This window comes from Ambystoma mexicanum, chromosome 5q (assembly GCF_040938575.1).
Source record: "Ambystoma mexicanum isolate Mex_15411 chromosome 5q, UKY_AmexF1_1, whole genome shotgun sequence".
Classification (NCBI taxonomy): domain Eukaryota; kingdom Metazoa; phylum Chordata; class Amphibia; order Caudata; family Ambystomatidae; genus Ambystoma; species Ambystoma mexicanum.
This window is the reverse complement of record NC_090933.1, coordinates 1,367,550,998-1,367,695,176: the sequence shown is the minus strand read 5'-3', so window position 1 is coordinate 1,367,695,176 and position 144,179 is coordinate 1,367,550,998.

The following is a 144,179-nucleotide window of genomic DNA, read 5'->3' as shown; positions in this document are numbered from 1 at the left end:
ACCACACAAATAAATCAATACCACAAATAACTAATCTGTGCATAAACATTAATAAAACTACTATTAACAGTTACAATACGCCAACAGGTATCTAACTGCACCAAGATTTTGCAACAACCAAACAACATGACAATATTTATAAAAAAACTATAACCAGATACAAATCGACAAGTATCTAACAATCTGCAACAAGCCAACAGATAGAACATTAGCCACAAACAACAAGTAAACACTGAAAACAAAGAACAGTACTGTACCATAACAAAAAAAGTTTTTTTTTTAAAACCAACATGGATTTTTTTTTCCCACAGACCCAATGATTTAAGCAACACAGAAACTGAGCAAATGGCACAGTACGCTGATTTGTAAACTACTAAATATGAGGGTTGAAATAAAGAAGAAAGGTCTATTATTCAATTTAATACGTTTTTATAAACTACCTACACTAACATGATCTTTTCCTTTATCACAGAAGTTGAAAAAGAATATCTGCTCCAGTTACCCACATCATGAAAAAACATATCATGCAAAGGAAAGTATTGCAAGTAATGGTTGAATATTTGCAAGATAAATATGTTGAGAGAAATGACTGCTGTCCCTCTGAATTAATGACAGTATACAAGAGAGCGTGTTTAACTGAAACTGGGAAGACTGCTCTATCCCTTGATCTAGCTATAGTGCTTTATAAGAGAGAGGAAGGAGGGAGGGCCAGCGCAATATTTGCAATGGGAGAATTCTCTCCCACTTTTGTGCCGAAAACAGAAATTCCTGGTATTGATGGAGCTCCAGCACAAGTAACAGAAGCACATTACACAGCACAATATGTACATGTCCCTTTTTCTAGACAAGAGGTGAACAACATAAAACAAACATTCCCTGATATAAGAAAGAATCCGGCAGGGTTCTATAAAGAAATTGAATCCTATTTAAATTGTCCATTTTTAATATGAGCGATATTGACCTATTATTCCCTGTAATTCTCCCAGCAGATATACGGGAGCAAATCAGGAATGTAGATGATCATGAAAGTTTGGGTGCGACTTCGGAAAATTTAATAAAGCAGGTGAAAAGCCATTGTCAAATATGTTAGCATTACCGGCATGAATAGTACAGAAATTAAATGAAATGTTACAGTACCTGAAAGAAGAATTATATGGGACAAACTAACTGCATGCGTGCAAGGCAAAGATGAGTTGGCAACTCACTCTTTCAATAGGTTTGAACAAGTGTTTGCAGATTTTAGCGTCAAGACTTAAGCACTGAGCCTGGGAAAATACTATTTCTTGACAAATATGTGAGAGGGATGTTACCGAAAATCAAAACTTTGAGAATGACATCTGAAAGTGCGTGGGAGGCAAAATCACAGAGTGAAGTATTACACATGGCACAATACTATAAGAATAGAGTAAATTCAAAGAAAGAGAAAGAGGTGGGGATAGGGTGAATTTAAAAACAAGAGTATTACTACAGCAGGTAACAAATACTAATAGGGGCAGAGGCAATGCACAAGGGAGAGGGAATTCCAACACGCACGGAGGTCCAATGGGACTAAATCAATGTGCGCATTGTAAAGAAGAGGGTCACTGTCGAGCACAGGGCCCACATTTGCAGAATAGAAATGGGAATGCCCCGAGAAGACAGAACAGAGGTCGCCCGGGAAAACAGTGCCATGCTCAACTTCTATCAGTCCCTGTTTGACCCTCAGTGATATCATGTGCATTTCAATGCTTTCTCACCTTCTACCGAAATTCTATACTGGGGAATATGCAGCAATGTGACTCTCTCTTTCAAAACAACTTTTACTGGCTCTATTTTCAAACAACCAACATCGTTATCATTATGCAAGGGGGTACCTTACTTAACTCTGTTGGCAGAGGTTTGGACAAAAATTGGGACACTGGCATTTTTTGTGGTGAAATCGGTGAAAACACTGCATCAGGAGAACAATGAATAACCGCACTTAGGGCCTCATCACGAGTTGGGGGGTAAAGCCAGTGCTAATAGCGCTGGCACTATCTGCCCTACCGCTAAACCTTCCGGCTCTATTAGCGCCGGATCAAGAGTTTGGTGGATTTGGAAATCCCCATTCCCCATTGAGCCCATTTGGGCTCAATGGGGATATTTTGTGCTCATACCACCAGCGGATTTCCCGCCGGCGGTATGAGCACGAATTTTCGGCGGATTTCCCACCAGCTTTGAGCTGGGGAGAAACCCTTTGAAGTACTGATTTGGCAGACCCTTAAATCCACCAGTAACAGCGCTACCACCAGATTTAAGGGCTACTGCCAAACTCGTGATGAGGCACTTAGTTTTTTCAGCAAATTTAAACCCAATAGCTTCTTGCCGCAATTTTGTGTCAAAAGGAATGGGCAAGACTCAGTGAATGGACCTAGTGTTATAGGAACTGACTGTGACACATGACTAAATACTGGGGTGCCTGCGAACCCTACTGAGACATTCTTTTGCCCTGACAGTGGTATCTCTGGAACCAAGTGATGGTCTATTGAGCACTTCTGTGCACCTGTGTCCACTAGAAAAGTGTGCTACTTATTCCTAACTTTCATTTCTACGTAGGGTCCTTTCTGATCAACGGGAAAAACCCTGGTTCCGACCCCTATCTTGGGCTATCCTAGCAGAACAATACATCATCCGATGTAAAGTCACCAGAATAGTATGTATTGGATTGAGTATCAAAAACATTTCCATCTCCTGCTCCATTCTGCTGGTTTTGATTTTGGTCCTGATTCTGGTTGTTAATTCCTTGGTTATTCGGATTTTGTGGCATACTAGTGTTTCTATTTTGCCCCCACAGTAAGTATATTATATAAGTACCCGACGAGAGTCAAGCAGAATGCGACAAGCATTCTGATTGTCTCTCGCCGGGTCCTTACCCAGCCGAGAATCCTTTGATTCTCGGCCGGGATTCCAGCCGCCTTGTCCTCGGTGGGGGGCGTGGCAGCCCCTCAACCCATTACTCGGGTAAGCTTTTTTTTTTCTTCCCTCCCTCCTCCATGCCCTCCCTACCCCACTTACCTTCTTGCTCCTGCATCCTGCTGGGGGACGATGGCAGGCTCCAGCAGTGTGGAGACTCAGAGCGGGGCCATCCCCGCTCTGCGCCTACACACGGCTGGAGGCTTCCATCGTCCCCCGCAGGGGATGCAGGTATGTATTTATTTTTCTTCCCTTCCCTCCCTTTCACCCTCACAACCCCACTTACCTTCTGCTTCTTTTTTTTCGGGAGCGGACGCGCTGGGAACATTTTTGCTCCCAGCGCACCTGCTCCCGATGGCTGCCGTTTTCCCTTTCCCGGTGGCCATTTTCTTGGTTGTTTCATTTTTTTTTCTGTCCCGAAGCGCCACAGCGTTTTGGGACAGGAAAAATAGCTTTTAGTGCCCCAGTCACGCATATATTGCAGGCCGGGGTAGTAAAAGCAATATGACCCTCATGGCGGTAATGCCCCGGGGCCTTCGTTAAGGGCATATAACTATGGGCCCCTGGGCATTACCTGAGTAGGTAATGCCCCCTCTGCTTGGGTCATATTGCTTAAATAAACACATCTCATTATATTGCTCCCTAACACAACCATTGAAGCAAACATCTAACCATACACCACAATACAAAATGTTTGCTTTCATGGATATGTTATACTGCAGTGCTTCTTACCAAACCCTACAATTTTAATGACATGACGTAGCCAAAACTTCACATACAAACTATTCAAATCAAACACTACACAAACTGTATATTTGCAAATATTTGAGAGATGTTTGATTTTTTGGGTGTGATCTATGGGTGTGATATGCTTCAGTGGTTGTGGCCAGGACTTAGAGTCTTGGGTGCATGGCCTATGGCCTTTGGCCACGCACCCAATAATCTAGGCCCTGGCCACAACCACCGCAGCATATCACACCCATAGATCACACCCATAGAATCATATATTTTAACTGGCTATATGGGGTACCACATTGTATTTTTTATGTCCGCGGACAGTGACGAACACATGAGGGGTGCCTGCCACCTAAACAAATACAGCATTTGACCCATCTCTTACTCCTCCACCCTCCCCAAGCACTCTTACACACCAAAACAATTGCTAAACTTGTATTTCTTTCCTGTTTGTCGCTGCACTGTCCACGGATATCCGCGTATCCAAGATGACGGGCGCATCAAAACAATAAAAAGCACCTCACGCTTCATTCCAGTCAATCAGCGAACACATTGCATGTCCGCGCACATGACGCAAGCTGATTAGCCAATAGGTGTCATGTCCGCGGAGAGAAGAGGGAAGTGTGTCCACGGAGCAGACATAGATATCACAAAATTTTTGTGACCTACTTTTTGGTATTTTAAAAAAATATTATTGGACAGATTTTCACCAAATTTACAAAAGCACGCTTTTGGGACCAAGCCGCCCCTCCTGACGCAAATTTGGTGATAATCCATCCAGCGGTTTGGTCTGTAGGTGTGAGCAAAGTTTTTCCCCATTCAGTCTATGGGAAAAAAATTAATTTTGGGACCCCCCTATAACTTTGCCCCCCCGGACTAAAACTCACCAAAGTGGCCCATATACTTTTTTAGCAAAGTTTCATCCATGGAGAGCAAAGTTATAAGGCACCCAAAAAGTGCTCTTCCTATGGGATTAGCAACTTAACTATAACTACACAGCCACTATATATGTATTTATTTAGTGTGTTATAGTTTAAACATAAACCTGTCACACATATTGTAGTAAGAAAAATGATTGTTTAATACATTTACTATACAAAATTGTTACATTATATTGCAGTGTCCATAGAGAATGAGTGAATACAAATGTTCACATTTCATTAGTTCAAAAGGAACAAGAATTACATGCGATTCAATTTAAAACAAATTTAAAACAATAATCTAGTTTTAGAATAGCCACAATACAATTAGCTGCTGTAATAGTGAACAATGTCTGATATTAATTTAAGATCCAATATCAGAGTTCTTTTGTTTTAAAAAAAAGTAATTCTTTACAAAACAACCAAATGTCACAATTCTCAAATGGTCCAGAAATTTACATTAAAGGAGCCAATGTTCCAAAGTCTCAATGTTATTCGGTACCTCGCATAAACTGCAACATCGTAAACTATATTGTACTCTTGTTGTACACACAATAATTTCAGGTGTCAAATAAAGATTTAGGGCCGATTTACAGATTCCAGCGCATAAAATGCCAGCCGTTGAGCGAAGAAACAATTGCGTGTCCCGCATATTCATGGATTCCACGAGGTATCAGTAGCTGTGGTGCAAGAAACATCAAGCTCTGCCAGTAATGCCCACAACACGCCCCCAAGTGCAGCAAAAAGTAAGTGAAATATCCAATACTGCACAACACCCTACACCATCACTGGACCGGCCAACAGCCCCCCCAGATTCGACTGGTATTTAATGAGTTTCCATGCAATTTGGCTGGACTGCATCCGGGGTACGCATGAGTTTCTATGTGATTTGGCTGGGCTATATCTAGGGTACGCAATGAGTTTCCATGTGATTTGGCTGGGCTGCGTCTGGGGTACGCTATTAGTTTCCACATGATTTGGCAGGGCTGCGTACAGAGTATGCAATTTTTTTCCACACAATTTGGCTGGGCTGCATCTGGGATACACGATGAGTATACACGTAATTTGGCTGGGCTGTGTCCGGGGTGCGCAAGGAGTCTCCATGTTATTTGGCTGGGCTGCGGGTACGGGATGAGTCTCCATGCGATTTGGCTGGTCTGCCCCCAGGGTAATCGCACGTATCTCGTATGCACTACAGCCAGGTCGCGTGGAAACTCCTTGGCTACCCCGGATGCAGCACAGCCAAATTGTGTGGAAACTACATGCGTACTATGGATGCACTTTATTTGCTCCAACACAACACAAGACACACCCACAAATCCACAGCAAGCAGACCCCTCCTGACAGGACTACCACACCCCCATCACCCGTCCTGCCACCCCTCAGGCATCGTCCATCACATGGGACACCCCAGCCCTCATCACCTGTCACAGCAACCTGACGGCAGGCCCTGTCTCATGGGAGACCACCCTCCACCCGTCACAGCAACCTGCAGGCAGGCTCCGTCTCATTGGAGGCCTCCCTCCACCCATCACAGGTACCTGCACGCAGGCCCCGTCTCATGAGACACACCCAGCTCCCACGCACTGTCACAGCAACCTGCAGGCAGGTCCCGTCTCATTAGAGACACCCACATCTCAACACACTGTGGAACAATACACATTTATGCAGCACATGTGAAATGAAATGCCACCACACGCTTCAGACCCCAAGTGCACCTTGACACCCATCCATTGCTCATGCACACCGGAACATGCCCCATGACATTGGAAGTCAAACATGAAACATGCATGCATGTGTTCACACTCATGAACAACATTGGTCAGCATCAGGGACACAGAACAGAGTAAGGAAGAGTGAAACTTGCGCTAAACCATTGAGACCAGACACCACTTTCAGTTCCAATGGAAAAAATATGTTAGAAATCTGTATTAAAGTCATACTAATAAAATCAGCATGAAATAATCAAAAAATAAAAGATTATTCAAAAGAAAAAACATTGGATGTTAAAAAAAAAGAAATGAAGGTGCGTTCCATGTCCATAAATGTAAGTCCAAATGAAAACACAAATGAAAAGAAAACCTTTCCTTCACGGTGAATAGAAAAGGATCCGGGAAAAAGAAAACTATGGACAAACAACCAAGGTGCATTGTCCCAAACCATGTTTAAAAATCCTTAAGAATACAATGAAAAATAACTATGTACAAAAAGTGGAGCAAAGTCCAAAAACTCCAAATAAAAGTGAAAAAATGAATGAAACCTACACCTAAAGAACTATATACAATGTCAGTAGGCTAGTCCTTCGACTCACCATGTTCCCTTGGCCAGGGAATCATCGAACACTGCGCCTACTTCCCCTAGGCAGGCCTCCGCTTCCCCCTCGAGGGCTTCAAGGGACTCCAACATGCTCCTCTCAAACTCCCTGCAAGTCTCCTAGAGGACCTCCACCCGCCTCTCTGCCCGATGCAGTGTATTCACCGCCCTGGCCATGGTCAGTCTAGCCTTCCGTGCCCGCTGCCTCTCTGCTCTGATCTGCTGCTCCCAACGCTCCAACACGGACGACATCCTTGTTGTAAGGTCCATGTTTGCCTCTTGCCTGATGGTCGATACCTGCCTCACTTCCATTGAAGGTCTGGAGTCCCATTGCCTCCTACTGCTGCCAAATAGCCTGTTGCCTGCACCTCAAGGACAGCCTCTGGGATGATGACAATCCCCGGGACTGTTGTGTATGTGTCCTGCTGCTTGTCGCCTGCTCTTCCTCCATTTCCACATCTCATGTCGCTGGCTGGATTTGTGTGGTGACCACCTCTGCTTATCCCCCTTTGACTCCCGACTGGTAGGGATGTGATCTCCACAAGAATGGCTGCCGAGGTTGGGACAGGTTCAAAGGGGGCCTTGGTGGTATTGGCACACAGAGGAGGAAGATGAGGAGGGGGTGACATAAGTGGCCCCAGCCCATGGACCCATTGCGGGACCAGGAACTGTGCTAGCCAGTTGAAGAGACGACAGACCTCATTGTGATGACGTGCAAGCCCCCGATTGGAAGCCTGCACGTCATCACAAATGGTGCCTGTATGTCTAATGACATCAGGTAGCACAGGTTCAATCCTGTCCCAAATGGCGACATCCGCAGGTATTGGTGTTTCCGTTTGCATGGAAACTTCCGCCACCTGGGGATGGGTCTGGCCTGATGCATGCCCGCAAGTGCATACTGATGCAGTCACAGTCCCAGGGGCAGGAATAAGCACAGGCACCTTCACAGCGACCTGCATCACCTCCGGCCCCTGAGTCTGGACTGCACCAGTCACACCCACGTCATCGTCCCCACCGGGACCCATGGGCTGGGCTGATGTGGCCTCCCCCTCTTCTTCCTCCCCCTCCAACCTGGATGCCTCCGCTCCATCTTCCGCCATGTCTTGCCCCTGTGAAGGCTCACCTGTCCCTCCCACTGCCGAGGTGTCCTCCACCACCTTTGCCCTCTTGGACCTACCCTCAGCAGCTGCGGCCGTTGACTGGGAAGCGGCACCAGCCTCCTCGCTCCCAGAAGATGACAGTACCTGGGAGGATGGCTGGGCCTTGCGTCTGTGCCTGGTGGAGGCATCCCTGCTGCCTTGCTCCACTGTGTCGTCTCCACCCTCTTCTTCCATTGTCGCTCTGGATAGGGAAACATAGAACACAAAAATCGTGGGACTGAACATATGTTTCTTTGGCACAATTCAAATGTACATCAGTGGCAATGTCAAAGGTCACAACCGTCATCACCGTCCACTGCACACAGGGAATTGCCATTCAGACACATGCACAATCATGTATGTCATTTGCAACAGACATTCACATCCGTGTAAAAGGCACTGTCAACACATCAAATTTGTGCATCCACCTCACATGCATCATGGCACATACACATCTCATTCACACGCATCACCAGACAGTCATACATCAGGCCATGGAGCCATCACGTCAGAGTGCACTTGAGGAGAACTTGGCAGCACGAGTCAATCACTCATTCAAATGCACATGTAGCATACATCCAGGAGTGTTGGCCAGTCACACACTGACTTCTCTGACACATGCACATGTACACCATGCATGTCCATGATGTTTCAGAAAGCACCCATGTGCCACTCTTCTTACAAATGCCCAGTACATACACATGTATGCCAACATGTGCACGTCGTTACATGCTTGCGCGCATCACGCATTGGAACCCAAACACCATTGATGTCACAGATCTTAGAATTGGCTCACATGCAGAACTGTCTAGGACATGTACACAGACATCAGTACAAGAGGCATGCCAGCCATAGGTCCAAGGAGTACACTCAAACCATACATCAACATGCACATGCACCATGGTGGACAAGAAGACATGGATACTTACCAGTCGACTCCAGACTGAGCTCCAAATCCAAGACCTGGGCATGCAGTGCTGGGTAAAAATATTCCAGGAGCCACATGTTGTTGGTGGTCAATCAGCCTTGTTGTGGGTCCGGGACTTGTAATCCTTCCAGCGCTTGTGGACATGGATGTAGTCACGTGGTGCCACCCCCTGCGCATTGATGGCACCCACGATGTACTGGCCAGATCTTCCTCTGTCCTTGCTTGCTGACTTGCGATGGTCCATGGAAGAGGGCATCATAATGCCCCTGGATTTGCTCCACCAGGATGTCAACTTCTCTGGATGAGAAGCTGACAGCCCTCTGCCAGAGGGTTGCCACTTGCCTCTGATGATGTTGGGTCTGACATGGCAACCCCTGAGGCAGCTGTGGGTGGGCAAGGTGGTCCTGGGGCTGGGCTGTGGAACAGTGGTATGGCATGTCAGGAGTCTTCTGGATGAGCACAGGTGGTCACAGGTCTGACGACAGGTGCACTGGCAATGGCTGTACAGCAGGTACCAGAATGCATGGCACGTGGGCAGCAGGCACACACAGTGGGCAGGCAGCAGCAGATGGCTCGTAGGAGGCAGTTCAGGGCACTTGTAGGCAGGTAAATTGGCTTGTAGACAGGAGCGTGGGACTTCTTTGTTACTCTCATGGGCAGCCAGAAACAGGGTGACTGCGCACATGCGGAAACTGCGCGTTAGCGTGAAATCAGAGGAAAGGCCCTTAGCGCGTAGGTTACATGACACTCACTGAACGTTGGGTGTTGCCAGTCAGTATCAGAATAAACATGTGCATAGGACAACATTGCAATGTACGTGCAATTCATAGCAGACGGACGTGTGGAGTATTTTGGGGTGTCACGTGAATTCTCCACTACTGTGACAGTGCGTACTTCTCATTTTTGCGTGGGAGTTGCCTCCACGCACACGCACGTGTTTTTCTACGAGGCTGACAGTTAGTTGCGTATGCATGTTGCATACTGTGGCTGCACTTGTGTATTGCGTACTCCCATTCTTGACATCACTGTAATTTACGTGTAATCTACGTACACATTTTTTGTTATGCTGGATGACCCGGCATACTGCATAGCGTATATAACTTACACGTGGGCTACCGAGGGGTCGCGCACACATTTTATTTTTGCTTTTGTGGGTGCGTGTGTTGCACGGCCCATTTAATTTTCATCAGGTGTTACACTGAGCCTTGCTGGAGCACACTGGTACGTTTGACATCACGTACCCTACCCCCTCACCATATTGCCCAGGGCAATTGATAGCTGCACCTCCCATTGCACTAATCCATTAGTGCCATGACAGGGAGGGCAACAAGTGGGAAGGGAGGCAAAGGTGGCCAAGGGGGACCAGGTGGTGGAGGTGGCAGAGGTGGGTGAGGTGGCGAAGCCGGCAGGGGTAGACGAGGGGTCCGAGGTGGCCAAGTTTCCCAGTTCTATGCAGGGAGAGACATGCTCCCCACTCAACAGGGTCAGGTAGATGCATTCACAGATGCATGGACAGATGCAATGCCACGCACTCTGGGTCCCCCAGCCAGGTCTGTAGTGGTCCCAGCCCAGGGTCAGGTAGACAGAGGGACGGACACATGTCCATGTCCCTAGGAGCAAGAGGCATGTAGTGCAGGGACATGCCACCAGCACCAGGGAACCAGGGTCAGCACTGTCATCTTCTGGCCAGACCAGCCAGGGTCAGGTAGCTGCAGGGCAGATGCAGCGCCACCCACTCAGGGTCCCCCAGCCAGGCAGTCCTGGCCCAGGGCCAGGGAGACTGAGGAGCACATGTCCATGTCCCTAAGGGCAAGAGACATGTGGACAAACGTTCACCCACCAGCACACAGGTACAGATGCCTGCAAGGATACCTACAGTCACAGCATCAGTGGCTGATGCTTCAGTCCAGTCCACCACCACCAGTACTCCAGCCCCGACTGACCCAAGTGGTCCCAGCCACTCAGGGTCTGCACAACCTTGCAAGAAGGGAAAGTGTGCAGTAGGCAAAATGGCTCAGTCCTGAGGCACAGCACAGGAGACCCGCACATGGAGTAAGAGGAGCTTTTGTGATGGGGAACTCCAGATCCTCTTGGACAACGTGTGGGAACACGAGATGACATGCTTGTGCAGGCAGGTAGCACACATACGCACGCCCAGCGTATGGCCTTTGACAGTGTGTCGCTGATCGTATGAGCTCCTTGGGTATTGAGAGGCGCACAGTTTCTGAGGCAGTGAAGCATTGGAATGACCTCCGGGCCGAGCCAAAGATACGCTGTGTTCCAACTATGTCTCTAATCCGGTGACTGGAGGTGGACTAGCAGAAGAGGATGAAGAACTCATTCCACATGAGGATATCATTAGTCAGATGATTAATGTGGAGCAGATCCAAGGCGTGGGAGACCTGCCAACTTCTGAGGGGATGTCTGGTGAGTGGAGATGTGTGTGCGTCCAGGACAAGTGTCTGTTGCTTGGATGAAGTGTGTTGATTGTCAGTTCTGCATGCATTTACATGACTGCCATGGGTGATCCATGTCATGGTGGACTGACATGTGCTTGTGGTCCTGCAGCCCAAATACACATGATGTGATGCATACCGTGACACACTACTTCTGCACACCTGCTCTCTCCTTCTATTTCACTCTCTGTCCGACCTCTCTTGGGCCTCTTCCTGTTCCAACCAGTGATGACTGATAGCCTGTGACCATATGCCACTCCACAGTCTCCTTCTCTCTGCACATCTCTGATGTCTCTGAGTGGTCACCCTGCCAGCTGCACCTCCGCTGGGGTAACCTTCCTTTCCTGACCTTCCCATGGCAGCTCACTGTCTCTAGGGAGCTGGTCATACCTATGGTGTGGTACTGCAAAAAGTTCAATCAAGATATCTGTGCTTCTTCTCGCTTTCCTCAGCGACTCATTCAGACCTGAACTGTGTGAATGTTCCTTTTGTCTTGGGGCATGTGTTGTATCTCCATAGGACTGTGTTGATGGCAGTGGCTCACAGAGGGTACGACTGTTGATCTACAATCCCGGTGCATTGTCCACGGGGCCTTATGGGTCCTGTGGCCCCAGTTCCTTCAACTCCATCTTCCACATTGGCTTCCTTCTCATGGGCTTTGATCATGCCTTCCCTACTCACTCAGGGTCAATTACTTCTCACATAGCAATTAGTTGGTGGTGAAGGTCTATTTTTGGCAGTGGCCTCCCTCTGGTATGACCTCTGTGTCTCAATAGGACTTGAGGTGAACCTTCTCCGGGTCAGGAGCCACTTATGATGCTTTATCATTTGTTGTGCTTTCTCTACTCCTCTCCCCTTCTGGAGTCCCAGTTGACTGAGGAAATGCACTAGTCACCCGCCCACACTCTGTTCTCAGGCACGGGCCTCTGAGCCAACAGTTGAACCCATGTACTGTATCCCCACCATCCCACACACTCGGCGGATGTTTACTGTACCCCTACAACCCTCTTCCAGCCATTGACAGATGATGTATGCACTTCCACAAACTCTCCACATTCCCATCGATAATCATGTTGTTGTATTTGATTTGTAGGACGTTCACATGTACTGCACTGGCCACTCCCACTTACAACCACAGGGATCACCTTCAACTTGCATATTCACTTGTGTGATGTCAATGTGACATGGCCTGATCGGATGTGTGTGTACATGTGTGTATATGTGTGTGTAGGTGTGTGTATCACCGTATCACACCAGCCTTGCATCGTAGCACCTTGTGAGACTTGTGTGTATTGAGTTAGTGAGTTACATGTTATGTCATGTCACATCCATCATACATAGCTCTGGGACAGTAGTCAGCGAGTTCCATCTCATGCAGTTTGACAGTCCAGGCATGGCTATGATACCTGGCATATGTGTGTTTGCATCATGGATGTTGATGAATGGACTATGCCAGTCAGGTGCTCAATGGTTCGAGCAGGTGCTGTGCACCATGCACTACGTGTGTCATTTAGCCTTTCCACACATGTCCATGCCTGCTTTCATGCTGTCTGTCACTTGCATTGACACTGCGTACATGTGGGAATTTGTGACATGGCAAGTTGATGTGTTGCATGGTGACATTGTGATGCCTATGTGTGTGGGATACGCTGTCTACATGCATATTCATGTGTTTTTCTGTCCATGTGCAGGTGATGAGGCACTGGATGCCGAGGAGGAGGAGGTACAGGATACTGAGATACAACCGACCACCAGTGGAGGGTGTGGTGTGGTAGCCCATTAAGATCCACTGATGCTGCAGTCCATCCAGGACATGACTCAGTCTGAATCGACCTCTGAGAAAGCCTATGGCTCTGGTGGTGAAACAGATATGATTACCTCTGTGATGTTGCAGGTGGGTGCATCAACTGTGGGTGCTGTTGCATCCCAAACGCTGGGGGGAGACCCCTCACAGGGCCAGTCAGAGTTGGTAAGTCCGTCTGTGGTGGTTATGGCTGCAGGGTCAGGCTACACAGTATTGACTCCTGGGCCTGGGCCAGCTGGTCAGGGGAGGGAGGCAGTCCTGCAGTCCTAGGCAGCGCCATCACATGAAGGGCCAGGTTGCCTTGGCCAGGGCAGGTGTGGGGTCTGCCAATGCAGTGGCCATGTGTTAGCTGGCAGTACTGTATGGGAGCAGTCCATGTATGCTGTGGCTCAACAACAGGCTGCTTCACATGAGATGTTGTCTCAGGGCATGGATAGGGTGGCCAATTTCAAGATACCCCGGGCCAGATGGGTGGCGCACCAGCAGCAGGCATTGCAGTCCACATGCCGCTCACTCAGGCTAAACATGCTGGCCAGCAATAGGAGCCGATGGGCAGATCTGAAGGATCTGCGTGCATCCTTGGCTGCAGAGGGTCAGGCCCACAGGAAGCCCTGAGGTTGGAGAACAGGTCCCTCAGGACTACACTGGCTGTACTCATGGCATCCAGCAGTAGACAGTCTGAACAGCAGATGCAACTGATGACTTGTGCCATCACGGAGGAACTGTGTGCATCCAGTGAGGTGTTGCATGGAGACCTCCGAGCCATCATGTTGCAGATGCAAGCATCTCAGTCCCGCATGGCAACTGCCATCGAGGGCCAGGTCAGGGCTATATGTGGTGATCCTCCCTTTCCACTACCACATTTTGATGCACCACCAGAGCATGGTGACAGAAGTAACAGGTCTCCTGATCACTGATAGTCGTGTAGCCATGGAGGATTATTTTTCTCTCACCATCCACACATGTGGGTGTTGATGTGCCGCCTACACCTCCTCCCTCCTGGGTGCCCCCCAACTCTTTCCTTTTGTGTCTATTGTGCATTTATGTGACAGTGTGATGCTTTGTGTGGCAACTGAGGGCATCCACTGTAGATTCCAGCTGGACCCATGCAGAGTTGTCTCCTTGTTTGTGCCTTAGGGTCCAGACACATATGCCACTCCTGCTTCCCCTTTCCATGGGCTTGCAAAGAGTGTATCATGTGAAAGTAACTTACACACTGCCAATGACCTTCCATAAGACAGGACTTGTGTACCCAACCCTAGTGATTAAGATGTCACCTAAAAAATTGGAGAACATGATGTTGGGATGTGCTAAATAGAGCAGAATTAGTAGAATTGGGATAAGAGGTAACTACTTATCCTATGTGTTGACTCACAGAATCTAAAATGTAGCATAAATGCTAGTCATGTAGCATATCCAAGCACTGCAATGACCAAGATAGACAAGAAACAGAGGAATCTGTTGAAGGTTCAGTCAAATGTAAACTATAGATTACATTCAGTGTATGATGGGTTCAAATTGTATATAAGCAACGTGTGGTTTGTTAAATGCTGGGTTAATATGCCCAAATGTGCTTTAGCTAAATGTTAAATACAATATAGGCTCAGGTTGTAATAAGGGATGAAGCCTGTAGGCCAATAATACGGAAATGATATGAGAAGCAGTGCTAGCTTAGCTAATAGTCAATTAAAGAAATTGTTGGGAGCAAGACAAACACTTAAAATAGCGACAATACAAGACTGGAAGTTACCTGTGTCAGGTATATTAGGGGTCCAATCCCCATTACTAGATGGCGTGACAAGGAGCGTCCGCCTCGCGTAGGTAAATGTGGTACAAGCTAAAGAGCAGTGACGTAACGCGGGCGCCGCACTCGTGACATCATACGCATGCAATGCACATGATGTCACACGCACAGCGCTGCACGCCAGAAGAATAAACAAACGTGGCAGGTAGCTTAATGAGTTACATGAAGAAGCCATGGGCATCAGGCAAGGATGCCCTGGATGTGTGAAAATAAATGTCAAAGGTAGTTTGTTAAGCTTGTTGTATAAAAATAAATGGTGGCAACTATGTTATCACGAGTTGCACTTGTAAAATTAGAGTGCAATATCAGTATAGACCTTTTAGAGATGTTAACAAATTAGGAACAAAAAATAAAAATTTAAAAATAAAGGCAAATTGCTAATAAAATGACCCACGAGGGATTGAATTTGGTAAGGATGAAAAAAGTGTGCCAGAGAGAACTTGTTAGTAGTATTAGCAAATTGTGCATAGCAATTAGGGGAAGACTATGTACAGACATGAGATGTGCACCAAACTGAAATAAAATTGGTAATGATTAGCATTATGATGCCAAAATAGGACAGATCAAAAATTTGCAAAGGTTATGTCTAAATAACGCTAAAACTAAGTACTTCTATAAAATAAGTGCTACCTGCTATATGTGCAGAATGTTACAATTGCAATTGTTGAAAATAGTACAAAAATGAACTTTATGTTGCAATTACCATTAATATATATTAACTCATCTATAGTAAGTTTCTGTATGACTAGGGTTGCCACAGTGACTACAGAGTAGGGAAATCGACCAGTGGTAGAATACAAAACAAATAGTAACACAAATATAAGCTGCAAATAGTATGTTTCACTTATAAAAATACATGCATTTCGTGATCTGAATTGAGGCCAGAAGTAGTACAGCAAAAAAGACAAATCAATTTCAGATTCTAATTGCCTTAATTTCAAACGGAGGTTGCCACCCCGTTTCTCACTTTTGGCTTGTGCAAGACCTATAAAACAGATATCTGCTTTATTCTCAAGTTGATGGTGCAGTTGCCAGTGGAGTGCCAATGGTAAATTGGTGTCACTTTTACTGAGACTCGAGAGATGTTCCCTTATGTAGATTCTCAGCTGTCTGATAGTACTACCAGTATAAAGCGTATTGCAGACACATATTATCGCATAAAAAACAAACTTGGTTTTACAATTAATTAAATCATTGATTGTAATCTTACTCCCAGATTTGTCAACAAATTCAGAATTGTTATGGTGAGCAAATTGACATTGGTTACAGTTAGTACATTTGAAAAAACCTTTAGGTTTGCTAAGCCATGTGGTGGGAATAGTGGCTTTAAAAGGGTCAAAGAAGGAAGGACTGAGTTTATTGCGTAAAGTACTTGCTTTGGTCTAAGTGAATTTTGGCTTAGGAGCAATGTGAGGTCGTAGATCACAATCTAACAGAAGAAGATGCCAGTGTTTGCTGGCATTTTGTACATGCTAGGATTAGCTATAAGATATTGGGTGATAATTGCAATTGGTTGGGATTTGTGGTCAATAGGCGGTTTGGGAGTGACAAAATCTGTTTGTTTAGTCTCAGAATATTATTGGGAAGCAGAGAGCACAGTTTTGTGTGGATAACACCTTTGTTCGAAACATTCGATCAACTTAATGCATTTGTCAGCAAAATCAGTATCTCTAGAACAATTTCTTCTTGCCCTGTAAAATTCACCCTTTGGGATATTGAGTATGGTAGATTTCTGGTGGCAACTTTTTGCGTGAAGTAAAGCATTAGCTGCAGTAGGTTTTCTAAATGTCTTAGTTTGTAATGTATTGTCAACAACAAAAATCTCTGGGTCAAAAAAAGGTAATATTCGAAGGGTTACAATGGCCAGACAGAGTAATGCCAAAGGTATTCATCAATCATCAAGATAAGTTGGTCTCAGTATTCTGGTTTGTTAAGTATGTGAGTCTCTTCATAATGAGACATGAAGAGATTTGCCAATGAGGCCGCAAATTTAGCGCCCATAGCCACACCTTTAGATTGAAGGTAGTATGCGTTGTTGAAAAGGCAAACATTGTTGTTCAAAGCACATCTGAGAAAAGACTTAATCATCTGCATGTGCTGGTAATAGGAGGCAGAAGAATTACGAAAAATGAAATCTCCAGCCTGAATTGCTAGTTCGTGATTGATGTTGGTATAGAGGGCCGTAACGTCTAGCGTCACCAAACAGAAGTTAGGTTGCCAAACTATTTGTTGTAAGTACTGCAAGACTTGCGTGCTGTCCCTAAAATATGAACTCATTTGTGTAACAAAGGGCTGGAAAATCTCATCTAAATACTGGGAAATTGCTTCACTTGCCCTTCCCATGTCGCTCATAATAGGCCCGACTTCCAGTTATTCTGTGAATTCCTTGTGTATTTTAGGTAAAATATACTATGTTGGGTTTACACATTTCAAACTAAATATGACTCCATCTCATCTAGGTCACGAGGAAGTACACCTAATACGAGTCTGATTAGTTCAGATCCTGACTCTGTGTTAAACGAGTCTTCACGAGATCGCTGGTTACCTTTTCTTCCTGGAGACCGTGGAGTTGAGGTTGCCAGTCTGTCGGAGTATCTATTGCCGATGAATGGGTAGAGCGAGAAATTAGCCCAATACCCTCCTGACGATATATGACAGGATGGCACTGAACCAACTCCCAACGCCACGGGTGGCACTTCTCAGTATTTACGTGACGTCGGGACAGTGTTTCCACTGGCAGAGAAGGCTTGATGAAGACACTGATAATAGTGGAAGCTGAACTCTGGAACATCCAAGCAGGCAGCAAGGCACAGGTACCGGCAGGGCACAAGACAGGTAAAGGAGGAAGGTCTGCATGGACAAGCAGAACAGACAGTGGAATCCTACTATCCTAGCAGAAGGGAAGCAATCCAGGAACCCAGACAAGACCTCCCCTTTCCCTTAACCAGGAGGCAGGCAAGGACAAGGTAGAACTGGGAAGCAAGGGGTAGGAGGACTAAGGAGCAGGGAGAGGACAAGGAGGAGAGGCTGGACAAGGCAGGATAAAGCAGAGCAAGGAACTGGGGAGGCTGAGGCACGGACGCCAGGGCTCCAGCAGCGCATACACAGTAACAACCGTGTTGAGACGCGTTGTCCCTGTGTATGCGGTGCTCTTTTAAAGCCCGGCATCAAAGCGAGGCTTGGAACGCATGTTCCGACACTGCGCATGCACGGGACGTCGGATACTGACGATCCGCGCATGCGCAGATCCTCGCAAGATGGCGGCGTCCACGGAGCCTATCCGGACCGCGGGTCGTCGTGGGGAAAGACTACACCGCGGGTACAACCTCCATGAAGGAGGAGACCGCTGCGGCCGTGGACCCGGGAACCTAGGACAGGTAAGTGGCGCCCGTGAGCAAGCGCATGGTGTGACACCATACCCCCTCCCGGACAACCCCGGAGCACCGGGTTTCCAAGGGTAGCGGAGATAGAAGTCCCAAACCAGGTGCAGTGCATGCACGAAGGAGCGCGGTTCCCAAGTGCGGTCACAAGCAGGATAACCTTTCCAGCTGACCAGGAGCTGCAGAGCACCCCGCCAAATCTGTGAATCACATATCTCCTGCACCTCAAACTCAGGGACCCCCCGAACCAAAACCGGGGCAGGAGGAGAACAGGTGCGACCCATAACATTGGGCACATAGGGCTTCAAAAGAGAGACATGAAAGACAGGATGGACCCTCCAAGAACGAGGCAGAGACAAACGAAAGGCAACAGAAGAAACACGCCCAATGATGCGAAAGGGACCAAAAAAGCGGGGAGCCAGTTTCACTGGTAAATTGCGTACCGGTAGATTCTTGGAGGACAGCCATACCCTGTCCCCAACATGAAGGACAGGCTCAGGGCTCTGTCTCTTGTCAGCCTGTTCCTTCATACGTGCTTGTGCCACTGCCAAGGCACCAGCCGCCAGGCGATGTTGATTGCGGATCAGGGATACCAGGGCATCTGCAGATGGTACGGCACTGGAAGATGTAGGACGAACTGGCAGCAGTCTGGGGTGAAGACCGGTAGAGCAGAAAAAGGGGCTGAGTCCGGTAGCAGAATGAATGGCATTGTTGTAAGCCGCGTCCACGCTGTCCAACCATTCCGACCAGTTGTCTTGAGTGGCATTGGCATAACAACGTAGGTATTGCTCAAGGGTTTGATTGGTGCGCTCTGTCTGCCCATTGGTCTGTGGATGATAGCCGGAACTCAGGGCTCGCTGAATGTCCAAATGCCGACACAGTTGGTCCCAAAAAGATGAGATGTATTGAGATCCCCGGTCCGATAGAATCTTCTCCGGAAGACCATGAAGACGATACACCTCGTGTAGAAAACGTTGTGCCATCTGGGAGGCAGTGGGCAGTTTAGGAAAGGGCAAGAAATGAGCAGTCTTGGTGAAGCAGTCCACCACCACCATTATACATGTGAAACCACCAGACAGGGGCAGGTAAACGATGAAATCCGTGGCAATGGTATGCCAAGGGTACGGAGGCGTAGGCGTGGTTTTCAGGAGACCAATGGGCCTTTTGCGAGGAATCTTGGTCTGGGCACAAACAGGGCAGGCATCCACATAGTGCTTTACCAGCGTGGCCCACCCAGGCCACCAGTACTGCCGTGCAACCAGTTCTTGTGTTGTGCGGACTCCACGGTGACCACAAACGACGGAATCATGGCAATTCTGTAGAACGATCTTCTGGAGCTCCAAGGTGAGAACGTACAGACGGATCCTTAAAGAACAACAAGCTGTCACGTTCTCTGATGTCAGAGCGTTGTAGTATCTGTGAACTTGAGGGATCCGTTTGTGTGGCTTCTATCAAATGTTGCAGCTGGGGAGTCACCATCGATAGAAAATGCTTTGACGCTATCAGAGGCTCCGGTTCCTTGGCACCTTCAACGTTGTTTTCCAGAGACCGAGACAGGGCCTCAGCCTTCGTATTCTGGGAACAAGGAATGTAAGTGACGGTGAGATCAAACTGCGAAAAGAAAAAGGCCCAACGAGCATGACGGGAGGTTCTGCATTGCAAACAGCGCAGGAACTGTAGATTACGGTGATCTGTGCAAACCACCACCGGGTACCTCCCACCCAGCAAGTGATGTCGCCACTCCTCGAGAGCTGCTTTCATAGCCATTAATTCCTTTTCAATCACTGCATAGTTTCTCTCGCTCGCTGACAATTTCCGTGAGTAGTAAGCCACCGGGTGCTCTGTTCCCGTGACTGAATCTTGCTGTAGTAAGACCGCACCAATTGCATAGTCCGAAGCGTCTGTTTCAACCACAAACGGCTTTTCATCATCTGGATGTCTAAGAACAGGAGCCGACATGAAGGATTTTTTCAATTCCAGAAATGCCTCCTCGGCCTGCGTGTCCCAGAGAAACGGCACCTTGGTACTGGTCAGGCGGGTTAGCCTGTTGGCAAGTTGAGAAAAGCGTGGAATGAAGCGTCGATAAAAGTTGGCGAAGCCCAAGAACCTTTGAAGTGACTTCACGCCATGTGGCGGTTTCCATTCTCGTATAGCTTGCAGTTTTGCGGGATCCATCTGCACTCCCGTGCTGCTGATCACATAGCCCAGAAATTCCATGCTTTCCATATGAAATTGACATTTTTCTACCTTGGCATACAGGCCGTTAGCTGTTAGTCTACGGAGAACTTCCTGAACATGCGCAATGTGTGCAGTACGAGTGTCAGAAAAAACCAGGACGTCATCAAGGTATACCCATACAGATATTCCAATAAGGTCCGAAAAGACATCGTCCATGAACCGCTGGAAGACGGCCGGGGCATTGCAGAGTCTAAACGGCATCACCCTGTACTCGTAGTGACCAATAGGTGTTTTGAAGGCCGTCTTCCACTCATCTCCCTTCCTAATCCGCACCAGGTGATAGGCCCCTCTTAGATCCAGCTTGGTGAAGATTTGTGCGGATTTCAGGGATTCGATGATGTCCCGGATGAGTGGTAATGGGTACCTGTCTTTCCTCGTGATCTCATTTAGTTGACGATAGTCGATACAAGGGCGCAAAGTGCCCTCTTTCTTCTTGACGAAGAATAAGGGGAATCCTGCGGGGGACTTGGACGGCACTATGTAGCCCTTGTTGAGGCAATCCTTAATGTACTCCTGTAGGACGCCTGTCTCGAGTTGAGTCAACGAATAGATCTTGCCATGGGGAATGACCGCATCGGGCAGGATGTCAATGGAACAATCAAAGTGCCGGTGGGGCGGTAATGGTATGTCCTCAGGCTTGGAGAAAGCCTTGTGGTATCCGGCATATTCCTGAGGTACCAACTGAGTGCCACATAAACGGGCAGATACGTCAGCAGGATTGAGGGACTCCAAAATTGCAGGAAAGGTTTCATGAAGTCCACAGTCCCGAGGACAACACATCGAAGAGAACACCAGGGAACGAGCGGTCCAGTCGACCTGAGGATTGTGATATAACAGCCAAGGTAAGCCCAGCACCACCGGAAAAGAGGGAGACTTGATGACATCCAACGAAATCCGTTCGAGATGCCCTTCCACAGAGAGCCACAAGGGATCGGACTGTTGGCAGACTGGACCAGAAGACAAAGCAGAACCATCGATCACCTCGACCACTGTTGGTCGTTCTTTGTAATGTAAACGGATCCCATTGGCAATCGCGAACGAGGCATCGATGTAGTTGCCGGATGCTCCACAATCCAGAAGGGCCCAGGTTTTCATACACTTCCCTAGCCAGGCAACACCGACTTTCAAGATCAACAAGGGCACCGGGTTCATAGGAGAAAGGTCAGATTCAGAGAGGCGGCCCGCTGCTGCCTTCGCCTCAAACAACGGGCCTGTTAATTTTCCTGTTTCTTCAGAGGGCGTAGCGGACAGGTGCCTAGAAAATGGCCAGAACCACTGCAATACAAGCACAGGTTTTGCTGTCGTCTTCTTTTCTTTTCGGCCTCGGACAACGGGCCTCGGATGGCACCCAACTGCATGGGTTCTGGGCCCACATCTGTAGAGACAGCTGGTCCGGGGTTCTGTACAGGAAGGATCGGGTGATACCTGTCAGATCTGCAACGTTTATTTATTTATTTTTATTTATTTATTTGCATTTATAAAGCGCACAAAACTGCCCTGGGGCATCGTGGCGCTGTTACAGCAGACTTAGTCTTGAACACAAACATAGGAATATGTTTACAGATGTAAACCGAGTTACAGAGTACGTTTCACATTAGTAATAAACATTGAGCTTAGGGGTTATGCTATGCTGTGGTTACAATGCAAGCATGAATGTGCATGTGGAGGACTTTAGCGGAATAAGAGGGTTTTGAGGTTTTTACGGAAGGAGTGGTATGATTTTTCGTTCCTTAGTGAGGTAGGTAAGGAGTTCCAGTTTTTAGGTGCGAGGTGTTGGAAGCTGGTTCCTCCCGCCCTGGATCTTTGAAACGTAGGGACATCAATCATGTTGGTGCGGTGAGCTCTGGTGGGTCTGATGGAGGCTTTCGGTGTGATTCTTTCTGCGAGATAGGGTGGGGCATCCAGGGAGAGGCATCTATGTGTGATGGTCATGGCTTTGAAAAGTATGCGTTCCTTCACGGGTAGCCAGTGAGCATCTTTCCTTGCTTGCGAGATGTGTTCTCTTTTTGGAATGGACAGCGCTGCCCGGAGCGCGTTGTTTTGCGTGATTTGGAGTTTTTTTAGGTTGTGGGCGGAGGTGCCTAGGAACAGGGCATTACAGTAATCTAGTTTTGTACCTATAGTGGCTCTGGCGATGGACAGGCAATTTTTAGTGGAGAGAAAAGGCTTGACAGCATTTATCACCTTGGTGGTGAGTGCTGAGGAAGAGGCTATGGCGTTGACCTGGCGAGACATAGATAGTGAGGCATCTAGGTGAACACCTAAGGTTTTAACAGTCTTGGAGACTGTGATGGTGGAGTTGTCGATATTGAAGGATTTGTATTGGTGGGGGAGTTTGTTGAGAATTTCATTGGTCCCTACTATGAGGATTTCGGTTTTGTCCCCGTTTAAGCAGAGGCCGTTGGCCGCCATCCAAGTTTGGATGGCTGTGTAGATTTTGGTTAATGCTGTCGCATCTTCTTCGTAGGTCCCAGTTAGCGGGAGTAGTACCTGCGTATCGTCTGCGTAGTTGGTGTACGCTATGTTACGACAGTCGAGGTCATTGAAGAGAGGAAGGGTGAATATATTGTAGAGAGTGGGGGCGGTGCAGGAGCCTTGGGGGACGCCGCAGTGGATGGTAGTAGGGGTTGCCGAGGCAGTGTCTGAGAAGACTTTCATGAGTCTGCCATTTAGGAATGAAGCCACCCATGCAATGGCTTCCGGGGAGAAGTGTGCTTCATTTTTTAGGTGCATGCCTAGGATATCGTGGTTGACAAGGTCAAAGGCGGCAGATAGATCCAGTAGGAGAAGGAGTGCCGGTTTGCCTTTATCCATAGTGTCTGCAAGTTGTATTTTCAGATCAAGTAGGGCTGACTCTGTTCCGTGACCTGGTCGGAAGCCTGACTGTCTTTTACCTAGGATATGGTTGGTTTCGAGATAATCCTGGATTTGAGTGTAGGCAATTTTATCCAGAATCTTGAGCAGGAAAGGCACAGTGGTGATGGGCCTGTAGTTGGTAGCTACTTCTGGGTCGAGGGTGGTTTTTTTTAGAAGCGGGCGCACCCAGGCTTCTTTTAGACTGTCAGGGACAGTATTGGTATTGAAAGAGGCATTAATGAATGATTTAAGGAAGGGGGCGAGTGTTTCAGTGCAGTCTTTGATCAGACTGGCGGGGCAGGGATCTCCTTTACAATTGGATGGTTTGATCTTGTTCATTACCTCAATAACTTCATGTTCTGTGACTTCCCTGAATTTGAACGGGGTGGTGGGGGCTTTGGTGGATGGGGTCCCCGAGCTAGGGGTGGGCATGTGGCTCGTGGTGGTGGGAGATTTGAGGTGCAGTGATAGGTTTTTGTGGTGCTCCTTAATTTTTGTTTGTAGGAGTTCAATTTTATTTAACAGGGCAGATTGTATGGAGTTGCACCAGATTTGGTCTTTAACAATGTCTAGTGATTTGGTGGCCGGTGTGGTGAGTTCGTTGAAGATGGCGAAGAGTTCTTTAGATTCGGAGCTTGCATTAGCAATTCTTTCATTATAAGAGACTGATTTAGCTGTGATTATGGCTTTTTTGTATTGGGCAGTTATTTTTTTGTAGGAGGATAGGGTGGCTGGGGAAGGCGATTTCTGCCAGGAATTTAGTGCTTTTCTTTTCTGTGAGCGGAGTTCTTTGAGTTCAGTGGAGAACCAGGTATTTGAGTGTTTGATAGTTTTGGCTTTTTTGGTCTGCAGGGGGGCAATGGCGTCAATGGCGGTGCTTATGGTGCTCTTGTAGATATCTGCTAATTCTGATGGGTCAGATAACTTGAGGTTTGTGGAGAGGATGTGAAGGTGGGGTGTAATTTTGTCTTTCGTGAGATTTTTTACACATCTTGCCAGTGCTGGGGGGATAGGGTTAGGTTTGTTTGTGTTAGATACAGCGGGAATGAAGAAGTGAATGAGGTGGTGATCTGACCAAGGAGTCGGGGTGATGGAGCTAATGTCGATGTGACAGTTATGGTCGGCTATCCAGTCCAGGATACGGCCTTTGTTATGTGTGGGTGAGGTTATTTTTTGGTCGAAGCCTAGTTCTTTTAAGGCTAGTGCAAGGGATTTAGCTGGCTTGTCCTTTTTGTCGTTATACCCCAGGTTAAGGTCACCTAGAAGGATGCTTTTGGAGGTGAGTTTTAGGTTTTCTGTTAGGCGGTGTACAAGGTTCTCATGGAACTCTATTAGTGGGCCGGGCGGGCGGTAGACTAGGTTGAAGGTGATGGTGGAGTTAGGGGAGAGGGCAATTTTTATAGCTAGAGAGTCTATGGTGTCACCTAGATTGGAGGTGATTTGTCTGGCCTCGAGGTGATCTTTCAGGATGAATGCTACCCCACCACCTACTGAGGAGAGGCGGTCTTGCCGGATAATGGCGTACCCCTGTGGGATAGTAAGGTTGAGGGCTGGCCCTGCAGCGCTGTGCAGCCATGTCTCGGTGATGGCTAGGATGTCGAGGTCCAAGTTAATTAGGAGTTCGTGAATTTCAGTGGCATGGGCAGGGATGGATCTAGCATTAATGAGGGCACACTGTAGGTTGTGTGTGTGTTGGGCTGAGGTAGGGGTGGTGTTGAGTGGTGCAGCCGGGATGGGGTGCGGCATGGCAGGTTTAGGTAGGGGTGTTTTGACTGTAAAGGCTGGCGTATTTGGCGTGTTAAGAGTGATGGGAGGTGCTTGGTGGGTGAGTCTAGGGTATCTAGAACGGAGACCTAGGAGTTGGTTCCTGATGTGGATGGGTCTAGTGTAGGAGGTCATGCTGGGTGGAGGAAGACGTGTTGTGGGGATGCTTTCAGTGAAGAAAGATGGTAGGAAGTAAGTAGGAGGAATGTTGGAGAGGAATGCCAGTGGGGCAGCTGGTGAGCTGGTGGATTGGGGATGAGGCATGGTGAGGGTATTGTTCAATACGGCACAAATAGAATCAAAGTGCAGTGTGAGCAGCAAAATCACGGCACAATAGAATCATAAATACAGATGGGGCAAGATCTGAGGCACAACTAGAGTCAGAATGCAGTGTGAGCAGCAAAATCACGGCACAATAGAATCATAAATACAGGTGGGGCAAGATCTGAGGCACAGCTAGGAATGGGACCATAGGCATAGCACAATAGTAAATAGTGGGTAGATACGAATTTTGCAAGGGGTGGCTGAAACACAGTATGCGAGTGCACAGGGGGAGTCAGCAGATGCGAGTGGGATTAGGATAGTACATGAATAAGTACACGAGGCGCTATGGCGCGCACGTTTAGAATTAGTGTTATGAGGAGGTTTGCAGGTCAGGCTGGATGGAGGTCGACATAGTAGGCGAATCAGGAAACAGTTTGTACAGTACCTTCGATGGATGGCAACTTTCTAGATGTCGTTCCGTGTGTGTCCTGAAGGAGCAGGCGTGCGAAAACAGCTGGAGATGAAAGTACTGCGGAACGGGGACCACCGTGGCGGGCCGGTGGCAAATCTGGGGATCACCATATGGCGCTCCCTCACGCTCCACGGCGCAAACAGGGAGCAAACAGGGGCCTTAGTATGGGCCTTCGTGTGGCCGCCGGCGCTTCCGCCTGCCGGCGGATGTAGGTGGAAGAAAAGGCTGCTAGTCGCTTAGCAGCGAGGCATCAGCCTCGGTTTCATGCCGCGCTGCGCCCGGCATTAGAAGGTCAGGCAGGGTAGGTCAGGCAGAGCGTGCTCGATGCTCGATGGCATCTAGATAGGGATCTAGCAGTGCAGATCGCAGTGCGGGTAGGTGTATCTGCTCCTCACCGCAAGGATGGCTCTGGGTGGGTTCTCGGCGTGTCTGGGCTCCGAGGATGGCGGTGCCCACGGCACGTGGGATGCTCCTGCTGCTGCTGGATGGTGGCTGCTGCAGGGGAGGAGGGGCTCCTGCCCTCTCCTCAAGGGGGCTGCTGGCGATGGAGAATGGGGCTCCAGGGAGCAAACAGGGGCCTTAGTATGGGCCTTCGTGTGGCCGCCGGCGCTTCCGCCTGCCGGCGGATGTAGGTGGAAGAAAAGGCTGCTAGTCGCTTAGCAGCGAGGCATCAGCCTCGGTTTCATGCCGCGCTGCGCCCGGCATTAGAAGGTCAGGCAGGGTAGGTCAGGCAGAGCGTGCTCGATGCTCGATGGCATCTAGATAGGGATCTAGCAGTGCAGATCGCAGTGCGGGTAGGTGTATCTGCTCCTCACCGCAAGGATGGCTCTGGGTGGGACGTTCACTCCGTCGTTTAGCTAACCTGTGGTCAATGCGTAAGACTTGTTCCACCAATGGAGGCAAAGTTTCTGGCTCCGGGATGTGCAGCAATTCGTCTTTGTACTCTTCTCGTAGTCCCCGACGAAACAAGGTTTTCTGAGTGATTTCGGGCCATTGTGAATCGGTTGCTAATTGTTGAAACCGACTGATGTAGTGGATTATGTCACCTGATCCTTATTTGATCTCCATTAATTGATTCTGGGCCATGGCTGCCAAATTGGGCGGTTTAAAGACATCCAAAAAGGCTTTCTCGAAAGCAGCGAAATCACCCAACAGGGGACTGTTGGTAGAGACCAAAGGTGCGGCCCAAGCAAGTGCACTGCCGGTTAGGTTTCCAAGGATATACCCGATCTTAGCCTTGTCTTGACCAAAATGACTTGACCTGAACTGGAAATGGATCCGACAGTGTGTACAGAACTCTGCCACTCGACGCGGGTCACCATCATACTTCATCGGAGTAGTGTAAGCCATGGAGTTCTCAGGTGGTGTAGCTGGTTGTGAGGGGTTAGCCAAACTCCGGCCCATCGCTTGTCGAAGGGTGTCGTTCTCCTGGCGGAGGGTGGTCATTTCAAGACGCATGGCACGCATTTCTAGCATGGCACGATTTTCCAGCCCTTTGTTACACAAATGAGTTCATATTTTAGGGACAGCACGCAAGTCTTGCAGTACTTACAACAAATAGTTTGGCAACCTAACTTCTGTTTGGTGACGCTAGACGTTACGGCCCTCTATACCAACATCAATCACGAACTAGCAATTCAGGCTGGAGATTTCATTTTTCGTAATTCTTCTGCCTCCTATTATCGCATTGCGTGCGTATAACATCACGAGCGCGGCGCCCGCGTTAAGTCACTGCACTTAAGTTTGTACCATATTTACCTACACGAGGCAGACGCTCCCTGTCACGCCGTCTAGTAATGGGGATTGGACCAGTCTTGTATTGTCGATATTTTAAGTGTTTTTCTTGCTCCCAACCATTTCTTTACTTGATTATTAGCTAAACTAGCACTGCTTCTCATATCAATTCCGTATTATTGGCCCACAGGCTTCATCACTTATTACAACCTGAGCCTATATTGTATTTAACATTTAGCTAACGCACATTTGGGCATATTAACCCAGCATTTAACAAACCACACATTGCTTATATACAATTTGAGCCCATCATACACCGAATGTAATCTATAGTTTACATTTGACTGAACCTTCAACAGATTCCTCTATTTCTTGTCTATCTTGTCATTGCAGTACTTGGACATACTACACAACTAGCATTTATGGTACATCTTTAGATTATGTGAGTCAACACATAGGGTAAGTAGTTACCTCTTATCCCAATTCTATTAATTCTGCTCTATTTAGCACATCCCAACATCCTGTTATCCAATTTTCTAGGTGACATCTTAATTTTCTCATCATACCACTCCTCTTCCGAACCTGCAATTGCAGAATCCGATTCTATGGTATGTTATTTTTGATATTTTACAGACACCTGGTCTCGGCTCTCACATTAGTAGATTTTATTAATTCTCACAATAAGTATCTTTCCCGCATGGGTGACCCGACTAAGTTTCACATTTGACTAACAAGGGAATTTGGGGTCCCAAACACATTAAATATATTCACTTTCTAATTTGTCATTTCTATATAAGTTGTGGAATGCCCTTCCCAATGATCTCAGGAATGTACCAGCCACCCAATCCTTCAAAACCAGTACTAAACATTGGCTTCATGAACAAGATGCACTGACCTCCGCCTTGTAAATCTCACAGCGGTCACCTGCATTCAGGCCTCCCACTGTACATACTGTATATTTGACCTCTCTGCCAGTCCATGCATTATCTATGATCTCTGTTACTATTCTTGCTGTACATCTCGTATATATAATGTAATGTAATATTTGTACCTATATTTGTAACACTCTTCTGTAACCACCTTTCTAAACATGTGCCCTGATACCCTTGGGCAGGTTGCGCAATACAAATAAACAAATACAAATACAAATATGCATTTCTATGACCATTCACTCAATACCATGTTCTTACCTTACTTTTTATGTTGCCATCTGGTTACTTACCTTTCAACATGAACCGCTTTGTTTCATTTACACTACTGAACCATGGTATGACCTTGTTTTTTGACATCATCTTTTTTGATTGTATTCAATATTGTTCATGTTTTTGGTTTCCTATTTTGTAACACTTTGTTCCTTTGACCATTTTGAAATGTTCATTTTAATTTTTGAACTTTCAACATCTACTGCAACATAGATTACTATAATTCCAAAAAAGATTGCAATGCATTTTGCACATTTCTCCGAAAAATCTGATTGCATAAGTAAGATGGACTCCATCTCTGCGAAAAATGTATGTGCTACGAAACATAATATTTTCATTGTGAAAAGAGGACATGCCAACATCTCTTAGAAAGGCACAAACAGCCTTATTGACATTGTGCCTCACTTTCTCCATTTGTGGACCAAATAAATAAGAATGCAGCCACATTTGTCTTTGTGCAATACGAGAAAAAATTGCTTAGGAATTTGGAAACATGTCCATGTCCTTCTCAAGTCCTTCTTTCATTGCAAATTGCAAATAAATTCCAGACACATGTCCTAAACTGTTCCCTCCACAATGAATTATAATTATGTCTGGATGATGCTCTGTCTCTGAAGTAGCACAGAGGGCTACCAAGTCCAGCCACTTCATTCCACGAACTCCATGACAGTGCACATCCACATGAGGAAATCCAAGGTCTGCAGCTACTCCACAGCGTTCTGCATGCACCTCCAACCAATGTATCCATGAGTCTCCCAAAATCCAGATAATCTGTTTTCAGAAACACACAGCCATAGCTATCTGTTCTTCTCTCAGGAAAAAGACGTTCTGACACAATCTCTCCTTACACAACACACCCAGTAAACTTTACTGACCAATCCGTAACTCCACTCATTCTCATTTGCATGCCTCTCCACCCCAGAATCCCTGTATGTAATATGCGCTGTCCGCAGACTACCGCAATGTCCGTGGACATATTGAAAATCTGAGCGTGGTGAATGTACATTTAAATAGTGTGACCCATTTCCCCTATGAGGTGGGCTCTGAAAAGAGATGTTTATTTTGTTTTTTTTGCAGATGCCTGACAGACACCTGTTATTTTGTATTTTTTTTTCTTCTTACTTTACACCTAAAATCTTCGCATAACCTTCTCCAAAGCAATTTACATTCCAAAACAGCATGGCACTTCCCAAAAAAGATAAAGAAATGCCATCTTCTTCAAAATAAACAGCATTACTCGAATTAATATTCTCATTATTACAAGCTCTAACCGTGAAAGCAGACATGCCTCTATTGATTGCACACCTAGCAATGTTTTTCTGAGGACAAAAAACAGAATAACAAATTACTACATATTTGGAAGGATGTTCATTACTGCTTGAACCAACTGTTCCAAATCTGCCAACAAAGTAGGGGCACTGACATTGCCCAAATGGAAAGCACTGTAGTGCAAAACTACCAGATGGTGACTGTTCATCCTGCACAGATCTTCACAAACTTGCAGAATTCTCTCTACATTGCAATTAGGCACATCGCTCCACACTGCCTCCACTCCTTTAACAACAAAATTGTTTGCCACATGCCTGAATTGAGCATACTGCTGTAAACCATGTACAAACATATCTCCGAGCACCAATACCCTGACTTTCTCTACCTCTGCCATCTTCACTACATACACTCTCTTTCTACACAGATCCACAATGGCCACATCCGATTGGCTGATCCCTATAGTCCCCTTTCCATACTGGATTTGCTGGAAAACCCCGGATGTGGCACACCCTACCAGCGGAAAGCCGTGGTGTCCGCGCGGCAAGTTACTCTTAGCCAGCCCTTCTACCCTTTCCACATCACTCTCTGTGCCATTCCCTCATTGGATACAGCTAAGCAGTCACACAACCATCCACCAATTACATCCACGACCTCTACATCTAACTCCATCATCATATTTCCGCACTTCAAATGTACTGTTCATCACACTGATTACAAGTCTCATATCATTGGAAACCACCTACTTCAAAAACTACTCAACAAGTCTCCAAGATTTCTACTTACGGCTGCAGTCATATCCACATGCATGAATACAAAGTGCAGGTATGCATATTTTATTCACAGTACATGTACAACTATTATGAATCCATATAAACAGAGTAATGCCACTAAACCTGCATAGCCTATACATACATGCCAACCCTCCCCATTTAAGCACGAGACTCCTGATTTTTCAAAATTTTGCAAAAAATTGCCCTATTTTTTACTGTCTCCCGCCTAAATTAATGCTAATCCCAATGCAATCCTATGGGAAAAATAAATGTTCCCGATTGCTGTGGTGAAATCTCCCTCTCAGGGGCTCCCGATTGTTGGCATGTCTACCTATAAATTGAATTTATTGAAATGTTTCCAATGTACTCTAATCTACTATAATCAATTGTAACTTCCAAATCTGCCTGCTATCTAGGCTGCACACAGTCAAATGAAATGCATGCATACACTATGTTCAGATATCAAACAAGAATACTATCACAAAAACATAAAAATCAACATCTACATTAACATCAGTGCTATAAACACACAATTACTAACTTCATTCTTTTACAATTGCAGTGAAGGCCACTCTTCTTAAAATCAGCAGCATCTGAACTACAACCAACATATCAAAAGAAACCATTCCACAAAAAAAGAGTAAGTACAATATTCTTACTGTTCCTCAAACACACTGGGCCGCATGACAATGACCAGTTTGCCGGTAGCCCAGTGGTAGCGCTGTTACTGCTTATTTAAGGGTCCACCAAATCATGACGTCAGCTGATTGCCCCCCAGCTCTGAGCTGGGGGGAAATCCGCTGAAATATTGCAGATTTGTAGCACGTTTAATAGCGTGAAAATTCCCCATTGAGCCCAGTGGGGAATGGAGAATTCCCGAATGGGCTCAATGGGGAATGGGCAATACCCGTTCCGTCAAACCGGTGATCTGGCCCTAATAGCGCCGGTGGTTTTGGCGGTAGGGCTATTAAAACCAGCGGTATTAGCGCCGGCGATACCGCCCAACTCGTGATGAGGCCCACTGTGTGGTTTATTCATGTAATCTGTGTACCAAAAAAAAAACCAGTGATTTCCCCATTTATTAAACAGAAATTAGCAGGCAGAATGGCACACAAATCCCTGTTTTTTTGAAACACAAATAACATACTCAAACCTTAGAATGTTAGTACTACGAAACAAAGAACTGTTTTAATTTTACACCATTACAATTAATATTAATGCTTCTCCTCACCACTAGCTCACGTTCTACTCTCATCTAAACCGCAGTTTAGTAACACAAAGTAGAAGAATAGCCTTCCCAACTGATTGTAACTGCCCAGTGCACAATCACACACCACCACATACATCTTTCCCATCATACTCAGACACTCATGCAAACAGCACACATTCATTGCAGAATGGCCCAATCCATACCTTCTTTATTTTTAACAGACCCCAAATAATGCCAACCAAAAAGCAAGTCTGTAGAAAGCAACGCAGAAAAACAGCAAATAAAAATAAGTGTCAAAAATAAGCATCCATCTCTACCAGAGTTTGTACAAACGTTCAAACAAAACAGCTAATACAGTCATTTTGTGAAGCAAAACAAGCTTCCAGTACAGAAACTTTCCCTCCTCTATCAAAATGTAAAACAAAACAAAAAAACAGGTGACAAAGCACGCACGACCCTTCAAACCTACCGTAGGAAATAAATCTTAGAAGCTTTAATAGACAGTGCAATCCTTCTCAAAAGAAAGTTATTCATTTTAGTGTTAAACAGAATGAAAGCACTAACAAATCGAACTACTAAATTACAAAAAAGACTTCTCAATAAATAGAATGTCAACAAAAATAACTTCTTAAATATATGTGGAGGTGAATGGAGTCACACCACGAGCACAGAACCATATTTTAATGAAGAAGCATACAAACAAAATCAAACAAACACAATTGCCATCCATAGCAGTGGACGAGGTTATGAAAAAAATAATAATACCATAATGGAAGAAGAGAGACTGTTTACAAAAATATGCCCAGAAAATTCAGAATTACCTCTCCATTCGACTGAACAAGAATGTCCACTATATAAATGGCCATGCACGTCAATGTGTAACATTCCCACAAAATCTTTCAAATCTTTACGAGAGTTCCTCAATCAGTATGTGAAAGGCAAAGACAAAATCAAAATGAAAGTGCTGCAAAATACGGATACCTGTCCAGTGCGCAAATACACAGGACTACAAGGACATTCATTAGCCTGCATTTCAGTACCTATTTGCGAAAGCACCTTCCATCATATCAAAATGATATCAACACATCATTCAACTATAAGAAATCTAGTCTATAATCTGTACTATGCTAAAAGTCGTGCTTTAGCACTAGCCAATTTAAATAACACTCTTCTACATGGTATAGCAAAAGACCTACTCGAAGAAATCGACCATATACAGAGAAAATATTTTGGAAGTGAAAGCCACTTACAAAATGCAATAGCTTTGCAACAAACTAGTAACAATTCTGCACATGGCAACCTTCTACTGCACACATACATACAAAAAAGAAATACTAAAATTTAAAAGTACATCCGCTGAAGTACCAAACCATGTGTGTGTGTTGCCGCAGAACTTTTTATAAAAGTAACACAAAAGCTATAGACGTAACATACAAAATAGAAGACAATGAGGACTCCAAATGGTTTGAATAAGTTCTCTACCTTATAGCAGAAAACAAATACGAAATAACTGATCCCTTAATACTTTGCTGTTACTGCACTACAAAACTTGACAACAACTAAACTCCTTCACGTACTGTCACAAATAACTTGGAATTATTCCCACTAACAAAGCTCCTGCAACAACTCAATTTATATGAGAGCATCATAATTCAAACAGTGCACCCATTTGAAGCAATAATATGCCTTCAACCAAAAACAGCAAAATGACCTCCCTCTGAATTGGTGAAAGGCATTTGTGGCAAAGTAGTTTTTTTTACCATTAGATCTGAAAGAAAATGTGCACACACTGGGAGTGCAACGTCCAATAGAGCAATTTTTAATTGTCTTAGTCAATGGTCTACCAACAAAAGACAAAATAATTTGGCAACAACTCATAGATTTACATAAAGTTAGACAAGCCTTGCAATATCTCAAAGACAATAATGCATACTACAAAGTCATCAATATTGAAGAAAACTTAAGGGAAACAACTGAAATAATTCAAGAGTCACCAGAAACTGGTCAATTTGAACTTCTAGATCCTGCTACAGTATCCAATATTTTAGACCATTATACAATTCATCCATTACACTCTAATGACACCATAGATGATGCACTAGAAATATACCAAATGCGACAAACCAAAGGATCACCAATCAGCATGTGGGAAAAAAGTATAGAAGCACATTCTTTTCCTCTACTCTTTCCTACTTGCAAAGGAGGAAGGTACAATGATAGACCCACTCAGATAACAGCATCAGAATAGCTCTCATTACAAATGTATTCTGAAGATCCCAGATTTAGACAAAATGTGGAATACATATTCCACCTACTATTTGAAAGTGAACTAGCAACTCTATGTTACGGAGTTGCACACATATTGAAATCAGGAACCCACTTTCAAAATATGTTAGCTACGCAAATAATACAAAAATTGCAAGAATAAAATGAGGTTTTACAATCAAGCATTACAAATCTGTTAGCAAACACGCGTGGTACGAAAGAGTACTGGTTCCGACGTCACGGAAATGTGCATTGTATGATAAGAACAGAACACTTGGTTTGTTACATTAAGTTGTGCAGAATATGCATGGAAAGATTTACATGATTTCCTACGCATATCAAACAAAAACAAAACAAACATAGATATACTAACAACTGTAGAACTTTGCTCTCTACTGTTAATGTTTCAAGATATTTCCATCATCGTTTCATTGCTATGCTACACTTTATTTGTAATAAAACTGTTCCTCCCCTCGGAGAAGTGCACCACTTCTTTTGGAGAAAAGAATATCAAGGCAGAGGACCACCAAATATCCACATGCTGTTATAGATTAAACATGCTCCTAAATTTGGTCAAGACAGTGATTCCACTGTTTTACAGTTTATCAAAAAATATGTCACTTATGAAATTCCATCGAAAGCAACACATAGTGATCTTCATGCACAAATTGTACAATTTCAAAGACACAAATGTGGCAAATATTGTTGTCCCAAATACAAAAACAAAGGGAAATACTACACCAAATGCCGCTTTGGTTTTCCCTAGACCAGTTACAGAAACAGGTGAAGTGAACAACTTCATGTCTTCAGTTAGACATAGTGTTAAAGTTAAATCACCAAAGAACATGTATTACATAAAAAGAACAGAAGAATCAAAATATATCAATGATTACAATGCAATCATTGCCCTCTTATGGAATGCAAACATAGATGTGCACTACATTGCAGACAATTCCACTGCAGTTGCAAGATATGTTACAGCCTATTTTACAAAAGCAGAAAGAACAGAGCTTCAAGACCTCTGGGATGACCTATCATCAGACAAAACACTATCTCAGAATTTGTACAGCTCAGGCATAGAAATGCTCTCTCATAGAGAATGTGGCTCCTATGAAGCTGCAGATTGTTTAACTGGCACTGCTTTGTATGGAAAATCTGAAAATATAGTATGGGTAAGTCTTGGTCCTACTAAATCTAGAAAAAGAGTTCTCAAATCCTACGAGGACATAGAAAAAATTGACAAAAATGATCCCAAAAGCCAAGACATTTTGAAAAACAATTTACTGGACACATACTATCCAAACAGAAATACCACTTTGGAAACCATGTGTCTATACCACATAGCCCAAAACTTCACATACAAAAATAATATAAAACCCGATAAAAAAAAAAGTTGATATAGAGCCACAGATTGTGAAGGCAGCTTAGTGAAACTTACCAAACGAAGTTTAATCATATCAAATTGTCATTAAAACTCCTCAACAGAAAGAACTATATTACATGTCCCTGCTACAACTTTTTAAACCATGGAGAAAAGAAGAAGAGATACTAGAAAACTATGACTCCTATGAAGACGCTTTCAAAGCAAAGGAAAGCACTATCACTGCTATAAACTTTACGAAGTACAAACAATGTTTCACAATGAACAGCAACACGAAGAAGAACTCCAGGCCCAACTAGATAAGGACACTCCCGACAGTAGTCAACCTATGACTGAAGTAGAGAACACCATGGGGCCGATTCATGGAACAAACGTGCGCCGAAAATCTTTGCGCAAGCAAGCGCAAGCAGGCGCAAGCGCAAAAAAACAGGCGCACGCGCACGCGTGTGATTCATGGAAGTCCCTGCGCGTGTTTACCTCGGGATGTGCGCCAAACCCGTGCATGGCGCACAAGTCACTGCAACATCCAAAAAGGCGTGCGCAACGCGCACACTGAAATTTGCACATCCGCGGCGCATACACCAGAAAGTGGGCGGGACACGGGGTGTAACGCGCGGAATGGGGAACAACGCGCGAAAATAAGGGCGTAACTGGGGATGTACTGCAGGGAAGCAGACGGAACGCCCACACGCACTCAAACCACACGTATTCATGGAATCGAATAGGCCAAAGCCACGCACAGCCAAAGACACGCACAGGCTGAAACACGTCAGCCACACGAAGGCAGGCGGTAGAGTCCCAGCGCATCACAAAAGTGGCAACATACAGCAATTGGGCCTGTGCGAGCGCGGCACGTGTATTGCGGGACTGCGCTGGAAGTAACACACGCGATTGAGCGGGGTACGTGTATTTCAGGGGCGCGCGTGAAGTTACACACGCGATTGAGCGGGGTACGTGTATTTCGGGGGTGCGCGGGAAGTCACACACGCGATCACATCAGGGTACGTGTATTTCGGGGGTGCGCGGGAAGTTACACACGCGATTGAGCGGGGTACGTGTATTTCGGGGGTGCGCGGGAAGTTACACACGTGATCACATCAGGGTACGTGTTTTTCGGGGGTGCGCGGGAAGTTACACACGCAATCTCATCAGGGTACGTGTATTTCGGGGGTTTGCGGGAAGTTACACACGCAATCTCATCAGGGTACGTGTATTTCGGGGGTTTGCGGGAAGTTACACACGCAATCTCATCAGGGTACGTGTATTTCGAGGTGCGGGGGAAATATCACATGCAACATCAGCAGGGTATGTGTATTCCAGGGGTGCGCGGGAAGTTCCACACGCGATTCCATCAGGGTACGTGTATTACAGGGGTGCGCGGGAAGTTCCACACGCGATCTCATCAGGGTACGTGTATTACAGGGGTGCGCGGGGAGCACCACGCGTGAATTGCACATGTGGGTCCTCCCAGGTGTTCCCTCTACACCCTCCACGGCCCCTGCAGGTGGCTCACACCACAGGAGCCTAACCTGCACATGTCCTGCAGGCACCCCATCCACCATGGCCATGACCCACAGCCAACCCACATGTCAACTTGCACTACTGCCCACCAACGCATGTCCCCCTGCATCCCCAGCCACCACGGGCACCCTCCACCAGGCCCCCACCCATGTCTCCCACCACCCCCACCCCCAGCCACCAGGGGCAGCCTCCACCTGGCCCCCACCCATGTCTCCCAGCACCCCCACACCCCAGCCACCAGGGGCAGCCTCCACCAGGCCCCCACCCATGTCTCCCACCACCCCCACCCCCCAGCCACCAGGGGCAGCCTCCACCAGGCCCCCACCCATGTCTCCCAGCACCCCCACCCCCCAGCAGTGCAGGGGCAGCCTCCACCAGGTCCCCACCCATGTCTCCCACCACCCCCACCCCCAAGCAGTGCAGGGGCACCCTCCACCAGGCCCCCACCCATGTCTCCCACCACCCCCACCCCCCAGCACTGTGGGCCACCCTCCACCAGGCCCCCACCCATGTCTACCACCCCCCCACCCCCCCAGCAGTGCAGGGGCACCCTCCACCAGGCCCCCACCCATGTCTCCCACCACCCCCACCCCCAGCACCCTCCACCAGGCCCCCACCCATGTCTCCCACCACCCCCACCCCCCAGCAGTGCAGGGGCAGCCTCCACCAGTGCAGGGGCTCCCTCCACCAGGCCCCCACCCATGTCTCCAACCACCCCCACCCCCCATCACTGTGGGGCACCTGCCAGAAGGCCCCCACCCATGTCTCCCACCACCCCCACCCCCCAGCAGTGCAGGGGCACCCTCCACCAGGCCCCCACCCATGTCTCCCAGCACCCCCACCCCCAGCCACCAGGGGCAGCCTCCACCAGGCCCCCACCCATGTCTCCCAGCACCCCCATCCCCCAGCCACCAGGGGCAGCCTCCACCAGGCCCCCACCCATGTCTCCCAGCACCCCCAACCCCCAGCCACCAAGAGCAGCCTCCACCAGACCCCCACCCATGTCTCCGACCACCCCCACCCCCCAGCCACCAGGGGCAGCTTCCACCAGGCCCCCACCCATGTCTCCCATCACCCCCACCCCCCAGCACTGTGGGGCACCCTTCACCAGGCCCCCACCCATGTCTCCCACCACCCCCACCCCCCAGCACTGTGGGCCACCCTCCACCAGGCCCCCACCCATGTCTCCCACCACCCCCACCCCCCAGTAGTGCAGGGGCACCCTCCACCAGGCCCCCACCCATGTCTCCCACCACCCCCACCCCCCAGCAGTGCTGGGGCACCTTCCACCAGGCCCCCACCCATGTCTCCCAGCACCCCCACCCCCAGCCACCAGGGGCAGCCTCCACCAGGCTCCCACCCATGTCTCCCAGCACCCCCACCCCCCAGCCACCAGGGGCAGCCTCCACCAGGCCTCCACCCATGTCTCCCACCACCGCCACCCCCCAGCACTGTGGGGCACCTGCCAGCAAGCCCCCACCCATGTCTCCCACCACCCCCACCCCCCAGCAGTGCAGGGGCACCCTCCACCAGGCCCCCACCCATGTCTCCGACTACCCCCAGCCCCCAGTCACCAGGGGCAGCCTCTACCAGGCCCCCACCCATGTCTCCCAGCACCCCTACCCCCCAGCCAACAGGGGCAGCCTCCACCAGGCCCCCACCCATGTCTCCCACCGCCCCCACCCCCCTGCACTGTGGGGCACCTGCCAGCAGGCCCCCACCCATGTGCAACTCATGTTCCCTAGCCAACATGTCATCACAATCTAGATCCCTGGTCCCTATGGTCAGCCTCCAAATGCAAAACACCCACCCGAGTATTGCAACCACCCACTCATAATTTGCAATTACATCACATAACACCAATTGCAAGTTCCGAAACAAACACATTTCCCTCACATACACCCAATGGGTGTCAGTGAATCTCAAAACCCATATCATGAAATGCATGAAACCAATGAGGTACCACACATTGAAGTTCACCAAAAAAATATGTATTAAAGGAAACATAAATAGAATCAAAAATAAAGAAACAGAAATGTGAATGTACAAAAATTAAAAGAAGCATGTCCGTGAAAAAAAGCAAAACCAAAAATAAAATTCCAAAGTAATGGTGTCCAAAGTCACTGTCCACAAAACAAAATCCAATGGGAAATAAAAAAGAAAGCCATTGCTCCATGGTTAAAATGTGAACAAAAATACAATCCAACAGTGAACTATGTACATGGGAACAAGCCAGGGTCCATTATCCCAACAAAAGAAAGGAAACCTATCTAACTACACTAACTAATAAAATAAACTATATACAAAAATGTGGCCAATGTCTGAAAGGTCCAAATAAAATCAAAACAAAAATGAAACCTAACACTACATACATAACTATGTACAAGGGCAGCAGGCTAGTTTGACGGCTCACTTGTGGATGTCTCGGGCCAGTGCATCATCGAACTCCTGCTCAATGCCCTGGAGGCGGTCCTCCTCCATGGCACCGAGGGTCCGCAGGGCCGTCGCCGTGTCCACCTCCAAACCCCTGCGGATTGCCTCGAGGCACTCGGCCCACCTCAGGGCCCTCCGCATGGAGTTCTCCGCCCTGACCATTGTGAGCGCGCCTCTTCCGCCCGCTGCCGCTCCGCATCTATGGCGTGGCCCAACCGAAGCCACACAGAAGACACTCTCTGTCCTGGGTCCTCCTGCCCTCCGGCCGATGTCTGCCCCTCCGATGTTGAAGGCCCCGAGCCTTCATGGCTCCACAGTGTTGCTGCTGCTGCTGTGCCTCTGCCCGTTCACTGACTCCTGCTGCCTGCACATCCTCCGCCGGCTGGGGTGCAGTCATTGATGTGGCCACCCCTGCTGGACGTCCGACTCCCGACTGTGGCAGGGATGCCTCCTCCACCAGCCTGGCCGCACCGTCAGAGGCAGCTCCACAGGGCACCCAGGTGACTGATGGGTGGGAAGATGGCACGGAGGACGACTGGTGCGTAGGGGGTCCAGTTGAGGAGGGGGTCGTAGCAAGCCCCATCATACGGAGGAATCCGGCCTTGGTGACCTGTCCCAGCAGGCTGACGTGGTCAACGAGCCATTCGAGATGACGTGCAGTCTCCTCATGAAAAGACTGCAGGTCACCTTGCATGGCCCGTTGACGCAACGCCACACCAGTCAGGCCAGTTGACGTGAGCTCATCCCCTGCCTGAAAACGGGTCTGGACGTAGGCATCCCTGCTGGTGCAAGATGATGCAGGGACAGGATCAGGGACAGGATTGCACACAGGCACCTCCGCAGCGGCCTGTGCTGCCTCCTGTCCCTAGTCCTGCACTGCACCACTAGCACCAGTGGGATCCCCACCTCCAGACCCCATCTCTGGTGCTTGCACGGCCTCCTCCTCCACCAAACCCCCCACCAACCTGGATGACTCCGTGCCATCTTCTCCTGTTGGGCCCTGTGGGGTCCCAGCTGCCCCTTCTGCTGCCGAGGAGTCCAACTCCAACCTCCGCCTCTTGGACCTCCCCCCGGCAGCTGCGGCCTGGGATGCGGCACCGGACTCCTCACTCCCCGACGAGATGACAACATGGGAGGGGAGCCGGGCCTTGCGTCTCCGGCTGGCGGTGGGATCCCCGCCGCTGTGCTCCACAGCACCTTCTCCGCACTCTTCATCAGTTGACGCTGCAGACAGGGAGAAACAAAACACAGGAATCAGGGCACTGTACAATGGACACATACACACATGACAGTTGTACATGAGTGGCATTGGCAAACCTCTGACATGTCATCACAATCCCCAACACACATGTCATTTCAACTCACACACATGAGCCATACCACAGCCATATCGCAACTGCCAGCACCATCCATACACATACAACAGCATGAGCAGGCAAAGGTGAGCCAGACATCACATGCAACACAGGAAGTGCACCACACATGTACACACACCACCACACTTGCATGCATGTGTACACCCCTGCCAAGTGTCGCAGTGTTCAGACGGGCATCCCTGTCACATCTGCCAATCAGGCTTCCACATACCGCTGTCACATGCATCCATGTTGCATCACTGTTGCACCCTTGTCAAATACACACACATGCACATGTACACAGTGCTGATACATGCAGCCGAAAACAACATACATGCGTGACATCACAGACATGTCTACTTACATACACATTCATCCAAACATGTGTGTCCACACAACTGCATTTGGCATGCAAGCCTACACACACAAGCACCATCCATGTCTCACACATTCCAGCCCTCGCATGTGTTAGCCCCACGGCCCTGTACATCCCCACCCATACTCGACCCCATACAAACAGATGTGCAACCTGCACACTACTGAAAAATCACCACACGCACTGCTCACAATCAGGATGCATGTACACTTACCGCTCGACTCCAGACGGGTCTGCCTCTCAAGGACCTGGATGTGGAGCGCTGGGGATATGCGTTCCAGGACCCTCATCTGTTCTTCCGACAAGTGGCCCCGGCGCCCCTTGGCATCCGCTGCCTTCAAGAGGCGCCGGGCCTTGTTCAGGGTCCTGGACTTGAAGTCCTCCCAGAGCTTCTTGACATGTTGTAAGTCGTGGACTGCCACCCCCTCCGCGTTGATGGCAGTCACGATGTCAGTCCAGATCAGAATCCGTCCTTCCTTGTCGGCGCGGGAACTTCTGACGAGGGCATCATACTGCCCCAGGACTTGCTCCACCAGGACACCAACTTCGGTGGCACTGAAGCTGGAGCCCCTCTGCCTCTCTGGCTGGGGGTTGTCAGTGGTCTCAGATGGTGTTTGCCCCGACATGACAACCCCTGAGGCAGGAGTGGGTGGGCAACTGGGTCCTGAGGCTGGGCTGTGGAGCGATGGAATCCCAGTCGGGAGTCTTCGGTTCCAGCAGGGGTGGTCACAGCAACAGCACCCCTGGCTGATGTGCAGGCAGCAAATGGCAGCGCACGTGGGCAGCAGGCAGTCAGGCAGCAGCAGATGGCAGGTGGGAGTGTGCTCGGGGCTCTGGGGGGCAGTAGTTCAGCCTTCTGGGCAGGAGCGTGGTCTTCCGTGTGCTTACGCGTGGCCAGCTTGATACGGAGTGATTTGGCATGTGAAAAATCTGCACGTCAGCGTGTAATTCGAGGAAAGACCCTTAGCGCGTATGCACGGGAGCACGCATATGCGATTTCCTTGGACCAAAGGTCCTTAGTGCGTGAGCGCATCTGTGATGTGACGCGCGCGGGTGTTTCCCTCATTGCACGTGATGACAGAACACACGTGGATTTCCACCAATCGTGTGTGAAAGTTCCTGCGCACCCCGGAACACACGTACCCAGGCCAATCACGTGTACGCTTACTCCCCTCCGATCACACGCGGTGACACTCGGATGTTCAGTCCTACCACGTATCCGAATACGGGAAACCCGCTCACGGCAAAAGACGTGCACAGGCGTCAACGTGTCCGCCCACACGAAGGCAGGCGGATGCGTCCCCGCGCACAGCATAAAAGTGCACGCAAACAACAAACGCGTATATACAACTACGATGAATGCCCCATTTGTCGCTGCACTGATCGTGGGACACCGCAGGAGGAGGAGAATAGCCAGGCATGCATTTTCGCACCACGGACAAGCATTTTTGGGATGCCTGACGACCAGGTCTACGGCAGGTATAGGTTTCCACCTCATATCATCCTAGACCTGGTCAGGGAGTGGGAAGATGACCTCACATCCCCCACCCTTTGCTCCCAAGCATTGAGCCCCTTGGAGAAGCTGCTCCATGTCCTGCATTTTTTGGCCACTGGGTCATTTCAGCGGACCACTGCCATAGTGGGGGGGGTCTCACAGGCCACGCAGTCACGCTGCCTACACCAGGTACTGGCAATCATGACAGCGCGCCCCTCAGTCCGCAGGCACATATACATGCCCAGAACACCCGCAGAAAGGCAGGCCGTTGTCCTGGATTTTTTCAGGGTGGCACACTTCCCCAAAGTGCTCGGTGGCATAGATTGCACCCATGTGGCCCTACGTCCACCGAGGGCCACTGAGCACATCTACCGAAACTGCAAGCACTGGCATTCCATCAATGTACAGGTGGTATGTGATGCAAAGGGAATCATCACCTCTGTCTATGCAAACTACCCTGGCTCCACCCATGACAGTTTCATATACAGAATGTCCGCCCTGAGCCGGGCCCTGGAAGCTGGGCACATGCATGCAAGTCACACACAGACAAATATCCAAACCCTAACAATCTCAACTATTATCACCTCCCCAGGGGACATTGCCTACCCTCTGAGCAACCACATGATGATGCCAATCCGGAACCCCACCACACCACCCCAGGTAAGATACAACGCCACCCATATTGCAACCAGGGGCATAGTGGAGCGCACATTCGGAGTGCTCAAGTCACGTTTCCGCTCACTTGAACGCGCTTGTGGGCAACTACTCTATGCACCACCAGTAGTGTGCAGGATCATTGTGGCAGCATGTGTCCTGCACAATGTTGCAGCACGGCAGGGCGTCCCGGTGGACATGGTGGTGCCCCCACATCCCCAACCACAGGCACAGGCGCTGCCCATGGGAGGGGACAGGGCATGTGGCGAGGAAGCCCGGAACCAGCTTGTGGCCACATTTTTCAGCTAAACTCCCACCCCTGCGGAGTGCACACAGGCCTGGCACATACCAGGTGAAAATCGATGATGACAAAGAGACAGTCAACTGTCACAACCCTACCACCCTGAGATAGTTGCCATGGAAGCGCCACATCATCTGCATCCCTAGCTACTTAAACACAAGCTATCCTGTGTGACCAAAAGGCACACATATGACATGATATGGCCCATACACAAGTATTTCAAGGCGCAATGAGGCAGGGAGGGGGGAACAAGGGAAGACAGACAATGGTACTACTAGGCCAGGTGTCATTGAGATCGTGCAAGTGGAGGGGTAGGGGGAAGGGAAAAGTGCAAGGGGAAGGGTGGGGGGGAGTCCAGTACAGGGGAAGTAGCCCAAACAAATTATACATAGGTCGGCTGGTGGCAACTGCAAAGGTAAGTGCAGACAAGTGCTGGGAAGGGAGGGCTGTAGGGGTAGAGAGACAGTACTGCAGTGCAGGGGTTGCCAGGGAGGCAGTGCAAGTGGAGAGTGGCTGGGCCAGGGGCCGAGGTCGGTGCGAGTGGCCCAGTTGCAGCTCCTGTGCAGTTCCAGTGAAGAATTCTGCAAGGGAGAGGCAGAGAGTAAGCAGAAGCAAAGAGGAAGGTCTTGAGGTGCTTCCAGAACTGGAGATGGTTCCCCTCAAATTCATGTCACGCAGGAAGTCTGTTCCAGGGGGAGGGCCCTGCCGTGGAGAGAAATCTACCCCCAGCTAGTTGCTCTGAGAAGCGGATGACCCTGACATGCAAGGTGTGCATCACACACACCTGCAAAACAGGCAATGGCCATCACTGTCATCTCACTCAAACCCTCCCAAACCGCAACATGACATGGCAAGCAATACCCATACACCAACACAGTAACGATAAGGTACACATTGCCATGTCCTAAATGTACAGTGGCATCAGACAATGATGCCTGACCCGGAATCAGATGAAATGACAGACCAACAATATCTCCCACCCAAAATAAGTCATTTCCAAATGCATTACAACAGTTGTAGACGTAACATAACAATGAATGCCTGTCTACATGCACATTATGCATTGCAAAATCAACACTGCAGCTCATGTGTGCAGTGTCCTACTCCTGCAACACACTGCTCAGCACACAGCATCGTGAACAGCCATTGTGTGTGATGCACACCCTGAGCATCACATCTAAGTGACAGACCACATCAAACATCAAATTAGGCATGTACTGGATCCATAATCGGTCACAGAACATGTGCTGCAGGGACACAGTGGGCACCAGAAGGCAATCAGTGTACACGTGGATATGCAAGGGTGGGAGTACATGTAGTGCATCAGAGTGCAAGTGTGTGGTTCTACAAGTACATGCACTCCACATATGCATGTGCACTCAAATGACCATCAGTGTTCCCTACACATCACATGTGAACATTCACCATGTGTACACCCCAGCATGTCAAACCACAACTATCCCCTCGCACCTAAAAGGTAAACACAACACATGGACAGGCATTGATCAGCAGAACACAACATGTACATAGGATACCACCATTACAATGTCAGAGTTCCCATCACTCTGCAGGGCAAGGCAACTATCAACAACAACCCCCCCTCACAAATGACCATGACCCACTGAACAACTGCACCTGGGTCATGGAGCCTCCAACCCTCAATTCCACCTGGCCACAGGATCACCTTTACCCTTCGTCACCATCTCCCACCTTATGTGTAAAAAGATGCCTGAACCCTCAGAATCCACACTCATTTCCAAAATCACAAAATCCAAGGCATAAAAACGAACCCGAACACCCTCCAGTAGATGACTTGACGTAGCAGTACCCCACAAAGGCCAAGTACTACCACAATGATGCAACAACCAAGGTAGCACAGTAAAACAATGTCACAACAGGATGTGAACCATGTGTGGTACATAACATAGGATGATGCATCATGAACGGATGTGTATTGTCACGGGTCACGTGTACAGGCGCGGGAGTGTCACGAAACAACCACCCCCACCATGTCCCGGATGCCTGCAAGGTCAAACTCACACAGGCCCCTGAGACCCTGGTGGGGAAGGAGGTTCAGGGATATGCAGTCCGGACAGGTGTTGGCACACTGGATAACTGGAATGAGTGGCAGGAGAGGGGAGGAGCAATGACACATGAAAGTAGGGAATGAACGAAAATGTAATACCTGCATGAACACATACACAATCCAAACAAACTTGGACATCATTGTTATGGCCTTCTGTAGTCCAGGCTTAGGAGTGGTACGAACCAACCACCCCCTCTAGGGTTTTGCCGCCTGCAAGTTCGGGGCTTACACAGGCATCCGCAACCCCAGCGGGGAAAGAGGGTTAGGGAACGTTGCTTGGATAGGTACGGGAAGCAGGAACACCGGGTAGAGGGTGCAGGGTTCAAAATTGCATAGGATTCCGGGGGAGAAAACATACCAAATTGAATCACACATACATCCATGCATTAGTGCACCCCCCCAGCAAGCCTATGCAGAGCAGTTTGAAAGAAAAACAACAAGACACTTAGCTCTGGTTTTGAGTGCTGGCCTCCTGCCTGCGCACTCTCAGGTCCGGTTACAGGAGCACTGCAATGCTGCAAAGAGAGCCACAGTCAACAACCAGTACGTGCCAATTACACAAAAACACACCACCACACATGCCCCATAGCAACAAAGTACTCTACAAACAGACAATCTGGTGTAGATGCTTCGTACCCATATATATCAGTACCCCTGTGACGGGTCATACACAGTCAATGCAGTAAGTCAGCCGCCGGTGGGTGCGTGGCAAATGGAACACCAATGTGTCACAATTCACACAACATGCAATGTTCCCTGGGTAAGCAGACAGACCCATATAGCAAGCCATGACTACAGAGCAAGTTGCGTACCACCATGACCGAAACAAAGTTGGCAGTGCATTTATCATGAAGTACGTGGAAAAGACATCCACTGCACCCGAGTATGTCCCTTGCTGTATGTCCCTGTGAGATGCCACTTTCCATGTCTCGGAAAGCTACATGGTTGATACAAGTGCCTCAATGGACCTTGGTGTACCGGAGGGTATGTGCCACTGCCCATGCACATGTCCCAGACAACCTTACAATCAACAGCCATCAGTCCACCAACACATCTGAGCTGCATTTTGTGCTTCAACACCAATATTCGTCCAAGCTCACCCTCAGTGCTGTGACTAAGCCTGCATGTGCAACTCGCCTGGTGCAAGCTTTGCTGTGTCCTGGCCCCCCTGTGATGCTCTCCTTGCCTGGAGTTCCTTGGAACATGTCAGCAGTTCTAGGATGTGGGTCTGCAATCACTGAGCATGTGGGCACCAACAAACGGGTCCAGATTTCCGTTGTCCAATGGGCCATGTCTGCTGGCAAAGGTGCTCTGGAGGCTCATCCCCCTGCAGAAAGGGCATGAAACACATGATTAATGCTTCAAAGTCATCTGTGTGTGTCTCATCAGGCATCTCATTACTTGACCATGTCAGAGAGTCACATCACAAATCACACCATCAGTCCGTCTTTCACATCCAAAGTGTGGTACACTATCTACATCATGAATTGCAACAAGCATGTGTACAGGAAAGATATGAAACATAATACACAAGGCATAGCAATCAATGTCCACATTATTCATGACACACCTCATCTAGCAAAAGCCGAACAGTGGACAATGACACCTAAATCATCGCCACTAGGGGTGTCAACACAAGTCACACAGCACCAGACATGCCACAGATATGACAGTCCAAAGCCCAAAGCCCTTGTGTAATATTCTGTAACACCAAACCATCCTTGTGAGCCCATGGATAAGGGAGGCAGGAGTGGCATATGTGAGTCAAGGACCCCAAGCAGCAAACACATACACAAGACAACCATGAAGGGCCCAGCTGGAACAGACAGTGGATGCCTTCAAAAGCCACAAAGCACCGCACCGTCACATGAAAGCACAATAGACTAGCAATTTTAAACTAAATCAACTATTAACTAATTGCACTAACAATGGAAAACCTACATTACCTATTTAAACTAACTATCAAACAGAAACTTAACTAACTAAACTAAAAGAAAAATCAAAAATGGCCACATACGACCCGGGGGGAGGGGAGACACCGAGGATGGGGGAGGAACAGGGTGCTGCTCAACATCCACATGCGATGATGCTGAGCCAAAAAAAAACCTCCATGGGCTCAACGCCTGCACAGCCCGACCTATGTGGGAGATAGATGGTTGTCCGAGTCTGGCTCATCCTGGAAAGGAGGACGTGGCACAGTAGCCTGGCCACGCCTAGCCGCAGCTTGCCCCTCGTCGGCAGCAAGTCTGCCGGACGGGTGAGCCTGGTTCTGTGTGGCGATGTGACATAGTTCTGCATGCAGAACCTCACATGATACACGTGCTTCCTCTTGCAAGGTAGCACGTGTAACAGAGTTCCTCCTGCAAGGCCTGGCTGGACAACCGCTGCACCTCCCGGCAAGCCTGTAGCTCAGCCGAGATGGTACGCTCAAGCTGTGCAAACCTCTCCTCTGCCTGCTGCCTCTGGGACATCATAAGGACACCCAGAGTGGATCTGAGGGAAGCAACTCCTCCTTCAGGGCATCCATGTGCGCCTCTGCATGAGCAGCAATTGCTTGACGCAGAGACGACATTTCAGCCTGGTGTGCCCTGTCTGAGGCCGCCATGCCCAGTCTGAGCGAGCGGGCCGTGGACCGTGCCGCCTGCTGCTGGAGAAGCACCTGCCTAGCAGGGGGAGCACAGATCGGGCCACACGCTCCATGCTCTCACCGATGTTCTCCATTGCTGCCCCCTGCCGTTCGGAATTGGCAGTCATGTCTTGCTCCCACTCAGTATACAGCGGTTGCGCGCAGCGACCGCGTTACCGGGCTTCACCCCTGCGGGACCCAAGGACCGGGGGTCCTCGCTGTGTTGGCACTGCCTGCGGCTGCACGACTACATGCCCCCATCGACGTGATGTCCCAGGCACATCAGTGACTGGTGTGGAGGGTGACCCTGCGTCCCGATCCAGCACGGGCGGAGGAACCAAGACTGTCTGATCCCTCATTGCAGGTGTCGCAGACAGAGGAGTGTCCACATCAGAATCACTCACCCCTGACACATGGACTTGATGGTCATCCAACTCAACATGGACGTCAGAGTCGTCATCAAGGCTGGACTCATAGGCAGCCAGAGACAAGATGGACTGCAGCACTTGGGGGTTTTCGTGGCCCACCACCCCACGACCCCCACTAGTGCCGGGTTGATGTGGTGTTACCAACCCTGTGTCTGGCATGACAACACCATCCTCTGCCTCCATTGCGTCATCACCTGAAAAATAGAGAGAAAAAAGGTCACTACACATGTCAGAAGCACACGACACACACACACACCGGCAGCAAAGGCATCCGGCAGACATGTGACACACAACATATGACCTGGCATGCATGCTGGGTCTACATTGAATAGCTTCTGTGATCAGACCTGTTGAAAGGTGGCAGTTTCCATGGAAGTGGGTCTATGCAGTGCAGAAAATGTGGACGCCACTCACTACCTACATGTACAAGCACTCCATGGTGTGTGCCAGGAAATGTGAAGGCAGTGCAATGTCAAATTCACACATCACATGCATTGTGCATTCAATGTGTACCATGTCTAGAAGCCAAGCACCCCTCCACCCCAGTACCAAAGCAGGGATGCCTAGCATGGTATCAAAAGGCTGACCATACACCTGTGTATTGACAGGCAGTGTTGACTGGCATCAACAGCTTAATGTGATTCAAATTACAACACTGCAAATGATGTTGGGACAGTGGGCAGGACACATGATGAAAACTCCAGAGGCCGCCCACATGTGAAGAAGACACAACAAGAGTTGGACAGAGTCATTGGCCATTGAACAGGCTGAGGCCTGTGAGCCACACAGATTGTCAGAGCCTAAACATGTGTGCAACGCAGGACTGAGCCACAGTTGACATGGGGAGGCCGATGAGATGGCAGGCAATGTATGTAACCAAGGACTCATATTACAGTGATCATCCAGTCAAGGACACATAAGGGCATGCGTACAATGCACACGGAGCATGAATGGGCACTCATGTCCCTGCGTGACATCTGACCCATGCACAGTACAAGTGAGATACCCTGCATTGAGTACTAAGGCTGTACCACACGGCATATGTCTGGCAGTTTCTACGCTGGAAGTTAGCATCTATACAGGACACATGAACAAGAAACTACACATTGGCAAAATTGAAGCAGACCAGTGCAAAGGTGGAACTGGGGTGCAGAGTGGCGTAGGAGGGGAAAGGGAGCATGCCCACATGGAGTCCCGCATGCAGGAAGAGGAGACATGCATGATAGAAGCATTGCATTACTTACACATCAGAACCATGTACATGTCACATGTAGCAGCAATCATGCACAACACATCCCACAAGTGAAACACACACGTCCTCAACAAACACGCATCAACACTCACTGGACTGGGCATCAAAGTCCAGAATCTCTCCCACTCCTTCGACCAATTCAGGTGGTATGAACTCTGCAACGAGAGCCTCATGCGGAGTGAGTTCTTCCTCCTCTGGTGCAGGCCCACCGCCAGTCACCAGAGTCAAGTTGTAATTAGAGGCACGCTTAGCCTTAGTGCTGCGCTTGATGTCATTCCAACGCTTTTTGCACTCCTGCGCCGTGCGCACCTCATTGCCGAATGAACATGACATGTTCCGCAACATGCTTCCAGTGGGTGTCACGTTGGGCAGCCGTAGCCTGGCACCCACTAGCATGTCACGGCTGTGGCCCCGCACGTAGTCCACGAGGAAGTCCAGTTCCTGCTTACAGAAAGGCTTCTTCCTCGACGTGCAGGAGGTCGTGGCTGTGTGTGGGGTCCCAGCCTGTTCTGCAGGTGCAACCTTCCTCCTTTTGGACTGTGGCGCAGACCCTGGCTGGCTAATGCCGCCCTGACCAGTATGGCCAGTGGGTTGGGTGGATTGAGCCAAGGGAGTGGCAGGTGGAGGGATGACCAAAGGCCTGACTTGTGTCAGTGGCAGCTGGGTGCCCACTAATGGACCCTGCGCAGCAACATCAGCTGTGGCAGGGTCATTGACCGCAACGGTCCTGGTTGACAGACTCACAACCGGGGTGCTGTTGGGTGCATCTGCCCCTGCACTTGCCAACACCCGGCTGTTCAGGGCAGCAGATGACATGCCTGCCCCAATGACACGTGTCTTGGTCTAAGCAGCCCGGCGTGCCCCTATGGGTTCCCCCCTGGCCTGTTGGAGATCTACCAAGGGCTCTTCAAGTGCCAACGCAGCCTGCGCTGGCAGACCCTGAGCCTGGGTGGCGGTGTCCACAGCTGCACCTGCAGCTACCACTACCCTTGGGCCCGTGGCAGTCGATGGAACGGGCTGCCGGGTCGTACGGGTGCCAGTGCCAGATGCAGGAGCTGCATCCCCCGGAACCACAGGGGGTGGTGGCATGGCTGCACCAACACATGGCACAACATTGTGCTCAAGGGGCGCATCCCTGCCTCTTCCCCCTCTGTGGCTGCCCTGGACACCCTGGAGTCCCCCTACTCCCTGGTCACCACGGCCACGTCCCTGACCACGCTTGCCACGAGGAGGACGCCCAGCTGAGGCGCCCCTCACCTTTGGTGCCCTCCCAACCATAGCACAGATGTAGTAGTGCTGGCACAGATGGAGTGGTGCCAATGAGAGGTGTACACCACAATTGACCTGGGCAATTGGGGTGAAGGGGGTGGGAAGCAAGATGTTAACAGCCCCCCTGCACCTGCAAGGCTGTATGTGACTCCGGTGATGTGTTGACGGGTCACGCAATGCTCAGGCACCCCAAAACTGCAGTAAAACCGTGCATGCAACCCTACAGCCTACGTGCGTGGATTCAACCTCCCGCAGTACGCGGTGGCACCCAGTAACATGAATAACGCATACGCATGGGACACACAGGCTACTATGACATTGAAAATGAGTGCAATACACAGGGGCACCCGCAGTGGGAAAAAGAGCGTATGCGACTCACCGTCTGACTAGCGCAATGCAGAAAAACACACGTAGCCAATACCCTCGCCAAAAGAAGAGATACGTCCTTGATAGCTGTGAAGTTGTGATGGCGCGCGAAACAACAGGAAGCAGCAACGCACGTCGGTCTCCACGAAAGGCATGTACAGCTAACTGCTGGGCCCGCTCACCTTTAACCCGTGCTGAGGGAAACGCACGCACGCATCACGTCACTTACGCGCATGGGCCCTTTCCTCGTATTACACGCGGACGTGCAGTTTTCCACGCGCGCTTACGCGCATGGGCCCTTTCCTCGTATTGCACGCGGACGTGCAGTTTTTCACACGCGCTTACGGGCATGGGCCCTTTCCTCGTATTACACGCGGATGTGCAGTTTTTCACGCGCGCTGAAATGCCCATGCACGTCTGTACGTGTCACGTCACAGGGGCGCTTGCGCTTGAGGGGCCTTCTGTCCAATGAAAATGCGTATGCGTGCAGACGCGCTTACGCACTAAGGGCCTTTCCTCGAATTACACGCTGACGTGCAGATTTTTCACGTGCCAAATCACTCCGTATCAAGCTGGCCACGCGTAAGCACACGGAAGACCACACTCCTGCCCAGAAGGCCGAACTACTGCCCCCCAGAGCCCCGAGAACGCTCTGTGGTGCAGAAATGCGTGCCCTGGCTATTCTCCTCCTCCTGCGGTGTCCCACGATCAGTGCAGCGACAAATGGGGCATTCATCATAGCTGTATATACGCGTTTTTTGTTTGCACGCACTTTTATGCTGGGCGCGGGGGCGCCTCCGCCTGCCTTCTTGTGGGCGGACACGTTGACGCCTGTGCACGTCTTTTGCCGTGCGCGGGTTTCCCGTATTCGGATACGTGGTAAGACTGTACGTCCGAGTGTCATTGCGTGTGATCGGAGGTGAGTGAGTGTACACGTGATTGGCCTGGGTACGTGTGTTTCGGGGTGTGCGGGAAGTTCCACACGCGATTAGCCTGGGTACGTGTGTTCCGGGGTGCGCGGGAACTTTCACACGCGATTGGTGGAAATCCATGTGTGTTCTGTCATCACGTGCAATGAGGGAAACACCCGCGCGCGTCACGTCACAGACGCGCTCACGCGCTAAGGGCCTTTGGTCCAATGAAATCGCATTTGCGTGCTGCCGTGCATACGTGCTAAGGGCCTTTCCTCGAATTACACGCTGACATGCAGATTTTTCACGTGCCAAATCACTCCGTATCAAGCTGGCCACGCGTAAGCACACGGAAGACCACCCTCCTGCCCAGAAGGCTGAACTACAGCCCCCCAGAGCCCCGAGCACGCTCCCACCTGCCATCTGCTGCTGCCTGACTGCCTGCTGCCCACGTGCCCTGCCATTTGCTGCCTGCACATCAGCCAGGGGTGCTGTTGCTGTGACCACCCCTGCTGGAACCGAAGACTCCCGACTGGGATTCCATCGCTCCACAGCCCAGCCCCAGGACCCAGTTGCCCACCCACTCCTGCCTCTGGGGTTGTCATGTCGGGGCAAACACCATCTGAGACCACTGACAACCCCCGGCCAGAGAGGCAGAGGGGCACCAGCTTCAGTGCCACCGAAGTTGGTGTCCTGGTGGAGCAAGTCCTGGGGCAGTATGATGCCCTCTTCAGAAGTTCCCGCGCCGACAAGGAAAGACGGACTCTGATCTGGACTGACATTGTGACTGCCATCAACCCGGAGGGGGTGGCAGTCCGCGACTTACAACATGTCAAGAAGCGCTGGGAGGACATCAGGTCCAGGACCCTGAACAAGGCCCGGCGCCTCTTGAAGGCAGCGGATGCCAAGGGGCGCCGGGGCCACTTGTCGGAAGAACAGATGAGGGTCCTGAAACTCATATCCCCAGCGCTCCACGTCCAGGTCCTTGAGAGGCAGACCCGTCTGGAGTCGAGCGGTAAGTGTACATGCATCCTGATTGTGAGCAGTGCGTGTGGTGATTTTTCAGTAGTGTGCAGGTTGCACATCTGTTTGTATGGGGTCGAGTATGGGTGGGGTGTACAGGGCCGTGGGGCTAACACATGCGAGGGCTGGAATGTGTGAGACATGGATGGTGCTTGTGTGTGTAGGCTTGCATGCCAAATGCAGTTGTGTGGGCACACTTGTTTGGATGAATGTGTATGTAAGTAGACATGTCCGTGATGTCACGCATGTATGTTGTTTTCGGCTGCATGTATCAGCACTGTGTACATGTGCATGTGTGTGTATTTAAAAAGGGTGCAACAGTGATGCAACATGGATGCATGTGACAGCGGTATATGGAAGCCTGATTGGCAGATGTGACATGGATGCCCGTCTGAACACTGCGAAACTTGGCAGGGGTGTACACATGCATGCAAGTGTGGTGGTGTGTGTACATGTGTGGTACACTTCCTGTGTTGCATGTGATGTCTGGCTCACCTTTGCCTGCTCATGCTGTTGTATGTGTATGGATGGTGCTGGCAGTGGCGATATGGCTGTGGTATAGCTCATGTGTGCGAGTTGAAATGACATGTGTGTTGGGGATTGTGATGACATGTCTGAGGTTTGCCAATGCCACTCATGTACAACTCTCATGTGTGTATGTGTCCATTGTACAGTGCCCTGATGCCTGTGTTTTGTTTCTCCCTGTCTGCAGCGTCAACTGATGAAGAGGGAGGAGAAGGTGCTGTGTAGCACAGCGGCGAGGATCCCACCGCCAGCCGGAAACGCAAGGCCCGGCTCCCCTCCCATGTTGTCATCTCGTCGGGGAGTGAGGAGTCCGGTGCCGCGTCCCAGGCCGCAGCTGCCGGGGGGAGGTCCAAGAGGCGGAGGTTGGAGTTGGACTCCTCGGCAGCAGAAGGGGCAGCTGGGACCCCACAGGGCCCAGCAGGGGAAGATTGCACGGAGACATCCAGGTTGGTGGGGGTTTGGTGGAGGAGGAGGCCGTGCAAGCACCAGAGACGGAGTCTGGAGGTGGGGATCCCACTGGTGCTAGTAGTGCAGTGCAGGACCAGGGACAGGAGGCAGCACAGGCCACCGCGGAGGTGCCTGTGTGGAATCCTGCCCCTATCCTGTCCCTGCATCATCTTGCACCAGCAGGGATGCCTACGTCCAGACCCGTTTTCAGGCAGGGGATGAGCTCACGTCAACTGGCCTTCCTCTGCCTGCGGACGTGGCTATCCGGGTCCGGGTTGAGCCTGTCCTGACTGGTGTGGCGTTGCATCAACAGGCAATGCAAGGTGACCTGCAGTCTTTTCATGAGGAGACTGCACGTCATCTCGAATGGCTCGTTGACCACGTCAGCCTGCTGGGACAGGTCACCCAGGCCGGATTCCTCCGTATGATGGGGCTTGCTACGACCCCCTCCTCAACTGGACCCCTTACGCGCCAGTCATCCTCCGTGCCATCTTCCCACCCATCAGTCACCTGGGTGTCCTGTGGAGCTGCCTCTGACGGTGTGGCCAGGCTGGTGGAGGAGGCATCCCTGCCACAGTCGGGAGTCGGACGTCCAGCAGGGGTGGCCACATCTACGACTGCACCCCAGCCGGCGGAGTATGTGCAGGCAGCAGGAGGCAGTGCACGGGCAGAGGCACAGCAGCAGCAGCAACATGGTGGGAGCCATGAAGGCTTGGGGCCTTCAACATCGGAGGGGCAGGCATCGGCCGGAGGGCAGGAGGACCCAGGACAGAGAGTGTCTTCTGTGTGGCAGCGGTTGGGCCACGCCATAGATGCAGAGCGGCAGCAGGCGGAAGAGGCACGGCTCACAATGGTCAGGGTGGAGAACTCCATGCGGAGGGCCCTGAGGCAGGCCGAGTGCCTCGAGGCAATCCGCAGGGTTTGGAGGTGGACACGGCGATGGCCCTGCGGACCCTCAGGGCCATGGAGGAGGACCGCCTCCGGGACATTGAGCAGGAGTTCGATGATGCCCTGGCCGGGGACATCCAGAAGTGAGCCGTCAAACTAGCCCGCTGCCCTTGTACATAGTTATGTAGGTAGTGTTAGGTTTCATTTTTGTTTTGATTTTATTTGGACCTTTCGGACATTGGCCACATTTTTGTATATAGTTTATTTTATTAGTTAGTGTAGTTAGATAGGTTTCCTTTCTTTTGTTGGGATAATGGACCCTGGCTTGTTCCCATGTACATAGTTCACTGATGGATTATATTTTTTTTTCAAATTTGAACCATGGAGCAATGGCTTTCTTTTTTATTTCCCATTGGATTTTGTTTTGTGGACATTGACTTTGGACACCATTACTTTGGAATTTTATTTTTGGTTTTGCTTTTTTTCACGGACATGCTTCTTTTAATTTTTGTACATTCACATTTCTATTTATGTTTCCTTTAATACATATTTTTTTTGGTGAACTTCAATGTGTGGTATCTCATTGGTTTCATGCATTTCATGTTATGGGTTTTGAGATTCACTGACACCCATTGGGTTTATGTGAGGGAGATTTGTTTGTTTCGGAACTTGCAATTGGTGTTCTGTGATGTAATTGCAATTTATGAGTGGGTGGATGCAATACTCGGGTGGGTGTTTTGCATTTGGTGGCTGACCATAGGGACCAGGAATCTAGATTGTGATGACATGTTGGCTGGAGAACATGAGTTGCACATGGATGGGGGCCTGCTGGCAGGTGCCCCACAGTGCTGGGGGGTGGGGCTGGTGGGAGACATAGGTGGGGGCCTGGTGGAGGGTGCCCCTGCACTGCTGGGGGGTGGGGGTGGTGGGAGACATGGGTGGGGGCCGGTGGAGGGTGCCCCTGCACTGCTGGGGGGTGGTGGTGGTGGGGAGCATGAGTTGGACATGGGTGGGGGCCTGCTGGCAGGTGCCCCACAGTGCTGGGGGGTGGGGGTGATGGGAGACATGGGTGGGGGCCTGGTGGAGGGTGCCCCTGCACTGCTGGGGGGTGGGGGTGGTGGGAGATATGGGTGGGGGCCTGCTGACAGGTGCCCTGCAGTGCTGGGGGGTGGCCGAAATGGGTGGGGGCCTGGTGGAGGAGGCCCCACAGTGCTGGGGGGGTGGGAGACATGGGTGGGGGCCTGGTGGAGGGTGCCCCACAGTGCTGGGGCGTGGGGGTGGTGGGAAACATGGGTGGGGGCCTGCTGGCAGGTGCCCCACAGTGCTGGGGGTGGGGGTGTTGGAAGACATGGGTGGGGGCCTGGTGGAGGGTGCTCCTGCACTGCTGGGGGGTGGGGGTGGTGGTAGACATGAGTTGGACATGGGTGGGGGCCTGCTGGCAGGTGCCCCACAGTGCTGGGGGGTTGGGTGGTGGGAGACATGAGTTGGACATGGGTGGGAGGCTGCCCCTAGTGGCTGGGGGGTGGGGGTGCTGGGAGACATGGGTGGGGGCCTGGTGGATGCTGCCCCTGGTGGCTGGGTGGTGGGGGTGGTGGGAGACATGGGTGGGGGCCTGGTGGAGGGTGCCCCTGGTGGCTGTAGGTGCAGGGGGACATGCGTTGGTGGGCAGTAGTGCAAGTTGACATGTGGGTTGGCTGGGGGTCATGGCCATGGTGGATGGTGTGCCTGCAGGACTTGTGCAGGGTAGGCCCCTTTGGTGTGAGCCACCTGCAGGGGCCGTGGAGGGTGTAGAGGGAACACCTGGGAGGACCCACACGTGCAATTCACGTGTGGTGCTCCCCGCACACCCCTGTAATACACGTACCCTGATGGAATCGCGTGTGGAACTTCCCGCGCACCCCTGAAATACATGTGCCCTGCTGATGTCGCGTGTGAAACTTCCCCCGCACCCCAAAATACACGTACCATGATGAAATCGCATGTGGAAATTCCCGCGCACCCCTGAAATACACGTACCCTGCTGAAATTGCGTGTGGCACTTCCCGCGCACCACTGAGATATGCGTACCGTGCTCGCACGGGCCCAATCGCGTGTGGAATTTCCCGCGCACCCCTGAAATACACGTACCCTGCTGAAATCGCGTGTGGCACTTCCCGCGCACACCTGAGATACGCGTACCCAGCTGGCACGGGCCCAATCGCGTGTGGAAATTCCTGCGCACCCCTGAAATACATGTACCCTGCTGAAATCGCGTGTGAAACTTGCCCCGCACCCTGAAATACATGTACCCTGCTGAAATCACGTGTGGCACTTCCCGTGCACCCCTGAGATACGCGTACCCTGCGGAAATCGCGTGTGGAACTTCCCGTGCACCCCTGAAATACGCGTACCCTGCTCGCACGGGGCCAATCGCGTGAGGTACTTCCCGCGCACCCCAGTGATACACGTAGCCCGCTTGCCGTGCTGGTACAGGGTTAGCGCAGCCCTTTGCGCTGGATTGGGTATATTGATGGCTTTTCCCTGCGCGAGAGGCGTTCTTGGGGGCGTAACTGGTGCTGCTGCAGGGTCGCTGCGCCACTGTGCGCCACGGCTGGTTTTGGTGGCTGGAATCCATGAATACGCTGTGCGCAGAAATGGATTTTAGCGCACGCGGCTGGCGCAGGGATTTGCACGCACACACTGTGCGCCAGCCGTGTGCGCCACTTGTGCGCTGAATTCTATGAATTACCCTTCATGTGTCACTATGAAGAATATACAGAAGACTTAACTGTACTACAATCAAAACTAAACAAAGAGCAGAGCACAATTTTTCAAGAAGTAACAAAAGAAATTGCACATGGTGTACAACATGAAAATAAAGAATATCCCTGCCAAAAGTAAAAATCTATACTAGTATACGTCAGTGGTTAAGCTGGATCAGGCAAAACATTCTTAATCAAAATCATTAGCGAGTTCCTTCAACAACTGACAAACAACAAACTGTCAGCTGTTATAACTGCCCCCACAGGTTTAGCTGCCTACAGCATAGGCGGTGTCACTTTACACTGATTACTACTCCTTCAGTAGAAGACGAAAACAAATTAGAATATTACAAACTTTCTACAGACGCTGCAATGGAACTACACAGAGTGTTAAAACAAATGAAAATGCTACTAATAAATGAAGTGAGCATGGTCTCCAACCTAATGTTGGCTTTGATTCACCTCAGATTGCAAGAAATACTTAAAACAAACTATGAAGAGCTCTTTAGAGGAAAACACATTATTGTTTTCGGAGATCTTCTTCAATTGACAACAGTGAAAGGTGAACCTATTTTTAAAACCTTAGGACACAAACTCTGCTGTAAAAGTGTTTGCAGTGTAGGAAATGTCAACCTTTGGCAACATTTCCAATACAGAGAATTAACAGAAAACATGCAGCAATCTGCAGACCTCACTTACGCCAGCTTTTTAAAAAGTATTATAGTTGGTGTATTATCTCAAGGAGCACAATCAATATTAAAAACCTGTCACATCCATGCGCTTTATGGCCATAACTCATGTGCTACTGATGTTATAGAACAATTAGCACACAAAAATGTCAATTGTATGCATTTAATGCCAACTCTTGCATGCTGTTCCAAATTCAATGAAACATTATTGAAAAAAGAAATGCAACAAATAATTGAAATTTGCTCCACAGACAAACTGAACGTACATGGTATGACACAACCCATGTGTCAACAAGCCACAAGAAGACTAAATACCTTAGAAAACACAGCTGGTTTGGAGAAAATATTAAAATTTTCCTTGAACTGTAGATTAATGCTTAAACGTAACCTTGACGTAGAGCAAGGACTAGTTAATGGAGGACTGGGTACAGTTGTTGGCTTTCAAACGTACCCACGTGACAACAACATTCAGTTTGTCAATATTCTCTTTGACAAACTTTCAGAAGTAAAAAGGATAGGGCGCTCAACAGCTCGATTCCTTCTCTTCAAAGACATGTATGGACGCAGAGAACAAAGTTCTGTAACTCGAGCATACGCAGTCACCATTCATAAATCACAAGGTTTTACCCTAGACAAAGTAATGATAGATATTGGTAACTCAGTCTTTAAAGAAGGCATGAGCTATGTAGCACTATCACGCTTACGTACACTTGACGGTCTATTTATAATCAACTTTGATACAAGTAAAGTAAATGCTGATATTCCTTGCATTTTAGAATACAATAGACTACGTTCACTATACACCCCCGATCTAAAAACATATCCTGTTCCACAAAAAGGAAAATGTTGTAAAAGAACACTTTTTCAAACAGAATGCAACAGGATCTGACAGCAAATCCTCCAAAGAGAGTAAAAGAAGCTAATACTTCATCAATTACCACAACCAAAGAAGAACCTATTACTCAAAGTAACTCAGGTAATTCTTCAAATAAGCAACACACACTCCTAAAAAATGACTTGGACACAGAACTATCTGGTCCATTAAAATTTTCAAATATAACTGGTATAAGCTGCTACGCAAATGAAGAAATGAATATTCTATTTCAATTGCCACCAATTGTTGACAACATTTACTTACACAGTCCAGACCAATCGTGTTTGCAAATGTTAGTACTTCATACAAACGCAACAAATAATCCTGACAACACGAATAGTGCTCATGGAATAAGACAAGAATTGCACTACTGTGCTGAAATGGTGAAATTCACTATAAACTCACAAGAAGATCCACAAGAATGTCTAATGTACTTACTACAAGTACTGGAAAACAAAAACATACCTATACATGAAATCTTACAGATTGCATACATGTGGAAACATACATGCACTCTCTGCAACAATGTGACACAGGAACAAATCCCTATTGAGCGCTTTGTTTATGTAACCATACCTAATTGTGAATCAGTTCCATTTCAGCAGCTTGTACAAAATGCAAACCATGGTAGATTATGTACTACCTGCAATTCAGATAATCGCTCCACCTTACTAATACAAACACATAGTAAATACGTAATACCAATGCTTCTATGTTACAATGCAGATGGTACCAAAAACAACTGCAAGTTGACTGGATTCCTACATGGTCAAGTATCACTTGGTAGGAAAACCTTCACAACAATAGGTATAATCTACCACACAGGAGTCACAACCAATTGCAGGTCACTACACGGCATATATAAAAAAGAAATGTGGATGCTTTGAAGGTAATGATAGTACCATTACTCTAAAGCAGAGATTAGCAGCAAATCTTACAAACGCTTATTTAATCTTCTTAAATCCAAAATTGTATAACTAATCTGTACTTAAACATTAACAACACTTCAATTAAAAAACTATAAACTGTTAGAATACGCCAACAGGTATCTAACTGCTCCAAAAATCTGCAACAAGCCAACAGATAGAACATTAGCCAGAAAAAACAAGTGAACACTGAAAACAAACAAATAGACTGTAGCATAACAAAAAAAAGGGTTTTTTTTTAATCCAACATGGATTTTTTTTCCCACAGACCCAATGATTTGGAAAACAAACACTGAAACTGAGCAAATTGCACAGTACACTGTTTTGTAAACTACTAAATATGAGGGTCGAAAAAAAGCTGAAATGTCTATTACGCAATGTAATAAGTCTTTATAAAATACATACACTAACATGCTCTTTTATTTTATCACAGGAATTGAAAAAGAATATGTTCGCCAGTTACCCAACTCATGAAAAAAATATATCCAATCTCAAAAAATCAAACAGTAAGTATATTCTAATAGAACGCATATATACTGCTGCATAACAGAATCGTTGAAGCAAACATCTAACCATACACCACAATACAAAATGTTCACTTTCATTGAAATGTTATACTACAGTGCTTTTTACCAAACTCTACAATCTTAATGACATGACGTAGCCAAAACTTCACATACAAACTACACAAATCAAACAGTACACAAACTATACATTTCCAAACATTTAATAGATATTCGATTCTATGGGTGTGATCTATGGGTGTGACATGCTGCAGTGGTTTGGTCAGGGCCTAAATTCTTGGGTGTATGGCCTACGGCCTACGGCCTTCGGCCATGCACCCAAGACTCTAGGCCCTGGCCACAACCACCGCAGCATATCACACCCATAGATCACACCCATAAAATAACACATTTTAACTGTCTGTATGGGCTGACCCATATCACACTTTCTGCAAATTTTGATGAGAATTCGTCAAGGGAAAGTGAAGTTATAAGCCACACATGTTGACTTATAACTTCAGTGCATATAACTTCAGTCTTGGGTGCATGGCCTTCGGCCATACACCCAAGACTCTAGGCCCTGGCCACAACCATTGTAGCATATTACACCCATGGTGGTTTATAACTTCAGTACTTATAACTTCGGTCTTGGGTGCATGGCCTTTGGCCCACAACCACAGCAGCATTATCACACGCATGGTGACTTATAAATTTGGCGGTTATAACTTCGGTCTTGGGTGCATGGCATTCGGCCATACACCCAAGACTCTAGGCCCTGGCCACAACTACCGCAGCATTTCACACCCACACCCTCTACAACATATCACACCCGTGGTGGCTTATAACTTCAGTACTTATAACTTCGGTCTTGGGTGCATGGCCTCCGGCCCACAACCACAGCAGCATATCACACCCATGGTGACTTATAACTTTGGTGGTTATAACTTCGGTCTTGGTTGCATGGCATTCGGCCATGCACCCAAGACTTTAGGCCCTCTCCACAACCACTGCAGCATATCACACCCACAGAATCAAACATTTTAACTGCGGTATATGGTCAATTTCTATGTCCGCTGACACCACGAGTGTCCTTAGAACAGTTTCAACTTGCCTGCGGACAGCACGGACGGGAATACTATCCTTAGGACAGCCCTCATTTTCACTAATTACGAAACATCCAGGACAGCGAAGACATGCCGAATACATCAGTAGCACCTCCCACCTAAACAAATACAGTATTTGACCCATCTCTTACTCCCCAAACCTCCCCAAGCACTCTTGCACACCAAAAAACTCCCCAAAACTGCATTTTGCCTCTGTTCACCGCTGTGCTGTTGTTGGATACAAGATGGCCGGCGCATCAGAACAATCTGACGCACATCACGATCCCCCTCCAGCCGATCAACGGACACGCCGAAGGCCATGCACCCAATAACAAAGTTGTAAGTACTGGACGTGCAAGCCACTGCACACCCATACCATGTAATATCTATGGACATACAGCTAGGAGTGAATCCTCTGGCCAGAAGCAGTGAAGGATACCACATTTATAGAAAAAAAACCACTACCACACATCACTGAGGTGGTTGTGGGGAGACCCTGCACTCTTGGGTGCATGACCGAAGGCCATGCACCCAATAACAAAGTTAGAACCTCTTCATGATGTCTTTTTTATGGCCACCTTGTACGCTCAGAAAATGAGAGGCCCAATAACGGCAGTATTTCTGTCCGTGCAGTGCACAAGCAACTTGTAACTGTTATAAGGACACACGTTGTGTTAGGGAACATTGAAATTGCCAACATGCCGTAATTGCATTACTTTTTCCTATGGGTATTGTATTCATTAGTACGCCGCCATGGGTGTCACATGCTACGGTGGTTGTGGCCAGGGCCTAGAGTCTTGGATGCATGGCTGTTGTCTAAAGGCCGAAGGGCTTACTTCCAAAACTCTAGGCCCTGGCCACACACAATGCAGCATGTCACACCCATGGATACACCCATAGTAATGCATATCGATTGCCTGGTTGTGGGGAGTGTGTGCAGTCTTGAGTGCATGGCCGAAGGCCATGCACCCAACAACAAAGCTATAACCTCTTCACTTACAAGCCCACATGGGTTTTATCTAGTGCGGTGGTTTTGGCGAAGATGTGTACTTTTGGGTGCATGGTTGCAGGCTGTATGCCATACACACAAGCATGCACCCGAAAGGAAACTTGTAAGCACTGCAGTTATGTGCCACTTCACAACCATATATTGAAATGTATGACTATACACCTAAGATATTAGGCCCTGCCCACAAACAGTGAAGCATTTCAGAGCTACAGAGACACCCCTAGTATTCAACATCAGTCCGGTGGCTGTGGGGAGGGTCTGCAGTCAAGAGTGCATGGCCGCAGGCTATGCACCAAACAGAACAGTTGTATATAGTGTACTTACAAGGCACAATGGGTGTGATATGGTGTGGTAGTGCATCACTCAGGTAGCTGTGGGGAGGGGCTGCAATCATGGGTATATGGCCGAAGGCCATTTCCCCAAAAGCACATTTGTTCGTAGTGTACTTATATGCCGCAATGGATGTCATATGGTGTGATAGTAGTGGCCAGGGTGCAGAGTATTTGAACAAAGTAATAAGAACTGCAGTTGTAAGCAACGGTGCATTTGACATACTGTACACCCATACATTGATAATTCTATGGCCTCAAACTCACTTCTGTAGCCTGTGGCTACAAACTACTGCAACATATAACAGCTATTGGTACACTTGTACTATGCAACATCATTAAGATGGTTATGGGGAGGGTGTAGCATTTTGGGAGCATGGCCTAAGGCCATGCTCCCAAAACAAACTTTGTATATAGTCAAATGAGAAGATACAATGGTTCTGATATGGTGTGGTGTTTCTGGACAGGGCCCAGAGTCTTGACTCCATGCCCAAAGACCAGGCACCCAAGACTGAAGTCCTAAGCCGTGAGGTTATAAGTGAATATGGGTGGGGTGTAATGCAGTAGTTGTGTGCACGTCCTAGCGTCTTGGCTGCATGGTTGCAGACGATGGTCCCAAAAGTTAACTTATAAGTAGTTAATTTACAAGGACCATGGTTTTGATATGCTGCGATGGTTGTGGGTAGGAACTATACTCTTTGTACCTTGGTCATAAGGCGTAGGTGGTAGGTTACACAGCCAAGATGCAAGGGCCAGCCTGCAGCCTTGCAGCATATTAGTACCATAGATTTGATGTGTAGGTTTGCATGTGTACAACATGACTGCCAATATACTTACTCCTTACTTTGTTAAGAATCCACATATGTTTTAAATGCCTTTAGTAATTGGCGGAAGTATCCTTTTTTAATTTCTGTGATAAAAGAAAAATGCATGTTAGTGTTTGCATTTTATGAAGACTTATTACATTGTATAATAGACAGTTTAGCTTTTTTACCCTCATATTTAGTTTACAAACCGGTGTACTGTGCATTCTGCTCAGTTTCTGTGTTTGCTTTTCTAATCTTTGGGTCTGGGGAATAAAAATCCATGTCGGATTAAAAAAACCTTTATTTGCTATGGTACTAACTACTTCCTTGTTTCCTTTGAGTGTTTCCTTCATCTTTCTGATTAATGTTATGTTTGTTACCTTCCTTCCGATTTTAACAACAGTTGGATACTTGTAGGCGTGTTCTAACTGTGCATTTGTTCCTACAAATCTGTATCCATTTATGTGTGTCATTGTTATATTCTCTTGCGCAGTTACATGCCTATTGGCGTATTCTAACTGTTTGTAGTCTTTCACAAAATGTTTTGCCAATCTTGAAGTACACATTATTTATTAAATTTTGGCTTTAAGAACATTAAATGCGCATTTGTAAGATTAGCTGGCAATCTTTGCTTTAGAGTAATGGTGCTATCATTACATTCGAACCATCCACATTTCTTTTTAATGTATTCAGTGTAGTGACCTGCATTGGTTGTAGTTCCTGCATGGTAGATTATACCTATTGTTGTAAAGGTTTTCTTTCCAAGTGACACTTGACCGTGTGTGAATCCAGTCAGTTTGCAGTTGTTTTTGGTACCATCTGCACTATAACTTAGAAGCATAAGTATTATGTAGGCACTATGCGATTGTATCAGTAAGGTGGAGCGATTGTCTGAATTGCAAATAGTACATAATCTGCCATGGTTTGCATTCTGTACAAGTTGCTGAAATGGAATGCTTTCACAATTTGGTACAGAAACATACACAAATCGCTCATTTGGGATTTCTTCCTGTATCACATTGCTACAGAGAGTGCATGTATGTTTCCACATGTATGAATTCTGGAAGATGTCATTTACAGGAATGCTTTGGTTTTCCAATACTAATAGTAAGTACATTAGAAATTCTTGTGGATCTTCTTGTGAGTTCAGAGTGATTCTCACCATTCCAGCACAGTTGTCCAATTCTTGCCGTATTGCATAAACACTGTATGTGTTGTCAGGATTGCTTGTTGCATTTCTATGAAGGACTAACATTTGCAAGCACAATTGGTCTGTACTGTGCAAGTACATTTTGCTAACAATTGGTGGCAATTGAAATAGAATATTCATTGCTACATTTGCATAGCAACTTACCCCACTTGCATTTCCAAATTTGAATGGACCAGCTAGTTCTGTATTCGAGTGCATTTTTCAGAATTTCTGTTCATTCTTTGACGATGGCTTCTTTGTTTGTGGTAATTGCTGAAACTTTAGATTTGTTTCTTTTCTTTGAGGAATGTGCTGTTGGATTCTGTTGCATTTCTGTTTCATTTAGTTTTCTTTTACTACGTTTTACTTAATCTGGAACAGGATATTGTTTCAGGTGAGGGGTGTACAGTGAACGCAGTCTATTATAAACTAGAATGCAAGGAATATCAGTTTTCACTTTTCTTGCATCAAAGTTCATTAGCAATAGACCGTCAAGTGTACGTAAGCGTGATGATGCTATCTAGCTCATGCCTTCTTTAAAGACTGTGTTTCCTATATCTATCAATGCTTTGTCTAGGGTAAGACCATGGGATTTATGAATAGTAACTGCAGATGCAAGAGTAAGAGAAAATTGCTCTCTACCTACATACATGTCTTTGAAGAGAAGGAATCGAGCAATTGAGCACCCTTTCCTTGTCACTTCTGAAAGTTTATCAAAGTGAATATTGACAAACTGAATGTTGCTGTCATGTGGGTATGATTGAAAGCCAACAACTGAACCTAGTGCTCCATTAACTACCCCTTACTCGACGTCAAGGTTACGTTTAAGCATTACTCCACAATTTAAGCATAATTTTAAAAATAATTCCAGCCCAGCTGTGTTGGAGATTGAATTTTCTAAACTATTTAGTCTTGTTATGGCTTGCTCACACATGGGTACTGTCATACCATGTACATCTAGTTTGTCTGTGGCGCTAATTTCAATTATTGGTTGCAATTCTTTTTTTAACATTGTTTCATTGAATTTAAAACAGCTTGAAAGAGTTGGCATTAAGGCCATACAATTGACATGTTTGGGCGCAATTTGTTCCATAACATCAGTTGCACATGCATTATTGCCATAAAGTGCATGAATGTGCTGGTTTTTCAATACAACTTGTGCTTCTTGCGATAGTACACCAACTCTAATACTTTTTAAGATGTTGGCATAAGTGAGATCTGCATATTGCCGCATGTTCTAAGTTAATTCTCTGTATTGGACATGTTGCCAAAGGTTGACATTACCTAGGCTACCAACAGTTCTCCAGCAGAGTTTTTGGCCTAAGGCTTTACAAATAGGTTCACCTACCACTGGTGTCAATTGTAGAAGATCTCTGAAAACGAAAATGTGTTTCCCTGCAAAGACTTCTTCGTTGTTACTTTTAAGTACTTCTTGTAATCTGAGGTGAATCAAAGCCAACATTAGGTTGGAGACCACGCTCACTTCATCTATTAGTAGCATTTTCATTTGTTTTAATACTCTGCGTAATGCCATTGCAGCTTCTACAGAAAGTTTTTAATAGTCTAATTTGTGTTGATGCTCTACTGGAAGCAGTAGTAATTGGTGTAAAGTGACACCGCCTATGTTGTAGGCAGCTACACCTGTGGGGGCCATTACAACAGCTGTCAGTTTGTTGTTTGACAATGGTTGAAGGAACTTGCTGATCATTTTCATTAAGAACGTTTTCCCTGAACCAGCTTCACCACTCATGTACAGCAGAGTAGGTTTGTAATTTTGGCAGGTAAATTCTTTATTTTCGTGTTGTACACCATGTACAATTTGTTTTGTTCCGTCTTCCAAAATGGTGCGCTGATCTTTAAGTTTTGCTTGTTCTACATTTAAGTCTTCTGTATCTTCTTGATACTGACACATGGTGTTTTCTACTTCTGCCATAGCTACTTCAGCCTCATTTGCTATTAGTGGTTCTCCTAGTGGTTCTTGACTTCCTGTTACAGAAAGTTGACTACTGTCGGAAGAGTCCTTATCTAGTTGGGCCTGAAGTTCTTCTTCCTGTTGCTGCTCATTGTGTAACATTGTTTTGTACTGCGTAAAGTTCACACCGTGATAGCTCTTTAATTTGCTTTGAAAGCATCTTCATAGCAGTCATAGTTTTCTAGTATGTCTTCCTCTTTTCTCCGTGGTTTGAAAAGTTGTAACAGAGACATGTAGTATAGTTCTTTCTATTGAGGAGTTTTTAATGACAATTTTACATGATTAATAAAGCTTTGTTTGGTAAGTTTCACTAATCTCCCTTCTCAATCAGTCACTCTATATCTATGTTTGCTTTCATCGGGTTTTACATTATTTTTATATGCACATTTTTGAGCTATGTTGTATAGACACACACTTTCCAAAGTGCTACTCCTGTTAGCATAGTGTGTGTCCAATCTTTTCTGGAAATTGTTTCTAAGTCCTCATATGATTTCAGCACCCTTTTTCCAGATTTTGCAGGACCAAGACTTAGCCATACTATGTTGTCTGCTTTATCAACAAAGCAGTACCGGTTAAACGATCTGCTGTTGCATAGGAGCCAAATTCTCTATGAGAGAGCATTTTTATGCCTAGGCTGTACAATTTCTGTGATAATGTTTTGTCTGATGCTATGTCATCTCAGTGGACTTGAAGCTCTGTTGTTTCTGCTTTTGTTAAGTAGGATGTAACATATCGTGCAAGAGCATTTGAATTGTCTGCAATGTACTGCACATCTATGTTTGCATTCCATAAGAGGGCAATGATTGCATTGTAATCATTGATATATTTTGATTCTTCTGTTCTTTGCATGTAATACGTGTTCTTAGGTGATTTAACTTTAACACTATGTCTAACTGAAGACATGAAGTTGTTCACTTCACCTGTTTCTGTAACTGGTCTAGGGAAACCAAAGCGGCATTTGGTGTAGTGTTTCCCTTTGTTTTTGTATTTGTGACAACAATATTTGCCACATTTGTGTCTTTGAAATTGTATAATTTGTGCATAAAGATCACTATTTGTTGCTTTCAATGGAATTTCATAAGTGACATATTTTTCGATAAACTGTAAAACAGTGGAATCACTGTCTTGACCAAATTTAGGAGCATCTTTAATCCATAAAAGCATGTGGATATGTGGTGCTCCTCTGGCTTGGTATTCTTTTCTCCAAAAGAAGTGTGGAGGAACAGTTTTATTACAAATAAAGTGTAGCATAGCAATGAAGCGATGGTGAAAATATCTTGACACATTAACTGGATCTAGAGAGCAAAGTTCTCCAGGTGTTAATATATCTGTTTTGTTTTTGTTGCTTTTTGCTATGCGTATGAACTCATGTAAATCTTCCCATGCATATTCTGCACAACTTAGCGTAACAAACCAAGTCGGTGGTCCAAGGATTTTGATCATACAATGCACGTCTCTGTGCCGTTGGAACCAGTATTCATTTGTACCACGCATGTTTGCAAACAAATTTGTTATACTTGCTTGTAAAACCTCATCTTTTTCCTGTTCTTTTTGTATTAACTGCGTACCTGACATATTTTGAAAGTGGGTTCCAGATTCCAAGATGTGTGCAACTCCGTAACATAGTGTTGCTAATTCACTTTCATAGAGTAGGTGGAATATGTATTCCACATTTTGTCTAAATCTGGGATCTTGCGAATACATTCATAAAGAGCGGTATTCTGATGCACCAATCTGAGTGGGTCTATCATCATATCTTCCACCTTTGCAAGTGGGAAATAGCAGTTGAAAAGCACATGCTTCTATACTTTTTTCCCATGTACTCATTGGTGACCCTTTGGTTTGTCGCATTTCATAAGTTTCTAGTGCTTCATCTATGCTTTCATTGGAATGCAATGGATGGATTGTGTAATGGTCCAAAAGAGTGGATACTGTAGCAGGATCCAGAAGTTCGAATTGTCCAGTTTCTGATGGCTCTTCAATTATTTCAGTTGTTTCCCTTAATCTTTCATCAGTATTTATTTCCTTGTAGCACTCGTTATTGTCTTTTAGATATTGCAATGCTTGTCTAACTTTATGTAAGTCCACGAGTTATTGCAAAAAATGTTTGTCCTTTGTTGATACACCATTTACCAAAACTATTAAACAATGCTCTATTGAACGTTGCACTCCTAGATTGTGTACATTTTCTGTTAGATCTAATGGCAAATAAACTACTTTGCCACGAATGCCTTTCACCAATTCAGAGGAAGGTAATTTTGCTGTTTTTGGATGAAGGCGTACAATTGCTTGAAATGGGTGAACTGTTTGAATTATTATGCTCTCATACAAATTGAGTTGTTGCAGGATTTTTGGTAGTGGGAACAATTGCAAATGATTTGTAATAGCATGTGAAGGAGTGCGGTTGTTGTATAATTTTGTAGGATAGTAACGGCAACATATTAGGCGTTCAGTTAGTTCATATTTGTTTTCTGCTAAAAGGTAGAGAGCTAATTCAAACAATTTAGAGTCTTCATTGTCTTCTATTTTGTATGATATGTCTACATTTTGTGTGTTCCTTTTGTAAAACGTTCTGCGGCAACACACACATGGTTTGGTACTTCATCTGATGACCTTTTCATTTTTACTTTTCTTTTCTGTATGTGTGTAATAGAAGGTTGCTATGTGCAGAATTGTTGCCACTATGTTCTAAAACTATTGCATTTTGTAAGTGGCTTTCACTTCCAAAATACTTTCACTGAATACAGTCAATTTCTTCAGGTAAGCATTTGGGTGTACCATGCAGAAGAGTGTTATTTAAAATGCCTAATTCTGAAGCTGGAGTTTTTGCATAGTATATTTTATACTCTAGATTTCTTACACTTGAATGATGTATTGATATCCTTATGATATCATGGAAGGTGCTTTTTGCAAATAGGCCCAGAAATGCAGGCTAATGAATATCCTTGTAGTCCTGTGTATTTGCGCACTGGATACATATCCATATTTTGCAGCACGTTCATTTTACTTTAGTCTTTACCTTTTACATACTGGTTGAGGAACTGACATAAAGATTTGAAAGTTTGTTTGGAATGGCACACATTGATGTGTATGGCCATTTGTATACTGGACGGTGTAGTTCTGCTGAATCGAGAGGTAATTCTGAGTTTACAGAGGATACTTTTGTAAGCAGTTTTTCTTCTTCCATGTTGGTAATATTGATTTTCTCATACCCTTGTCCACTGCTATGGATGGCATTTGTGTTTGTTTGATTTTGTTTGTATGCTTCTTCATTAAAATATGGTTCTGTGGTTGTTGTGTGACTCCATTCATCACCACAAACATTAAAAAAAATATTTTTGTTCACATTCCATTTATTGCTGAGTTTCTTTTGTAGTTTGGTACTTAGTTTTGTTACTGATTTCATCCTATTTAACACTAATATAAACAACTTCCTCTTCAGAAGGATTGCACTGTCCACGAGAGCTTGTAGGATTAACTTTCTATGGTAGTTTTTAAGGGGTGAGGATGATTTCGGTCCTCTTCTTAGAATATTCTGAAGGACTATGTGACGAAACGTTTTGGATAAAATACGTTTTTATTATGGGTTCTTGTTAAACTATCAGGATTAGTAGGAGCATTGTTAGCTGTACTGGTAGCCAATTTTTTGCCAACATTTTTGTGTTTTGTGACACATTTTGATGGAGGGCGTAAAGTTTCGGTAGATGACACTTCTTTTGTTTTGCTAACAAACTGCATTAGCTGGTTTCTTCCAACATTCTCTACAAACTGTACAACAGATGCATGCTTAGATTGGGCATTTTTATTTTTATTTGCTCTACTTCTGCATTCCTTTTTAGGGAGTTGCTTTTTGGTAGGCATTCTTTGATGTCTGTTGAAAAAAAGAAGGCATACTTTGGTCTGTTGTATAATGTATGTGTGATTTGTTCATGCGTGCATGAGTCTGATGGGGAAGCTCTTTTTCTGGTGTGTGAATGTGTATTGGACTCTTGCAATGATTTGGTAAGGCTATTTTACTGTTTGTATACTAGTACAATGTGCTTCAGATGAGACTACAAAGTGGGCTAGTGGTGACGAGAAGCATTATTAATAAACAAAGTGCCATAAACTTGCAACAGCAACTACTTTTCTAAATCTAACCTTCTAAGGATTATGTACGTTATTTGAGTTCCAAACACAAAAGGATTTGTGAGCCATTCTGCCTGTTATTCTTTGTTCAATTAATGGATATTTGTAGGTAGAATGGTTCAGAAATCAATGTTTGCTTTGGTGCCCAAATAAACAAATAACCCATGCAGCCTCTTTGAGGAGTAGTTACAATATAAAGGTAATACTGTACTTACTTTTTTTTTTTGCAAAATGACCAGGTTTCTTCGGATATGTCATCTGCAGTGTAGATGCTGTTGATTCTCAGTAGATTAGTCTTCACTGCGATTCAAAAAAACACAATTGATTCATTTGTGTATTTACAGCAGTGCTGATACTGCACACATTAATTGTGCATCGTTCGTCAGAGCATTCTCCTTTCATATTTGAACCCAGTGCATGTGCGCATTTCACTTCACTCTTTGCAGGCTTTGCATGGTATTTGCAATATGTTACTTGCAAGTCCTTCAAAATTGCTAACATTTTTAAGGTTATGAAAATGCCTTGTTTTTTACAAGGTGTAATATTTATAGGAGAGAGGTTTGTAAGCGATAGGGCACAGTAGTAGATGGGAAAACATTTTCTACTTGCAATTTAAAAGCACAATGCCGAAAAATCAGGAGACCCTCAGAGGGAGATGTCACCACGGCAATAGGGAGCGCTTACTTTTGTCATACAATTACATTGTAAGTAGCATTACTGTAGGCCGTACACAGTATACAGCTCTGACATTTTCTAATACAAAATCGCGTATCGCCCTTAAAAGGCATCCTTGCAACGTTTGTATAGGTTATGCGGACGACAGTAAGAAGTCGTGCGGTTTGTCAATGATAAATCGGACATCTTGCACTTAAAAGGGGGAGCGTTGGTATGTATTGCCTATGCACATTTAACAGCATTCATTTTACATTAAATCATAAAGGTTGCACATGTTCTCCGATTGAAATATAAATACCTGTACTCTATACTCTTGCATGTGCGCATGCATGGAGCTGTACGTAGAAATTTGCAACACTTGCACAGTAGCTTCTGAAGTAGGTTCTTTGCAATGATATGCAACTTCCATTCAGAATTATCGATAGTAATTTTGAAGTGCGCAATGTTGATGACGGAGTTACATTTAGCGATTTTCAATGTGATTGGTGGATGGTTGTGTGACTGCTTAGTTGTGTCCAATGAGGGACTCGATTTGCTACCACTGTGGAAAGGGTGAAAGGACTGGTTAAGAGTTGCATGCCGCACGTAGGCAATGCTTGTCCGCAGGTAGTGTGTGTCACATACGGGTTTCTACAGCAAATCCTGCATGGAAAGGGGACTGTAGGCATCAGCCAATCAGATGTTCACATTACTCTTTTGTGTCCAAATACGGTGCGTACACTGAAGATGGCAGAGGTGGAGAGGGTCAGGGTTTTGGTGCTTGAGACATTTTTGTCCATGGCTTATAACATTATGCAGAGAGTAGGCATGTGGCACACCATTTCGATGTGAGAGGAGTGGAGGTGGTGCGGAACGCTGAGACTGATGCCAATGTTGCGGCAATTCTGCAAGTTTGCAGACACATACGTACGATGACCTCTCCTCATGTGGTAATTTAGCACTACGGTGCTTGCCATTTGGGCTACGTGACTGCACGTACTTTGTTGGCAGATTTGGGACAGTTGGTTGACGCACTCATGAACATCTTTCGAACTGCGAAAGTAATTTTTTCTGGTTTACTCCCTAGAGTACAATGGGACAAAAAATATTTTTTCTGTCCAGATCAAAGTATTGGAAGGTGTATCATTAATCGCGGCATGCATGCGTTTATGTTACGCGTTGGTATGTTTTTCTGCAGCCAAGAAAACATTGTTCCAAGTAATGCGGATTACTTTGAAGCAGATGGTGTTGCACTATCTTCTTTGGGAAATGCGATGTTCTTTGGGAACGTAAGGCTTGCTTTAGAGAATGTTCTGTAATGGTTGTAGGAGTAAAGTAAGGACAAAAAATACAAAAAAATCAACAAAATAACAGATGTCTGTAAGGTATCTGCCCAAAAATAAAAATAAAACAGCTCTTTTCAGAGCCCAACTTAAAGTGGAAAAAGGGGAATAATACTTTAATGTACCATCGTCACGCTCTGATCCTATACATGTCCGCGGACATGGCGGTATTTTACAGCCAGCACATATCACCAACAGGAAATCTGGGGTGGAGACGCATGCAAATGAAAATGAGTGGGCCTAGGGATTGGTCAATGAAGTTCAGTGGGTGTGTTATGAACGGCGAGATTTAGTAAGACTGTCTTTTATCCCTGACAGGAGACCACACAGCCATGGATTTTCATGCTCGCGAACAGATTATCTGGATTTTGGGAGACTCATGGATACATTGGTTGAAGGTGCATGCAGAAAGCTGCAGTTTATCTGCAGATCTCGGATTTCCTCATGTGGAAGTGCACTGGAATGGCGTTTGTGGCATGAGGTGGCTGGACTTAGTACCTCTCTGTGTTACTTTACTGACAGAGCGTCCTCCAGATATACTTATCATTCATTGCGGAGGAAACAGTTTAGGCCATGTCTCTGGAATTTCTTTGCAATTTGCAATGAAGGAAGGACTTGCGAAGCTCATGGAAATGTTTCAAATTGTCAAATACTTTTTTCCCGTATTGCACAAAGACAAATATGGCTGCGTTCTTCTGCTTTTGGTCCACAAATGGAGAAAACAAGACGCAATGTGAATAATGCTGTTTGTACCTTTTTAAGAGATGTTGGCATGTCCTCATTCCACAATGAAAACATTTTGTTTTGCAGCTCTTTCATTTTCCGCAGAGATGGAGTCCATCTCACATATGATGGCAATCAGATTTTTCTTCGCAATGTACAAAATGCATTGCAACCTCTTTTGGATTCACAATAACCTATGTGACAATCCGTTTTCTCCAATCCACAGTTTTTGACCCACACAACACACCACCGAAAGGCTCTTTTCAGAGCCACCACTTCATCCCAGCGTACACTTCATTGAGTTTGCTCCCCTTGCACCCTACTTTTTTTCCATACGACTATCCTCAAACTTTTCCACAACTTCGTGGTGGTCTACAACGGTCACTTCATAGTTCTTTTGTTAAACTGAGAAAGGCGGCTCTGAAAAGAGCCTTTTGTGTAATTTTTGTTGTTTTCTCATTTATTAGTTCTCACCACACAACACACTAGGAGAGGAGGCCAAAGGAGGGTAAGGAGGGGACACCAGCCATGGGGATAAGAAAGAGCAAGTGGGCAGAGAAAGATATAGGGTGAGTTTCAGTTAGGTAAGGAGCAGATCTTCTGGTGCTCCGTGACCGTGGCCTCAAAACCACTTTGAAAAAAAACTCTCCCCTCTGCAGAATACTACATCACAATACATACACACTATTGTCACCTTTGAAAGGTAAGGGTCAACAGTATTGCAAATGGCTTGTGAGGCAGCTGGAGGGAGGTGCTCCCCCACAGGAGTGTCTCTTGTGGTGGAAGGATCGGACTCGGAGGATGCTGTGGAGGAACTCAATCGACTACGCTCTTCAAATGGCGCCACCTTGCGAATGTTCACAGTGTGGAATGAAGTGGTGTCGCTTCATGGTTGTCGTACCAAATCTGTACAGACTATGTCTCCCGCGACACAGCACCACCTCGCACTGGTTACACATCACCAGGTTCGCACGTGCTTTTGGTACGTTCCCATAAATGGAAAACAACCACCACACCCACGACTACCGGCGAGTGCTCCTAGTGCGGAGTTCCTCCACTTCATCCTCTTCCTCCTCTTCTTCCTCGCTCTCTACATCCTCACCCGTATATCTCTCTGCAGGTCCTTGGGGAGGTGGTGGTGGTGCCGGGTTTGGGGTGGTGCAGAGGCTAATGAACCAACAGCAGCCATGGAACCCATGCTGATTACTCTCCTTTTGGTCACTACAGCAGTAAAGGCAATACACCTCAATATGCTATAGCTAGAAGGACAATGAAGATATGCTCGGGGGTGTGGCCATTTATAGGGGTGGAGCGGTGCGCCTGGTGACCGTCTTCATCCCTGCAAAGCAGTACAAAAATTTGACACAACAAGTCCTCAGGTAAGCTATTGTCTGGGATATGTGAAATGATATGTTTACACTCTACAACATTTTGCCTTGTGTCTACACGTTCTTTTGTACTGCTGCGGAAGCACACAAACTGCGCAAATTAGTCCACACGCTAAGTGTGGGTGCGGTAACATGATGACATCCTGAACACATCCACGACAGAAATGGGAGTCCGCTGGACAGCAAATGCAGAGTAACAAACGTGCAGATGCGCACAAATGTCCTACAGACAGTGTTCGGGTTCTCAAACTAATTCAAAGTGCTACACAAGTGAGATGGACAGTTAGGGACAGGCGCGATGTTCGCTATATTTACGGTTGTACTGCGCATCTGCATACATGTTATGCTCAATGAACGGACAGGTCCAGTGTCCTTAGGACAACTCCATTTTGTTTGACTTAGAACTTGCTGGCCACCGCGCCTGTTCTACGGACGCCACCATTTTGGCTGCAGACAATACGGACAGGTATACTCTCCTTAGCACACTCCCATTTTGCTCATTTACAACCATTATGCAATATTTCAGGGACTCTTTGACCATCTTGCCCTTTCTTTTCTTCCCATGAAGACTTTGATTTCTGAAAACGACCTTTGCACATTGTACAGACTTCTAAATTTAGAGATAAGGCAGAGTGTGATAAAATCATTTTCCTAGGAGCACTCACTTGGGTGGAGATAAGGATTATTTGGACTGTCAAAATAAATAAACTCCAAGCAAATAATAACTGTTTATCAAGGGCTGCTCACTACAAAATGAGAAGGGAGTCTAATTATTGTACCAAGTGAGGCTTCAGTAGAGGGGTTGAGCAGGTTAAAACAATTTGCCAGGCATGGGAATATTAGGAGATCTATAGCAGAATTTTGCAAAGCCAACACAGCTGGTTGGGTGACTGTTCCTGAGGTGTTATATGGTTATACCTTCCTGTAAATCATAAGGCTTGTTTCCTACTCCTGCTGTAACATGTGCTGTAAAAAGTGTTGGTTTCATATAATTATTAGTACTTCTATGTATCACACATGTTTTATGCATTTTTGTAAAGGTGCACCAAAAAAAAAAAAGTATTGTTTTGACTGGGGACGAGCACAGATCTCTTGCTTCACACTGTGTGGAAAACTTTGGCCCCATAGCGAAAATCAAAAGTTGACACCCATGATTATAGGCACAGTAAGTGAACATATCGCAAAGCGAAATATACAAAGTTGGTTCAATTGACCTTCCCTTTATAAGAAAGGGTGCAAGACAAACGAGCATTGGATTTTTAAAAAAAGTAACTAAGCCCAGAAAAAGAACATGAGAGAGGAAACATTTCAATAAATATGCTGGGAAGGTATAAAAGGTGCTCACCTTTTAAACCCAGCAATGTGTAGTGAAATATTGCCTGGAAAACAAAATCATGCAAGACAAGTGCTTTTTTTCTTGTGGGAAAGCGTTTGCACTGGGAACATGAATACCTGGGTAAAATCCAGGTAGCCAAATACTTGAGCAAACTTGCCAACCTCACAAAAACACATGGAGTTACATCTGCTCTCAAGTTAGGCTGTCCACCCACATGTATCCCTTAAATGAGCCATCATTCATACATCGCTCCTAATTTAAAAACTCTACTTGAAGAAAGTGCTAAGCAGCAAGTCAAGGGCCTGCAGCTTCTGATGGGATTCTGGGTGCGGGTGCTCTAGAGAGCACATGAGGTTGGAGGGGTGACCATGACATTGTAGCCTCATGTAAGCCTTGTACATGGAATGCTTCACACGGCTTTCATTTTGAAGCTGACAGGCAGCTGATACGTTTCAGGTCTCCTCCAGGCACATACAGAGAGGGTCTTTGACCACAAACATAGACACTGAACAATCTATGTTAAACAATTTTTTATAGATACACATATTTCTCAGTGGTCAAGGGCTATTTTTTTTAAATATGTTTATTTATAGCAAGGCAGTAAAGGTTACAAACAGTATCGGGTGGCAGTATAATATTGCAAAGAAAAGGTTCTAGTTTTGAGTCCCTTTCCCCCCCCTCATTCCGGTTTTCCCGGGCCAGAGATTCAGTTTAGCTCCCCCGCTTGATGCGTATTCTCCTTGTCTCTCAGGGCCCAACGGGCGTTGATTGGCTTGAACGTCATTGCGGGATATCGCTGATCATAGTCCAGCACTGGGGCCCACACATTCTGGAAGCGGTGCAGAGACCCCGCTCTCGCAGCGGTAACCTTTTCCGCTATTAAGATGTCCCACAATTTTCCCCACCAGTGGGCCAGGCAGGGGCCGTCCCGCGACTTCCAGAAGCGGGCCAGAACCGTCTTGCCCGCCAGGAGGCACTGTGTGAGGAGCTTAGCCCTGTTGCCGGAGCGGGGGTAGATTCCAGGGACCGGGATCCCCAGCAGAATTGTCTCAGGGTCCAGTGGGAGGGCGGAGCCGGTGATTTGTTCGATGGTGGAGAGACACCTGGCCCAAAATTGCTGGATCTTGGGGCATGTCCACCACATGTGAAAGTAGGAGCCTGGTTGACTGCAGCCTCTCCAGCAGGTGGGGTCCACTTGTGGATTCATGTGGTGGAGTCTGAGAGGGGGGTAGTACCAGCGTAGGGTGAGTTTATATGCACATTCCTTGTTGGTGACACAGGTGGAGGAAGAGTGGGTGCGGGACCATATGTCTACCCAAGCTTGGTCATCGATCGGATGGCCTAGGTCCGCCTCCCACTGAGCCATGGATCGAGTTTTTGTCGCCAAGAAGTCCCCCAGGAAACGTCTATATATAGCTGAGATTCTTCCTCTAGCCGGCAGGTCCGCAAGAGTTAGCTCCAATGGAGTCGGGGGGCGAGTTGCCGCCTGGAGGGTCTGAGGGTGCGAACACCAGTGGCGGAGCTGGCAGTATGTGAATCTGTCCCTTTCTTGAAGCCGAAAAGTCTCCTTGCACCGCTCGAAGGTCCGGGGTCTGTTTTCGGAGTACATCTGCCCCAGGGTTTCCAGGCCTCCGTCTATCCAATTCTGGAAGTTGCGAGGGAGAGATCCCGGGGAGAAGTCGGGGTTGTGAAAGATCGGTGAAAGGGGGCTTCGGCCCCTCGGGATTCCCTTCTGCTTTAGAGCCCAATCCCAGGAGCTTAGGGTCTGCTTCGTTGTTAGTAGGATGTCCTTCCAGCGTGCCCTGAGGGAGGGTTGGATGTGAGGGAGGAACCGGAGGGGAAGCGGAAGCTGGGCCTGCTCCAGTTCCACCCATCTGGGGCGGGCTGTGCTCGTCTGCCAGGCGTGTAGATGTGACAGTTGCGCCGCTGCCCTATAGGCCTGCAGGTCCGGGACCCCTAGGCCTCCTAGCCTGGCGTTGCCAATCAGGGTTTTGTGGGGGATCCTGGCCTTCTTGCCTTTCCATATGAATTTGGATATCTTCCTCTGTAAGTCGTGGAGGGCCTGGGCTGGGAAGGGCACCGATAGAGATGAGCAGGCATAGAGGAACCTAGGAAGCAGGTTCATCTTGACGGCCGTGATCCGGCCCATTAATGAGATCTCCTGCGTGGTCCAGCGTTTCAAGTCCCCCTCCAGCTCCTTGATCAGTTTGGGAAAGTTCGCCTGATAGGTCTCCTTTGGGTTCGCTGGGATGAGAACTCCTAGGTAGGGGATCGAGTGGTCCCGCCATTCGATCGGGCACAGAGCCGTTAACGCCTCCTTGTCCTCTGGGCGGAGGCCGACTCCTAAAGCCACTGATTTGGTGAAGTTGACAGTGAAGCCGGTGACCTCCCCCAATTCCTTGATTTCGGCCAGAGCGTGTTTCGCTGAGGTGTTGGCTTCAGTGAGTGTCAATAGAACATCGTCCGCGTAGAGAGCGATCTTGTGGTGGGAAGAGCCCACCTGAAGACCCTTAATGGACTCATTGCGCCTGATCTTCTGGGCGAAGGGTTCCATTGTGAGGGCGAAGAGTAGTGGAGACAGCGGGCAGCCCTGTCTCGTCCCACAAGACAGAGGTATCGGGGCTGAGTGGATGCCATTGATCCTGAGGATGGTTCGAGGGTGCTTATAGTTCACCAGGATCATGGCTCGGGCTGTGGGGCCGAACCCAAATGCCTCCAGAGTGCATTCCAGATAGGACCAATCGACTCTGTCGAAGGCTTTGGTTGCGTCCAGGGCCATTAGGGCAAGGCCTTGGGAGTTGCGGTGGGCGATGTTCACTAGGTTCAGAGTCCGCCGGATGTTGTCCCCTGCCGCTCGGTGAAGAATGAAGCCTGTTTGGTCGGGGTGGATTATATCCGGGAGGATAAGTGCCAGGCGGTTAGCTAAGATCTTCGAGTACAGGTTGGCGTCGATATTCAGTAGGGCGATGGGTCTGTATGACGCCGGATCTCTCGGGTCTCTCCCCGGTTTAGGAAGGAGAACCGTCACCGACTCCTGCATTGTGGCGGTCACGGATCCCGAGACCTTGAAAGAATTGAACAGGGCCACTATGTGAGGGATGAGCTGGAGCTTAAAAATCTTATAGAACCTCGGGGGGAATCCGTCTGGGCCCGGGGCCCGTGATTTGAGGGCCTTGATGGCTTCGTCAACTTCTTCAGCTGTTATTGGGGCTTCCAACTGCTCCCGTGTGGAGTCTGGGAGACGCGTCAAGGCTGCGTTCCGTAGGTATGCCTCCTGCTTTGACCGATCCCGGGTAGGCGCTGTCATGACCTGGATTAGGTGGTCTGAGGCTAGTTGTAGTTTCGTCTGTTCAGAGTGGTGTATCACCCCCTGTGGGTCCTTGAGCCCTATAATAGTGTTGGTCCGTCTTGTTTTAGCTAGCTTGGCCACCAGCAGCTTGTTGGCCTTGTTGCTTTTGGCATAGTAGAATTGTCTGGTCTTCGCCAGGAGTTGCGCAGTGTGTTCTGCATAGTGGGCCTCTAGTTTCTTCCTGGCCGAGCGGAGCGCTCTCTGTGTTCTGGGGGACCAGCCACTCTTCTTCTGGGCTTCCTCAGCTGCTCGCAGGTCCTCCTCCAGGGATAGACGGATTTGTTTCCGGTTTCGATGGTATGCCACGCCTTGGGCTATCAAGGTTCCCCGAATTACAGCTTTCATTGCATCCCAGTTATTGGCCAGGGAGGTGTCCGCGGCTAGGTTCTCCTCAAAGAAGTTCTTGATGGTGGTGGTTATGTTGTCTCTGATTGACATATCATTGAGGATCGGGTCGTAGAGCGCCCATCTGCGTGTTGCCTTGGCGTGGGTGTTCTGAATGCTCAGTTCCATTATTATTGGGGCATGGTCCGATAGAATTCGTTGGCCTATCGACACCTCATTAGCGAGGGCGAGAGTTTGAGGGGAAGCCAGAAGGAGGTCGATTCTGGAGAAAGTTCGGTGTACGCCCGAAAAGAAGGAGTAGTCTTTCTCGGTGGGGTGAAGCACCCGCCATGTATCCACCACCTCCAAGGTTCTGAAGAGCCGCAGCAGACTGAGGGCCTGACCGAACTCGCCAAGGGCAGGGGGGTTAGATTTGTCCTTAGTGGGGTCTGGGACCCCATTGAAGTCCCCACTGATTATTGTCTGGCCTTCCACAAAGCTTGAGAGGGAGGAGCCCAAGGAGTCATAGAAGGTTGCCTGTCCCGAATTGGGTGCGTATGCCGATACCAAGGTGTAGAGGTCCCCCAACAGGAGGCACTTGATGGCCACGAAGCGGCCCTCCGGGCACATCATGGAGTCCAAGATCTGGGGGCGCAGGTCTTTCCGGAACATAATCGCTGTGCCCCCCTTTTTGGAGTTCCCCGAGGCGAAGAACTGGTGTGGATATATGCTGGATCGAAGCCGGCCAAAGTCTGGCGGGAGGAGATGAGTCTCTTGGAGGAACACCACATCGGCCTCCTCATCTTGTAGCTTCTGGAGAATCGATTTGCGCTTGGGGGGGGAGTTGAGACCGTTAACGTTCCAGGAAAGGCATCTCAGCGTTTGGTGTTCCGGGATCGGGGAGCCAGGGGTTCCTTGCGTAGGGGATGGAGGGGGGACTCCAGGTTGTTCATTAGCTGCCATCGTGGAGAGGGTGGAGAGGTGAACTGTACCGCACTTGCAGTTTTAACTGAGGCCCCCAACGGGAGGCCAACTTTTTAACTAGCGGGGTGGGAAACATTGTGGGTGTAACCCCACCCCAGGCCAACAGGGCCAATTGTGTCCGGCAAAATAACGTTTGCATCCAAGGGCTCTAAGATGGAGCGGATCCTGGAGGGGGGGCATAGGCCGTGGAGGAAGCCCGCCGCGCTGGGCGAGCGTAGGATTGTGTTGGGCCGGAGTTACTATTTCTGAATTTAGCTGAAAGGACGTTGGGCGTCCGGGACGCCGGAGGTGCGGGGGGCATCCAGGGCCGCTCGGACTCGGGTTATCTTCTCCTGTTTCGGGAGGCCTTGGACCATGGAGGACGTCTGGGTTGGGGAGGGAGGGCTGACGTAGGGCTTCCCGAGGCTTCCAAGTCTGGGGAGGTGGTTCCTTCAGGGGGGGGGATATCTGCATGATTTTAGCGGCATCTTCTAAGTGGGATATTCTCCGGAGGGAGCCATTATACGAAAATTGCAGGGCCGTGGGAAAAAGCCATCTGTATTTGACTTTACGCTCTTGGAGGAAGAGGGTTAAAGGTCGAAGAGCCCTTCTTTTCTGTAGGGTTGAGAGGGAGAGATCCTGATAAATTTGGAGAGGGTGACCTTGAAAGGAGAGTTCATCTCCGGACCGACTGATGGCGGAGATAGCTTCTTTAGTGGAGAAATAGTGTACTCTCGTTATGACATCTGGGGGCTGGTCGGAGTCTACTCCTCGTCGCGGACGGAGTCTGTGAGTCCGATCCAGCAGCAGTTGGGATTTATCTAGATGCGGGAGGAGAATTTGAAAGAGGTCTCCTATGTATCCTGCAAGATTTTGGTCGGGGACTGAGGACGGAACTCCCCTGATACGGAGGTTATTCCGACGAGCTCTGTTTTCCAGGTCCTCTTGTTTGTATTCGAGGATTTCGCACTTGTCCTGGAGGGCTCTTACTGTTTGCTGGATATCTCCCATGGCGGCTGTTTGGTCTTGGGAGCGATCCTCGATCTCACTCAGTCTCTGCTCCACTTCGGTCACCCTATGGTCTGTTTGTTCCAATTTGGAGGTGAGTTCCGACATGCAGGACCGAAACTCGGCTTTGATGTCTGCCATAAACGCCAGTAGATCACCTCTGGTGACTGGGGAGTCACCCTCCTCCTGGGAGAGCCCTGGGGTGGGAGTAACTGAGTTTGGTTTCTTTCCCTTATCAGGAGCGGTGAGCATGGTGGCAATGTCCACATTTTTAATAGCTTTCGACTGTCTCGACATGTTGGTGAATCGTGGGTGGGGAGATGGTTTATACGGCCCACCCTGTAGATGAGCGTCGAGGCTCTTGATTGAGAAGAGGGAAAGCTGGTTCCAAGCTTGGCTGGTGTATAGTGGCTTCGAGTGAGGGGGTGAACTCTCCAAATCTTGATGGTGGGCAAGTATGTGGGGCGTAAGTTCCGGTGGGGGGATTGAGTAACGTGCGCCCCCTTGGGACTAGGCCAGAGAGAGCAGAGCGGGTCGCCCCAGGAAGTGGGCAGTCAGGTCACCTCCGAGGCCGAAGGGGCCTACCCGTCAGGGGCAGCCCGGGATGAGAGTGTGGCCAGGTCGAGGCTCCAGGTGGGCGGCGTTGGTCAGGCCCTTCTCGGGGCTTGCAGCTGTGGGTCCCTCGATGTGGCCCGGCTAGGACCGCTCCTCCTCCGAGGACCCAGGCTTGGATCACCTGGTGGGGGTGATAGTGGGAGGGGACCTCCAAGTCCCGGGTCTGAGCGGGGGCTCCAGATGATGGTGTGGGCCAGGGTGCCCCAGGAGTGTGGCGTATGGAGACCGGATCTCTGGGTCTTGGGTAGTGAGAGGTAGGAGCCCGCTGGGAGGCGGGGGAGGGGGGGGGGCGGTGATGGCGCGGCCCCCACCTCAGGCGCTGTGGAGGGTTTTCCCTGTGTAGCCTCGGCGGGGCGGGGGGCCAGCCCTCCACCTGGATCCTCACCCCCAGCAGCTCCTACCTGAAGGGCACCGTCCGTGCCGTCCCTCGTCGGGCAGTGCAGGCTCGGGCTGGTAGTGTGGGAGGCAAGGGTCGCCCCAGGGAGAGCACCGGAGGAGAGATCCGGGGGGCTGATGTTGCTCCGCCGCGATCCGGGTGCTCGAGAAACTGAGCCGCGTCCGATTCGGTCAAGGGCTATTTTAAAACGTGACTCGACAATAATAAAAAATGGCTTAAATGTGTCTCCAAATCCTCAAAATAGCTCTCACCACTTACAAATACATTTTTCTTTACAAAGCAATCTATGTAACATTGAATGTGCAATGTTTTTCAATAAGGTCAGGGGACAGGAGGGGAAGCAATGGGAGAAAGCAAACAAGCATATATGGGGGAGTATATCCCTTTACCTATTGTCTGACAAGCCCTGTCTCCAGCCACCCCTTCAACGCCAAACCTCCTCCGATCCCTGCCCATACTAAGGCACCACTGGAAAGGAGAAACAGTGCTTTTCAGTTTAAACCTGGGGAGGCACTTTTTCTTCTGAGGGTGTTTTTCCGGTGTTTATCGGATTTCACTGAAAATAGGAAAGCCTAATTATAAGTATTGCGAGACCAATACAATAGAGAGAAGAAATGTATGTAACAAAATGAGTAGACACAAGAACACAAAATGCACACTGGGCCACAACACCTGCAGACTGTCACAGACTGCCTTTGTTGTTCAACAAAACAACGACACGTTCAGATGCAACCACTCAGTGCACTCACTTATCTAAATGGGTTTTAAGACTTTTTATTTTCAACTTTGAAACTAACGAGTATTAGGTCTAGCCAAAAAAAGAAGGGAAAGAAAGTGACAATGTGTTACAGCCACCAAATCTGTTCCCCTCCTGCCTCCACACATGGAAGGCATGCAGTGCCTGACATTTTTTTACTGCTTTCGATTCACAAAAACATGTATTTGCAAAATTTGATATCATTTAGAACATTGGAAGTATTATGTTTATGGTTCCACAAAAATATGGCAAACTCAGTGGCAGCACTAAAAGTAAAACCTGGCTTTCAAATAGAACAAACTATCTGAGACAATGTAACAGTTACTTCCACAAAAAGCACACTGCTGAAAAGAATTTGAAGATATTTTTTACAAAAATAATTTTAATCCTTTTTATTTGCAAATCCGGAAGCAATAAACATGTGATCTGGTCGCAGAAATACGATGCATTGAGTTAGAATGAATGTAATTCCATCTTGCTTCAAGCAAGCATTTCTATGCAAACAATGGGAACAAGGCTGGGTGTGCACCTGGGGTAGATGCCCACCTCACACTCATTCATAGTCACTCAGTCGCTTCATTAAACGTCTTCTTCCTTCTTCCCCTCTGTTCACAGGTGGTGCTGATGAGCTCCGTCTGGTGAATGCCGGCGATGCCTGCAGAGGGCGGGTGGAGATTAAACACGAGAACCAATGGGGAGCGGTGTGTAGCATTGGCTGGGATTCCAAGGCAGCACAGGTGGTCTGCAGAGAGCTTGGATGTGGATCACCTGAACGAGTAATAATAGAACATCGAGGTGCCTTTGGTGAAGGCACCCGGCGGATTTGGCTGAGTAATGTCCACTGCAGAGGAAATGAGACTTCTCTCTTCCAATGTCCACATGGCGGCTGGGGGTACAATGACTGTGGATTTCAGAGAAGAGAAGGTGGAGTGATTTGTTCAGGTAAGAGAAGTACAAACACAACCACTGCAGAAACATAATGAGAATATGTCATAATGTATTAATAATGAGGGGGTCGCTACTCGAACAGCCGCTCGGTAGTCTGTTTGTGTGATAATGATACAAATGAATACTCTATTTCTTGAGAAAAAAATAGCATCCACAAAGTGAGTTTATTTGATATTTTTGTTGCCAGAGTCCTCTAGAACAATCTACATGTTGTTTATTAAATGCTCTCATATTTTACATATAGCTCTTTTACTAGAGTCAATCCCTTTCGGCTGATGTAAATGACAAAGGCTGTATTTTCAGGCCTCTACCTCATGACACATTGCAGAAAAGCTTAATATTTGATTATTTTTTTATAGTATTTCAGCTCATACATAAGAAATAAAGTGAATATATGACAACATATTTAAACACGCATCTAGCCAACACATTACAATCTACATGTAACACCTTTGTTAAGAATTCAATAACACTATATAAACACTTGTGTATAGGCATGTTATAAATGCCATATCATATCATAAACATATTATTGTGCTATTTTATACATAATCTATATTTCCCACTTTACTCTATTACGTCATACTAATTCATTCACTAGCAGTTTTCATGTAAACATTCACACCTCATTAATGTTAAAATCAGTGATACTTGTCATCCTTCCTTAAGTCTCACCCATTACCATTCCGCACCAAAGTCTGAATATTCATGCACAAATTCACCAAAATAAATGACCGTGTTTTGATATTTGACGAGTACACGTTGCATTGTTTCTAGTGTTTAGGACATATTAGATAACTTATAATTCCTTTTAGGCTTACTTAGGTTAATTCCCAGGCCTGATACTTGCCTAGTAGGACGTAAATTAAATCTGAATCTCTGATAAATGTTTCAGTCTTTGTCAGATGGACAATTCACGAGATACCTCTGTTGGGTATGTTTGTGTCTTTTTGTTGCGCATATTCCTTGAATAAAACATACAATTTAATGTTTCCTTCCATATTTTCCTCAATCACAGTCGTATAATTTATCCTTGACACTGGTCAGATTTTTTGCCAGTGTATCAATATCCGCACCCAGAGACTGCAAGAATCTAGGGATGGGATTCTGATCACCTTAACTCAAAGCAGGCCACCACTTAAGAAGCAAGTGCACATATGTCCATAAAGCAAGTTTAATTGTACAAATGGCTGGGAGGGGCTAGATGATGCTATGGTGACAAACTAACCAGTGTTTCCACAAACCACACAGAGAATACACATTACATACATTTTGCAACATTGAACACACTCCCACATGTCACATTACAAAGTCAACCCCCATATGTGATGGGTCAAACCTATAAAATGTAACCATATTCCCTTCAATTCTCACACTTCTCATTGGATACATTCATTTAAGCACTATCCCCTTTAAACTTTTAATTGCAATGTTTCACCTTCACGCTTTGCCCCTCTCTCTGGGTGCTTCCATATTTGGTCAAGATATAATCTCCTAATTATACAACTACAAACCGTTCCAATTATTACAGGTTTCATCTGGTTGGAGACCTGTACTGCTACTTGTGATGCACACGGCTATCCCATGGAAATGTCATTGATACAAGGAGGGAGAGAAAGAAACAAACTTCCCTTTATCTATTGATACTGGCCTTATCTTCCCAAACCTGTTGGTGTCCATGTTTCACATTAATCTGTAAAACGACCATTTCAGCACACCTGTCCTCGGGTCATTCTGACAACTTAATTGAAAACCCATGATCCGTTTGTTCACCCTCCCCTTAAGCATCCCTTGCATCAGGATTATAGTCCGGCCATAAACACAACCCTGTCAGGTGGTGGAATTCCCTGGATCCCGAATAACAGGCTTCCATATACTTAAAAAGATTGCATCTGCCCCTCACAATAGTGCTGAAGCATAGAACCGAGCCTGGCTGTAACTGACCATCTGGTACTTACCACAGCGGCTGCTGCCCCTCCCCAGCATTCAACCTTGCAGAACCAGTTTCCCAGTCACACAAAGTTCATCCCAACCCAGGTCTCAGGGCCTGCACAATTCCTAGCTTATCAGTGGATTCTGCTGCATACAGATTGGTATATTCATAATGTATCCCAACTGTCCAAAGACATATTTCCCTAAATAGCCACATGTATGTGTGTATGTATTTTCAGGACTCAGAGTCCTCCTGCAGTGGTTTCCCTATTGCAAATCTTTCCCCCATGTAAAGCTCCTCACTGCATTACTAGCCATTAAAGGGCACGCCATACCTATATTGTTTATGTTACATCACCAGTTTTAACTTTGATCTTGCTGCACGCATGCAAATCTAAAATGTATCAGCTTAAAACACTAAAAGTAACATTCATCCCATTCTCATTACCTACACTATATGCCTGCTAATTTGCAACATTGTATGAACATCATCATCATCCCAGTTGCCAATATGGCACACGCAATACAAACTCCTCTTTCTCCATGGGACCTTTACTGACTACCCGAACTAGATTCTCTCATTTGTGTCCACAAATTTAGTTAACAAAGGTATGGATTTTTGTGAAATAATCATTCTCAGATCTTCATATATGGAATCTCTCACAGTATCAGAAATATAAATTTAACTTACATCCTACAATATGTGCCAAATTTGTAGCTCAATATATAATTTGGTAAGGTAGCATATGATGAAAGTACCTGTTTCCATATCATAGCTTCAATCTATTGATAATAAAAACACAATTATCTAATTTTAATTATAACCAATAAATAACAAAATTGTAGCATCTAGTAGGAGGAATAATTATGTGGATGTTCGTGCTAATCTATCAAATCAAATCTTTTGATTATTGAACAAATAAACAACACACTTAAATGTTGTGTGTGTAAAGAGATAGAAAACATTAAAAAAAACATACATCTGGTTTATTGAAATGTTTCATTATTCAGATGCTCAAATTTTCAAAAGTAAATGTTTTTCTATGTGTTCACTAGATCTTCTGGGTCTTATATTTTACATTAGCCAAGTCATCTTATTGTGTCCCGAAATAATTCAGACATGCACATTTTCTAGTTGTATTTCTTTGAATGTTCATATGTGTTGTTAAATTACCCTGGTATTCAGTCATGCCATTTGCCACTGCCTGAGTATTGTAAACATTAACTGTTTCCAACTCTCCCTCCTCTTATGACCAATAAACCACTTTAGGCTTCTTCAGTTTTGTTAATAGCATGATTTTTGATTTGTTTCAATGTATCATCTGATTATTAGTTGTAGCATAAACTGCAAACACTGGCAATTATCTCTGTATTGCAAGGATGTCTGTGCAATAATGGCTCTGATGTATTATTCATTTCATGGACTGACAAGGATGTCTACATTATATGGGTTCTGATTTATTATTCATCTCATGGACTGACAAGGCTGACTACATTATATGGGTTCTGATTTATTATTCATCTCTTGGACTGGCAAGGATGTCTACAATATATGGGTTCTGGTGTATTATTCATCTCATGGACTGGCAAAGGAATCTACATTATATGGGTTCTGATTTATTATTCATCTCATGGACTGGCAAGGGTGCCTACAATATAAGGGTTCTGATTTATTATTCAGCTCATGGACTGGCACGGGTGTCTACATTATAGGAGTTCTGATTTATTATTCAGCTCATGGACTGGCAAAGGTGTCTACATTATATGGGTTCTGATTTATTTTTCATCTCATGGACTGGCAAGGATGTCTACATTATATGGGTTCTGATTTATTATTCATATCATGGACTGGCAAGGATGTCTACATTATATGGGTTCTGATGGATTATTCATCACATGGACTGGCAAGGATGTCTACATTATATGGGTTCTGATTTATTATTCATCTCATGGACTGGCAAGGGTGTCTACAATATATGGGTTCTGGTGTATTATTCATCGCATGGACTGGCAAGGATGTCTACAATATATGGGTTCTGGTGTATTATTCATCTCATGGACTGGCAAAGTAATCTACATTATATGGGTTCTGATTTATTATTCATCTCATGGACTGGCAAGGGTGCCTACAATATATGGGTTCTGATTTATTATTCAGCTCATGGACTGGCACGGGTGTCTACATTATAGGAGTTCTGATTTATTATTCAGCTCATGGACTGGCAAAGGTGTCTACATTATATGGGTTCTGATTTATTTTTCATCTCATGGACTGGCAAGGATGTCTACATTATATGGGTTCTGATTTATTATTCATATCATGGACTGGCAAGGATGTCTACATTATATGGGTTCTGATGGATTATTCATCACATGGACTGGCAAGGATGTCTACATTATATGGGTTCTGATTTATTATTCATATCATGGACTGGCAAGGATGTCTACATTATATGGGTTCTGATTTATTATTCATCTCATGGACTGGCAAGGGTGTCTACAATATATGGGTTCTGGTGTATTATTCATCGCATGGACTGGCAAGGATATCTACAATATATGGGTTCTGGTGTATTATTCATCTCATGGACTGGCAAAGGAATCTACATTATATGGGTTCTGATTTATTATTCATCTCATGGACTGGCAAGGGTGCCTACAATATATGGGTTCTGATTTATTATTCAGCTCATGGACTGGCACGGGTGTCTACATTATAGGAGTTCTGATTTATTATTCAGCTCATGGACTGGCAAAGGTGTCTACATTATATGGGTTCTGATTTATTTTTCATCTCATGGACTGGCAAGGATGTCTACATTATATGGGTTCTGATTTATTATTCATATCATGGACTGGCAAGGATGTCTACATTATATGGGTTCTGATGTATTATTCATCACATGGACTGGCAAGGATGTCTACATTATATGGGTTCTGATTTATTATTCATATCATGGACTGGCAAGGATGTCTACATTATATGGGATCTGATGTATTATTCATCACATGGACTGGCAAGGATGTCTACATTATATGGGTTCTGATGTATTATTCATCACATGGACTGGCAAGGATGTCTACATTATATGGGTTCTGATTTATTATTCATCACATGGACTGGCAAGGATGCCTACATTATATGGGTTCTGATTTATTATTCATCTCATGGACTGGCAAGGATGTCTACATTATACAGGTTCTGATTTATTATTCATCTCATAGACTGGCAAGGATGTCTACATTATACAGGTTCTGATTTATTATTCATCTCATGGACTGGCAAGGATGTCTACATTATACAGGTTCTGATTTATTATTCATCTCATGGACTGGCAAGGATGTCTACATTATACAGGTTCTGATTTATTATTCATCTCATGGACTGGCAAGGATGTCTACATTATATGGGTTCTCATTTATTATTCATCGCTTGGACTGACAAGGATGTCTACGTTATATGGGTTCTGATGTATTATTCATCTCATGGACTGGCAAAGGTGTCTACATTATATGGGTTCTGATTTATTATTCATCTCATGGACTGGCAAAGGAATCTACATTATATGGGTTCTGATTTATTATTCATCTCATGGACTGGCAAGGGTGCCTACAATATAAGGGTTCTGATTTATTATTCAGCTCATGGACTGGCACGGGTGTCTACATTATAGGAGTTCTGATTTATTATTCATCTCATGGACTGGCAAGGATGTCTATGTAATATAGGTACACATCTGTTCCAGGGACTGGGGCACTAGTATTGTTACCTTTGTCCACTTGCCTCCAATTTATTCAGTCTCTTGTTTTTTTATCAGACATAAAAAAGTACTTTTCTATGAGAATGAACCTCCTCCTTGATGGTGTCGTACATGCAATGCAGATATAGGACAGGGTCCTAGCATCTCCTTCAGGGATGATCCTAGGTAGCAGAGTCTGGTAGAATCCCTGCCTCTGATTGAACATGAGAGAAAAGGGATCTATTGTGGTTGAGTTTATGTGTTATGAGCCAATGGTTGACCAGAGCCTGACCAGCTTTCAAGTTTTGTGTTGATTCAGTTATCAGAAGTACCATACTCTGCCTGAGGCATAGTACATAGTCAGTAACATGACTGGTTTTAGGGATGGAGGACTCTCCAAACCCTCTTTAATCAGGGCCAAAGGGCCTTTGACAGGATAACCGTAGAGGAGCTCAAAGGGGCTGAAACCCACTCAAGCTTGAGGCATCTCTCTATAAGTGAATAGAAGGCATGACAGAAGAAGGTCCCACTTTCTTCTCAGGGGTTCTTCTAAGGCACCTATCATGCTCTTTATTATTCTGTTAAACCTCTCTAGCAATCCGTTCATTTGAGGGTGGTAGGCAGTTGAGAACTTGTAAATTACTCCACAGTTGCTCCACATGATCTGCATCTTATCCCTTGTCAAAGATGACTTTCTTAGGAAGCACAACTCTGGTAAAAGTACTGAGGAGGGACTTAGCCACTGCTTGGGAAGTAACGGTTCTTATAGTTATAGCCTCAGGGTACCTGATAGCATGATCTACCACAACCAATATACATTGATTGTGGTCTATGGGACCAACAATGTCAATACCTGTCAGAGAGAATTCTCATCTATGGCTAATTTCCCTCACCTAGTGAGTCCCCCAGTAGCTTTGCTGGACTTCTGGAGTTTATTTGTTTCCACTTGGTAAGAGTGAGAGCTTTTCCCCCACTCTTACCTGTGTTTTGCTATGTGTTTCCACCTGTTTTTGTGATTGTGGGCTCTGAAGGACACCACTTCAGTAGCCCCCTTCTTTGTGTGTGTCACACAGCACCTTTTGTGCAGTGGCACTGGGTTGTCTTTCAGACTCCCACCGACTCCATTTCTGAGGTGACTACTGTCCCTCAGAAAAGGGTAAAGTTACCATTAACTTTACTTAGTCAATCTACCACAGATCCAGTACACCCCATCTTCCATGGAGTACTGGAAAGGGTTCATTCATATCCCTTTTGATCTGTACCTCCTAGAGATATGTTTCACATAACTGTGGTTGACTAATAATTTTTCAAGGCAGAGGATGTTGCTTGTTGCTAAGGCATCCAAACACCTAACCAAGTTAGCTAGAGGTCCTGTGCAAATGCTTCCCCAGTTACCAGCTCTCATCCAGTGCAATGACATGACTGTCAAGATACCTGCTAGTGTGCAGAGTGAAGTGCCTGGGAGAGTCCTGTTGGATAATGACCTGAAAAATCTTGGAGTTGTGTCTAGTACCTCTAGGCCTCCCAGTAAAAGGAAACAGGAGCTCACTAGGCCTGCAAGGGAGAGGACCTTGAGAGGCTCTCCGGCAGATTTGATAGAGGAAACTATCACCCCTAGTCCACAGGACTTACTCACTCCTATTTCAAAAAAGAAAGAGGCAAAGGGGAAACCTAAGATCTCCAAGAAGAAAGCAGATAGCACCCCTGTGCTACCAACCAGAACATCCCCAAGATTGTCCAAAGTTATACCTGTGACTCCTCCACCTGCTGAGGCTGAGTGTGAGGTACAACCCTGTGTGGTTGAGCCAGGTACTGAAGAATCAGATCTGGAAGAAGACATTACTCTAGTTAGAGATCTGGATTCTGTTGACCATCCTGAGCTGCTGCCTTTACTGGAAGAAGGTGGACCCAACTGGGCAGACTTCAGCAGAGAACAAGAGAGTGTCTTAATCTCAAAGGTCTTCGCCTACAGGCAGCTTCTCAGCTTGATGGGCTAGAGCTTGGGAAGCACAGGTTGCATTGGGAAGAGGGCCTCTTCTACAGTGAACCGACTGAGTCTATCCCTGGGGACTGCAAGAAACTTGTAGTGCCCCTAGCAAACAGACTCCAGTTCCTACAGTTGACCAATGAGATACCTTTGGCGGGTCACTTGAGTTTCTCTTTCTACTTCTACTAGCCTAAGATGGGTTCAGAAGTTGACAAATTCTGTAGGAGCTGTCACACTTGCCAAGAGTGAAGCCAAGAATGTGGCATCAATGGTGCCTCTCCCAATGGTGGGAGTTCCTATTGAGAAGGTAGGAATCGACAATGTTGATCCCCTTGACCCTCCCTGTCAGGAATACTGTTTGTGCATCAAAAGACTCAAAACTGAGAAAAAGTAGTATTGGAACTACAATTCCTAGCAGTCTCTAGGCCTGGTGTAGTTCAGAGCTCATGCCGGTTCATCTGTTTGAGTGAGGCTGGGCTATTAAAGTATGTTGGCCGCCCAGGCTCAGGTGCGGCTAATTGAAGATCAGCACGGGCGGCCATGGTGCATGTTGCAGAGTGAAGGTACAATTCAGGAGGAATGCAGTGAATTATGTCTAGGCGGCGGCGGTGAGCTGTAGCATCAGCAGACCTTGGAAGCTCTGGTTTGGGAAGTACAAGACTTTCCTTCCTGGGCCGTGGCGGTGAGCAGCTTGAGTCCCGACCGCAATAAGGAGACAGTTCACCCGTGCTTGAGTGTTCTCAAGAGGCACTAAGGCAAGCAGATAATTGACGGTTTACTGCTTGAATTACAGTTTATGTGCAGGCTTGGTTGTTATGAGGAAATAGCAGCTAAGTAGCCTGTTTTGTTCCCAAACGTCTTGGAGTATCCATGCCTCAAGGATTCATATTAATACCATGTCATCAGTCGCTTCATGCCAAGTGCCAAAACTGGGAATAGTATACGCTCACCGTCCGCCCTGACTTGAAAACCCAGACAGCAAGTGGATAGGTCAAGAAAAGCATAATTATAACCTGCTGAATAGGAGTGTTTCCTCTTGGAAAGTGTATCAGGAAAACGCTGCCAAATGTTCTGTCTATGGTGTTTGTTGCTAGCCCTACGGGCCATGTGTATTGTATTTTCATGATGGGGAGTCTCTCTTGTATGTTTCATTCTGCTTGCAGTGCTACATATATGATGTCTCTGTGTGGGGCATGATATCTGGTACCTGTTGGGCCACCTAGGGTGTTCTGTGCCAAAAGTCAAAGTCATGTTATATGTGCATTTATGTTTGAACTCGCTGGAGCAAAGATGCAATTTGAGTAGGTGATGTGTTTGGGTTGCACGTGGAATACTAGGTCTAGAAAGGTTTTGGTATATGATTACAGGGTAACAGGTAGCCTGATCAGTGTTGGCATATGTTTTGTCCCCACCTTCCTTTTATCTGTCCACACCCTTTCCCTAACTTCCTTCTTTCCCCCATTGGCTGCCTCGTAGTGACCTGGGGTATTTATATTCAGGTGCCTGTGCCAACCAAGGTGGGAGGGTCGAACTATTTGTCTTTCATGGTTTGGGAGAGCGGGTTGATATCCCTTGATCCCTTTAAGATTTGACATAATTATCCGCCCCCGATTTCGGGGTATAGAACCACCCAAGCCAAATGGAATCGACTACTGCCTCATTAGCGGAGGTACTAAAGGCGTTACAGGACATTCAAATAGAATTAGCTCATGCAAGGCAGGAATCGGAACCTCTAAAGGCTCAGGTAGAAGGACTGGTAGCTCAAGGTACACCTTTGGAGGCAGGGTCATCTACAGGAGGTTCAACAGGAAGACCAGCTACAGTGATTTTGCAACGTCCCAGTAGTGTGCCGTTGGCTGATCCGGAAAGGTTTACGGGGGATTCAAAGAAATATATGACATTTCTGATGTAATGTAGATTACATTTTTTATGTAAACCTACAGTGTTTGAAACAATTCAAGCCAGGATGGCGTTTGTAATTTCATATCTAACTGGAGATGCGGCCACTTTGGCAATGCCATTGGTTCATAAAGATTACCCTTTATTATATAATTGTGATGGGTTCCTGGCACAATTTGGAAGAATATTTGACCGAAGAGAAGTTTCGCTAGCACAGGATAAGGAATTGTTGGCGTTAAAACAAGGAGGTCAAGATTTGGTATCATTTGTAACTCATTTTAATAGATTTGTCATAGAGACACATTGGCCAGAAAACAAAGAAACAGTGTTGTGCTATCAGGGGTTAAAAGAGGAACCGCAGCCTAGTTCCTTTATGGCAATGACTGATTTAGCATTGAGGTTGGATCACTGCATGACTGAACGTAAGGGAGATAAGAAAAGGCCCCAAGTGGTACCTTTTGCCCGGTTAGATAAGGGCTGGGGAGTCCTAGTGGAAGAGAGCGAGCCTATGCAGATTGGTGGAGTAAGGGGTCCTTTATCAGCTGCGGAGAAAGAGCAATGTAAGGTGAATAATGTATGTCTGTATTGTGGATAACCAGGACATTATATTCAGACCTGCCCGAATACTCCTAAGAGAGGAGTCAGGAAAGAGGGCAGTACACGAGGTTCCCCAGTTGGGTAGCAAAAATCTCATTTTAACATTTTGGTGACTTTATTTTTTTCATGCACAAAGCAGGTGGTATCAGCCATGGTTCATTGAGGGGCCACAGGAAATGTCATCGATATTGATATGGCGAAATGATTGAGATTACCTTTGAGAGCTAAATCAGAGGTGGAAGGAGTGCAGTCGATAGATGGGTCACCTTTGATTTCAGAACCTGTTTGTCACTAGACTCAGCCCATTCATATGAGGTGTGGGTTGGGGCATATGGAGGAAATTGTGTTTGACCTAATTGCTGCATCGCAGTTTGGACTTATTTTGGGCATGCCTTGGCTAATCCAGCATAATGCAAGGATCGATTGGGTCACTCGGGAGATAATTTGTGAAGGGGTGTCAGGATCATATGAAAGAAGAAGTGGGTCCTGCTTTGTTTTTGGCAGATCAGACTTTAAAAACACAGGTGGTGGGAGCAGTAGGGCCAGGAATACCTGACCAATACTAAGAATTTGCCAGTGTGTTTGAAAAAGGGGGGCTGACAGGTTACGTCCTCATCGCTCCTATGATTGTTTTATTGAATTGGAGCTGAGGGCCCAATTGCCATGCAGTAGGATAGATGCATTGACTGAAACAGAGAATGAACATTTAAGAGAATATCTTGATGACATGTGTTATGGCTGTTAATGGGGAACCAGCCTATTTAAATGGCGTCCCTCAAGTTAAGGGTTGCGCCGACAATCACCTTCCCGAAATCACACAAGTATATGAACAAGGCGTCTCCTACCTGGTCTTCGGAGAGTATTCGGAGGAAGGGAGTGATTCACCTGACACCCTCTCTCGGCGCTGAACAGTCGGCGCAGAGTGAAGACGCCAGGGAAACCCTCAAGGGAGAAAAAACCCTCGCTGATGGAGTCCAACGGAGGAGGAGCTGGACGGGATAGGATACAGATGCGTGTCTCCGTAGAGTAGGTTTGGCGTCTTATTCCTTTGTGTTGAATTCAACATCTCCTTCCTGCAGCTGTCCGTGTCGGCTAAAAATGAGAGGGGAGAGGTTATACCTGATAGAAAGGTAGGTGAGAAAGGAAAGTAGGTTCAAGAAAGTGGAACCTACCCTAGGAATCAGACTGTACGGAGACCTTGGAGAGATTGGATCCCACGTGCAGGACGAAGGTAAACATCTATGTGAAAACAGACACATTGGTAAATGAATGCAGTTTCAAAGAGAGAGAGTATTGTGATTACGGAAGTCTATCTTCCTTCCCGTACTGTAATCCTGACTGGGTGTTGGAACAAGTATCTGAGGGCAATGATTTGGATTCCAACCGCAGTGGCAGTCGGGAGGTGTGGTCCGTGCGCATGCAAGACGCGGGTTGAGCTATGCAGAGAAAACAGAGGAGAGGGTAAACAAGCACTAGTGGAGGGAGTATATGATGGATGACTGATGAAGAATGCTGCCTACTTAAAGTGGAAGGGTCCTGGAGGTTTCCGTGTCGTGCTGAGCTATGAGAGAGCTGGCTCAGGAGTTCTGGGGGGTGAACGTGAGGGTTCCTAACGGAAGGGAGTAAAGAATAAAGGCAGTGAGATAAAGTCCTATTGATATTCGGCGTCCGAGAAATCTAGAAGTGATACTCACAAAGCGTGGCTTCTGTGTACAGTAGCAACGCGATGCTGTGATGGATCCAGGACCGGAAATACGTTCCTGTGATGAATGGGAGGAGCTTGGTCTGCGGTCTCCCGAAACACTGCACTGTCCACCGGTAAAACCCCGGCCATCTTGGATTGGGGAGTTTGGATATTCGAGATGCGCCGCCAACAGCGCCAGAATGACCATCTGCCGAAAATACTCTGATTGTTCGTAACAGTATGCCCCCTCTTATACGCGACAAAGCCAGGTTTACCAGGATGGAAGCGATAAAATGATCGCACCAGTCGAGGGGTGTGAACTGCAGAAGCCGGTTCCCAAGATCGTTCGGCTGGGGAATAACCCTTCCAGTCCACTAAAAACTGTAACCTCCCTCTACTGTAGCGGGAATCGTAGATTCCAGACACCTCATTTTCAGGGCCAGTGTCCGTAAGCACTGGAAGAGGATTTTTAGTGGTTTGTAAATGGAATTCATTCCGTATGTCTGGTTTCAACTGAGAAACATGAAATGTGGGATGTATGCGTTTCCAGGAGTATGGAAGTTTCAATTGAAAGGCTGCCTGACTTTTTTGTTTGACAACTCTAAAAAGGGCCGAAATACTTAGGGGATAACTTAGAGGTGACCAGTCTCTTAGGGAGGAATTTATTCAATAGCCACACTTTGTCTCCCATTTGTATTGGGGGGGCTGGAGTTCGAGGTTTATCCACTTGTATCTTGCCTTTGAGTTGTGCCTCTATCAAGGCTTCCTTTGCCTCTTTCTGTCCTTTCTGAATGATGTCTATCATCCCATTGATGTCCAGAAAGGAAGACGGAGAAGAGGAAAACGGTGTGAATACCGAAGGGTGAAATCCGTAGGTACAAAAAAACAGACTGAGGCGTATTGCTGAATGTGGGGCATTGTTATACGTGAATTCAGCTAGGGGTAACAGACTCTTCCAATTATCATGTGCGGCTGAAATGTAACATCTGAGATAGGCTTCCAGGGTTTGGTTGAGTCTTTCTGTCTGTCCATTTGTCTGGGGATGGTACCCAGAACATAGAGCTCTGGAGATTCCGAGGATATGACATATCTGTTTCCAGTATTTGGATGTGTACTGAGAGCCTCGATCGAATATGATGACTTCTGGAAGTCCATGCAGAGAAAATATACGATCCAAGAATACCCTAGCCATCACAGCAGCGGATGGAATATTTTGAAGTGGAATGAAATGAGCCATCTTTGTAAGAGAGTCTACTGTCACCATGATGGTATTACATCCTTCCGAGATCGGGAGGTCCACTATAAAATCAGTGGATATGATCTTCCAAGGTTTGGTAGTTATCTGCATTTTGACCTGTTCTCCCAAAGGAGGTCGTCTAGGGCTCTTGGTTTGGAGACAGATAGGGCATGATGCTATGCATTCTCAGACATCCTCTTTGACTTTTTGCCACCAGAACTGTCTGTGTATAAGATCTAACGTGCCTGCACAACCGCGATGACCTGCTGAGTTAGAATCATGACAGAGAAGTAATACTTCTAGATGAAAGTCTTTGCGAGGGGTGAAGATTCTTTGATTTTTGAGGAACAGTCCTTGGCTGGGAATCAAGTGGTATCTCCCAATTAAGTCTAGCTGTGAGGCTTCACATTCTCTTGAAGCATCTTTGATCTTTTGAAGGAAGTCTCTGACCACTGTTACCCTCATGGGTTTGGGGAACATAGGTTCGGATCTGAATGGATTCTCCTCCACCGGGTCTCTCCGAGACAATGAATCTGCCTTCAGATTTGTCGAACCTGGGATAAAAGTAAACCTGATGCGGAAGGGAGAAAAAAAATGTGCCCACCGAGCTTGGCGACTGTTACAAGTTTGAGCATACTGTAATATGCAGAGATTGTGGTGATCCGTTCTCACCTCAACTGGGAATCGGGCTCCCAACAACAGATGTCGCCATTCGTCAAAGGCATGTTTAATAGCCAGTAATTCTTTTTCCAGGACGGTATAATTAAGTTCAGCTGGAGAAAGAGTCTTCGATAAATAGCCTATGGGCTGTTCCACGTTATTAGTCCCTGGTTGGAGGAGGACTGCTCCCAGTGCCTGGTGTGATGCATCCGCTCTTCTGTTGGTCAGGCATGGATAATATTGGTGCTTTGGTAAAAAGTTATTTCAGTTCCCTGAATGAGAGTTATACTTCTGATGACCAATGGAAGGGCACCCCTTTCTTTAGGAGATTTGTCAAAGGCTGTGTAAGAGAGGAAAAGTGGGGAATGAAACGCTTATAAAAATTGGCGAATCCCAGGAATCTTTGGATGTCTTTGACTGATTTCAGAATTGGACATTCTTTGATTGCTGAGATTTTGGAAGGTTCCATCGCAATGCCTTCCCCTGAAAGTATGTATCCTAGATAGGCGACAGAGGGTTTATGGAACTCGCACTTCTCTATTTTACAGAAAAGGTGGTTTTGTTGTAAGCGGGAGAGAACTTCCCGTACGTGGTGGATATGTTTATATAATGAGGAGAAAAAGACCAGGATGTTGTCTAGATAGATTATTACATAGTGTAAGGAAATATCTGCGAATAAGTGATCCATAAACCGCTGAAATACGGCTGGGGCGTTGGATAAACCAAAGGGCATAACCCTGTATTGGTAATGGCCAAATGGAGTGTGGAAGGCTGTTTTCCATTCGTCCCCTGGCTTAATCCGGATAAGGTGATAAGCCGCCCGCAGATCGAGTTTGGTGTAAATGCGTGCGCCCCTTACGGCCTCCAATATGTCTGGGATGAGTGGCATTGGATACTTGTCTGGCACCGTGATCTTATTTAAGCCGCGATAGTCAATGCAAGGGCAGAGCTTTGAGGTGTTCTTTTTTGGTATAAAAAAGAGGGAAGCTGCCGCCGAGGAAGTTGATTCCATGATTAGACCATTTTGGATATGGGCTCATAAATACTCCTTCAGCACCTCCTTCTCTTTGGCTGAGAGTATATACATGCGTCCGAATGGGAGAGGACTGTTGGGTACCAAATCTATGGCACAGTCATCTCTTCAGTGAGGAGGTAATTTAGTGTAATCAGAGTGGGTAAAGACAGTTGGAATTGCTGGTATACTGGAGGTATAGTGGAGATTTGGTTGAAGAGGGTTCCAGGAGGATTCAAGTTTCCTGCCTCACAAGTTCCAGAATGGGTCTTCCTTCCCGTTAGGCGGTGCTGAACACACATCTCGGAGCCCAAGAATAAAGTTCCTGCTGCCCAATTAATGTACGGGTTATGTCTTTTTAACCACGGAATTCCCAATATGATGGGATAGTGAGCTGTCCGTATGATGTCTAACAATTGGTTCTTGGTGTGTTGCATTTGTCAAGACCAGGGAACCCGTATGATCTTTGATGGGGCCAGAAACAAGGGGACTACCGTCTACACTCTCAACAGGGATGGATATGGTTTTTGCGGTTATTATGCTTAAGAGCCCAGGAATCATCTATAAAATTACCCGCAGCTCCACTATCTACCAGAGCAAGAACGTTTTCCAGTCGGATGTTTTCCCAGGCAATGGATACTCCTAAAACCACCATACCATTTTTGGGATTTGGGCTCTGGGGATCAGAAAAAGCACTAAAGAGGGAACTATTTGAAGGGAATGGGCCCTGTACCGTTGTTCCCCTTACGGCCGGGCACTGGCGTTTCCTGTCTTTTTGGTGGGGATTAGGAGGCATTCTTTGACTGTATGAGTGTTTGCCTCGCAATACATGCAGAGCCCAAGAGACTTTCTTCTAAATCGTTCTTCAGGGGTAAGTGGTCCATGTGAGGCACCCAACTGCATGGGTTCTTCTGTGGAAACGGATTTGTTAGGCATAGCGCTTCCCTCCAAATAAGGTCTACTGCTTCTTCCCTTTCTTTTCTCTCTGTTTCTTTCTTGGAGTCTATAGTCCAACTGCATTACCAGGGCTATGAATTCACTCATGTTGTGGGTCGAGGCACCCTTGAGACCTCATCCTTTAATTCTTCTGTCAGACCTCTACGAAATAATGTTATTAGGGCATCATCTGCCCAAGCCGTATCCACAGCCATCTGCATGAAACGGGTGATATACGTCACAATATCTTGTGCGCCTTGTTTTAGGTCCAAAAGACGTTCTTGAGAAGCTATAGTCACTTCCTGTCTGCCAAACATGTTCTTCACGCTATTGCAAAAGGCAGTGTAAGAATCCAAAATAGGATTGTTATTGGTCACTAACGGAAGTGGCCCAGGCTAAGGCTGCTCCGGTCATTTGAGAAATCATATGTCCTACCTTGTCACATGATTCTAGGAACTCTTTCACAAGATGAGGGTTTCCAACGAACCTGCCGGAGGAAAGTGGACCTGGAGGTACCTCTGAGCTTTGAGCCGATCTACCCACTTGACTCCTTAAAGACGCATTCTCCTGTTTGAGATTCTGTAAAGGAAGGGGATGAGTGGAAGACTGCTTTTAGAACCAAATTTGGATTATTTGAATATTTAGTTATGCCTTTTGGTTTGTGTAATGCGCTTGCAGCCTTTCAGTACTTTATGGAGGAGGTGCTAAGTGAGTTTTTGGATGTTTTTGTTATTGTTTACATTTACGACATCCTGATTTATTCAGACTCAGTAGATCAACATATAAGACATGTCAAGGCGGTATTGTTATTATTATTATTTATTATTATTATTGTAGAAGTTACAGGATTATCAGTTGTTTGTAAAAATGGAAACATGTGTATTTCATATGACGCAGGTGGAATTTCTGGGGTTTATCTTGACTCCTTCAGGCATCAAAATGGAAAGAAAGGTGGTTCAGGTGGTCACTGATTGGCCCGCACCACTATGTATCAAGGTTATACAGTCCTTTTTGGGATTTGCTAACTTTTACAGAAGATTCATTTCACATTTTTCACAGTTTGTTGAGAAAGGCAATTAGTTTTAGTTGCTCGACCTGGGGAAGGTGAAGAGTCACGGTGGCCAAAGGACAGGACAAATAACCGCATGGCATGGCCATTTTGGAGCCAGGCCACCTATTTGTGCCAAACGCTGTAAACGCGGATAACATGGCAAAAAAGGGCTCAAAACATAAGATAAACGATAGCTGCCACCAGTCCTGTCCGTGACACACCTGCACAGTTCATAATAAGTCCAGCGAAAGTTTCTAGGGCCTTTGGAATGACTAGAGACCCAAGGGTGCAGTAAAGTAAGTTACATTGTACTCGTGTTACATGTTGCACAAAAGCAGCAACATGATGAAAGGACTAAGGGAAACAGAGTCTCCCAGTACTGACTGTCTTAAGGGCATGTCAGTTTCCCCATAAGAAGTGAGCGAAAGCCCAGAGGAGTGCAGCAGAGGGCTGTGCTTCTCTGACAAAGGTTAGATTAGGGTGTAAAACAGCAGCAAAAAGTTTGGGGGTTGACACATGGAGGGAAAATATGAAATCTTTCCTAACAACCGGCAATCACCAAGAAAGAAAAGACAGAATATGAGGTCAAAAAGATTCTGGTTTCGAGATGGAGAAGGCAAAAGTTGTGGTATTTAATTCAATGGTCGGGTTATGATCCTGAAGATGGTTCTTGGGAACCAGCTAGTTATGTCCATGCCCATTCTCATCATCCAGGGAAAGCATGTTCTGGGAAGTGCCCTTGAAGAGGAGGTACTGTCAGGAATGAGGTTTGGGGCATCAAAAGACTCAGAATTGGGAGAAAGTAGCATTGGAACTACAATTCCCAGCAGTCTCTGGGCCTGGTGTAGTTCAGAGCTCACGCAGGTTCATCTGTGTGAGTGAGGCTGGGCTATTAAAGCCTTTTGGCCCCCATGCTCGGTGCAGCTAATTGAATATCAGCACGGGCGGCCACGGCGTGTGTTGCAGAACGATGGTACAACGTAGGAGGAATGCAGCAAATTACGTCCATGCAGCGGCGGTGAGCCGTAGCATCAGCAGACCTGGGAAGCTTTAGTTTGGGACGAACAAGACTTTCCCCCTGGCCACAGCGGTGAGCAGCTTGAGCCCCGACCGCGATAAGGAGAAGAATTACCCATGCCTGAGTGTTCTCAAGAGGCACTCAGGCAAACAGATAAGTGACAGTTTAATGCTTGAATTACAGTTTATGTGCACTCTTGGTTGTTATGAGGATATAACAGCTAGGTAGCCGGTTTTGTTCCCGAACGTCTGGCAGTATCTATGCCTCAAGGATACATATCAATACCATGTCTTCAGGCACTTTATGCCAAGTGCCAAAACTGGGAATAGTAAACACTCCCCCCTGACTTAAGTACCCAGACAGCAAGTGGATGGGAGCGAGAAAAGGATAATTAATAACCTGCTGAATAGGAGTGTCTCCTCTTGGAAAGTGTATCAGAAAAACGCTGCCAAATGTTATGTCTATGGTGTTTGTTGCTAGCCATATGGGCCATGTGTACTGTCTTTTCATGATACAGAGTCTCCCTTGTATGTTTCATTCTGCTTGCACTACTACATGTATTTTGTCTCTGTGTAGGTCATGAAATCTGGTACCTGTTGGGCCACCTAGGGCGTTCCGTGCCCAAAAGTCAAAGTCATGTTATATGTGCATTTATGTTTGAACCCACTGGAGCAAGGATGCAATTTGAGTAGGTGATGTGTTTGGGTTGCACGTTGAATACTAGGTCTAGGAAGGTTTTGGTGTAAGATTACAGGGTAACAAGTAGCCTGTTCAGTGTTTGGTATATTTATGCACTTAATGTTTTGTCCCACCTTCCCTTTATCTGTCCACACCCTTTCCCTATCTTCCTTCTTCCCCCCATTTGCTGCCTCGTGGTGACCTGTGGTATTTATATTTAGGTGCCCGTGCCAACCAAGGTGGGAGGGTTGAACTATTCGGCTTCCGTGTTTCGGGAAAGGGGGTTGATATCCATTGATCCATTTAAGATTTTGACACTCCCACATCTTCTGGAAACAGGTTTATCCTGGTTGTAGTAGACCATGCTACTAGATATCCTATAGTGATACATGTGAGAACTGTTACAGCTCCTGATGTGACTAAGGCTCTACTTGTTATTTTTACCAGAGTACGGTTTCCTAAGGAAGTGATATCTGGCAGGGGGTCCAATTTTATGTCTCACTACATGCAAGCCATGTGGAAAAACTGTGGTGTCACTTACAAGTTCTCTACAGCCTACCATCCACAAACAAATGGACTGGTGGAGAGGTTTAATCATACAATGAAGAGCATGATAGGTGCTTTAGCGGAACCCCTTAAAAGAAAGTGGGACCTTCTACTGTCATGCCTTCTAATTGCTTATAGAGAAGTCCCTCAGGAGGGAGTTGGATATAGTCCGTTTGAACTTCTCTATGGCCATCCGGTCAGAGGTCCTTTGGCCCTGATTAAGGAGGGTTTGGAGAGTGCTCCTTCCCCCAAGCCAGTCAGAGTGACTGACTATGTCACAGGTCTCCGGAGGAGAATGTCACACATGATGGCAGAAGCTAGTGATAACTTGAAAGCAGGTCAGGCTCTGGTCTAACATTGGCATGACCAGAAGGCCAACATGGTAATTTGCTCAAGACCAGCTTGTGCTAGTTATGGTGCCAACAAGGCAGAGGGCCTTGCAGGACAAGTGGGCATGACCCTTCAAGGTTGTGGGAAAACTTGGAGAGGTGAACTATCTGGTGGACTTACGCAATCCTAAGGAGGCTCCGAGAGTCTTTCACACCAACTATTTAAAGGCCTATGTCTCAAGACCAGAAGTGGGAGCTTTGCTTCTAGCTTCAGCTCCAGAGGAGGAGGAGAGTGAACCTCTACCTGACTTACTCAGAGGAGAGCCTTTAGATGAGAAAATAGAAGGAGTCAATCTTTCTTCTAATCTGACATCTGAACAACAGGAGGAGTGCACGTTTCTGTTAAATCAGTTTGCCTCTCTGTTTTCACTATCACCAGGCTTGACCCTTTGGGGCAAGCATGATATTCTAACTGGTGACTTTTTACCTGTGAAAATCAGAGGTTACAGAATGTCAGAGCATGTAAGCACCCACATAAAGGAGGAGGTGAACAAGATGCTTGATCTCAGGGTTATAGAGCCATCTACAAGTCCATGGTCTAGTCCTGTTGTTCTAGTACCAAAGGCAGGATCCAAGGAGTTGAGATTATGTGTGGACTATAGAACTCTAAATGCATTCACAAAGACTGATGCCCATCCTTTAGCAAGGACAGATAAACTGGTGGATAGACTTGGTGCAGCCAAGTACCTCAGTACATTTGACTTGTTGACCATTTAGGATATTTATTGCAGACTCTTGAGCAGGCCCATCTGACCATAAAGGTAAGTAAATGTCGAATTGGTCAGAGCAAAGTGGTCTACCTTGGTCATGAGGTAGGAGGAGGTGAAATAAGGCCACTGCCTAGTAAGGTACAAGCTGTACAAAACTGGGCCACCCCTACTACTCAAACCCAGATGAGAGCCTTCCTAGGTCTCAATGGATACTACAGGAACTTCATAGAGAACTATGGGACCACAGCTTCTCCCTTGGCTGTAGTCTCCTCTCCAAAATTCCTTAAGATGGTCAGATGGAATGAGGAGTGCACTCAAGCCTTTGACAACCCGAAGAAAGTCCATTGTCAAGCTCCAGTCCTAAGAGCTCCTGATTATCACCAACCGTTCATTGTGCAGGCAGATGCCTCCAATACAGGTATAGGTGCAGCCCTTAGTCAACTGGATGTGAAAGGTAGGGAGCACAGCATTTGCTTCATCAGCAGGAAGCTGAAGGAACCAGAAACAAGGTGGGCAACCATTGAGCGTGAGTGCTTTGCTATTGTGTGGTCTCTAAAGAAGTTTAGACCATACTTGTATGGGTCTACTTTCGTGATTCAGACAGACCACCAACCCTTGAGATGGTTAATGCTAATGAAAGGGGAAAACCCAAAACTACTAAGATGGTCAATCTGCCTGCAAGAGTTTGATTTCACCATTGAGCACAGGTCAGGATGTCACCACCAAAATGCTGATGGTCTCTATAGGATGTTTGACAAACTAGAGTGAAGAGATTCATCCAGGAGTGGATTAAATCCTCCTGTCCCTTCATCTGGGTGGGGGGGTGAGTGTTAGGGATAATTCTCCAGAATGGCTAATTTCCCTTGCCTGTTCAGTCCTTCAGCAGCTTCGCTGGATTTCTAGGTTTCATTTTTTTAACCTGGTAAGAGGGTGAGCCTTGTATTCCCATACTTACATGTGTTTTGCTGTGTGTTGTACATTTTTTTGTTCAAGGATATGGAGTCTCACCAACTCCACACCTTTAGTGCAGTGACACAGGGTTGTCTTTTCAGACTTCCCACTTTAAACTCCATGTTCTGGGGCTGACTACTGTCTAACAGAACATGTAAAGTTGCCATTGACTTTACTAGTCTTTTTAAATGTACAGACCCAGTACACCCTATCTTCCAATAGAGTACTGGTAGGTTAATATTTATCCACTTTTGTCTGATTCTCATGGAACATTAGTTTGTTCCCCTTTCTCTAAGATTTGGCTGGTGGCAGTGGTATCTACCTTTTTCATTCTACCGCGGTCTATGAAAATAGCCTTAGTATCGTTAGAGGCTATGGTGTGTCAGGTGTATAGACCCACATCCAAGTTATTATGCTGCAACATGTGGTGCTGTGGGCTTAGAAAATCCAAGATGGCTGAAAAAGCCACATTTGCACCCGAATCCAGGAAAACCGCACAGTTTTTGTGCTCACCAAAATGGTCGCCTGACCTGCCACCCACCAGTGTGACCGTGATGGGCCAGAAGTGCCATGAGCGAAATCAGTGCAAAGGAATATGGTGCTGTCAAAATCTGTTTAATTAATGTCAAAAATTGCTAAAATCATGGGCACGGAACCACCAAGCAAAAATCCAACTTCTGGTTGGGTGTTCTACATTATTCTACTGCAGAATCCACATCAATGCAATGTCAGCAAGGATCATATGCTATCAAGTAAAATCCTTTCTTTTTGAAATGTATTAATTCAAGACAGCTCCCAAAAAGGGGTGCAGTACCGGTGCTCTACACTAACCGGTGCTAACCGTCTAAACTCTGACAGGAGACTTGTATTTCAGGAGCTGACAAGGAACCTGAGCCAGCTGGGACTTCAAAGCCTTGCTGGTTAATGAGAATGCTCAACACCTACTGTTCCCAGGCCTAGCCTGCCTTCTGCTTCCCCACCAAAAGGAGATTAAACCTCTCTGATTGAATCAGGGGAGGGGTACCTGGGACTACAGGAAAACAGAACAATGAACTTCCCTTTGCTCCAAGCAATTGCTAAATCAGGGGGTTGTAAATGGTTTCCTCTTGGAAGGAAATGGGAGGGGCACTGCCTCTGTGAGCAAGCTGAGCTTGGAGGAAGTGAACAAACCAGAAATTCCCCCATGTGCTTTGGGAAACCACACCCCTCTGGGCCAGAGCATAATTTTAGAAAAATGGATAATTCATAGTACAAGATTATCAAAAGTATATCAATAATATCATTATTCCTGTGATTTTTCTGTGCATATTTTAAGAGGTGTAAGGACTCTGTGGTATGTTCTGGGGGTAGTAGCGGAAAATAGGTTATTACTCCGAATGTCTGTATGTTAAAAATCTGACACTTCATCTTCTGATGCCCATATTCCTTGCGCACATTTGTGTAAATTCTGGAAAAGTTTAGAGGTTATGTTTTGGATGAAAAGGGCAGAATTCTGTCAGAAGTGGACACAACATCTTACAAAGACAGGGATTGGATGGTTTGGCGGTACAGAAAATATGTTAACTGGACATATAATATTAGAAAAATTGTACATAGATAAATATACATTGGAATCAAAATAGATTTGTGTGCAAAGTGACAAGGGAAGTGTTCTTTCTGTATGCCTCTGTTCCAGAGTTTGATTGGTCCTCTCGGTTTGTCCGTCGGTCTGAGGGTGGTGACTGGTCAATAGTCTCACATCAATTTGAGCCGACCGACAGCAACTTCGCCAAAAATGAGAAATAAATTGACTACCTCGATCCGAAATTAGAACCGAAGGAAAACCGTGCAGTCGGACGATGTTTTCGAGAAATTCTCGGGCCAGAGTTGCTGCTGTTGGCAAGCCTTTGAGCGGAATGAAATGCGCCATCTTGGAGAATAAGTCCACGATTACTAGAATCGTATTGTATCCGGAGCATGGAGGTAGATCGGTGATGAAGTCCATAGAAAGCGTATGCCAAGGGCGAGGTGGGATGTCAGGGCGTAAGAGGCCTGCTGGTCTTTCCTTTTGACTCTTGTTTTGGGCGCATACTCCACAGGACATTATAAAGTCTCTGATATCTTTTTTCCAAGACGGCCACCAGAAGTAGCGCTTGATCTTTTCTGAGGTCTTGGCCATACCGGGATGTCCTTCCATTAAAGAATCGTGATAACAAGAGATTACTTTTTTCTGTAAATCTGTGCTGGATAGTTCGTTCTTGGAAATACAATAAGTTGTCCTTTACTGCAAAGTCCTTTCCCTGCAGATGCCAATTCTGTATGTCTGCTGGAGTTACAAGTTGCCTGGCTTTATCCTTAACTTCCTCTATGGATTCTGTGGCGATTACACCCAGAATTCTTTGTTCGGGAATGATTGGTACAGGTGTAGGGTTGATCAAGTGTTCTTCCACTCCCATCCGAGAAAGGGCATCAGCTTTACCGTTCTTTGTACCAGGTCGATAGGTAATTATGAAGTCAAACTCGGCAAAGAATAATGCCCAACGGAGTTGTCTAGAGGATTGGGCTTTTGCGGTTTTCAAATATTGCAGGTTTCGGTGATCCGTAATCACAGTAACGGTGTGTCGGGCCCCCAGCAGATAATGCCGCCAAGCCTTAAAGGCAGACTTGATAGCCAGAAGTTCCTTGTCAGTAATCGTGTAATTGATTTCAGGAGGCGAGAATTTGCGGGACCAAAATGCCACGGGATGCAACTGATTGGTTACCGGGTCCTTTTGTGATAGAACTGCCCCCATGGCAAGGCTTGAAGCATCAGTTTCCACGATGTAGGGGAGTTCGGGGCGAGGGTGTTTTAAGATTGGTGCAGAGATACATTTAGTCTTCAAATCCTGGAAAGCTTGTTCCACCTCGGTAGACCATTCAAAACGTTTGTTTTTCTTTAACAAGGCAGTGATGGGCTGGACTATTCGAGAGAATTCGGGGATAAACCTGCGGTAAAAGTTAGCGAAGCCTAACATGCTTTGTACACCTTTTACGGAGGATGGTGATGGCCATTTGAGAACTGCATCGACCTTCTTTGAATCCATACGCACTCCACCAGGTGATAATATGAATCCCAAGAATTCAACTTCAGTCACGTTGAAAACACATTTTTCCAACTTAGCGAAAAGTTTGTGTTGACGCAATATTTCGAGGACCATTTTCACGTGTTTCCGATGTTCAGATTCCGATGAAGAATAAGCGAGGATGTCGTCAATCTAAACAACAACACACACATCTATGAGCTCTCTGAGGACATCGTTCATAAAATATTGAAAGGCGGCCGGGGCATTGCAAAGTCCGAAGGGCATGACCTGATATTCAAATAGCCCATACTTGGTGCGGAAGGCCGTCTTCCATTCATCGCCCTCTTTTACTCGTACCAAGTGGTAAGCTCCTCTAAGATCCAGCTTTGTATATATGCATGCTTTTCTGACTTGGTCCAGGAGTTCAGGGATCAAAGGTAACGGATATCTATTCTTAACGGTGATCTGGTTCAGGGAGCGATAATCTATACAAGTTCTAAGGTCTCCTTCCTTTTTTGGAACGAAGAACAAAGCTGAAGAAGCAGGGGACTTGGAAGGACGAATAAACCCATTTGCCAGGTATTGATCCAGGTATTGTCGAAGGTGAAGGTTCTCAGGCTCGGTGAGGGCATACATTCTACTACAAGGAGGAGTAGATCCAGGTATCAGGTCTATCTGGCAGTCATAAGACCTATGAGGAGGTAGAGAGTTAGCCTGATCCTTCCGGAAAACATCTTGGTATTCTAGGTATTCGGGAGGTAACTGGGGAGTCTCTGAAGAAATTGCTGCCAGTGCAACACCAGGTGGAGGGTGACAAGTAGAGACACATTCTGGAAACTGGACCATTCTTGCTTGCCAATCGATCAGAGGATTGTGTTTCTCTAACCAAGGTATTCCTAGAATAATCTGAAACTGAGGGGCCTTGATCACATCGAACACGATCTTCTCATGGTGTCCATCTTGACTTACTAGCGTCACCTCTTGAGTGGTATGCGTTACTGGCCCGGAGGCTATCTCCGTACCATCCACGTAGTAATGACGTCCTTTCCAGCCTTGGGACAGAGTTAGATTCATCCTCAAAACCATTTCATGATCCACATAATTGCCGATGGCACCGCTGTCGACGTAAGCTTCAATTGCATGTAATCGATCCGGATTATCAGGGCTAATGAGGACTATAGGTATCACGAAATGCGAGGTCACGGAACTGGTTTTCACGCTCGGCAAGAGGACCTCTATTCTTGTCGGGCGAGGTCGTTTCCCTGCTCAGAGTTTGTAACTTTGGTAACTGCAGCTCCTACTGCCTTCTTGGCAGGTTTCACCGGACAGTCTCGAAGAAAGTGCCCTGAGTTTCCGCAATAGAGGCATAATTGCAACTGTTTTCTCCTTTCCCGCTCCTTTTGTGTTAGAGGACCTTTCAGACCCCCTATTTGCATGGGTTCCCCGGAGTCTACTCCTTTGGAAGGAGTTGGCGGTTTGGAAAATACTCGAGCATCAAACTTGGAACGATCGGCCTTCCTGTTCTGCAGTCTGTGATCTAATTGAACGACTAAGTCTATATAGTCCGAACAATCTTGTGGGGGATTCACTACTTGGGCTAACACATCTTTGAGCTCTCCACGTAGACCTCTATAAAACAGCGTAATCCTTTTGTCCTCAGGCCATTGAGTTTCCACTATCAGTCTGTTGAAAGACGCAATATAAGCCAAAAGGTCTTGATTACCTTGTCGCAACGAAAGAAGCTCATTGTCCAAGGCCTGCCCCTGTGAATGTCTTGTGAACAGTTTTTCCATACTGAGCTGAAAAGCTTGAAAATCATGGAGGACCGGATCATCTTGATTTACTAGAGGGATCGACCAGTCTGCCGCATTGCCACTAAGGTACGAAAGCACGAAAGCTACTTTAGCTTGATCAGTTGGAAAGGCTGCTCGCCGGCATAAGAAATGCAACCGGCACTGATTGATAAATCCTGCAAACCTCTTTGGGTCACCAGAAAATCGTTCGGGCGGAGCCAGAGGTACATTCCAAGGTAGGTTGATCTGCACTGGATTCATAGAGGATGTAGAAGGAAGATTTCCCCCAGATGCGGGTAACGGGGTCTGTCCGGCTTGTGACTGTAGCAATTGTCTAGCGAGATCATCTGTTCGCTCCTTGGAAATAATCAGTTCCCTTCTTAGAGCGTTCGTTTCCTGCCCTTAGTTCCCCAAGTAACTGGGCTAGCTGGTCGGTATCCGAGCTTTCCATAGCGCCTGGACGGGAGTTTTGTGGTAGGCTTTGCGTTCTGTAACGCTCACCTGATTCCCGTAGAGGCGCCGGTCTTGACTGGGCGTATACCGTATCTTCAAAGGTGATGTGTAACACATGGCTGGCTCTTTGGGCTGGACCTCTGTGCACTGCATGTTTGACTCGAAGGGTAAGATGTCTGCAGATAGAAAATATGGGATTAAGGAACTGGGTTATTGAATGTCTCTCTCTTCTTCCCTTTCTCTTCTCCTGTAGAACCCCAAAGGTTAACGCTCTCACCTTAGGTAAGTGAACGCCGTGCTCTCCATCTGCCTCGGGGCAGGGTGCTGTAACCAGTTTCTTCACTGGATAAGGGGAGCAGGCCTCTTGACTTCAGAGGACTGCTGTCCGTCGTTTACTGCACGAACGGTAAGTTTCGAGTAATTCTAATGTCTCTAAAGTCTTTAGTAATGATGTTTCTTGTTTTGCAGGGTTCCGGCGATGGCAGATGACGGGCTGAACTGAGTTGAAGATGGAGCCCGTGTGATGAATAGAAGCGCCTGGAAGCACGTAAGTAAGCGCTAGTTGCCTGCTTCACGATGCGCTCTAACTGTCTTTTTATTTTGCAGGTACAAGTTCGGAGCGGCTGCAGGGTGCCGGAATACCCACTGGGTTAGATGTGGAAAGGAGTAATGGCACGTGAGTATTAAAGTTCCCCAATGTCTTTAAACGCACCTTGTTTTGTCTTTCAGATGTGGGATGCAGCGCCGAAGGCCTTCGGAGCGTGCGAAGAGTTGGTAAGCTTTTGTCTTTCAGATGCCGGAATACAGTGTGAAGACCTCCGGAGCGCACGAAGAGTAGGTAAGCCTTTGTCTTTCAGATGCCGGAATGCAGCGCGAGGCGTTGGTGACAGCCGATGGACCAGGTAAGTGAAGAGCTGTCACTGAAGACCGTAATGCTAACCTGTTCTTTCTTGTCTTTATAGGTGTTGCTGAAGACTGGATTCAGGATGGTAAGCCTTTTTCCTTAGGGCCAGGATCAGATGCAGAAGACACGATGAGCGTTCTGCTGCAGAGGATGCAGAATAACGCAAAGCAAGATTCATCCATCGGGTGTGGTTTAAATAGCCTCCTGTAGTGCTTAGGTGTCTCCTTCCACAGCAACGCCTAGATAAGAAAAGAGTTCCTGCTTTCCATAAGAGTTCCAGTGTTCTGAATCTAGGGAGTGGCTCCTGCCCCACCCAACAGGAAAAGTAGTTCCAAACAGAAGAGGATCAGAGGCTCAACTGGCAGGCAAGTAAGCAGCATGGCCTGCTGCAGGTAAGTCCACCCAAGCATTATGAGCCCGGCGCTTCCAGCGCTGGGACTGGGCATATTTATGAGCCTGGTGCCACTGGCGCCAGGACTGGGTCCAAAAGGTCCCAATTGGGACTGGTTGGCACTCGGAACCTGGGTTATGGATCTGCTTCCAAGGGAGTTGGGAAAACCCTGACCTTTTGGAAGCAGAGATCATGACACACAGATAGGACAAGTATCTATATAGTTCTGTACATGATCTGCCCATCCAGTTCACCAAAACTGCTGGGCAATCTGTTCTTGTACCAAGGAACGGAGAGTTGTCGTGGGTATGTAGATCTGACTTTGAAAGAAGAGCAACCCATTCCTTTCGGTTACGGCAGGAATTCAAAGGATTTTGGAACTCTTTGGGTCTGTATAATTTTCTTGAAAGATCTGTAGGTATGGTCATACCTGACACAAGACATGCTTTTGGTAGAGAACCAGTGTTTCATTCTCTGGTTCCACAGATACAGACTCCAAGGAACGTGACAGGGCATCAGCTTTCTGATTCCATTTGCAAGGGAAGTAGTTTACCCTGAAGTTGAACTGGGAAAAGAAAAAGGTGCAACAAACTTGTCTGGATGTACGGCATTTTAAGGAACGCGGCTTTGATGGTTAATAGTGCTTTTTCAATTACGGAATAGGTCCGCTCTCTCATGGTCAGTTTCCATGAATGATAGGCAACTGATGTTCCATTCCCGTTCCAGGGTTGAATTGTAGCAAAATCACCCATAAGGCAACATCGGAAGCATCAGTTTCAAGAATGAACAGTAAGTCCTCATTGGGATGCTGTAAAATGGGTGCAAATGTGAACGTAGTCTTCAGATCTTCGAATGCTGTCCGAGCTTCTTCTCCCAAAAGGAAAGGCACCTTGGTAGAGGTCAGAGCAGTCAGAAAGGAAGCCAATCGGGAGAACTGCGGGATGAAACTCTGATAGAAATTAGTGTACCCAAAAACCACTGTTGTGCCTTGCGATCGTGGGGTTGTCTCTGTGGATACCCACGGGTGTCCTCTTTTCAAAAATACATGGGGTTCCCTGTTTTCCTTGGTGGCTTGAAACACCGTAGCCCCAAGTCTGTAGGTTGTCCACATGAGCAAAATTCCTATAAATCTGTTCTGCAAAAAGACTTGGGGTTACCAGTGTTTTAGGGTTTTCCCTTTGCGCCCAGCTAGGTGCACCCACACATGTGAGTTACCTTTTCCTTCGGGACACCTGTGGGTAAGACATTCTGGGCAGATTTGCATAAGTTAGACTTCTGTGGATTCCCACGGTTGTCCTCTTTTCAGAAATGCTGGGGGTTCCCTGTTTTTCTTGGTGGCTTGGACACCCTAGGCCCAAATCTGTAGGTTGTCCACATGAGAAAAATCCTGAAAATCTGTTTTAGGCTTTTCCCTTTACACCCAGGTAACTACACCCACACATGTGAGGTACCATTTTTGTTGGGACACCTGTGGCAATATGGGAAGGTAGGCCATGTGCTGTTGGTGGCGTGATGAATTCTGGGCCAATTCGCGCAAGTCAGACCTGTGTGGATTTCCACACAGGTCCTCTTTTCAGAAATGCATGGAGTTCCCTCTTTTCCTTGGTGGCTTGGACACCCTAGGCCCAAAATCTCTAATTTGTCACCCCAAGCCATTTGTGGGTTACCAGTGGTTTAGCCTTTTCCCTTTGCGCTCAGGTAGGTGAACCCACGCATGTGAGGTACGGTTTTCATCGGGACACCTTTGGGAATGCAGGAAGGTAGGTCATGTGGTGTTGGCAGTGTACCAGTGTATTTTGGTGGGTGGGCAGAGTGAAATGTCTGAAAAATGTGTTTTTCCACCAAAGTTCGGACTTTGAGGGGGATTGTGGGTAATATATTCTGAGGCAATTTGCGCAAGTCAGACATCTGTGGATTCCCACGGGTATCGAAAGGCAGGATCAGCTTTGGTGGACTCAAGATCTGTCCAACAGCCAATCTATATTCATGGTTCGACTTCACCAATGAAATGTTTGATGAGCCACAACTATGTGTGAACTCGGTTGGTGTACAGAATGAATTTGCACCGTCTATTCCATTCATTGACAATGTTGTTTCGGGTGACTATGTGAATTTAGAAACAATGGAGTGTCTGCCTGCCTCCTTCAAACCAACTTCTCCAGCTAAATGAGCTTATACCATTTCTTTTTTATGTGACCTCATACTCAACCAATGATCATATTAAAATAAAATCTACATATTCTTTCAAGGGGAAGAAAACCACAAACCTTAGATCTACTAAAAATATTGCTACGTCGGCTACGTCGGCTGTAAAATTACCAGTAGCATGTTCTATAATAGCCTCTGATGCGGTGACCAAATAATACACACTTTTGGATCATGCACGCAAGCATAAGGCTCCTTGGATGATCTAGTTAAGGTTGTCAATGAGCGACACGCCATATTAAATGGAAAAACAACATCTTTAAATAAAAAGTTTCCCTCCACGATGCACACAACGCCCAATACTTCAGCAGAGTATGCAGCTATCGATCTGTGCCAACGAGAAATTAAAAAACAAATGGATGCATATATGGCCGGTCTTAAGCCTCCCATTTTGCTTAATGCGCCAATTCTAACTAAGACATGCAAGAAAAAGAACAATATACTTCTTACTAGTCAAGAGGTACCGACAACTTTAATTGGTATACCTCCGACTGAGATGAATGGTAGGGCTGTGTCCTCACAAATGCTAGGTCTGGAGACTCTAGATCATAATCACATGATCATGAGCTCACAACATTCAGTAGGGGGTGGCAATGTACTTCATAATGCCAGTCCTCTTGCTAATAATGTCATGAAACATAATTATTTTAAGGGAGCCCAATCTGCCTCTGTTTAGGGGGATTTACAGGCTCAAATTATTGCCCCAGAAGTCGCTCTCCTTTTGCAGTCTTTAACCAATAACAACATTGAGCCAATCCCCCAGATCCCTCAAAAGTAGATGAAAGACGAACCTTTAAAGAACGACCTAAACACTGTCCAATCCACCTTTCAACGGGCCTTCCTCTTTTTCGCTCATACTTGGTTGGAGGCCAGCTCGATACCCCCAATACAATCAAAATCGTCAGCGTATTAAGAAGATATTCTCTGAAGTACCAGTATTGGAGGATGCCAGATCTTTTTACATTGAGCAAGTAGAATTTATAAACAGTAAAGTATTGTCTAATGTCAGAGTATAGATAAAATCTTGGGTAGTGTTGAAAACCATTTGACTAGCCAAAACTCTACTGTTCGCTTTGGGATTCATTCAGGTTGCGGGGCTTTCACAGATAAATGGCACTAAATCCATTGAATTGGTATCTAAACACCCTTGGAAAACAATCTCACAAATGAATGGATTAAAAAATCAGTCTGGTCAGATTAACTCTCAATGTGTATGTAACTGTGGTGGCTCTAGTAGATAACTAGATTCTCACGCAAATCAGAGAGCTATCACCATAGTCTGTTGGAATACGTGTGGATTTCGACATTTAATGAAAAACCACAAAAATAAATTAGAACAATTTGATGTAGTGATGCTGCAAGAAACTTGGTTAACTGTGGCTCCTGTGTGGGACTATCATAACATTCATATGACCCCTGCTAGAAAAGGGGGTGAGAGGTCGTCCCACTTCAGGGCTTCTGACTAGTAGTAAAATTAGCTTGAATATGCGATTGAGTCCTTTGGCTGTGCAGAATGCATTTATGCAGTCAACAGTTATACAAGATGGTGATACTCTCTATGCATGGTACATTTGTATTGTAATCCAGTGGGATTAATGATGAACAGTTTTTCAATGATCTGACTGAAATACTGGATAAAATCATTGTAACACCTAGGCTCTTGCACACAATTGTTTCAGGCGATTTGTATCTACATTGTCTAGATCACCAATATATGTAAGACAGGGCAAAACTTTTGCAATGGCACCATTTCTTGAAATCTTGCAACTACTTATGCTGAACGGTGTAGTACCACACAAGATGGTATCTTTCCATCTTGTATTTGATAGACAGGATATTTTGTGCTTTATTAATAACGTGAGCCAATCTCGAGCCCATGAACCTGATGATCTTTCAAATGGGATTTCAAAACAGCATCCTGAAATTTGGGCTACTATTTTGTTTAACATCTTCACGCACATAAACCTCTGTGAACAAATACCACAGTCTTGGAAACACTCAATTGTTCTGCCCATATTTAAAAAGGGTGACCATGAAAATCCTGAGAGATATAGGCCAATAGCGTTGCTGGATGCGCCAGGTAAAATCTTTAGTCGCATCATGCGCAAAGAATTAAATACTCGGACATTGAGTGCAGACAAAAGGGATCCTTTTCAATCGAGTTTTGTTTCATTCCTTGGCACTTCACCAAATATCATCCCATTGAATAGAGAACACATATCCAAGCCTGTGTCTCTGCAGCATCTAACAGCTCGGCTGAACTTTTTAAAATCTGCAAGGAACTGGCCAATCCTGCCTCAGTCTCTAACTCTCCTGTCCCCTCCCAGGTCATCTGCGCATCACTGGCTTTTCACTTCTTCTCTAAAACTCAGGACATCCTGTCCTCTCTCTCCTCCTATCCCCTCCCTCAAACCCCACTCCATGCTCTTCCTTTGACCTTTCTGCAGCCTCCTCTCCTTCCTCCTGCTGTGCCTTTCCCCTTTTCTCTGCTAACAAGGTTTCTAGACAAGTCCGATCTATGACAGTATCATCAAAACAGGTTCACCCCCTCCAAAACCATAAAGGACCACATTGACTCCCCAGCTCCTGCCCTGGCTGATTTCTGCAATCACTCCTTCGCCACTGGAGTCTTCCCATCTGCCCTGAAGCACTCCCTTGTGCACCCCCTTCTTAAGAAACCCTCTGCCGACCCCTCCTGCCAGGCTAACTATCACCCCATCTCCATCACTCCCTTCCTGGGTAAGCTCCTGGAGAAACTGGTCATCTCCCAGATTAATCTCCACACTGAATCTGTTGGTTGCCTTCATGACCATCAGTCTGGCTTCAGAGCTGCCGGAAGCATGGAAACTGCTCTCCTGAACGTCCATGAAGACCTGCTTTCCATCCTTGACTCTAACACCCCGTGCATCCTCATCCTGCTCGATCTCTCTTCTGCCTTTGATATTGTCAATCATGCCATCCTGCTCAACCGTCTCTGTGATAACCTGGGGATCACTGGTCAGTCTCTGGCGTGGCTGACTTCTTTCCTCTCTGACCGACCCTCCCAGGTTCAACTTGGGTCCTACCTCTCTGCTATCTTTTTCACTACCTGTGGTGTCCCCCAGGGGCCTAACCTCTCTCCCTGGCAGAGCAACCAATACCTGGCACTCTTGGCCCACCGCATCGCTGCTCTCTGCCCCAGCTTTCAGTGCTATGCGGCTGATACCCAGCTTATCTTCAGTCTACCATTGGCCTCCTCCTCTACTTCCCTCATTCCTGACTGTCTGTCTGCCATTCAGGAGTGGTGCGCCGCCAATGGCCTCTGCCTAATTGCCAGCCAGAATGAGATTCTCCTCGTCGGCACACCCACCCGCTCCTTTTTCTGTAGCTCTCTGGCCGGCCTCTCTTGGCCCCCTTCCTGCTCCCACCTGTAAGGCATAAAATCTTGGGGTCATCTTTGACTCTACACTCTCCTTCTCTCCTCACATCTCTGATGTCTGTAAGAAGTCACACTACCAGCTACACCTCCTCAGTGGTATTATTCCTTTCCTCTCCTTCCTCCATAAGATCACTGTCTCTACAGCTCTGGTTCTCTCCAGGCTGGACTTTTGCAACAGCCTCTTTCTAAATCTGCCTGCTTCTACTCTCCGCCCACTGAAACTTATCCAGAACAGGACTGCAAGACTTGTCCTTGGACTCAAGCCCAGAGAGTGTATCTCTCCAGGACTGAAATCTCTGCACTGGCTCCCAGTGGCTGCAAGGATTAAGTTCAAAACCCTCTGCACCGTCCACAAGGCCTTCTGGGGCATGGAGCCTCAATACCTTCAACTCTCTCTTCCTAAATATCTTCCTTCTTGAGCTTTTCACTTATCTGCCTTTATTTCCCTCAGGGTCAGTCGCTTCTCCAAGCAACGAGTTGGTGGTAGATCTCTTTCTTCGGCTGGGGCCTCCCTGTGGAACAGCCTCCCTGAAACTTGAGAAGAATCATCTTCGGTTACAGAAGCGCCTCAAAACCTTTCTGTTTGGTCTGCTTTTTTTGCAGGGACATCAAGCCCAGGCGGATCGACAAGCCATACAACAAGCCCTACAGTTGCAAGCTGCCTCCCAGGATGCCCTGAAGAAAGTGACAGAAACTGTGGTCGCTCATAGAGGCATGACGCTGGCCCCTTCCAACATTCTACAGATTTTCCAGGCCGGGGATTATCCAGGTTATTTCTGTACGAATTTCGAAAGGGTGGCTAGAAACTCCCAGTGGCCGGTGGAGAAATGGGGCACTTCATAGCTCCTTTGCTAACAGGCTCAATGCAAGGGGCCTACCAGGCGGCAAACCCCAACGGAGACACAAGTTACGCGGACATAAAAAGAACCATCCTAGAAAGGATGGGGGTGGATGAGGAGGCATATTGTCAGAAGCTACGGGAAACCAAACTCTGCAGTGGGGAAACTCCGAGGCAACTGTACTATCGGGTACACGATTTAACCGAAAAATGGCTAAAACCAGCCAATTGCACCATACCTGAAATCATGGACAAAGTGAAGTTAGATCAATTTGTGGATGCACTTCCAAGCAATATGCAACGATGGGTCCGATGAACCCCATCGACCCACTCTCACTGAAGCCATAGACATTGCCACAGCATTCCAAAAAGCAGGTGGAGCCAGAATAAGTCCTGTGGAAGGAGGAAACAAACTATTACTTCCTAGACCCACAAATTTGGGAGATATAAAGCCAACCAAGGTAGATCCCAGAGGTACGACATGGCCCACCACCAGCAGACAACCCCAGTGTTATGATTGTGGGGAGTGGGGCCATATCGCCCTGTTTTGCCCAAGGAAGAACAAACCAGAACCTATGGAGATTGGTTGTATGCAGAACCGGGAGTTTAGAAGGAGAAGAGAGCCCTATACAGTGGAAGTTCGAGTGGACGGTGTACCCCGACAAGGCCTGGTCGACAGTGGAAGCGAGCAAACCGCCATCAGACCAGAAATAAGTGTCCTGGGTAAAAAAGGGAGGCAAAATATTTCAGTAAAATGTGTGCATGGGGATATAAAATCCTACCCTTCCAAAGAAGTAAACATAGAGGTTAACGGGTTTCACACACCAATGGAGGTAGCCATCATGCCTCATATACCTGCTCCTGTGTTAATAGGGACGGACCTGCCCATCTTTGATGACTGTGTTAGAGAAAAGGAATGGTTAAGAAGGGCTCCTTTCTCAGAAACTGATATTGAAGGGAATAGTGGGAGAATACCAAGGAAAACCAGAAGAGAGGTGAGGGATGAGAAACGGAGATGGGTGGAAAGTTTCAGTGGACTTGTAGATTGGATCCCTGAAGATAAAAGAGTCTCTTTTAGAAGCGGAACATGAAAATCACCCATCTTTAAGGAATGTCCTCGAGCAAGCAATGAAAGACCCAGAAAGTACAAGCAGTTATCCGAGGTTCAAAGTACAGCGGGGACTTCTATACCGGATTACAAAAAAAACGGGTGAACAGGAGATGGAGCAACTTCTGGTACCTCTGAGTTTCAGAAAGCCTATACTGGGGATGGCTCATGATGATCAGATGGGCGGTCACATGGCCAGAGAGAAAACCCTAGAGAAAATCTTGAAGCGGTTTTACTGACCAGGGGTCTATAGGGAAGTGGCAAAGTACTGTGATGAATGCCCCACATGCCAAAAATCAAACCCAAACAAACCAATACATGCCCCATTAGTACCTATGCCATTAATCAAAGAACCATTTTTCAGGATTGGCATGGATATAGTAGGTCCACTGGAACCCAGTAGTCACGGATACCAATATCTATTAGTAGTGGTGGACTACGCTATCCAGAAGCTTTTCCTATGGTTGAAACCCATTGATTCCGTTCTTTGCCAGGGTAGGAATACCATCAGAAATACCATATCAGGAGTGACGAGAAGAGTATGTCAACAGCTTCAAATAAAGCAAATCCGTATGTCTATCTACCATCCACAAACCGACGGTTTAGTAGAGCGCTATAACAAGACCATTAAGCTAATGCTTAAGAAGGTAACGGCACCTACCGGAAAGAATTGGGACAGAGCAGTACCCTGGGTCCTAATGGGATTAAGGGATACCCCATAATCTTCAACAGGTTTCTCACCCTTTAAATTGTTGTTTGGACACCAACCGAAAACAATACTGGATATTGCCAAAGAAGAGTGGGAAGGTCAAGAGGATCCTGCCACCCTAACAGACTATGGGCCTCATTCCGAGTATGGCGGTAAGGGATAGCGGCCACCGGTAACTAGACCGGTGGCGGTATTCCCTTACCGCCATGCTCCGAGTTCCCTCTGCGCCCTCGCCCTTAACGCCTGCTTTGAGCAGGTGTTAAAGTCGAGGGCGCAAAGGGGCCTCCAAGCATATAACGGTGACCGTAATGAACGGTCACCATTATTTGCATCTTCCCCATTCCCATTGAGCCCTATGGGGGCTCATTTGGGAATGGGGAAGAGCCTTGGTGAATGGGGAATTACCGCCCCGCCAACCTTGGAATGGGGCAGTGATTCCGCCATCCACCAAGGCGCTGCCGGTCCGGGTACAGCGTCAACCAAGGCGTTAAAAGCGCCATTGGTTAGCGCCGTACTCGGAATGAGGCCCTATGTGATCGAACTCCAGGATAATCTAACTAGGATGAGGGAGCTGGCACAAACCAACCTGGGAAGATCCCAGTTGACCCAAGGAAAATATTACAATCGGAAAACCAGAGTTCGACAGTTTAAAATAGGTGACCAGGTGCTAGTATTATTGCCCACAAGCCAGAACAAAATGTTGGCCCAATGGAGGGGTAAACATAAAGATATATCCCACCCTGCATCAAAAATAATCTCTATTTAAAATTTTTTTTGTTTGGGGTGATCACTCAGTTATTACTTTCCAGGTGACATTTAGGTTGCATCAATAATCTAATTGAATTGCTTCTGAACATCTTAGAATAATTGAGCTAGTTTGAGAGAGAAAATATTTTTAGATAATATGTGCTTTTTAATTCATGTTGTTAAAAAATAAAAAAAACATTAGTACAAAAATTACTCTGTGTTCAACATGGATGTATTCAATAGTACACAATATTATACATATTCTATACATATTCTAATGAAAGGAAAAAGCATTCATCTTCATGCTTCATGACAAAAGACATTCAACAATCTGACAAACAATAATTCAAATTTCAAAGTATGACATTTAAAAGTGGATTTTTGAAAGGGAAAAACTTGTATTCAGTTCCCTAATTTGACCCCCTGTGCTGGGTGTCTAGAAAGAGGCTCCCTATATCTTTTCCTTGTAATTACTTTGTTCTGAGGCTTTAATTTAGCCATGTGTCTGGGTCTTATAAAGTAAAAGAATTCTTTGCCTATGTGGGGCTTGGTTCTCAACCAAGCTTACCACGTTTCGGCAGTCCTTCAACTTTGTTGTTCGTCTGCCTTCATCAGGGCATTTTATTTGAAGACCCTGTGTGGATATGAAAAAGAAAAGGAAAAATGTGGGTGGTTTTTAATTCCTTCTCTCAAGGTTAGTCAGTATATGTCTGACTTAATACAGTGCTAAGGAGACATCTGATGTATCAGTAGTGGTTTTACCTGCCCATATTATCATCCCAAGTCTTGGGTTGTGTCTGGTCCGGAGTCTTGAACCGTCCTTTGACCTAGTGCGCGGCTGCCTGTTACACCTCTGTATTCAAGAATTTCTGAGGTAGGTGGTCAAGAGTCCCTTTCGTAATTGTGGTGACTCTTGTCTCTGTGGGTATATGACAAAAGAGACCAAGAAACACGGGTTAAAAAACCCCACCAGATAGTGTTGTTTTGAGAAGTGTAAAATACAAGGGTGCCATTGTTACCTGGTGGGGGGTCCAGGCTTTGATTTAACTTAAGGGCGACTGGAAAGGTGGCTGAAAACACATACCAAGCGGTGCAGAAAATCGTCTCCAGCTATTGAGTGGTCCAGTGGTAAATGCCTACAGTTAAAAGACAACAACAAGCAAGCAAACCCATGTAAAACTATGTCTTAACTGCACCTGTTGGTGTGAAAAATACGTGGAGTGAACAAGGGTTACAGGTCAAACTAGTTCCTGTACGTGGAGGACTGTCCCGTCACAATGTCCCCAGAATCCTGTGGTCGTTCCGGTGTAATCGCCTCCAGTCTGCGGGCCTGTAAGACACAAGACCGTCATTATTGTCCGGGTGAATAAGGTGCATAGTGTGTGAAAATGGTGTCAATCACATGTTTAAAAGAGAATGCTGAGTGATTTTAAAGTTTCATTACTCTCAATGCCACCCGTCATTGTTGTCCGGCTGAGTTGAATGCATTGTGTGTGAATAAGGTGCCAATCACTTTTTATTAAGAAAGCCGAATGCTGTGCTGCTAAAATATCATTGTTCTCGATGCAGCCCGCATCCCATGTGAAGACTCGAGCTCTCTATAGTGGCAGCCTCCATGCGTGTGCCGGGGATGGGGGGATTTATGTAACATTTCAGGGGCTGCAACTGGACCGATAAGTCCCCATTGAACGGGACCGTGTCCGGTCCCCTTATTGGTGGTAGTCATGGTGCTAATAGCGCCATGACTACCACCAACCTTGGAATGAGGGCCATTATGTAATTAAAGCCCTCTAATCCCCAGGGTGACATCTGCCCAGCACAGATAATAGAATAACCTGCTAGAGATCTAGCTACTTTAATTTCCAAAGTTGTTAATGCCTTATTCTCCTCTGGTACCATTCCCACCAACTTAAAACAAGCATGGGTACTCCCACTGCTAAAGAAGCAAACATTAGACCCTTTAATTCCCACCAACTACCGTCCCATCACAATGGTACCCTTCTTGCTTAAAATATTGGATAACATTGCTTACATTTAGAATCAAAAATACCTGGAATCTAACAATCTCCTGGGAGCAAGACAATATGGCTTCCGCCCCTTGCACGGTACAGAAACTGCTCTCATTGATTTGATATCCCAGATCGACAAGCTTAGAGATGAAAGGAAATCAGGGCTACTCCTATTATTAGATCTCTCAGCCCCATTTGACCTCGTGGACCACAAAGTTCTCTGTGGACACTTGGATTCGGCATCCCACTTCTCTACAGATGCCATCGAATGGATTGAATTATTCCTGAGCAACAGAACGATGAGGGTCTTCTCCCCGTCAGCAGCTGCGGACCCTATTCCAATCAGGTGCAGCGTTCCTCAAGGCTCCTTATCTCACCAACACTATACAATATATTTATCAAGCCCCTCTTTGATGATTTGGACCTTCTGGGTATCACCTATACTAATTATGCAGATGATACTCAGATTCTCCTCCCACTTTCAGGGAATTATCAGAAGGAGTTGGCATTAGTAAATAAGGTGTATCTCATCATTCAGGCATAGATGGCTACCCATGGTCTTTGCCTGAATGATGAAAAGACTGAGCTCCTTATCTTGGGCACTCACCCTAAATGAAATAAATTAGCCCAGGAGAACACTTCCTTCATGTATGACGGAAACCTCATTAAGGTTTCCAAGGAGGTAAAGACCCTTGGCTTCTACGTTGACTCTACCCTCTCCTTTGATAAACAGGTCAAATCAATGGCCTCAGCCACCGCCTACACCTGCAAACTTATTAGGACAGGTAAACCCTTTCTATCGAATGATAATTGTATGATACTAGCCAGAGCCTTGATTCTCTCTAGGCTAGATTACTGTAATGCCCTGTACCTAGGGGCCAATAAAGCAATTATGCAGACAATTCAAATCCTTCAGATTAATGCTCTAAACCCAGAAGATCACATATTTCAGCAACCAAGCGCCAAAACAACTGGCTCTCGACCCAAAACAAAATCCTCCTAAAAAATGCCTCCCTCACCCGTAAAGCTCTCAATAATGCTGCTCCAGTTATCTCATGGATAGATTCCATAGGAGAACCTCTAGCAGACCCTTGAGACTCAACCACAGGAACTTCCTCACCATCCCTAGATTGAATAAAGTAGGTGGCAACAGCTTCCCTGTGAAAGCGGCTAAACTTTGGAACTCTCTGCCACACCCACTTAGGGAAGGCCAACCATGCATACATTTTAGAGAAAATGACATAAACCTGCTCAGATCTACCGACTGGTAGTCCTGGCCTCCCATTCCTGTTAGATTGTATGCATAGCGATCCAAATATCTGTTCTATATAGATGGCACTCTGTTTATACTTTCATCTTTGGTTGCACCTCTGTTTCAGTATTTAGTAGTGCTTAACTTGTAATCTTTTTGCAATTATTTTGTATGCTTGCCTATGTGATGTAACTAATATTTTCAGCTTTGCATTTGTCGTACATGCTGCACCCTGATACCCTTAGATCTGGTGATCATTAAAAATGAATAAACAAACAAACAATGTAATGAATTGTTGTTAATCGAATTTGAAAGACTGATTAAATCGGCCAACCAAATAAAAAGAAATCACCTTAGTATTTATTTTATTTGATTAATTGGTCACTTGTTAGGCGCTTATACAATTAGCAAAACTGTTTCAAAGCGCCCACATGACAGCACATATTTCAACTGTTACCTCTTTTGTCTCTGCAGAAAAACAGACATTTGATCCCAGTATCTACAAAGGTAAATTATATTTGGATTATAAAACAAGGGAAAGCCATGTACTTATGTAAACAGAATGTGGACACTGTAACTATTATATCCTCAGATGTTCATGTGCGTCCAATAGCTCATCATTCCTATCATTGCACTTTACATGCTGGTTTGGTATGAGAATTGTGTACAGGTATCATTTATGAGACCCCCATCATCCTGTGTTTAGGTTTTTTGCACATTGTGGGATTGCAAGCATTTACTCAATTTCGATGTTTATACTTTTTAGCGCCTTTATTAAGGTTCTATTAATTTAATTCTAGCAGTCCTAGAACACAGGCAGGCAGTGATAAACTTCTTATGTTATACTGCACATGCCATAACTACAAAATCTGCTTGTCTGTAAGTGGAACAGGAGATTAGCCTCGATAATCACAGTTTGGAAAGCAATAGTAAGATAAAATAATTATGTAGCAACCTATACTCACTGCATCTATAACCAGCAAAGTAGCAGTGGGATTTTAAACGGATAACCCGACTGGTAGGATAAGCAGGGAGGTCAGTCGTGTAGCCCAATTTGGAGATGACTCTTCATTCTCTTTCTCATAGATGGTGAACCAGACACACAGACCATTGCAGCCTATCATGTCCCTTAGCCACAGAGTATTAGCCACAGAGTCTGGAAGGGGCAGTGAGTGATAACCATACCATCTCAATTTGCCTTTTGCCTAATAGCCAGTCATCTTCATTTCTCCGGGCATTAGGCCCTATAATCAAAACCTCAAACGTACGTTTCCTCCCTGTAGCCATGTCTAAGGTACTAATTACATCTGGTCAGTACTTAGCTACCACCAGGCACCTCTTTATCAAATACTAGATTGAGGCCTGGTCTCCAAAGTACCTCAGGTTGGTAACAGGAAATCCTTGAATATTGGAATAATTACCCCCTCCAGACTCTGCAATCCTCCTGACATGTCTTCAAATGTTAGAAACCCACAATTTTCAAAACAGATCTCCACATGATCTATAGTGCCAAAACACAGCATCAACCTCTTTAGCCACGTTGGTATAATTCATCATTTTAGAGTTTCTGCAAGTTCAATGTCCTTCTTCCAAGCATAACTTCTTAATTTACTTCATTAACACTACCTCTCAATGCCTCCTCATCTGTGACCTCAATATACATTTAGAATCTCCTTGTTTGTCCTCTTTACTCTTCCATGACCTCTGCAACTCCCTCTCCCTCTCCATCCTCCCCTCTGGGCCGACTCACTCTGCAGGGCACACACTCAATGTCTTCTTCTCCTCTGACTTCCCCCTCTCCATCCCTCTGACCACTCCTCTCACCTGGAGCGACCACTCCCTCCTCTCCTCTCATCCAAGCCTACCCCAACACTGCCACCTATCTTCTCAGAAATCCAGCCCATGGAGCGTTTGTCAGTTGAACCTTTTGCCACCACTTTCTCTCCCCCCTCCTCCACCTCTGGCTGTCTCACATCCTGACACAGCCCTGTCTCTGTTCTACTCTTCAATTTCTGATACTTTTGATGCTCTTGCTCCTGTCATGAGGATATGTTTGAAGTCCAAAGACAAGTGCAATTCCTGGTATGACTCAGACCTAGCTACACTTAAACGTAAGTGTAGGGCAGCTGAGAGGAAATGGAGGGCTTCTTGGTCATCCTCTGACAATCTGGCCTGTCGCCTGCTACAAAGGCAATACCTACTCTCTGTCCTCACCAAGAAGAGAGTCCACATTCAAGCTTGTGTCTCTGTGCATCTAACAACTCGGGCAAACTCTTTAGAATCTGCAAGGATCTGGCCAACCCTGCTGCAGTCTCTACCCCTCCTGTTGCCTCCCAGGCTCTTTGCAATGCCCTTGCGTCTCACTTTATCTCAAAAACCCAGGACGTCCTGTCCAGTGTCTCCACCCTCACCCCTCCCCTCTCCATCTGTGCTTGCTGACCCTCCTTTAGCGAACCCCCACCATCCTCTTCACCCTTTCTTCTTCTCTCCCCTGACGAGGTCGCTAGACAAGTCCGATCTATGAAAGTCTTGTCAAAACAGGTTCATCCCTGTTATTACAAAACCATCAAGGACCACATTGACACCCTTGCTCCGGCCCTTGCTGATTTTTGCAACCCCTCTTTTGCCTCTGGTTCCTTCCCCTCCCTTCTGAAGCACTCCCTTGCACATCCTCTTCTCAAGAAACCCACAGCTGATCCTTATTGTCCAGCTAACTATCGCCCAATTTCCATTACTCCCTTTTTGGGCAATCTCCTGGAAAAGTTGGTCATCTCTCAGCTTCATTCAAATTCTGTTGGCTGTCTCCATGACCATCAGCCTGGCTTCAGAGCTGCCAGAAGAACAGAAACTGCTCTTCTAAACATCTGTGAAGATCTGCTCTCCAACCTTGGCTCTAACATTCCCCGGTGCTTATTCTCCGTGAATTTCTCTTCTGTCTTTGACACAGTCAACCATACCATCCTGCTAAACCATCTCTGTGATAAATTGGGTATCACTGGTCAGGCTCTGGCCTAGCTGACATCTTCCCTCTCTGATCAACCCTTCAACTTGGATCCTTCCTTACATTTATCATTCTCTCTACCTGTGGTGCTTGCTAACCTCTCGTCCTGGCTTTTCAACCATTACCTAGCTACTCTCTCCCACTGCATTGCCATGTTCCGCTCCAATTTGCAGTGCTATGCTGATGACACTCAACTCATTTTCAGGCTGCCCTCGGCCACCTCCTTTCCCTCTCTCATCTCTGTTTGCCTAACTGCCATTCAAGATTGGTGTGACACCAATGATCTTTGTCAGAATGCCAGCAAGATGGAGATCCTCCTCATTGGCACACCTTCACCATCCTTTACCCTCATTGTCTAGCCGGCCTCTCTTGGCCCTCCTCCTACCCCCACCTGTGACGCTAAGAACCACAAGGTCATCTTTGACTCCAAACTTTCTTTCTCCTCTCACATCTCTGATGTCTGTAAAAAGTCAAACTTCCTACTGCACCTCCTCAGAGGTACTCTGCCTTTCTTCTCCTTCCCCCAGAAGCTCATGGTTTCCCAAGCACTGGTTCTCTCTAGGTTGGACTATTGTAACAGCCTCTTTCTAAATCTACCTGACTCTACTCTGCACCCTCTCCAACTAATCCAGAACAGGACTGTGAGACTTGTCCTTGGCCTCAAGCCCTGGGATCATATCTCTCCAGCTCTGAAATCTCTTCATTGGCTCCCAGTGGATACAAGGGTTAAATTCAAAACCATCTGCATTGTCCACAAGGCTTTCTGGGGCCTGGGTACAAAATACCTTCAGCTCTCCCTCCGCAAATACCTCCCCTCTCGAGCTCTTTGCTCCTCTACCTCCAACTCGCTCAGGGTCAGTCCTTTTTCAAAGAAATGATCTGGGGTAGATCTCTGTCTTTGGCTGGGGCCTCCCTCTTAAACAGCCTACCTGCCACTCTAAAACTTGAGGAGAACCATCTTTGGTTCCGGAAGCACCTCAAGACCATCCTCTTTTCTTCTGCCTTTGCTCCCCCTCTCTCCTGCTGATCTGTTCTCTCTTGGCACCGTGCACCTGGCCACCATCTGTCCTCCGGGCCCAGGTACCTGCCCACCCTGCCACCATCCTGCACTGCCTCCAGCCCACCCCTTGCACTGGGGTCTGTATCTGTATCCATACAGCCCCCCTGCTTTTCTTCCTGCACTTATCAGACCTACCCTGTCTGCTGCCTTAAACCTAGCACTTGCCAATTGCTGGCTGCACTACCACTGTTTGTTGGCTTTATTATTTATTTATTATTATTTATCTGTTTCTCCTTTGTTTCGCACTTTTCATTTCCCCCCCATCCATGCACTTTTCCCTACCCCTCTCCCGTGCACTTGTGCATTCTCAATGTCACTGGGCCTAGTAAGATTGTTGTTTTGTTCTCCCTTCTTCCCCTATGTTGCCTTGTTGCGCTCTGAAACACATGTGAATGAACGCGATAGAAATAAAATATCAATATCAAAGCCAACAGATACTCCACCCCCAGAGCACCCTCAAGCCAAGACTGGGGCCTCTGCTCCCAGAGAAGCTGTGGTCAAAATCCCACCCTCAGTTAAATGTGCCCATAGTCCCGTCCACTTTCCCCTTTATAGAGCCTCGCCGTTTGCTATAATTCATGGCTTAGAGCAGTAAGCAGAAGAGCTGTGCACGCTGCATGTTCATGGTTTCTACATGCCGTGACTCACCATGACACCGTGGAAGGCTCAAAAGCCCGACCACGGCCAAGCAAGAGGCAGGCTTTGCATCATTAAGCAATTTGTTAATTGTGACATAAATCTGGAAACCCCCAAAATATTCTAGGTGGTTTCTGCTCACTTTTCAGGGAGCTTTTTTGAAACTTGCCAAATTTGGATTTCTGGCAACCCTTACAAACTTTTAAGCAGTGGCACCTTCAGTGATTTATTAGAGCAGCTTCCCCTATTTTATTTCCATGTACGTGTGTTGAGTCAGTGATAATGGCCAACATGACTCTCAAGCTTATAGGGTATGTTCCTTTCATAGAAAAGTTGATTATGGTTTGAGTGATTGACAGATTTCTTGACACTGCTAACCAGATCCCCCTTCCTTTAAACTCCATGCCAAAAGCATGGTGTGCATGTGGGCCCTGCTGCATCAATATCCTGATCTGAAACTCCTACTTTCCCTAGCACAAAGCAGTCTAAGTATTCTCACATGGGCTGTTTCACAACTGTTTTGACAGCCAAATGACATTAGTGCAGACGTTGCATTTACATCTATACCTCTGTTCCAAAACCATCATAATTATGATAAACCATCGCCTGGTGGCGGGTTACTCTGTAAATCTAAGACAAATCTAGGTTTTGGTATTGTGGTTGATAGTTCACTTAATTATTGAAAGCCACATCTGAATTGTAGCATACAAGTGTCAAGCCTGTAGGCTCAGACCAACTATGAAGGGCAATGAGGATTTCAGGCATCTGAATGCATTCATTCAAAAGAATGGGACAAAAGACAGGATGCCCACCTCTGTTGACTCTTTGGGAGGAAGCTAACCAGTCTCTGCAGCCTCAGTAGCTCACTACAGGAGATCCCCTTGGAGCCTGGCTTCAAAGAGTCAATTCCAATTTAAAGGTTTGCCTTACAATAGGTCATTGCATACCAGAGAGTCATTGAAGCTGAAGTCTCGAGAAGGGGGCAGAGACAGTCAGAGAGCACAAGTGGGTTTAGGGAGGGGGTCTTCCAAACTGACGTATTCAGAGTGCCTGCACATATTTTTTTACATTGTATTTCTTCATTTACAAGGGTGGGTTTGTATAGAGTTATTAGTATTTAGTTGTGTTATTCATTTTTTTGAAGTCCTCTATTGTTATAGAACCTTGATTGGACATTCTTCTATTTTGGAACTGTTGCACTATTGCTGTTTATCTTGCTACTGTCTCACATTCACATCCTTTCTAATATTATTACCCGGCGAGGGAGAATCAGAATGAAAGAACCATTCTGATTGGCCCTTGCCAGGGCATTACCCGACCGGGAATCCCTCAGATTACACGCCTTTGTCCCCAATGACAGCCTCTCAGTCAATGAGCCTTCACACGGCCGGGGATTCAGGTATGTTTCTTTTTTGTTGTTGTTGTTTTTCCTCCCCTCCCCCCACCCTCCCAACCCCACTTACCTTCTGCCTGCTTTGTCCCCGGCAGGGGAAGATGGAAGTCTCCAGCTGTACGGAAACTGGAAGCAGGGCCATCGCCGCTCAGAGCCTCCACACAGATGGAGTCTTCCATCATCCCCCGCCAGGGACCCAGGACTCAAGTAAAGCCCTGGGGCCTTCCTTATAACTATTGGCCCTGGAGCATTACCTGACTCAGTAATGACCCCGCCGCTCAGGGCATATAGCTTAAGTATAGTCTCCCCTCAATCCACCTTATTTACAAAAGGTGAAGGAGCTATATCCTTTGGTTCTGACTGTTGTACCTTTATTATTGGGATCACTATTGGTTTGTAGAGGTGTGAGTAGGCACTGTAGACCCTTAAGAAAATTGAAAAAATGTTGAGAGGGTCTGAATTGTAGAAAACACTAATTATTGCAAATGCAAAATAATGGCCGGGTGAGTCAGTCTGTTTCGTGAGACCAAAAAGCTGAGAACGTACACCTCCCACATCAGATAGTAGTATTTAAATATGAAATATAAATGCCAGAGACCTCCTTCATGTCTAGATAGACTAGCTCTTCTATGTACTATAACTGCCATACCATCCTTAGACTTGCATTTCCCACCCACATGACGATCTCCTGCAATTGCCTCCTGTAACTTTGTGTGCTTGTTTACCCCGGCTAAGCTCACCAGAACGATTGCTTTAGCCTGTCCCCGTGCAGTACTGTTGTGCTTCTGCTCTTTCCAAGAGTTGTAGTGTTCTCTCTCGATCGATCTGATGTTACTTGACCTACCCTAGTAACCCTAGTAACTGTTTTTGCGGATGATTGTATTCGGAGCTGTAGCTTATCTGAGTTAATATAGCATGAGTATTGTTGCCTAAATATCTTCTGTGCTGTAATGCTCCTGCCCATGCTTGCATTCGTCTCAGTGCGCTCATTAGTGCTGCAATTCTCTTTGCCCTTGCCTGCACCTGACACCTCCATACATGCACTACCTTGCAATGCTGCTCAACCTAATGTACTCTCCTAGTCCATGAGATAACTTCACGTCATCCAGCTCCACAACAAACAACTATAGTGCATTACTTACAGGGAACCTTCCACCTTAACTAGGCTAACTACCCTGTCTAGAGCTATATTACTGCCACCCTAATCCACCTCTCCCCTCATGTGCACTACGGTGTCATCAACAACCAGTATCCCACGCTCCCTCTAAATTTAGTATGTATGCCACCAAGCTGCAATCTAATGTTCACCTGCCCCTCTAATCTGGTGCCTTCTCCTTACTGCATCTCTGTATTACACTCTGCAAAGACCATGATTCCAATCTCAGAAATTAAACCCACAAGCTTTCTCCCAGCACAAAAAGAAGCCCCTGATATGCCTACCATTAATTTTACCTTATTCTTACCCAAACTAACATCATACCTGAGCAACTCCCACGGCAGCCAAACTAACTTACTTGACCTCACTCCCAGCCAACGGACCAAACAATTCGCCTCCAAACCTACGCCCAATCAAGAATGCCAAGACAATCTGAGAAACAAAAGACTAGGCTTCAGGTTCCATAATGATGTATTCTCAACTAACACACACTATGAGAAAAGACCTATAACATCCCACTACAAGCACCCTGACCCAACTATTCCGAACTCACAGTGCCTTACCACTAACCTGCCTCAACCAAAAAAACTGACTCCTAAGACAAACAAGTACTCTCCCTCACAGCTCCAGGCCAAGACCCCCATTCCCAACCTCAGGCTAAGTGCCCATTAAAAGGTGCACTCATAAATGCCAGGTCATCGTCGCACATGCGACAGACATAGTGGACATAATCATCAACAATGAACTTGACCTCCTAGTGATATCAGAGAACTGGCTCCTTGCGGCTGCAGGACCACCTCTACTGCTAGCCGTTTCAGACTCCTATAACATCATCCGAGCAGATAGAGAAGCCTCCAAAGGTGAAGGGGTTGCCTTCATCGCTTATTCCAGCCTGACACTTAGAGCCACTACTGCCCCGTTGCTTAAATCCTGTGAACTTCTCACAGTTAAACTAGCGACCTCTCACTCAAGTACCTTAACTATCCATCTCATATGAGAGCAGTGGTACCCCCTCGAATTTCAGGAAGGTGGACAGTCATTTGCAGTTGATGTTCGCTCCAACATAAATACTGCCATTGCTTCTGAAACACAAGGAGAATTGTGTGAGTTTCATCATTATATTGGAGGTTCATGCTGATTTATCCATGTCAGACTATTCACATACCTGGTCCATATTGTAGAGTGTGTTTCATTGATTTTTAGGACCACTCCCCTGGGTAGTTCAAACATTCCTCCTGCCCTGCACCCAATCTGCCATTCAACCCATTTGTGTGTATAAAAAGCACTTTTGATCTGTGATCTAGGTTTCCCTTCACAAGAAGACTAACTCTGTCCTGCACTATTGAGACAGTGTGATGCTGTGAAAATCAATGCATTCTTTCTAATGGCTTCTCCTGAAAGTCAGTCATTTGTACCTGTTCTCTGCTTTGAAATGTAACCCTTTGTTTTTCGTTGTGAGTTCTACAAGATGTTACAATAATTACTAACCACTGCGCTGGTTCCTTGTGCCACAGCATTGTTCCTCGCACCCTACAAAAATAAAGGTGGACTAAACAACTTGCTTTCTCTGGTGGCATTTCTTGAGGCAAGAATAACCTAAGTGTGGCCGCTGTAAGCATGTGCCCTAATTATAAGGGTATGCCTAATTATAAGGGTGTCCCTAATTACGCTCACACCAGATTAAATTACACCCCTCTGGGGAAGTAAGGCCAAGAGACTATCTTGCAAGGATAGCAAGTTAATCTTTACAGAAATGAGTATGGTAGCAAAGAACTCTGCTCCCTGAACGGGATTCTTCTGTCCCTCATCTGTTCCTTTCTCCTGCCAAAATGGAGCCAGGCAGGGGTTTATATATTCATGGCTTGCTGTAGTTGTGTCACTGGATATGGACCATGGCTTCATTCTAAACCCTCCTGCTTCCATTCAAGTGATGCTCCAAAGCCTTCCTTTCTTCATTGTCAGCTAGTTCTGTCAGGACATGCTACTTTACATATTGCTTCCTTAAATAGAAACACACTGTAGCCCTGCAGAGTCTTACGAACCTTGAGGCCTAGCCCCAGGAAAAACTAAACATTTCTCCAAATAATGTTCATTCATTCTAGCCGTACTGCACTCATTCTACTTATGTTTTCTTTTGCTGGTCCTATAAACCTTTAAACCTTGTTTTCATAATGCTTTATGTTGTGCATTGAGCCTTAGCCTGCATGAGCTTTTGATGGACAGCAAACAGCTGTTGAGTCATTTTGTGCTGGCAGTGCTAGCACGAACACAGTGAAAGTCTTTAGTTTATTCTTCGAACAGCCTGCATTCTTTCTGGCAGAGAGCTTGCCCATACTGTGCTTTAAGATTTTAGAAATTCATAATATTTGACATTTACAAATGTATTCACCTAATAGTTATTTGCACCTTGTATTTAAATAATAACTGCCTTCTTTTCGTGTCTGCTCATCTCTGTCTATATGATCATATTTGCGTGAGAGAGCTGTCCTAGTGCCCCTTCTCTCCCCTGGTCCCTTGTAGTGCCTAGAAGAAGCCAAAAGAAGTGTTGCCTAATTCAAAAGCGCTTGCAGGTGCGGGAAGACCCTAGCTCCTTCCCAACACTGCTTCATAAGACTCAATTAACAAACAAAACATAGGCTGCTCCCTTCTTTCCTCTCTCTCTCTCTGGCTGCCCACTCTGGGCCATTTTCCTGCTCCTTGCTGTGTGGCTAAGAACCTTGGTGTCATCTTCGACTCCACCCTCTCCTTCTCTCCTCATATCTCTGATGCCTCTAAAAAATTAGACTATCAGCTGCACCACCTCAGATGTATTCTTCCTTTTCTTCCCACAGAAGCAAACTCTTTCCAGACCTCTGATGCTCTCCAGGCTGGACTATTGCAACAGCCTCTTTCTAAATCTTCCTGTCTCTACTCTTTGACCTTCACAACTTATCCAGAACAGGACTGTAAGACTTGTCTTTTGCCTCAAGCCCAGTGATCATATCCCTCCAGCTCTGAAATCACTTCTCTGGCTCCCCATGGCTGCAATGATCTAGTTCACGATCCACTGCATCGTCCACAAGTCTTAATGGGGCCTGGGACTGCTCTACCTCCAACTTTCTCTTCCAAAACATCTTCCTTCTCGAGCTCTCCACTCATCCACCTTCAACTCTCTGAAAGTCAGACGCTTCTCCAAGCAGAGAGTTGCGGGCAGATCTATCTCTTCAGTTGGGGCCTCCCTCTGGAACCACCTCCCTGCCTCTCTAAAATTTGAGCAGAACCACCTCTGTTTCCAGAAGCAACTTAAGACCTTCCCTTTCACTTCTGTGTTCTATCTTCCTCTCTCCTTCTGATGCACCTGACTGCTCCACCAACTGGCCACCCGTTCCCCCTCTGAACTATTGCCAAGGTTGCTGCATGTCCAGTTGCCCTCGCACAGCCTCTGGCTCCCCAGCACTTAAGGTTCTGTATCTGCAACCCTACCGTCCCTTATCTCTGCCCTTATGAGTCACCCACTGGCTGCACTTGAGTTAACTGCACTTCCCCTCTGCCCTCCCCCCTGGCACTTCTCCCCTTCCCACTTCCATGCACGTGCACAATCTGAAAGAAACAATGCCTAGTGCGATAGCTAATTTATTCTTCCTTTGTTTCCCCCTCTAATGCCACATCATATCATTTCACTCGATTTCTCTCTCCCCATTGCCTGCATGTGGCAAAACCACATGTTTATTCTGCATTGTGATACACATTGTTAGATTTATCTGGGAAAATACTTGCATTAGAAATATCCTTTTTAATTCTTGTCATTAAAACATTCATACTTGATACTGCATTTTCACTATTAGTAATGATATAAAACCCACAGTTTCGAGGAACAAAGCACGTAAAATATCCCAATCTTGTTGTGAAATGTCCAGTTGCTCAAAATGACATATAGAAGTTAAAATATTACTCCCCTTCTCATCCCCCCATCTTCTTCCTCTTGCTGTTTGAGGGGGTGAAGGCATTCATGTCCTTTCAAACAATGCTGAGGTGTATCCACATTTTGCATCCAGAGGCTTTGATGGCTGTGGGAGCAGCGTAAGGTCCAAAGACAATGGATGTGTAAGGTCCAATGAATTTTTCTGCACAAAGCTCAGGAAAAACACCCAATCTCCTGGAAAGAGCTGTAGTTGCTGACACTGTAATGAGGCTTTTGGTGCTGGAGGTGAATCTTCTACCATAAGGTCATGACCACTGTGATGGGGCCCAACTTGGCGAGATATAAATCTGACAGATTTTTTTAGTTCCCAAAGGTACCCCTGGAATTCTTCACCAAGAATTTTGGCAAAGGTGTGTGCATCGGAGGCTGTGTATGTGGGTCTGAGAGGCATGTGCAGCCTCCTGCCTGTGATTATTTCATGGTTAGGGAGACGATGGCCAGACCCTGGCTGATTGTGCAGTGTGAAATGAGCAAGTGGAAAATAGCTTTTGCAAACCTTTGTTTCAACAACCCATTTAGGGGCTCCAATTTTCCGTTGGCTTGTGGGTGGTAAATAGAGCACAATTTGTTTTTGTTTTTTATACCCAATAAAGAGCATATTTCCTTGAACATCTCATTGAAAAGGTATGTCACATATCCCCCATTGGGGAAACACTTCACACACTAAAGACGTGGCTGATGATTTAGCATCAGGATGCACTCAGAGACCTTCTCCAAGCCATCCGGAGAATGGGCAGACCAGAGCAATTAGGTATCAAAAGTTACTGTGCCTGTTAACCATGCACATGTTGTTCATGTGCAGGAGTTCAATAAGCCCTGAGGGGCAATGTTACTATGTCCAAACCACTCCTGCTGCAAATTGGTGACAATGTATTCCTTCGATGTGTGTGAGGGAAAGTTAAACTGTTCAAGAGCGATGGTGAGTAGCTTTTGGGGCATAACTTATTTCCCTGAAATGTATTGCCTCCATATGAGGTCTCTAACAGGCAGAGAGCATCCCACTGGGGAGCCTTTTTTCTATAGTTTATTATCTGGGTTAGGGGAAGCTATACGGGACCAGGTTTTCTACTTGTTGCAAGGATAATTCAGAGGGCACTATGTTGTAATTAGCCTTTCTTCCTGTGCATTCATCCTGCCTGAATGAGGTATCTATGGAGGGATGTCACTTGTGGAATGTTTGATGTATTGTGGAATGTTTGGGAATGAATGAGTTCCACCCGAGACAGTTGAGTTATGTAACCCTGGGTGGTGGGAGCCAGTGGGTTTCCCTTATGATGTCCTCCTATCTCGCGATGGACTTGATGCAACCTGATTTGCACCTGATTGTAACTGAAGAACAGGATAAAGCATCTATTTAGTGTACCTGCCACAGTATCCTATTTATATCTTGATGCCTGACAAGCAATCATAACACACTGTGACAGTGGGGTTATCTAAATAATCTGCTTCTTTTGTTGCCAAATCTGCTGTGTGATTACCATAAGCAATTATATCTGATTTGTTCATGCTTGCTGTGCATCTCACCACCGCAACTGCTGTAAGGAGCGATAATGTGCCTATTAACCTGGAAAGTAAAGCAGCATGCTGCATGGGTGCAGTGGAGAAACTTTGCTGAAAATGTTGGGGGGCATGATATTTAAAGGAAAGGGGCCCCTGCCAAATGAGGGGGATGCACGGTGTGCCACAAAAGTTGTGGGGACAAATACCATTGTACTACCTAAAAGTATGCCCATGCATGGGCGTACCATCTGATTTTTGAAGCCTCTCCTGTGACATTGACACAGGGCTCAATGTACTGTAGATGTTACATATGTTGAATCTGAGTAAATTGTAGTAGAGCACCTTTGAGACAATTCTAATGCAGTAATGAGGGCCACAAGTTCTACTGCTTGTGCAGAGTAGTGTAAGGGCAGTGGCACCTTTGCTAACACAAGGAACTCCACGGATTCAAGGCTCACTTCTACTGCTCCCATGTTCTTATTCCCCTTTTCTAATCAATCATTGACAAACCATCAACAAAGAGCACCTTCCCATCTGTGAGTGCATCTTCCTGAATGCAGGTTTTGTCATCATAGCTGTCCTCATGTGTAGTGCAATCATATACTGCAATACTGGGCTGGCACCTGACAATGTGAATTGGGGAGTTGGACAGAGACTCCTCATACACTGATGCTCGTTGGACCCTGATAGTGGGTATTGATTTCTCTAGGATTGGGAAAACTGTGTTTTCCATGTAAAGGATTCCATGGTGATGGTGGATGATTTCTGTATTGAAAAGTCAGTGCCTGAGCACAGATTGCACATATGGGAAATGTCACTGTATGATAGGGTCTAAGAGTCCACTGTAATAAGCCAGAGGCTTATATCCCAGAGACGTCTTTTGTGTGAATACAACTATCATCACCTGACCGTCGCAGTGTGAGAACAAAAAAAATGTGTTTTTATATTCTGCTGTGACCAGAACTGGGGCAATGCTGATATCTTTCTCAAGTTCCTGAAATTAGCCAAACATCTGGTCTGTCCAGACAATGGGCACTTTTGCTTTCTGTGCTTCCTTTAGCGCATGTGTCAAATATCCAGGCTCGACAGTAGTCGAAACCCAATGTACTTAATTCACACACCATTTTCCAATGGCTTTTTGCCCATTATAAAACACTTATGTGAATTAAGCCAGATGACTGTTGCATCTGTTTGACCGTGGTAGGTAGTAGTGTGTTCTATACAGCTGTGACCATCTCTGGGCTGATGTTCCTTCCTGCTGATGATATTATCTGCCCCAGGTAGACAAATCCTTGTTGATTAAACTCCAATGTATCCTTAGCCACTTTGTAACCCTTCTCTGCAATAAAGTCAAGTGTTTTACTGAGTCATTCCTATGTTGGGCTGCAGACCCGAAGGTTGTCTACATACTGAATCACTGTGTTCAGTGTTTGGAAGTTTCCTAGATCCATTTAAAATAACCTGTTCAAAATAGTGGTGGACTCACGGTATCCTTGGGGCAAAAGAGTGTGTTGGAACCTCTAGACTTGTTAAGTCAATGCAGTAAGGGGCTGGAACGCAGAGTGTAATTGGTTGGAGAAAAATGCATTCTTGAAATCGATCACAGTAAAATTGCTAGATTCTGTGGGGGTATTACATACCACTTGGAATTCTGCTTCTACAATATTGTTCAACGGGTCTAAGTCCTGTACCATCCTCCAAGTTGACCCCTTTGCATGAGAAATTGCTGTATTACCGGGGGATGCTGATAGCTATATTATGCCCTGCTACATAAGGCCTTAAAGGTGGAGCAAATAGCTTTGTCCGCTTTCCTTGACACAAGGTAATGTTTTACTAGGGACACAACTGCCCATGGTTTCCGTTTAAGGCAAATCTGTTTGAATTCAGGTCTGAATTTCAGACTTTCATGAAGAAGGTTCACCTTAATTAATTTTTTCAGAATGACATGAAATATCAGAACTCTAACCGCACCGGCTTGAGAAATCAATCTACCTTTAATGCCCCATCCAATAGTTACACCTCAGAGTCTCTGGTATTTGAGAAACAGGTACTTAGAGAAGTGCAAAAACTTGAGACTCATGGCATTCCCTAACATTCCAACTTTCTAAGTACCCAACGAGCTTTGATCTCCAAACTGGCCAAGGTCGAGGACATTATATTAAGGCAAGCAGACAAAGGGGGCGCTATTCTGCTCCTTAATCGTACTGACTATGTTAAGGAGTGTTTGCGTCTACTCAGTGACACCAGGAGTTACCATCCTATTACAGCGGATCCTTCTGCACACCCGATGGAGATCATAGAAAAGAAAGTGGCTAGAGCTTATGAGACAGAAATGATAAGTAAGCAAGAATATGACTATCTTACTAGGAAACAAGGGTGAGTGCCGGTTTTCTAGATCTTACCTAAAGTTCATAAGAACCTTGTTAACACCCCAGGCAGACCCATTGTTTCTGGTGTCAGTTCCATACTCGAACTTCTTTCCAAGTTTGTGGATTTCTATTTAAGACCATTTGTCCTCAAAATGAGGAGTTACTTGAGGGACACAACCAATGCTATCGACAAAATTAAGAATGTACCATTTATTCAATGTATTCAAGGCAAGTCGTTATTGATCTGCCTTGATATACAATCATTATACACGGTTATTCCTCAAAGAGCAATGCTTGCAGTAATTGAGGATATCCTAAGGGATAGAGAGGATGGTCACCCAGTTAGTACCTCCTTCATTTTATGATGCACTGAATTCGCCCTTACCAAAAACTTTTTTCAATTTCAGGGGCATTTTTCAAGCAAATAGAAGGTACCGCCATGGGTGCTGCCATGGCCCCTAATCTGGCCAACTTGTATGTGGAGTATTTTGAGAAGTCAGTCATCTATTCAGACACCAACCCATTCAGGAAACATCTAGTGAAGCTATATAGAGGTAGGGCTCTGTAGAAGAGGCAGACTCCTTTGTTGAATGGTTGAACGTCCAGATTTTTTTTTTTAATTCTTTTTTTAGTATTACTTGCATATAATCAGAAATCAGATTTTTACAAGAACTGGTTCCACTCGAAGCGAATCCCCGTTGCATTGCGGACAGTTTGACAGTAGAGTGAACCACAGTCTCAAGTTTCTGTAGGTGAGGAATCAACGGCCGTGCTAATTTTTATCTTTTCAATTGCAAATTCCAGAAGTTTAGCAGCTGCCGTGTGCCATCGAGTCTTTTCGCCGTTGATAATACGGTTCCACCAGATGTCTTCATTACCCGCAAAAGAGGTGGCTGTCATAGAACTGAAATAGGCGATTCTGGGTTGGTGCAAGGCAGGGCAGCACATCAGTAGGTACCTTATCGATTCAGTCTGTTCAGAGTTTTGGCAAAGTCTGCAGGTTTTAACTTTTGATCCCGTTCTAATAGCTAGAATTTCTTGCGTCGGTAACACGTTCAAACAGGCTTTCTAAGAGATTTACTGGGGTATCTTTTACAGTAAGCCATTGGTTCTTTCAGCTTATTTGTATTCATTGGCAGGTGGACTAGAAGTTTGTTAGAAGTCGCTTTATCAATGGTGGTGATCCAGTCCCAGCAATCCAGTTTGGTTTTGATCCTGGTTGGGTTGTTCTTCAGTTCCTCTTCCATACAGGCAATTAAGTGGAGTTTTTGTTTTTGATCCATGGCCCACTTATTCATAAAGCGGTTTTTGCCTTTTCCAATTTCTTCAGCTATTATGTGATACATTTTCAGGCTATCTGGATGGATGACTTTCCTGTATAGCTGTAGAGTACTGTGGTCCACCACTGCTTTCAGGGATGTGAGGCCGAGTTCTCGTCTGATCGGCGCTACCGATGTAGAATTAGGTAGTCCTAGAACTGCTCTCCAAATTAAACCTTCAAGTCTTAACCAGAGATGTGAGGGAATTGAGGGTGTGGCGTCCATGCCGTACGTCAGAGAAGGGATGATTTTTGCCTTGTACAAACTGATTGCTGGCTGAAGTGAAAATTTGCCATATTTTCGATCAACTGCTCTTAATTGGGCGGCCAAGGTTCTTTGCCTTGGCCCAAAGGGTAGCGTGCATGTTCCGGGAATTCTTTGTGGTATCGAGTTGGACTCCTAGGTATTTAAATGAGTCGACCACTACGATTTTTGTCTCGCTTAGGTGCCATTAAAAACAATCTTTCTTTTTGCTCCCTGGTTTTTGTAAGATCATTATTTTTGTTTTGGATTTGTTGAGCTTGAGGTTATTGTCAATGATGTAAGTTGAAAGGTTATTTAGTTGACGTTGCAGACCGACCTGAGTTAGATCAAGTAGGATCAGGTCGTCCGCGTACAGAAGTCTGCGAATCCTTGTAGAGCCTATTTTTGGAGGAAAAGACCTTATCTGTTCCTGGCTGTCTTTGAAGTCTCAGAGGAAGGATATAAACAGGGCGGGGGCCAAGGGGCAACCTTGCTTCACTTCACAAGAGGTCGGTATGGACTTCGAAATGAGACCTTGATTGTTTAGCCGAACCTTTATGCTGGTGTTCGTGTGGAGACTGATTATAGGTTCCAAAATGCTTTCCGGGCAGTGCCATGTCCTCAGTTTCGACCACAATTTAGACCTGTCCACTCTGTCAAAAGCTTGGGACAGGTCGACGAGTGCTAGAAAAATCCGAGGAGCTCCTGTCAAAACTCTTTCCTTCAGTATGTTCAAACACATTATGTTGACGCTAGTGCTCGCATTTTTTTGAAATCCTGTTTGCAGGAAATCGAAGCACATAGAGGCGAACACCTTCCCGATAACGTCGAGAAGGGCTATTGGCCGATAGTTCAGGGGGTCCTCTCTTGCTCCTTTCTTAAAGATCGGGACGATCACAGCGTTCATCCATGAGTCCGGAATCGTTCTTCTATCCTGGCAGACTTTGAAAATTGAGCTGATGAGGATCGACCACTCGTCCGGATGTTGTTTTAAATCAAAGTTCGCTAGGCCATCGGGCCCAGGCGCTCTTAATGACTTCAATTTCAGAATTATGGACTTGATGTCGCTAATGTCAGTCTGGTCCACCCAGGTAGAGACCTCTCTACGCTTTGTTTCTTCGTCGTTACCTTCTGCTGAGTGAAATAAGTTCAAGAAATGGGTGGCCCATTTTTCTTCCGGTACTGGATTTATCATGTGCGAGTTTGAGAACTTATGAGATTTATTGATAAGTGACCAGAAGTCGCGAGATTTTTTGTTTGAGAGGGCTTTCAGCATCTCTTCGGCGTCCAATTGATATAACACACTTCTTTCGTTTCTCAGCCATTGCTTGAAGTTACGTGTTTCTACTTTGAGGGCTTCCCAGTCTATTGGTAGGTTCGATAATACTGCCACTCTTTTCAATTTTCTGAGGAGTTTCCGTTTAGCAACCAAGGTCGCATTATACTTATGAGTGAATTGTATACTTCGAGTGTTGGAGGTCTTCCTGGGTTTTTTGAAAGCCAGCAGAAGGGGAATATAGCTTGATCTGGCCACTCCGTTTTGTAATGCGGGATCTGATGTCAGGCTGACAAATTGATCTGTTAGTTTACGAATATCTGGAGCGATCAATCGAAGACGAGTTTGTTGCGAATTCGTCTCGATTTGAGTTTCGTAAATTTGCAAAATGGTCTCTTTATTTCTACAGATCAGGTTCAATAGATTATGATCACTGTACTTTGTTTTAATGACGTTGAATGAGACTAGGTTGGAATACACAGGATCAGAGACAAAGATATAATCC